General features: G+C 40.4%; 1 protein-coding gene and 1 pseudogene across 1 annotated transcript; one reads left to right on the top strand and one right to left on the bottom strand.

The window, feature by feature from the left end:
- Window positions 1–26425: 26425 nt before the first annotated feature.
- LOC101106310 (large ribosomal subunit protein uL30-like) lies at window positions 26426–27057 on the bottom strand (annotated as a pseudogene).
- Window positions 27058–28668: 1611 nt separating this feature from the next.
- On the top strand, window positions 28669–100060 carry MELK (maternal embryonic leucine zipper kinase). The gene is made up of 18 exons (XM_027964414.3): window positions 28669–28825; window positions 33509–33604; window positions 35166–35251; window positions 36954–37070; window positions 37950–38093; window positions 38998–39066; window positions 40780–40872; window positions 46197–46295; window positions 61332–61400; window positions 62932–63030; window positions 68565–68651; window positions 75615–75743; window positions 80061–80183; window positions 87704–87935; window positions 91135–91231; window positions 93357–93525; window positions 96708–96811; window positions 99545–100060. The coding sequence occupies exons 2-18, from the start codon at window positions 33547–33549 to the stop codon at window positions 99720–99722; spliced, it is 1953 nt and encodes a 650-aa protein (XP_027820215.2). The 5' UTR covers window positions 28669–28825; window positions 33509–33546; the 3' UTR covers window positions 99723–100060.
- The last annotated feature ends 44119 nt before the right edge of the window (window positions 100061–144179 follow it).

Raw genomic sequence — 144179 nt, 5'->3', positions numbered from 1 at the left:
GCTGACAGTCAGATTGAATCACTAGACATGAGTGAATGCGCCTTCAACTGATTCCAGCCTCTAGTCTTCAAGTCTTCTAGCTGCAACTCGAGACATCAAAGGGCAGAGACAAGCCACTCTGGTGGTGCCCTGTCTGATATCCTGACCCACAAAAAACATGAAAGATAATAAATGATGATCATAGTTTTAATGAAACTGAATTTGGGGTAATTTGTTCTACTGTGCGAGATAAACTATTACAGAGTCCTAATTAACAGGGTTAGCATTCTATAAGAGTGGTTTAAGAATAGTGGAAAGAGAAATAAGATTGCAGAGTGTGCGGAATGAATTGGAGATGAGGAAAATGGAGTTAGAGTATAAGCTTCTCGGGAAAATTTCCATGAAAGCATCTCCCTGGTACTAAGAAAGGATTAAACAAGTCTGGATCCAAAGTAAACAAAAGCCTTCATGCTTTTGCTCAACATCAGAAGACTAAAATTATGAGTTTGATAGAATCCAGGAGGAGGAACTTTAGCTAATAAGTTTCATGAATTCCTCTGAATTCAAAAAGGCATTAAGAAGAAATGAAAGGTGAATCAGTGAAACCTTCAAGAAGAAGGCACTTATTTGAGAAGCTGTCTGCTCAAAATCTCCAGCAGACTCCATCACCCATGGTTAAGATCAAGTTCTTCAGTCTGGCATTCAACGGCTATTTCTGTTTCCCAGCCTCTCCTTTGCACACCCCAACCTCCAGCAGAACTGCAGAATGGCACTACTTGATATTCTGATTGCCCCTTCACTATGCCACCTCTGGGCTCTTGCCCTTACGAGGAGGAAGACTTGGGACCCCAGCCTTGCCCAGAGTGTTGTTCGAAGCCTGTGCCCATCCTCACCTCAGCTGAGGTCTAGAAAGCCTCCTGAAGAGAGGAATCAATGATATGTGGTCTTAGGGACTCCAGCCTTCTTCTTACATGATGTTTCACTTGAGGTACAATGCATATACAATAAAATGCATGTATCTCAAGTGTACAGTTCTATGAGTTTTGGCAATTGTATTCACATGGTAACCACCAGTCCAATGAAGCTTTAGAATTTTTCTCTCTCTCCAAAAATTTCCCTCATTTTCCTGCTCCTTTCCAGTCAATCTTGTGCACCTCCCATCTCCCAGAAAACAACTGCTTTGGTTTCTATTACAATAGATTAGTTTTTCCTCTCTTTGAACCTCATACGAATAGAATCACACGGTACATATTCTGTGTCATGCTTCTTTCACCCAACATAATGTTTCTGAGTTTCACCTGTGTTTTTGCTTGCATTAATTTTTCATTCTTTCTTATTGCTGTGTAGTATTCCATTGTACAAATATAGCACAATTTGTTTATCCATTTCCCTGTTGGGGGATATCAGAGTTGCTTGCAGTTTTGGACTATCATGAATAAAATTACTATGAACATTCTTGAATATTTCTAGTGAATATTTGTTTTGATTTCTTAGGAGTGGAATTGCTGGGTTATGGGATAAGTGAGGGTTTAACTTTATAAGGAACTGCTAAGCAGTTTATCTAAGTAGTTGTACCATTTTATGCTCTCATCACCATTGTACGAGAGTTCCAGTTGCTCTATCCTTGCCAATAATTAGCAATACTAGTCTTTTGGTATTGTCAGTAGTTGTGAAAGTATATCTCATTTTGGCTTTAAAATGTATTTCCCTGATGACTAAACTAAAAATGTTGGGAAACTTCTTATGTACTTATTCATATACCCTCTTTTGTGAAGTGTCTGTTCAAGTCTTCTGCTATTTTTTAAATTGATTTGTACATGCAGAATTCTTTGTTGCCAAGGTTACACATAATCCAGAAGCCCGCCTGAAGTTCACCGGGAGCTGGCACACAGGTTCAAGGCCAGAAAGGTAAGTGTTTATAATCAAAGAATCTGAGTCTACTTAGGAGTTAGACTACACAGGATCATGTAAGCATTGCAAATTGTGTCTTTTGATATTTTCCATGACACAGTACACCTGGTAAAAGAGAAGAAATTCTCAATATTATGCTACAGTAATGGTTCCCAACATTGGATACAAATTCTCCAAAATTCTGATGAGTCTTCATCCCAAGATTCTGGTTCAATGATGGTGGTGTAGCCACGAAATTTGGAGCTGTAAACTTTTTCCAGGTGACTAAAATGCAGCCAAGGTTGAGAATCGCTTCTCTAAGAGGAATGACATTCATTCACTATGGGACATCTTATATGTCACTTTGCTAAACCATCAAGCTCATTTAAACAGTCTATTAGGTGTCTTTTTCACATAGGTAAGTTATTCAGAGAAGCTGGAGATGTCTATTCATTTATCAATGTCAAGTATTAAACTGCAGATCATGGTCAGTTACTTTTCTTTCCTCGCTTTGTAATTCTCTCAAAAATGTATCTCATCTATAATAATCATGCTTGGAATAAAGTGAGGATTTAGCCCTCAGTTCTAGATACATTCTCCACCCAACAGTTAAAGTGAAATGAAAGAGTCAGCTTTATTTCCTGTCCTAAGCTGGTGAACGAGGGGGAAGCCTGGCGTGCTGCAGTCTACGGGGTCGCAAACAGTTGGATACGACTGAGCAACTGGACGACAATAAAGCTCAAGTGGACGCATCCTGTTACTGAGTCCAAGCTCACTCTGCTCATCACACAACAGGCCAATGAATCCAAGAGATGAAGTGTTGAGGCAAGGAATGTGGCTTTATTCGGAAAACTGGCTGACCAAGAAGATAGCAGACTAATGTCTCAGAGGAACTTACCATCTTGTCAGGGTCTGGATGCCAGGTTCTTTTATACAGTCAGAGAGATAAAAGCAATGAAGAACTAAAGTCAAAAGGTAGAATAGAGAGGGAGGGGCAGTGGGGAAGTAAAGTGAAAGGGTCTTCAGTCTTCCAAAGTTTCTCTGGGAATGGCCAGGCTTTGGAAGGGGGGTGTTAATCTCTTCTTTCTGTTGTAGATGTTCACAGGTGAGCAGGGTCTGATTATCTCTCTATGAGCAGAACAAAGACACTTTACAGTCAGGCAGAGGGGCAGGGTCCTCTAAAGCAGGCTATTATATATGATTATAATAACAAAAACAATGAAAAGCAAGCCAAAGAAACAATTTTGGACGTGAAGTCAGAACTGGCTTCTTCTCTGCAACAATCCCATGTATTTGTAACTTACTATCAAGTTCAAGTTCCATCCCATTTCAAATTTGGGAAATGTTGTGCAGAAGTTACGATCCAAGGTTAGTGGTCAGCAAATTATGGCCAGTAGGCCAAGTTCTTCTCATGGCCTAAATCCAATCCAATGCCTGTTTTTGTAAAGTCTGTGAGCTAAGAATGATTTTTACAACTTTAAATTATAAAAAAAACTCAAAATGAGACTACTAAGGAGACATGACTTTGATTTCTGATCCAGGAAGATCCTACATGCTGCAGAGCAACTAAGCCCGGGCACCACAACTACTGAGCCTGTGCTCCAGACCCCAGGAGCTGCAACTACTGAGCCCACGTGGTGCAGCAACTACCGAAGCTCGCGTACCCTGGAGCCCGTGCTCCGCAACAAGAGAGGCCAGTGCAGTGAAAAACCTGGGTAGTAGAACTAGAGTGTAGCCCCTGGTCTCGCAACTAGAGAAAAGCCTGTGCAGCAACGAAGACCCAGCGCAGCCAAAAATAAATAAAATTATCTTTAAAAAGAATTAATCATGCTCCATAGAGTTTTTTGAAATGTAAAATCACAACTGTTCATCTATGTAGTCTTAATGGCTGCTTTTGCCCTCCAATAACAGAATTGAGTAATTACAACAGAAACTGTGTAGCCCACAGAGCCTAAATATTTATTATCTGGCCTTTTACAGAAGAAATCTACTGACTCTTGGTCTAGATAAAGATTCTCTGGATGAGAGAGGAGGACAGCTGGAGAAGTGAGAAAAGTATAGACTTTTTGGATCTTTCACAAAGAGTGACCTGAGTCTCCCTACCTCCCCGCTAGACCAAACCCAGGGAGGTAAGGACTAAAGAGTAGCAAATAACAGAACTTTCAGTTTGGGTAATCTGAATGCAGAGGGTTGACCCCATTACAGGTTAGAGCCCCAGAAAGGGGTAAAACTAGAGAATAAGTCACTGCATAGTAAGTCCAGGCCCCTGGTTCTCAAAGCCTTATCTTCATATGTATAGCATCAACATCCCCTGGAAGCTTGTTCGAACTGTAAATTCTTCAGCCTTACTCTAGACCCACTGACTCAGAAGCCCTATTGGTGGTGCTAAAGCACCAAAAACTTTGAGAAGCTAGGTAGGCAGGGCTTCAGCCAGCAGTTCAGTGTACCTGTGACTCTGCATGGCCTTGAGATGCTGACTGATCCCCATGGATCTGAGAGGGGCACAGAGGCAGCTGAAGGAGAGTTGAGTTCAAAGTCACATGATTGGGATCAAAGGAAGATGTGACAGCAAACATGGGACAAGGACTGAAGCTCAGCTGGGGAGAAACACATCTCAGTGATGGCAACATTTAGAAAAGAAAAGATGCAGGATTCCCAGGTGACAGAGTGGCTTTTGCCAAACAACAGAAAAAAACAGAACTTAGGTCCAGAAAAAATAAATTCCTTCTCTTCTCTAAGCCTAACTGAGGTATAACTGACAAATTAAAATTATATAAATTTAAGGTATATAATGTGATAATTTGATTTATGTATTCATTGTAAAACAATTACCACAATTAAGCTAATTAACCCATTCATCACCTCACATAGTTACCTTTTTTTGTTCTGGTAAGAACACTTAAGAGCTCCTCAACAAATTTCAAATATACAATATAGTAATATAGTGCGTGTGTGCGTGCTAAGTTGCTTCAGTGTTGTCCAACTTTTTGCAACCCTGTGAACTGTAGCCCAACAGGATTCTCCAGGCAAGAATAGTGGAGTTGGTTGCCAAGCCCTCCTCATAGCATTACAGTATTATTAGCTATAGTCACCATGCTGTAGAGTAGACTGCCATAACTTACTCATCTTACTCATCAGTTATGAAAGTTAGTACCCTTTGACCAATAACTCCCCATTTTCTCTACCCCTAACCCCTGACAGCAGCCATTCAACTCTCTGCTTCTCTGAGTTGAACTTTTTAGATTTCAGTAGAAATGAGGTCATACAGTACTTGTCTTTCTGTGTCTGGCTCTTTTCACTAGGCATATGTCTTCCCAGGTTCATCCATGTTGTCACAAATGGCAGGATTTCTTTCTTTTTATGGATGAATAATACTTCCTTTTATAGAGAGGACTTGAACCATGCATATGTTAAGGACACCAACCCTCTTGCTGTTGAGAACATGCATATAGCTTTACAGTCAGCCCTCCTTGTGAGTCCATTCGGATTCAAACCACCACATATCAGGTAGTACTGTGATTGCTGTTGCTTAGTCGCTCAGTTCTGTCCAACTCTTTAGCAACCCTTCTTTAGTGACCCCATTGACCAGAGCCCACCAGGCTCCTCTGTCCTTGGAATTTCCCAGGCAAGAATAATAGAGTGTGTTGCCACTTCCTTCCCAACCCAGGGATTGAACCCACCTCTCCTGCATTGGCAGATGGATTCTTTACCACTGAGCCACCAGGAAACTGTGGAACATATTTATTAAAAAAAATAATCTAAGTTTAAGGGTTAACTTATATGTATAACTAAACATATATGTATATATCTCACATTTTCTTTATTCATTTGTCTGTTGACCTGTTTCTTTTTAGAAATCACAAGAGAAAAAGAATAAGAAAAATCCTAAATATTAAAATTGGTCCCATATCTTGCGTATTGTGAATAATGCTACAATGAACATAGGACTGTAGATATCACTTTTAGATCCTGATTTCAATTTTTTGACTATATATCCAGAAGTGGGATTACTGGATCATATGGTAATTCTATTTTTAATTAATTATTTTTTTGGCCATCCTACACAGCTTGAAGGATCTTAGTTCCCCGTTATTGACTGAACCTGGGCCCCTGCAGTGAAAGTGCCGAGTCCCAACGACTGGACCCCCAGAGAACTCTCAATTTTTAATGCTTTAAAGAACTTCCTAATGACTGTGCTAATTTACATTCCCACTAACAGTATACAAGTTTTCTCTTTCCTCCACACCCTCACTTCACTTTCAGTTCAGTCACGCAGTCGTGTCTGACTCTTTGCGACCCCATGGACTGCAGCATGCCAGGCCTCCCTGTTGCCATCCTAACAGGTGTGAGGTGGTATCTCACTGAGGTTTTGACTTGCATTTCCCTGATGATTAGTGACGTTGAGTACCTTTTCATTGACCTTTTAGCCCTTTGTATGTCTTCTTTGGAATAAAGTTTCATTTCTTGAAATGTAAATTTGAGAACTGAGGTTTCTTCTTGCCGTCTCCTTAATAAATGTTGTTTGGTTGTTTAGGGGAAATGTGGGGATATGAGGACAACTCTGGGGGAAAGTTCAAGATCCTATGCAGTTGGCTGGTAGTGAACTGTTTTGGAACTTGGATCCCAGACTCTGAATTGAAAACCAAGACCTTGCTATTTGTAGCACCTACACTGCAAGAAGGGAGGGAAGAAGGGAATGCTTACCAGTGAGAGGTTAGGACTATGAAGTTTTAATTCCCTAACCCACCAAAATAGAGACTTCTCTTTTATCCAGCAGTAAAACCTCAGATTCTCCTCCAAAAAGCACCTTGTGATTGTAGTATCGAACTGCAGGAGGACCCTTGTGACATAAGCAGGGCAGATGAGGCATTACGACTCTCTGTGGTGGACATATAGCCAAAAGTCAGCCCATTTCAAAAATCGTCATAAGTTGGCCAATTTCAAAAAGACTATTTGATTACAAACACTATAGATAATTGGTCCTATTTCTAATAAAAAATCACAAGAGAAAAATATTAGGAAAGATCTATATATTAAAAGAGATTTAAGAAACTTGCCACCAATTACAAAGTATAGATCTTTATACTTTGAATCCTGATTTGAAAAAATTGGTAAAAATAAGACAATTGAGGGAATACTCTGAATATTTGATTATATTAAGTAAGTTTTATAAACTTTTTTACATGTGAGAATAGCATTATGGTTATGGTTCAAAAATAATTCTCATTTTTAGAGACATCTAAAATATTTATATGAAAAGATACAATATCCGGGCAAGGGTACTAGGCAGGTATACAAATGAAACCAGACTGACCACGAGCTGGTAAATGTTGTAGCTTGTTGATGAGTGTATGGGTTCATTATACTATTCTGGTCCATTGTTGCATATATTTCAAATTTTCCAATATAAATAGTCTAGCTTTGTTTTTTTAAAAGCATTTTTGAAAGAGTAGCAATAACATTAGCTTGAAAGAAGTCACAGTCATTTGCCCCCCAAAAAAAATTTAGAATTTCTATAAACGCATTACAGTATTTGTGCAGGTGAGTAAAACATTAGAGATATTTTTGACACTTGAGTTTTGCCAGCCTTTTATTTTCCAACGTTTCACTAGGGAAGGCTGCTTTCCCCATCATTTTCTCCCCTCTTGGGATAGATCAATCCACGAATTCATATCTGTGCATTCACTGGGCTGTGGGTGTGCCTTTCTAGGGATAACTGCTGTTCGCTATCACTGTATGATGGAGAAGGTGAGTGAGGGGGAAGGAAGACCTTCCACGTAGGCAGCAGCAAACTACCATCACAAGTAAGGTAAAGACTGCAAGGAATCCTATAGGCAGGATTCTCTCTGAGGTCTCTCAGTTCACACAGCTAGTCCTTGGGTTATTTATCTACATATCCTCCAAGAACACTTCACAGTGGCTATTTCTTAGTTAGTTATGGATGTCGCTTCTCTTTCCAGGTGAAAGATACCGCAGAGCAGAGAAAACTGAGGAATTCCCTTTCTGGTTATCATAGTCCTGGATGGTACAGTGATTTGGAGAGGACTCGGGAGTACTTAGTTTTCAGAGCTTTTTGATGTGGCTGTGGCTTCTCAGCTCTCAGTACTTTTGATGTGGCGGTGGCTTGTCTCCAGTCTCCAAGCAGGCTTGCAAAGAGATGCGCCTATCCACATGGGTGGTCTGGTACAAAGTACAGTCATGGGAGTGGCCAAAAGAATTTCATAAGGCGGAACAAATTGCCTTAGCAGGTTTTTTTCAAGAATTCCAGTTGTGTACCTGGTTTCCCACTCTGGAATGAATCTGTTGATACAGAGTCCAATCTTGACCTGGAAGCCTCCCAATATATTATATGCCTCCCAATAATATATATATATATATATTATATTATCACATATATATTGTATGTTGGAAAATTTTTACCCATACCTTTTTTATTAAAGTAATAGTACTTGCTTTTCAGCAGGGGAGGCCTCGAGCCATTGAGAATAGCTATTTCTTGATACCTACACTCCAAAACACAATGATTAAAACAATAATATATTATTCTGAGGTCTGAGATCACAGTCCACCAGAGGATTAGCAATGACACTCTCCTACTCCTTTCCTCACCTTTACGCTTTTAAATCTTCCCATCCCCATCTTGCTTTGTCCAGACTCTTTTCTATCCTCAGCTGCTTTGAGCAGGTGACTCTCAGAGACTCAGTTTTATTTATCTACAAAATGGACACATTAATCCCTACCCATTTCATAGTGACGGTCCATGAGGATGAGGACATGCTCTGAATATCGCCAAGGGCTGGGTGAGGTGGCGTCGAGGAAGTGGAAGACACTATAGGGACCTGCTTAAGGCCTCCTCGAGGTGGCAAGTGAACAGGTCTCCACCTCCCGTCCCTGGGTTCTGGCCAGGAACTGTGAGTGAGTCAGTATCAGTGCGTGAGGGGATGAGTGAGTGTGAGTGCCGACCTCCCTCCATGGGACTCTTGGAGGGGAAGAAAAACCCCCTCTGCTTCCAATTGTAAGACTTCCAGTTTATTACATTAAAAAGTGAAAAAAAAAATTATTCTCATGAGTCTATGGGTCGGGAATTAAGCCCAGGCTTGGCTGGGTGGTGCTTCTGTTCTGCATGACAACAGTTGGCAGTTGGGCAGCTGAAGCAGCTTCAGTGTTCCTCCACACAGTCTTTCTCCAGGTTTCCTTGGGTTTCCTGTGAGAAAAGGTTTCTTCGCAGGATGGTGGTCTCAGGTGAATCTCATTCTTACATGGTGGCTGGCTTATAAGAGGGCATCAAGCCAGTTCTATTAAAGTATTGGCCCAGTGATACACTTCTGCCATATTCTTTTGGCCAAAGCAAGTCTGAAGGCCAACCTAGATTCAAGGGATGAGGAAGCAGAATTTATTTCTTGATAGAGGAATGGCATGCATGGACAGGGAGGAAAGGAATGAATGAAAGCCATGTTCAGAGAGAATCTACCAGTCACTCCTCTGATCACAACAATTCATATCTCTCCCATACGTAAAACAGACTCACACCCTCCCCGCAGTCTCATTCCATGAAGGCCTCGGTTTGAAGTCTAGGAGCTTATCCTTTAAATCAGGTCTAGCTGTGAGATGTGAAACATGGAGTGGTGAGGTGGGGATAAGAGGGATAAGATAACCACATTAGACCCCATCCTTCATAGTGCCAGGGATCAGTACATAGCAGTTGCTGGTTCCCATCAATCCTGAAATCCAGCCAGGACACACATCTCCAGATCCCCCAGAACACACTCTCTCTCATTCTCTCTCTATATACATACAGATAGAGAGATACAGTGGAGAAGGCAATGGCACCCCACTCCAGTACTCTTGTCTGGAAAATCCCATGGACGGAGGAGCCTGGTAGGCTGAAGTCCATGGGGTCGCGATGAGGCGGACATGACTGAGCGACTTCACTTTCACTTTTCACTTCCATGCATTGGAGAAGGAAATGGCAACCCACTCCAGTGTTCTTGCCTGGAGAATCCCAGGGACAGGGGAGCCTGGTGGGCTTTCATCTATGGGGTCGCACAGAGTCGGACACGACTGAAGTGACTTATCTATCAGCAGAGAGATACAGAAAGAAAAAAAATATATATGTATGGAAAGAGAGTGATTTATTTTGAGGAATTGGCTCATGCAATTATGATGGCTGAGAAGGCACATAATCTGCAGTCTGCAAACTGGAGACCCAGGAAAGCCAGAGGTGTAATTCAGTCAGAGTCCCAAAGCCTGAGAAGTGGGCTGATGGTGTAAATCCTAGTCCAGGGGTAGAAGATGAGATGAGACATCTCAGCAGTTCAAGCAGTGAGGCTTGAAAAAAAGGGCAAATTTGTTTTCCCGCGGCCTTTGTTCTGTCTAGGCTTTCAGTGGATTGGATGATGCCCGCCCAAATCAGGGGAGTTTGAGGGGAGGTATAATCTGCTTTGAGTCCACCAATTCAAATGCTAACTCATCCAGACACATCCAGAAATAACATTTAATCTGGGCACCCTGTGGCTCATCAAGTTGACACATAAAATTAGCCATCCCACATGGTATGGATGTACCACAGTTTATTTAACCATTCATCTGTTGAAAGACACTTGGGTAGTTTCTAATTTAGGGCTATTGTGAATAAAGCTGCTATGAACATTTGAACATTCATGGACATGATTTTGTGTGAAAATAAATAATCGTTTCTCTGAGATAAATGCCTAAGAGTGAAATTGCTGGGTCACATGTTAAGTCTATTTTTTATTTTAAAAGACACTGTCCAACTATTTTTCAGAGCAGCTGCAACATTTTACATTCTCACCAGCAATGTATGAGTGAGTGATCCATTTTCTCTGTATCCTCACCATCACTTATTTTAAATTTTAGCCATTTTAATATTTTGGCAGTCAAAATTTCTCCACAAATTTCTGAGATGTTTCTTAGGTAGCACTGGTTCGAATGAGAATAGCTAGGTCACTGGTTCTCAAACTAGACTGCCCACTGGGATTGCCTGGGGAACTTATGCTTGAGTCCTTCCCTCAGAGACTAATTCCATTGGGAGTTTTTAAAGTTCCCCAAGGGATTTCAACACACAGAGAAATTCATGAAACATTGATGTTATTCTCATAACTTAGTCATTTTAATCCTAAAGTTTCAAGATCCTGTGAATGAGATAAATTTAAGGATTGAGGTAATTGTTTCTTGAATAAAGAAAGATTGAAAAGCCAGAGCTGCATTATATTCCCAGCAGAGTGTCAGTAGAAAGCAAAGGGGGGAGTAAAAATAACTGTGGCCCAACAAGCCCTATTATAAGAGAAAACTTCAAAAACAGACATATAAAAGACCAAAACCCAAATCAAATTATATAAAAACAAACTACAAAAGCCCCGGAAACATTTCAATTCCTAGAATTATGGTGTAGTGGTAGAAAGAGAAAGGGTTTTGGAGTTAGAAGTCCTGGTTTTTCCCACTTAGAACCTGTGAGATCTTGGATGAGTCACTTAATATCTCTAAATTTTATTTTACTCACAGCTGAAATCTGTAGCAAAAAGGTTACTTTAGAGGTTTTTTGCACAGGTTAAATATACTGATATGTGCTGTATTTTTAACCATAACACACTGAAATTGTGACATATTTATTTTTTATAAGAAAATTAGAAATATGAGCAGCATCTGGCTCACCCCAACCAATATTTAATGAGCATCTTTGATGTAATACTTGCTATACAGTATACATTTTCTTATCATTTCTTAGTTTTTACATTTTTACCTGGAAATCTCAAACATACACAAAGTAGAAAGAAGAATGTAACTTGATGCTTCTTAAGCATTAAGTGTCCCTATGATTCACCTGGGGAGCTTGTTAAACTGCAATTCTGACTCAGTGGTCTGGAGTGGGGCCTGAGACTCTGCATTTTACAAAGTTTCCCTGTAACTGACATGTTGCTGACTGCAACTACCGCATGTTTGCACTGCCCTAACAAAACACCATAGACTGGGTGGCGTAAACAACAGACATTTAGTTTTGGAGGCTAGTCTGTCAGATCAGGGCACCAGCATTGTCAGGCTATGGTGAAAGCCCTCTTCCTGGCTTGCAGACAGCTGTCTTCTTTGTGTACCCTCACTAGAGGGAGATCTGGTATTTCTTCCTGTTCTTGTAAGAGCACTAATACCATCATAGGAGCTCCATCCTCATGATGCCCTAATACTTCTTAATTATTATATCATAAAGCTTAGGGCTTCAACATAAGAATATTAGGGAGACACAGATATACAATCCATTACACAAGGATATAATGAACCCCCAGGTACACTGCTTAACTTCAACAGCAATTAACTCATGGCCAATTTTGTTTTCACCTTCTCATCCATCTCTTCTTCCCCTTGCCCTCTACAGATTATTCTGAAGTATATACAGACATTCTATCATTACACCTATATTTCATTATGTATCTCTAAAAAGAGAGAGAGATTAAAACACTCCCTTCAAAAAAAATATAACTACCAAATCAACACTCTCCCTCCCAAAAAAATTAACAGTGATTACTTAATATCACCCAAAATCCAGTCAGCATTCATATCTGCCTTAGTGCTTCTTTATTGTGACATGTTAAGTTTGTCTCTTCAGCCTATTTTAATTGGCAGATTCCTCTTCCAGTCTTGCTCTTTCCTCACTTTTTTTCCCTTTAAGGAAACCAGGGTGTTTGTCCCATAGAGATTTCCATACTCTGGTTTTGCTGCTCTGCATCCTCATGAGGTTGATTGACATGGCTCTTTCTTTCCTGTATTTTCTGTGAATTGGTAGTTGGATCTAGAGCCTGATTGGGACTCAGGTTTGCTTTTTTGGCAAGGCTGCTTCAGAGGTGGCGCTGTGCACTTCATCAGGAGATCCATAAAGTCTGGCTGTCCTGTTCCAAACCTTTTAAAAGGAGTCGGCTCTTCAAATAATGCAACCACGGTTGGGGCATGCTGCCACCAGGTGGTAGCAGCACACATAGCCACAGAACAAGAGACACCTTTAGGCAGCGATCCCTGAGGCAGGGCCCGACTTCCTCCTTTTGAACCTACATTAAATCACTGTGATTTTAAAACATGACACTAATGCTTTATCTTTGTAGGATGTTTATAGCATGTCACAATAGCTACACTTCATTGAACCCAAGAACCTTACATCTCCAATCTCATTTACTTTTCACAATGGCCAGGAAAGTCCATCACTGTGTCAGTAGCAAAACAGAGGTGAGGCTGGGATTTGATGTCTACACTGTTCTCTTTAACACTTCTGTGCTTTGCTACAGTCTCTTTTGGTTTGTGCTGGAGTCACCTGTACTTGCTGTCCTCTCCCCCAACTTACAGCTCTGCTAATTCTTTTCCAGCTCCCCTCCCACCCTCTCCTCCATTCTCTCTCTGCCCATCCCTGCCCCAGGAAGCTGGTTTCTGTGGATTTTGTCACCAGGCTGGCTTCCAATGGCTTCCAGTTGAATTCACCCCAACTTATTCTTCATGCTTCTCCCCCACCTCACGGTTTCCAAGGGCTGCTGCCCTCAGCTACAGCTTCTGCGCCAGGTGGCCCCTCTTCCACGGCTCTTCACCCACCTTCAGTTAATACAGTCTTCTTCTCCTGCTCCTTAGGCTTCCGCTTCTCACTATTCTATTTGCTGGGAGTCCCAGCCTCCCCTTTAATACGCTTACTCCACCTGCCTCAGTGAAGAGCATCTTCATTACAACCCCCCAGCTGGCGGGCCTGTGCTTCCTGCTGCGACTCTATCATGCTCATTGACACCCTCACCTTTCGTTTTCTTCTCAGTTCACTTCAGTGAGGCAAGCTCCCTAGCGCTTCTCTGAAAGGTTACCATCATTTCCACCTTCCCTAGTGAATGGTTAACTCTCCATTCCCATCTTATTTTTATCTCCTAGCAGCTTTTGATGCTTTCCTTGAAGTACTTCCTCCCCAGGCTTCCCAGTCACCATATGCTTGTCCTCGTACCTTCTCAGCCACTTCTTGTCTTTCTGACCACATCGTGGTGGCATGTCCTGGTGTGCAATCCACAAGCCTCTTCTCCATCCCCACAGTCTTCCTACTCATCTCATCTAGCCCTAGAGCTTAAATACCACCTCTGCACAATGACTCCAGCCTGTGTGTAGTCTCAACCTATCTTCCGAGCTCCAGAATCACGTATCTAGCTGCCTACTTGTCGTTCCAAAATTAACAAGCCTCAGATAGAATTCTTGATTCCAGACCTCCTCCCACCCCGCCCCTATATATAACCATCTCAGTTGATGGTATCACGATTCACCCAGTTGCTCAGCTCAAAAACCTTGGAGTTATCCTTGATTCTTCTTGTTTCCTCATTCTTCAAAAAGTTTCCTCTTTCAAAATATAGAAAGTGAAAGTGAAGTCACTCAGTCGTGTCCGACTCTTTGCAATCCCATGGACTATAGCCTACCAGGCTCCTCCGTCCATGGGATTTTCCAGGAATACTGGAGTGGGTTGCCGTTTCCTTCTCCAGGAGATCTTCCCGATTCAGGGAGACCCGAACCCGGGTCTCCCGCATTGTAGACAGATACTTTATTGTCTGAGCCACTAGGGAAGTCCTTCAAAATATAGCCAGCATCCCCAAATCAGAAGGCAGCTGTGCAGGTGATCAACTGGAAGGGGTAAGAGTTTAAGAGTAAGACCAAGCAAGAAAGACCACTACTGCTGTCCAAGTGGATGATAGTGGCTTGGATCTGAGCGACAGTAATGGATGGTGAAAAGCTTTTGGGATGCTGGATATATTAAAAATATATCCAGTTGATTGCCTGCACAGCTGCCTTCTGATTTTTAAAAAATGTAAATCAGGTCATATCACTCCCCAAGCATGACTTTACATCACACTTGCAGTGAAGTCTGAAGTACTTCACTGGGCTTCAGGGCCTTATGCAATCTGGTGGCCCCACCTCACCACCTAACTGCCAGCCTCTCTGCTCTTGTTGACTCCAGCCGCACGGGCCTTTGAACGTGCTGAGCCTGGTCCTGCTCGGAGCCTGTCTCTGTTGTTCCCTGTGTGGAATGTTCTTTCCCATCTTCACATGGCTCTCTCTATTTCTTCCCCTTCTCATCTCCACTCTCTTGTCATCTCCTCAGAGGGGACTTTCTGGATGGCCTTATCAAAAGCAGCAGCTCTCTGTTTCGCTAAACACATCTGTCTCTTTTATTTTTTAGATTCCACATGTGATACCACACAGTGTTTCTCTGACTTATTTAACTAAGGATAATATTTTCTAGGTCTATCCGCACTGCTGCAAATGGCAGCATTTCATTATTACTTTACAGCTAATATTCCATTGTATATGTATATAGCACATCTTATTTTTTCAGCCACATTGTGAGGCATGTAGGATCTTAGTTCCCTGACCAGGGATCACAGCTGCACCCCTAGTACTGGAAGCTTGGAATCTTAACCACTAGACCACCAGGTAAGTCCCCACCATATCTTCTTTATCCATTTGTCTGTTGATGGACGCTTGGGTGGCTTCCATTCCTTGGCTATAGCAAACAGTGCTGCAATATGCGGCAAAACAGAAACAGGTTCAAGATACAGAAAGTAAACCAGTGACTACCAGTGAAGAGCAGGAAGGAGGGAGGGGCAAGATAGGGATGTGAGATGAAGAGACACAAACTACCAGGTATAAAACAGATGAGCAACAAGGATATACTGTATAGCACAGGGAATTAGAGCCGCCATCTTACAGTGACTTTTAATGGAGTATAATCTGTGAAAATACTAAATCACTATGTTGAACACCTGAAACTAACATTGTAAATCAAGTGTATCTCAATAAAAATAAAAGAGCATCATCTCTCTTTGCATCACTTTCTATTCCCTCTCCATACTTAGTCTTCTTAGTCAGCGAATGTCACAGTCTGAAATGAAATCACTTATTTATGTGTTCTCTGCAGTATTTGCTGAGTGTGTTAATGAGTGAGCAGTTGCACTTTCACGTCTGTCTCTGTACACAGCAAGCACTCGGCACATGCCTGGCCCACTGCAGAGTCTTAGAGTCCAGGCCCTGATTTGGAAGGCTCCAGACCTGGTGCAGCCCCTTCTGGACTTGGGGGTTGATGGTGTGTGAGCTCACTAGGATCCCCTGAGGGCTCTGCATGGCCTTCTCAAAGGCAGGGTGAGTATCATGACTACGGGATTGGAGGTTTAAAAAGACTGTCAATGAGCCTTCTTGGTACAGCCATGGCAATTTCTTAGTCACAGCCCTTCCCTCTGTCCTTCGGTTCAGATCGACATACATCCCAGAGGAGGCAGAGTGAAGGAAGCTCTGCTGTGCTGAACTCATGACAAGGAGGGTCCACAATAACTGTGGCAGAGGACTGAGTGCACAATAGAGGCCAAGAAGACAGGCCAAAGGGCCTCAGCTGCAGCCCATCTGGTCCCAGTGTACTGGTCGGAATCTTTCTGCCCTCGGACCTGCTGCCTCGCCTGAACCTGGAAATATTCCTCAGAATGAACAGGTTGGGCTTTCCACACTATAGCCCAGTTTCAGGGATTCTGGGAATCTTGGCTGGCATGAATAGTTTCTGAATGGGGAGTTAAAGCTCTTTTGAGAAGGCTGCTCTGTGGGCTCTGGTTGCTGAAGATGACCCTCCAGGTGATCTGTTCTTCTGATGGCCACGATCGCAGGCACACACAGTACTGCAGCTGAACTAGAGTTGGGAGGCAATGCAAGATCACGCTTTCCTTGGTAGGTGTGGATGTTCACTCATTTACATGTCATTTAAAATGCATTGAGGTTTTTAAAAAAATTATTTAAAAAATTGAAGTACAGTTGTTTTACAATGTTGAGTTAATTTCTATTGTACAGCAAAGTGACTTCAGGTATACACACATATATATTCTTCTTATATTCGCTTCCATTATGATTTATGTATTGAATTGTTACGAGCTAACACTGCAGATGATGACTGCAGCCATGAAATTAAAAGATTCTTTCTCCTTTTAGGAGAAAAGCTATGGCCAACCTAGACAGCATATTAAAAAGCAGAGACATTACTTTACCAATAAAGGTCCATCTGGTCAAAGCTATGGTTTTTCCAGTAGTCGTGTGTGGATGTGAGAGTTGGATTAAAAAGAAAGCTGAGCGCTGAAGAATTGATGCTTTTGAACTGTGGTGTTGGAGAAGACTCTTGAGAGTTCCTTGGACAGCAAGGAGATCCAACCAGTCCATCCTAAAGGAAATCAGTCCTGAATATTCATTGGAAGGACTGATGCTGAAGCTGATACTCCAATTCTTTGGCTACTGGATGCGAAGAACCGACTCATTTGAAAAGACCCTGATGCTGGGAAAGATTGGAGGCGGGAGGAGAAGGGGGTGACAGAGGATGAGATGGTTGGATGGTATCACCGACATGATGGACATGAGTTTGAGTAAGCTCTGGGAGTTGGTGATAGACAAGGAAGCTTTGTGTGCTGCAGTCCATGGGGTCGCAAAGAGTCGGACATGACTGAGCAGCTGAACTGAACATTTTTGTGATGTTCAACAATATTCCTTTCTCCATGTGGTTTACTATTCTCCCCTTAACTCATCCCCCCAACACCCTCCTTCCCTCAGTGTGCTGCCCCTTTTTGTTGTTTATGTCCCTAGGGAAGGAATGTGATAGATATGAAAGAAAAATCAAAGGAGTCTCTTGCTTTTGTGTCCAAAAATGTGTGCCTTTCCATAAAGAAGACTTCAAGAATTGATTAAAACCTCTGCAGGAGACAGCAGGGCTTTGCAAACCCCTCCCTCAAACAGAGAAGAGGTTTCCCTAAGGCTGGAAGGAAGAAAAGACAAAGGGGAAGTCCTGATGACTCAGATCTTGGTGGCATTCCAAGAGACAAGACCTGCCTTCTGGACAGAGCCCCAAGAGGCAAAGCTGAAGTCTGGGAGGAGGGAGCAGCCTGATTCCCATACTGTTAGATGGCACAGAGGGGAAAAGAGCTTCTGGGGTGAAGGTCCTGGCTCTAAGGAAGGAGAGCAGTAGTGACAGTCACTGGCATGGGCTGTCACTATGATGACGAGGGCTGTCATGGTGACCAAAGGTCAGATGCTCACCTCCATCATCTTGATGGGATGGGGAGAAACTGAAGGGTGGATTCTAAAAGACTATGTTTCTGCTACTTTGGCAGAATGGAGATTTAAATTCAAAATTAAGCTAAGTTCTCTTTCACACACACATGCACTATTTAAAAAAGAAAGTTTACTAAGCTTCTACCGTGTATCAAGATGGATAAGCCACACAGACATGGATCCTGGTCTCTAGAGTTAGACAGTCTCTCTGGGGGAGCACCATTCAACTGGCTGACCTTGAGTGTTGCTGCTAAGTACACTACTGGAGATGTGTGCATAAGGCTGTACGATCACGGAGGCAGAGTGTGCATTCTCCTGGGAACTACAACTCTGGCTCCACAGACTCAGAAGACCCCAGTTTTGGGGTACTGAGCAGTCACCAAACTCCTAGAAGACTACTAGAGAAAGCCAGAGCTTGCAGATTCCTTCACAGGACAGTAGGTATGTGAGGACTGACCACTCTCAGCTGCCAGAAAACTGCTCAGAGAGTGCAGGTTTTGAGAGAAGCAAGGGGACAGGAGGCTGCTGTGGGGTGGTCCCTTCCGGCTCTGAAAGGGCTCAGAATTCTCCCTGCTGCCCTGCTCATTCTCTCCTCCGGTGACAAGTCTTCCAACCACAGGGACTGGATACACAGTCTTTATTTCTCAAAAGTTGGTCTTCTTTCCTTGATGCTACACTCAGGTCCCTTTCCTTCTCCACTTTTAAAAGAAAATTGATGTGTTATTTATAATATTATATAGTTTTAGGTATGCAGTGTAGTGATTCAAAATTTTTATAGATCCCACTCCATTTAAAGTTATTAGAAAATATTACCTATATTCCATGTTGCTACACAATATACCCTTGTAGCCTATTTTATAGATCAGTTTGTATCTCTTAATCCCCTACCCCTATCTTCCATCTCCTCACTGGTAACCACTAGTTTGCTCTTTTTATCTGAGTTTTATCTTTTTAATTGAGTTTGCTTCTTTTTTATTGTATTCACTGATTTTATTTCTTAGATTCCATATACAAGTGACATCATACAGTATTTGCCCTTCTCTGTCTGACATTTCACTGAGTATAATACTCTCTAGGTCCATTATGTTGTTACAAACGGCAACTTTTCATTCTTTTTTATGGCTCAGTAATATTCTACCATATATATACATATATATATATATATATATATATATCACATCTTTATCCATTCGTCTGTTGATAGACATCTAGGTTGCTTCCATATGCTGGCTATTGTAAATAATGCTGCTATGAACATTGGGGTTCATGTACCTTTTTGAAGTAATGTTTTAATTTTCTTTGGATATTTACCCAGGAGTGGAAATGCTAGATCATATGTAGTTTTACTACAGTTTTTTGAGGAGTCTCCAAACTGTTTTCCACAATGGCTGTACAAGTTACACTCCCACCGACAGTGTACAAGGGTTTCCTTTTTTCTGCATCCTCACCAATACTTGCTATTTGTGTGTGTGTGTGTGTGTGTGTGTGTGTGTGTGTGTTTTGATGATAGCCATTCTCACAGGTGTGAGGTGATATCTCATTGTGGTTTTGATTTTCATTTCTCTGATGATTACCAATGTTGAACATTTTTTCATGTGCTTATGGACCATCTGTATGTCTTCTTTGAAAAAACGTCTATTCAAGTGTTCTGCCTATGTTTTTAATCAGGTTGTTTTTTTTGATACTGAGTTGTATGAGTAATTTATATATTTTGGATCTTAACCCCTTATTGATCATATAATTTACAAATATTTTCCCCCATTCGATAAGCTGTTTTTTTGTTTTGTTGATAGATTCTTTTTTTTTTTTCTGTGCAAAGATTTTAATCTTAATTAGGTCTCATTCATTTATTTTTACTTTTGTTTCTCCTCTCCCACTGTTGTCACTGATAACTTATGTTTCCTGGATTAGAGTTTCTCTGATCATTGTGACCATCTTAGTTGGCTGGTTTCTGTTCTCCTGGTAAAGATTTGAGGAAACCATCTTTATTTTGTTGGCAACACACACAGTTTAACACCTTGAGTGGACAAGATTTCTAAATTTTGGTGATCTTCATAAATTCTATTAATTCCAATCAGAGCAATAGTTCCTGCCCAGGTTCCCAGGTTCTGGGAGTGCAGACCATTCAGAGAGGATAATCTAGCTCTGAAACCACTGTCCACATACAGGGATTTTTCTGTTATTTCATACAGAAGATTATTCATAAACATTAAAAATTATTTTTAAAAAATATGTACTAAGTTGCTTCAGTCACGACCCTATGGACTGTAGACCACCAGGCTCCTCTGTACATGGGATTCTCTGCTGGAGTGGGTCGCCATGCCCTCCTCTAAGGGATCTTCCTGACCTAGGGGCTGAGCCATGTCTCTTATGTCTCCTGCCTTGGCATGCAGGTTCTTTACCATTAGCACCGCCTGGGAAGCCCCTGTAATTTTTAAAAATAAAATTATTTTAAAAATAATTTTCTGTATTTTTGGCTGTGCTGGGTCTTTGCTGCTTCTCTGGCTTTTCTCTAGTTGAGGTCATTGGTGGGGGGGAGGGGTTACTCTCCAGCTGCAGGGCACAGACTTCCCATTGCAGTGGCTTCTCTTGTTGCAGAGCATGGGCTGTAGGTGCACAGGCTTCAATAGTTGTGGTGCACGGGCTTAGCTGTTCTGTGGCATGTGGGATCTTCCTGGACCAAGGATCAAACCTGTATCTCCTACACTGGTAGGCAGATTCTTTACCACTGAGCCACCAGGGAGCTAATAGCCCCAAACTGTGATCATCCCAGATGTCCTTCAACAGGTGAATGGTTAACTAGATTGTGGCACATCCAATCATGGAATGCTACCTGGAAGTAAAAAGGAATGTACCGTTGAAACATGTGACAGCTTGGATGAATTTGTTTTGCAAAATGTTACCACTGGGGCAATGTTTGCGACATAATAAGAAATACATATTTGGTGTCTGCCTTCCTCACTTCCTCTTTTCCTGGCACACAGCTCTTAAAAGCCTTGTAATCTCTGAAGTGGTAAGTGTATTTTTGTATGTTAATGAGATGACTTGTGGGTGGAGGCACCTAAAAAGCTCTTAAGGATAGGGGACTGGTTTCCACTTGGAAAATCAACCGCATGATTAGAGGGTTGGAAGTTTGAGACCCACTCTCCTAACACCCAGGGAGGGGACGAGAAGCTGGAGGTTGGGCTAATCATTAGTGGTCAATAATTTAATCAATCATGTCTACATAGAAAAGCCTCTATCAAAAGCCCTAGCTGAAGCATTCACAGAAGCTGCTGAACACATCAAGGTGCCAGGAGGCTGATGGTCCTAGAGGGGGCATGGAAGCTCCGTGCCTCTTCCCACACATCTTGCTCCATGTATGTCTTCTGTTCGGCTGTTCCTGAGTTGTATCCTTTAATAATAAGTCAGTAATGTAGTAGATAAACTATTTTTCTGAGTTCTGCTAGCTGCTTTATCAGATTATCTAACTCAAGAAAGGGGTCATGGGAACCCCTCCTTTACAACTGTTTGGTCAGAAATACAGGAGGCCTCAACTCTGGACTGGCATCTGAAGTGGGACCAGTTTTATGGGACTAAGCTCTTATGCTAATTCTAATTTCACGTAGAGAGTGTCAGAATGGAATTGAATTGTAGATACTCAATAGGTGTCAAAAGTGTTCAGAAGAAGTAGCAGTCTAAAAAAAAGAGGGATTTTTTTCCAATTTAGAGAGAAATGGAGCAAAGCATACAAGAAGAACTCTGCATTATTTCTTACTACTGCATATGAATCTACAATTATCTCAATAAAGATTTCAATTAAAATACATGCAATATAGTAAGCCTCAATATAGTAGTATGGAAAGAAAAACTAAGTTTGTTTTCTGGAGAGAACATTAACACTATAATGTATATCCTTCCAGACATTTTCCTATACTTACACATGTCTCTAAACACAAATGGCACTGTACAATTTGTTTAAGTAAGCAGCTTGTTTTGTTTACTTAAAAAACAGACATCATTTCTTGGCATTTAGGGTTGCCAGATAGAGCAAATAAAAATACAAAATGCTCAATTAAATTTGAATTCTGGATAAATAATGGATTTTTTAAAGTGTAAATATGTCTCCAGTATGTTGCGATTTTATCTAGTGACCCTAATGGCAACGCTTCTACTGCTGCTGCTAAGTTGCATCAGTCGTGTCAGACTCTGTGCGACCCCATGGATGGCAGCCCACCAGGCTCCCCTGGGATTCTCCAGGCAAGAAAACTGGAGTGGGCTGCAATATACCTACCTAATTCTTTTGAAAAACTGGTTATGTAGTATCCCATTAATACTTAGCCTTTGCCTATTGATGAAGGTGCTCTTTAGGTCAGAGAGTTCATTATCATTCTCAGTAATTCATAAAGTCTCCTGTATTTGTATGGTACCTGAAATTGTTCAAACTTCTCTCAAATTTCATTCAGCAAAAATTAACTGAGAATTATAGCCGAAAAATCCTGGGCTTTGGATTCCTGACTCATTCTTATCAGATATCTAAACTTCTTGAACCTTAGTGTCCTCATTTGTAAAATGGGAATAAGAATACCTAATTCTGCAGGATTGGAAATAATGTATATACAACCTATAGTACACTGTCTAGCAGAGAATGGAATTCAAGAGCTAAAAACATTGTAGGGAGTTCCTTGGTAGCCCAGTCCAGTGGTTAAGAATTCACCTGCTAATGCAGGGGACACAAGTTCGATCCCTGGTCCAGGAAGATCCCACATGCCGCAAAGCAACTAAGCCCATGCGCCATAGCTACTGAAGCCTGTGCCGTAGAGCTCGGGTTCTACAGGAGAAGCCACTCCGTTGAGAAGCTGGAGCACCACAAAGAAGAGTAACTCCCACTTGCCACAACTAGAGAAAGCCTGTGTGCAGCAATGGAGACCCAATGCAGCCAAATCAATCAATAAATATATACATTAAATCTTTTTTAATATTAAAAGAAAGTGATAAAACATTTTTAATTACAGTAATTTTAAGACCCTGTGGTAAGTGCTAAGGGATACACAGAATTAAGAAACATATTCCTGGGATTTTCCTGGTGGTCCAGTGGCTAAGACCCTGTGCTGCCAATGCAGAGGGGGCCCAGGTTTGATCCTTGGTCAGGAAACCAGATCCTATATGCTGCAACTAAGAGTTTGCATGCTGTGACTAAAGATCCTACATGGGAAAAAAAAAAGGGCCTGCATGCTGCCGATGAAGGTTGAAGATCTGGAGTGCTGCCACTAGGACCTGGTGCAGCCGAATAAATAAATATACAATAAGAAAAAAAAGAAACATTGTTGACATTTTGGGGTTACTTTTAATTTTGAAATAATGTCAAAGTTACTAGAGAGTTGCAAGAATAGAACAAAGCAAGGAATTCCCATACACCCTTTCCCCAGATTCACTAATTCTACCTTTTGTCCTATCACCACTATCATCTTCCCACCATGCTTTCCTATGAACAAAGACATTCTCATACACACCTACAATTTATCAAAATTAGGAAATTTAACAAACTCCCGAAGTAGTTTTCACATTCAAATTCCTGAATTTTTAATAGGTTTTTTGGAGCTACCTCCTCTTCCAGCAGAACAATGGCCCCAAACTGAATTTTGTGTGGTTTCCCATTTTCTCTTGGATTGGATATAAGAATCAAGGCATGATTTGTAGCCTGAGGTGTGCTAACCTCAACCGCTTCAGGAGAGAAACAGCACTGTAATGAATGGATCTTTGCTTCCCGTCCCCACTGATGACTCAGCCACAAATGGTGCTGACATTCAAGCATTCATTCCACCACCAGGGAAGCACAGCTCTTGCCGTGCCTTACAGATACTCTTATGTGGGCAGAGTGGTTGCCTGGGCTTTCTCTGAAATGCACAACTGCTCATCTCTCTTTCCTGGTTAGCACCCCTCCCTACTCAAGCATAGCACACAAGGCTGGCCCTTCACCAAGAGTTCCCTGATTACTGGCTCTTCCTCTCCTGCCACACCCATTTCCTGTACTCCATCCAACATAACTTTCTCCCAGGAGACTTCTGTTTTCTTGCCTCTGTGCTTCTGCACATAGAATTCCCCATCTGGGGAATGCTCTTCCCTCATCAAAATTGTCTATTTTTTTCCCCAAGGCCTAACTCCAGTACAAAATATTTCAGTCCCTTGGTTAGAAATAATTGCTCCCCATTTTGAGTTTGAACCAGCACGAATGAGTGCACTTGTATTAATAGTGTTTCTGTCTGGTCCTTTGTTAGAGTTGGTTGCTCTATGGATCTGGCGATTCTGCGTTTGAGCTTCCTTGTGCAGAAGCCATCTCTCTTTTCTTCTTTCCTCAGGCATTGCCCTGTACAGGGTGACGCATAGGGTAGACTCTGGTGACTGATTATAGAATGAACACCGTGAATTACCCTATGTGGGAGGGACAGACACTTGGTTATAGAGATGATGCATATAAATGCATATTAATCATTCAAAAAATTGTAGAGGGTTTTATTATTGCTGCTAATGGTGTTATTATTGGTAGAGATGTTATACTCCAAACAGCCTGACCCACCCATTTAGTGGCTCAAGAAACAGGGAGCAGAAAATCATATCCAATCTCCTTACTGTCCACTTGAGGAAACAGGTTGACAGAGGGGCAGGCACTTCTTTCAGGCCAGGTCCCACAGCTCAGGCCCTGCCTCCCTGCACTGAACCCTTTCCTCTTGCAGCATAATTACTCTCCTTAATTCAGCAACACTCAAATGCTTTTGAATATGCACACTCAACATGATTTTGAAAAACTTTTAAGTAGATATCTAATTTCTCACACCATACTTTTAATTATAACCTCCTTTACTTATATAGAATTTTAAGTTAAAAATGGTTATTTCCCTTAGTACTCGTAACCATGTGACGCAGGCTAGACTATATTAACCCCATTTTACAGGTAAGAATGGGAACATTCTCATATTTAGTATAAGATCCAGGATATAAACCCTGGACTTCCACACTCGCAACTGCTCTTTCCCTATGACTTTTTGATACATCATTTTTAAAGTAATCTGATTTCACAATGCTTCACAGTATAAGAGTAACATCTATAACATGTAATCCTGGCAGGTTAACTCTTGGGGCAACCAACATAATTACCTCATAATCGGACACATTTTAAAGCACTGTTATTACCTCCAACTCAATCTCACAGCGATGTGTGTAACAGGGAAGAACATTTTGTATTCTATTATAAGTTCGTCACTAAAGGGATGTTGCCTATAAACTTAAATTATACATAATGGCCCATGTCTGGGAATCTGCTCCCAGGTAATGAGCATTAAGCTAAGAAACCTTTGTTTGCTGACCAGGCCCACCTGTGAACAACTAACACAGCCCCTCTGGAGGCTGATGGGAACCCAAAAATACTTGACTTTACTCCCTTGCCTATCAGTATAAAAGAAACCTGAATTTTAACTCAGGCAAGACAGTTTTTTTTTTTTTTTTGGGTACAAGCTCACCATCTTCTTGGATTATTGGCTTGCTAAATAAAGTCCCCATTCCTTGTCCCAACGACTCATCTCTCTATTTATTGACCTGTCAGGTAGCTAGCAGTATGACTTATGACTAACACGTTTGAGCACTCCATGAACCCAAACTGCAGCAGAGCTAATCTTCAAGGACCAGGGGACACAGTAGTTAAGCATGTTTTTAGCTATTAAGCTTGGCCTGGCACAGCCTCGCCACCTACTCAGATGGCAAGTGGAAGCAACTGCGTGACAGGAGCAGAGGCAAGGCCCATTTAGGGATGGACACCAGTGACAAACACAAGCACCATCAGACCCTCTTTTTAGGTCTAACATCTCCACGAGTGTTGGTCTACCTGCAGGGTAGAGGGCAATACTTATGGATTCTAGAATATATAAGGAAAGGGTCCAATTGTGCTGCTTGACTGGGGCCTGAAAGACGAAATGGTGCTAATTTCATCCATGCCAAACCAAGAAAATGACTCACTCTTTCCTGACTTGGGTTTTAAGAAACCATCAGGAAAACCAGAAAATTCCATCTTGAAGCCCAGCAGAACTAAACGATGGGCATTTCCCTGAGTCATAGATGGCACAGGGACTCAGTAATCTACCATGGCATTCTTAATAGGTTCAAGTATGCCCCCTGGGGTTGGTCCACTGCTGTCTTGTATTCATGCTTGGGTATTCATTCATTAACCCCAGGATAGAAGATGCGACAAAGGATCCCTCCTCCATGGCATGAGTCTTTGGCTGGTCTCAGAGGTGGAAAGTGACCAACTCAGAAAACACACAGGAATTTTTCCTTGGAACTGGGGTGCCAATATCACCATCTTTTACCTGAACTTTCCCTCTCCAGTTTCTGAAGATAAGAGGAGAAAATAAACTCTGAAGATATTGGGTAACAATTTCAGAAAACAAAAACACATGCTTCCAAATGCACTGTGCTTTCAGATATTCTGGGTTTAGTTCAGCTGCTGGTTCAGCTGACTGATGCATTCACTTCCACAGATGAGTTTCCGAACAGACTTCAGATTTGGAAATCCCCAGGTTACATGGCAATGGCAACTCACTCCAGTACTCTTGCCTGGCAAATCCCATGGACAGAGGAGCCTGGTAGGCTGCAGTCCATGGGGTCGCTAGGAGTCGGACACTACTGAAGCGACTTAGCAGCAGCAGCAGGTCACATGAGGTTCCACAATAGGAAGAGTTTTTATGGTTTGAGGGGTTACTTTCACAAAGACATCACTGAAAATCTCATTCAGGCTGTCTTGCAATGGTCCACTCCACCAGTAAACTCACCCCATTAATCCTCTAGATGACTACAACAAAGGCCAAAGAATGTTTACGTGGCACTTTCAAGCCAAGAGGTTTCACTTTAAGGTGTCTGTGGTCGGTGCACCCTGTCACACAGCTTCGGCCAGGAATCATGGAGGAACCATTTCAGTCGCTAAAACTTGACCTCTTTCCCATTCCTCTGTTCCTTCTTTTGCAGAAGCTTTGCCTGGATAACTCTGAGGACCTGATAAAACTTCCACGTTTTCAGGAGGTTTTCTAGAACCAAAGGGATCTTCTCTCTTAGCTTCTCTTCTGCCATCTTTCCGAGTCTGCGACTACTGCTCATGCGCAGGTGGGGAAGCAAGGAACCGCTCTATGTTTGCTGCTGCTGCTAAGTCGCTTCAGTCGCGTCTGACTCTGTGCGACCCCATAGACAGCAGCCCACCAGGCTGCCCCGTCCCTGGGATTCTCCAGGCAAGAACACTGGAGTGGGTTGCCATTTCCTTCTCCAATGTATGAAAGTGAAAGTGAAGTCGCTCAGTCGTGTCCGACTCTTAGCGACCCCATGGACTGCAGCCTACCAGGCTCCTCCGTCCGTGGATTTTCCAGGCAGGAGTACTGGAGTGGGTTGCCATTGCTCTATGTTTATTGGACCATAGAAACGTCTGTTCTGGCTCTTGGCTGGATGACCAGGACCGTCTGTACCTTCTTAGCAGCGCTAAATCGCTGCGATCTTGCTAACCCTAACTCCTGGCGAAAGTTGCATAAAGCTACCTTTACAAGGCTTCCAAACTTTTTAGAGCTGTGTCATCTTTAAAACCTAGCCCTTTAGGTTTCAACTGTATTGTCATAATGCTGCAAACACCGAAAAGCTCATGCTCTCCTCATGATTTTGCATAGTCCACAAAAATTTTAATTTTTGGATTAATTGTATTTATGTATTTTAGAACAGCTGTTCACTGTAAACCTCAGAAAGTGAAGCAATAACTCCTTTGAAGATATCCAAGATTAGAAATACCAGATGATTTGATACCTACTATTAAAAAAAATAAAATATGTGATTTCTTTTTTAACTTGCTTATTTTCCCTTTTTTCCCTTTAACTCATATTTCAATTCCACACATGTTATCTTAGTGTATTTTTTTTTTTGCTTGAAAATCTTTTACTGTAATATGCTGTGCTGTTAGTTGCTCCGTGTCCGACTCTGTGACCCTGTGGACTGCAGCCCACCAGGCTCCTCTGTCCATGGGATTTGGCAAGCAAGAATACTGGAGTGGGTTGCCATACTCTCCTCCAGGGGATCTTTCCAACCCAGGGATCTCCCGCATTGCAGACGGATTCTTTACTGTCTGAGCCACCAGGGAAGGCCCTAAAAACACGTGTATAAATTTATACTTAATACTTTTTCTTTCCTCTTGCTATAATTTTTTTTTTTTTTACGTCAGGATCGAGTTATCATTACAATTGTAATTCATACATCGGGTGAAAGTCACATAAATAACGACCAAACGGTAAAACGTATTAGGACTTTACAGTGATGCTAGGTTGGTGTTTCTGGTACCTTGAGTTATCTAATGGCTCCTGGGGATTTCATTCCTCCGGACAACACAGTTTTAGATGTGGAGAGGGCAGAGGTATACTTGTTTTTTCCGCTGGATGACAGAAGGGCCATAAGGCAAGAGAAAATGAGAACCTTCACTACTAGTGACGTCTCAGCAGATTAATTTTAGGAAAGAGAACTTAAGAAGTATGTGGAAACTCTGTACGTCCACGCCACCAGGCAAATCTTTCCGTGCCCCGAGTCACACTCCAGGTTAACTACCGAGACTTGAAGTCCCCTCTCGGCCGGCGAGCGACCCCATCCCCTCCTCGCAGGGACCGCACCCTCCCCGATGAGCCCCGCCCCCGCCGCACCCCCGCCCCTTCCGGCGCGCGAGGTTTGATTCCCTTGGCGGGCGGAAGCGGCCAGAACCTGACCATCCCAAAGTTACTTAGGAACTTTCTGCACTCGTCGCTTTCTTCGGGATTGCAGTCCAGTGCGTCTGTCTTTCTGCCTGGTTCAGTCCCTCCCAGCCCTCCGCCCTCAGGTCAGTCTGTCCCGCGTGGGTGAGGGCCGAGGTGTCGGCCGTGCGCAGCGCGGGGGACAGCGGCTTGAGCCCAGTGTGCTGCTGGCTCACTGGCGTTTTGAGGAACTTCCTGGAGGCCCCGCCTTACGAGTTCGGTTCCCTGGATGAGATATTAGCCTTTCTGACCCCCGTTTTTCTCCGCTGTAAGTGGGGAGAGTGATCGTACCCGCCTCCGGGTTATCGATGAGGTGTGCAGTGGAAGCGCTTGCCCCCTAGGAGGCTGGGATAAATGTGAATTCCCGTTCCGCGTTTGCACGACCTTGACGGTCTCCGGGAAAGACATTCAAAGAAGGATTTCAAGTTGTTTCTGTTCGTACAACTCAATTTCTTGGGGCAGTTCAGTGAAAAAGGAAACGTGTTATGTCTTATCACTCCTCTTTCAGAGTCCAAAGGCTTCCTCTTCCTTCACTTTCCCCAAGTAGTGGCTTAAGAGACTTAAACTAAAAGGGGTGTACACACACCGAATGCTATAGCAGTAAAAGTAGTGGCCCTCACCGAAAGACCAGGAGGGAAAGGGAGACTTCCAACGGAGGGCGCCCCAGGGGAGTGATGGGGCCTCTCATTCCTAGGATGAGTCACTATTGAGCGTCACCACTGCTGCTTCTCTCTGGTAATGGAAAGGGAAAGGGGGAAGGCAGGGCAGCATCACAGGTGCTTGGAGTTTTGCGTAGAGAACTAGTCTCTAGTGAGGAACACTAGTTCCTCACTTTTTTGTTCATATCTTGGTTTCTATTTCTGTGCTCTGTGGGATAAATCAGAAACGCCCTCACTGCACCTTCATGGGCTTGTCTCACCAGTGGATCTATCCTTTCAGTATATCTACTGTGGATCAAGGAGATGATCAGATCAATCTCTTACTGCCTTTGGGAATGAATGTTTCTCTGTTGGTACTCCCAGAAGCCTCTACAAGGGAGCAGAACTGGATGTTAATTAAATGTATTAGAAGGTCACATTGTAAGACATTCTGTATTCTGCTTCTCATTTGAAATATCGTCAGCATCAGTGTCTTACCAAGGTCACTAGATAACGTAAATGTACTACACAGCAGGAAATAGCATAGCCCAAAGAAGACTATGTTGGTAAGAAAATGCCCCCAATTTGTTGCTATCCTATAAAATTTACTGATAAACTTCCTCCCACTATCTAAGAAATTCCTTGTTTCAGGACCACAATTTGATACAGCCCCAGTTCTATTTAGTCACATTCAGAAGGACTATCAGGTGTCTGATTGGGGTCTAGTTTCCTTCTTCTTTATCCACAGATGGGAGGTTCCCTTCCACATTTGACTAATCATATACCTCCTTTAGCAGCAGCTGAATAACTCCAGTCGCATGTCCTTATTCTATATTTCCAGACTCTAGAGGATAAACAGAGAGGAGACTTAACAATATTTAGAACCAATTGTACTTCCACAAGCCAAGTAAAATCTGCTATCATTATAGCAGTTTGCAGTATAAACACTAGTTTTCTTATACAGTAGCAAAAATAATGTTACCTGGATTAAATAGATATAATTTAGGCCCACATTAGTTTTACTTCTCTGAAGACGTGGTATGATCAGAGGTAAGGGAGTAGATAAGAAAACGGAAGGAAGAAAAAAAGGGGAGGTATGTGATTCAGTCTTCACTGATACAGGTTGATCTCTGCTAGTTGACTGGAGGTCATAGCCTGAAAGTTCAAAACTCATTTGGGAAAAATCCGTCAAGACAGTGATTAAGATGCTCTTATATCCCTTATCTGGGAAAATAAATTCCAACATCATACCAATTGCTTTATTTTTCTGAGTGTGGCAATTTAAAATAGCCCAGTCTTTGGTATGGAATTTAGGCATGTGCATGGTGGCAATTAGAGTCTTATATTTCCTAAGACCTGTTTCTTTTCCTTTGTCTATTTTCATCTCATGGTCTTTTATTAGTCTGTTTTTTGGCTGTGCCACGCGGCTTGCAGGATCTCAGTTGCCCATCAGAGATTGAACCTGGACCACAGCAGTGAAAGGCTGGAATCCTTACCACTAGGCCACTGGGGAACTTTTTTCCATTTCATGGTTTTTAAGCTTCATAATGTCTGTTTGTGTTTCCTCTTTAATCCCTGTGTTCTGAATACCCCAATATTGCATTAGTTGGGGCTCTGCTCTCTAAGGAATGTGTTAGCCTACTTTTATATCAGACAACTTTCTGAACAGATTTATAGCCTGATATCCCTCCATTTCCAATATCCTGCTCACTCTCTTCTCCCTCATTAGGATCCCAAAGATTTCTTAGCCTTGTATTGACCTCTATATTTTACTGCTGTTTTTACCTGTTTAAAAAATTCTTAGTCCTGTAATTCCTGTCTTTGGGAGTGTGGTTCCACTTTATTCCCAATTTGCTCCAGTGACAAATTCTGTTTAAAAGGTTTCTAAATTAGTACTGCTGTTAAGGATATTTCTCATCCTGTATCTCAGGTGCCCAGGAAGAATAAATATGTCTTCTGTACTGTCTCCTTGCCTAGAACAACTTTTACCACTCAAATGGAAGCAGAAATATTTCATTTTATGTCACCAGCTTTCTATTAGCGTCAGGACCTGACTTTCCTTCTTTTGTTTGCCTACGCTATTCGTGCAGATTCAGCTAGATTCAGCTGCTTATTAAGTTGGTCCTATGCCAGTTCTTCCTGCTGCTGCTGCTAAGTCACTTCAGTCATGTCTGACTCTGTGACCCCATAGACGGCAGCCCACCAGGCTCCCCATTTCCTTCTCCAATGCAAGAAAGTGAAAAGTGAAAGTGACATTGCTCAGTTGTGTCCGACTCTTAGTGACTCCATGGACTGCAGCCCACCAGGCTCCTCCGTCCCTGGGATTTTCCAGGCAAGAGTACTGGAGTGGGGTGCCATTGCTTTCTCCAGTTCTTTCTAGAAAATGACTAATATTGTTTATTGGATCTTGGTCTTTTTTCCATTATCTTTATCTTTCTTGCTATTTCAACTTTGACATTGCTACTAAAACCATTTTTTAAGCTGATTGTTTTCTTGAGTTTTGATATTTTTCCCTCGAAAACTTCTGCTCTAGGGTTCATTTCACTGACCAAATTTTTGAAGGCTTTTTACTTGCTAAATAACCTACCTTTTATCTCCAAGTAAAATGACTCATGGTACTTTTTCTACCCCCTTCTGATGTCTATGTCAGAAGCTTTCTCTATCTCCTTTATACTTTAATAAAATTTTATTACACAAAAGCTCTGAGTGATCAAGCCTCGTCTCTGGCCCCGGATTGAATTCTTCTCCTCCGGAGGCCAAGAATCCCGGCGTCTTTGCATGGTTCAGCAGCAACCTTTGATCTTGGGGGCTCGTCCGGGATTCTTCAGGACAAGATGGGAGCTAACAATTCCAGCCTCACCCCTTTGAACTGTACCCTGAAAAACTGGGATAGATTTGATCCCCAGGGCTTAAAGAAGACACACATGGTCTTCCTATGTGATACTGCATGGCCATGGTATCCATTGGAAGATGGCGAACGGTGGCTGGTTGGAGGGTTTCTTAAGTATAATACTGTTTTACAATTAGACCGGTTCTATAGAAAACAAGGGAAATGGATAGAAGTAGGCTTCCCTGGTGGCTCAGAGGTTGAAGTGTCTGCCTGCAATGCGGGAGACCTGGGTTTGATCCCTGGGTCGGGAAGATCCCCTGGAGAAGGAAATGGCAACCCACTCCAGTCCACAGGGTCGCAAAGAGTTGGGCATGACTGAGTGACTTAGCTAACTAACTTTATGAACCACAAACCATTAGGAACACATCTGTAATTTAAAAACATTAGGTGTCCTTAGCTTGCTGCAGCAAGAGTAACCCTGCTCCCTAGGATCTTGGGCATCTCAATAAGAGTGAATTGAAAGAGGCTTATATGGTTTGAGCTTGTGCTGGGGAAATGAGGACCACTTTTGGAATGGATTCTATCAAAGAGCAGGAGCATTTCAGCTTTTGTCTATCTGAGGAAGAAGTGGGAGCAATGAGGTAGCGCTAAGGGTGTCATTGGTGAGAAAACAGCAGTCTGTCAAATAAAAGAACATTATCATTTTAACTGCTTCAGGAACTTTGCTGGTGGTCCAGTGGTTAAGACTTTGCTACCAGTGCAGGGGACCTGGGTTTGATCCCTGGTCAGGAAACTAGATCCCACATGCTGCAACTGAGGATTGGCATGCTGCAACAACTTAAAATCCTGCAAGCAACTAAGACCCAGAGCAGCCAAATAAATAAATAAAAATTAATGTTAAAAGAAGATAATTTTAACTGCTTCACATAGAAACATTCCTTACATGGTTATGGACAGGCCCTGTGGGAAACGTTGTTCAAGTTTTGATGTGAACATCTCAGTCTGATTATTTTTATGATTAATGGTTTCTTTGTCTATTTAAAGGACCCTTTTCTATCCTGAAATAACAGTGTTCTATTAAAAGTTTTCAAAGATGTACCTTTCATATTTTCTTTATTTGATCTGGAATTGATTTTTATGTATGGAGTGAGAGGAATCTTGTTTTGTTTTTTCCTACGGCTAATCAGTTTCCTCAATATGATTTATATGCGTGAGACTTATTTATATTTGTAGTTAAAAGAGCGAAGGAGATAATCTCTTCGTAGTTTCCTTTTTGATTGTGTACTGTTTTTGTCTTACAGGTTCTTTTTATAGTTTTGAGTAAACTTCCAGGAGGACTATGAAAGATTATGATGAACTTCTCAAATACTATGAATTATATGAAACTATTGGGACAGGTAATTAATTTTTTCCTGAAGAGAATAGGTCATCCATTTGACAGTAGAGTGAAATGGGGGCAGCCATGAGCTATTTTTACTTTTTTTAGAATTTACTTATTTTTAAGGAATCTCCATACCATCTTCTATAGTGGCTGTATCAATTTACATTCCCACCAACAGTGCAGGAGTGTTTCTTTTTCTCCACACCCTCTCCAGCAAACAACAAAATTCTGTAAAACAATTATCCTTCAATAAAAAAAAAAAGAAGCAATATTATAAAAAAATCAGTGAAGACTCTAAAAATGAAAAAAAAAAATTTACTTAGTTTTAGTTGAAGGATAATTGCTTTACAATATTGGGTTGGTTTCTGCCAAACCATGAGGTTTTTAGCCTAACTTATATAGTTTAAAATTTTTTGAACTTATTTTAGTAAGAAAAAGTGGAGCAAGAGAGAGGTGAGTTGTAGGAAAGGTCGTATAGTTCATTTTATTAAGGATAAAAGTCACTTGAGAGTTTTGAGCCAAGGAGTGATCTGACCTTTTGCTTTTAAGGGTCACTCTGGCTACTTGATTGTGAAAACAATGGCTGGGAGAGGGCAAAGGCAGAAGCAGACAGATGTTAGGAAGTCACTGCAATACTTCATGTGAGTGGTACTGGAGATGATGGTGACATGGATGGTGATAGAACTGAAGGTAGTGGAATTCTGTGTATAGAAGGCGGTGGGCTTCTGTATACAGGCACACATATATGTATATATAAATATAGTTTATTGCGGCATAATACATAGTAAAATAAGCAAAGTGTAATACATTTGGTGGCGTTTTGGCTCACATATGCCCATATGTTCAGATCAGGACATAGAACGTTTCCATTCAGTGCCTGTCTCCTTTCCCCCAAGATAAACATTGATAAAATTTTTGAAGACAGAGCCAGTGGGCTATGTTGATGGGTTGGGTATGGGGTGTAAGACAAAAGGGAAGGGCTAGAGATGGCCTCCAGGCTTTTGACCTGACCTGGGAAGATGAGTTTGCCATTTACTGAGATGGGGAATACCATGGGAGGGACTTTTGGGAACTTCTTTTTAGAGGTACTAAGTTTGTTTCTTTCAGATACCTGAATGTAGATATTTACCCAGCTTTTGAGCCAATTTTGAAACATAATTGCTTATTTTTTCAGTTTTAAAATTGAATGGAAGTTTCGTATTATTTGTCTTTTGTGTCTGCAACTTTATGTTGTCTTTTGACAATGTCAATTAAAAGGTTTAATTGCAACATTAATTATAAAACAAATTTCTAAAGAATTATAAAATGAATTTCTACTTCCTAATTGCAAAATTAAAGATATCCTATAATGGCAAAAGGGAATCTTTAGCCAGTCATTGGATAAGGAGAGGTTAGGATCATGGCTAATGCTTTGGAAGCAATATGAAAAAAAGGATCACAAAGTTCAGGAAAATATAGCTCAAGAGAGCTTTATAAAGTACTTGGAAAGGTATTTGTGCTTGAGTTCTCAGTTTGCTCTGCTGATGATATTTAAGTTAGTGTGCTTATCTCTTCATAATACATTTTCCTATACTTAGGTGGCTTTGCAAAGGTCAAACTTGCGTGCCATATCCTCACTGGAGAAATGGTAGCTATAAAAATCATGGATAAAAATGCGCTAGGGGTAAGTTTAACATTATTTTAAAAATATTTATAGATCAGTTTTGTGAATTACAACCTGAATTTTCTCTAATGTTCTAGTTATTGCTCTTTTATTAAAATAACATTTCCACAGCCAGTTATGTATAAATCTGTGGTTTGAAAAGGGCTTCCCTGGTGGCTCCACTGAGAGAAAGAATATCTCAGATAACGAATATTGGCAGGCAGATTCTTTATCTGCAGAAGACCCAGGAGATGCAAGTTCAATCCCTGGGTTGGGAAGATCCCCTGGAGAAGGAAATGGCAACCCACTCCAGTACTCTTGCCTGAAAAATTCCATGGATAGAGGAGCCTGGCAGAGTTTAATATGACTTGTTGTTTTATTTTTAAGGATGTAAGTGCTGATTAATATATATAAATAAGTTGAAGAGAATGTTGTGTTACAGTAGTATCACTCAATTCTCTGAACTCCTTCTGAAATATATGCCAAAATCACGAAGTGATCTATATCAGAATTATTTTAAATAACCTGTCAACTGATAATTCAGCTCTCCTTCAGTATTTTTGTTTTCAGTGCTCAATATTATGTTTATTAAACTAATAAAAAGATATTAAGAATAATTTTTCCTGATCATTTAAACATTGGTTACAAAATGGATTAATTGAATTCCCTTAAGCAATTTAAACTTCTGTTATAACTTTAGTGTACTTTATTTACTTGACCCAGCAAATACCTTAATAGCAGATAAAATGTGAATTGTTATTATAAGATGTAACATACTAGTACTCAAAACTTATTCTAAAGCATCATTATGATGATATTAATTCATTAATTCTAAACTGGTTTTTGTATTTCCTATTGTTATTATGCTTATTTTAATTACTTCTTGGACTTTAAAAATATTTTGATTACTTATAGGGTTTTAGTCATCAGATTCCCACATCCCCCCAAAAAAGAAGAAAAAAAGATCATCATATCAGAATAGTTAAAGTTACAACTTCTGGGTTAAGATCTAATATCAGGTTGCATGGCCCTAAGTTAATTGGATCTTAAACCACTGATCATTAGACTGAGTCCCTTTTTATAATAAAATATTACTTGTTTACTACATGGATATCTGGATTTTTATCTTTACTATGAACTTAAAAATTTTTTCAACTTGGTTATCCTCCTCTCAGCCAACTTCTTATTTTGAAAAATTTCAAGCTCCTTGAAAAGTTGGAAGACTGAAATAGTGAATACCTTTTATCTACATTCACCAATTTTTAGCTCAGCAGGCTTCTTTTTTAAAAAATTTATTTTTGATTGAAGGATAATTGCTTTACAGTATTGCATTGGTTTCTATCAAACATTAACATGGATCAGCCATCGGTTTCATCATGCTTCTTAATGCAGAGACTGAAGTGGTAGCCTAGACATGCACGCTGGATAGTGTTCCTGTCATTTTCCTTGTTTGGAATGCTAACTTTCTAAAGGGAGTGAGATTATTTTATTTTTGGGGCATGTTGTACTCTTGCCTCAGATTGAACTTTTCTTTTGTAAAACCCTCAGGGCCTTTTGAAAATGTACGCAGAGAAAAGTTTTTTTCTCTATTTCTGTATTATTGAGCAAATTGTTTTGAGGCCATTGACTGCTTTTGCTACTTAGTATTAGAGTTGTTGATATTGGAGCTTGGAATATTTTCCAAATAAGTTTATTGCTCATTTAATAAAATGTTTTGTCACAGAGTGATTTGCCTCGGGTCAAAACAGAAATTGATGCCTTGAAGAACCTGAGACATCAGCATATATGTCAACTCTACCATGTGATAGAGACAGCCAACAAAATATTCATGGTTCTCGAGGTCAGTAGTACGTTGCAGAGACCTTAAGTTATTTGTCACTGTCTTAGTCTGTTTGGGCTGCTGTAATAAGTATCACAGACTAAGTAGCTTATGAACAACAGCAATTTATTTCTCACAGTTCTGGAGGCTGGGAATCCCAAGATCAAGGCACCAGCATGGTTGGGTGAGGGTCCTCTTTCTGGTTCATAGCTGGTACCTTATTGCTTTGTGCTTACATGATAGAAAAGGCTAGGGATCTCTCTGGAGCCTCTTTTATGAGAGCACTGATTTCATTCACGAGGACTCCGACCTCATGTCCTAATCACCTCTCAAAGGTTCCACCTTCTAAAATCACCATCTTCAGGGCTTAGAGTTTCCACATAGGAATTTTTTGGGGACACAAACGTTTATTCAGGCCATTCTCTTTCATTTTATGATAGTTATATGAGAGAGGTATTAAATTCATTTCACTTGCAAGATTAAATGCTAAGTGGCTTACCTGTTTAAGTTCTAACTGTAACAATTTAGACGAAGTAGACGTATAATAAATTGGAGACACATTGTAAATATATCCTTTGTAATACCCTCCTCATGTGATGGTGTGCTTTAGTGGACAGAATAGGTTAGGATTTGTTCCTGGAGAGAACTCACGTGAAGCAACAAAGACCCAGTGCAACTAAAAAATAATAAATAAATTAATTTAAAAAAATAGCTCAAGACCAAAAGTATTCCAAAAGCTAGAATACTGAGAGTGTATTTTTGAACATACCTAAATTAGTTCATTCCTTTGCTTAGAAATCGAATTAACAACATCTCTGAGTTAAGTATGATTTTTTATTTTAAATTCCTCTGATTTTTGCAAGTAATAATGCTATTTATGTGACTCTGCTGCTCTTGCAGTATTGCCCTGGAGGAGAGCTGTTTGACTATATAATTTCCCACGATCGCCTGTCAGAGGAGGAGACCCGCGTTGTCTTCCGTCAGATAGTGTCTGCAGTTGCTTATGTGCACAGCCAGGGCTATGCTCACAGGGACCTCAAACCAGTAAGTGACTGCATTACAGATGCTCACCTGAGAATTTGACATCTGACTGTCATCACTCAAATTCCAAATGTTCTTTCTGTTTAGAATTTATTTGGGCTTTTGATATTTTTTTGTTCCATTCCTAATGTATCTTTCTTTTTCCTTTTCGACTTTTGACTCCTGCTGGGCTCTTCTGGATGGACTTAATATTGGCATTCTATTTCTTTGTCAATTTTGTGTGACATTATAAATGTCTTTGTAATTAGCTGTAGAATATAAACCTCAGGTTTTATTCCTAGGAAAGAAGAGTTTTGAGTATTTTCTTTGAGAATATTGTCTTTGAGTATCTTCCTCTTGATACTCTTTTCCTGACATCATCTTCCTTTAATTTTAATTCCATTATGCTTCAGAAATGAATAGTTCAATAAAATGGGCAGACTCTGCTTTTCAAGGGCAGAATAAAACTTTGATACCCTTAAATGTGTAGGCTTTGACTAATATGCATGCTGGTGAACATGAATTTCAATGTAATTTGATACTAGGGTTTGAGATCTAGAATTGCCCTAACAAGATATGGCAGTTTCTGTCCTTTTCTCTTTGTTTTTATCCAACTCTTTGATTTGAGTTCACTCTTTCTGTTCAAACTTGCCTTTGGCATCTATCATGTTCGCTTGTAGTTGAACCTCAGAGTACCAAGGAGAAAGTGGTTTATGCTAATGTGCCTTGAGGGGAAGCAGAATAGTTATCAACATTCCTCTCCTCTTCTCTTTCCTTCTATTCTTGTCACTTCATTCTTTTTTTTTTTTAATTGATTTTTTTTACTCTGTACCCAACCTTAAAGTGCTTTTAGGAATAGCTAGAGGTGGGATGTAACATAAGGAAAACTATATAGTTACGAAAATGTCTTTATTATTTTTTTTTTCAGGAAAATTTGTTGTTTGACGAATATCATAAATTAAAGCTGATTGACTTTGGTCTGTGTGCAAAACCCAAGGTAAGTGCAGAGATAAAAATGAGTTTATTTCCTTTGCCAGTGTACCTCTTGCCTGTTATCTTACACTAACTTCCATTTAGTATTTAGTGAGCCTGGTTGCATCCATTGAGAAAAATGCTTAATTTCATGCTTTTTATAAGTTCTCTTGATGATTTTAACATGTAGCCAAGGTTGAAAACCACTGCTCTAGGTCCAGGGTTGGTCCTGCTGAAAACCCCATGGGTATGCTGTGAGGGAATTTGCAGGACTGAAGTGTCAGGAAGCCATCACAGTGTGAATGCTGAATTGACCATGTGTTTGCAGTTGGAGTATGTTCCTGTTAGATGATGCCTTTCTTTGTTTAGATATGCATTTCAGGAAATCTAGTGAAAATCTATTCTTTTATGGTTATATAACTGACAATTAGTTACATTTTGAGAGACAATCCCTTTTCCTTATAAAAGAAGAAGAAAAAAGTCCATATGTACTTTAAAACTTATACCATGAATTATTTCCTTAATTTGCACTCCATAGTTAATATCTTCTCTTTGAGGTGACTTTGAACTTTCTCCTGTGTGGCTGCTGTTGGAGGCTTCCTCTTGAGTCCTCTAATGATGGTACTTACAGTCTCTAAAATGAACTGTCTACCCTCATTAAGAATGTTGAAATTTCAGACTTGTCTCAGCCCCTTGGAGTCCCATGATTATTTCCTGCCCCAATCAGAACTACCTGGGTGCAAAGGGAGGCAGATTTTGCCCCTTTGGCTGAATGTCTGATTTTTTCTGATTTTCCTCTCCTTCCCTTGGCTCTTCAGAGATTGTCAGTCGAGTCTTGTGTCTGGGAACCAAATGCAAGAAGGCGTTTTTCTGATCGACAAGCAATAAAGATAAAGCTTACTTTGAGCCGTTAAGCTGGTTTAAGTCATGTTCATCACAGGAGGCAGTGGAGAATGTTTGTGACAGACTCTGGCAGCCTTTATTTATGGCTGCCACGGATTCAACCCACACAGACTCCATCTCACAAAGCAAGACTTGACTGGGAGAAGGTGGCCTCAGCTTTCTGCTGAGGAGCTAACTTCTGGGTGTGCTGTTGTAGTTGTAAATGAAATCTTATAATTTCATAAGTCATTTGCCATTTGGGGAACTCTGTAGAAGTGTTAGGCGGTGATATCATTTGCATTATGTCTCCATATTTCTGTGGGAGACCAGAGGATCCTTATTTGAACAGATCTGGAGGCTGAGGTCATGATCTGTGTTATAACCAAGTCTAGGAAACAGACTCCCAAGGGTTTGTTTTGTGTAGTGTTTGCTCTCTTCCCTCTTGGGGAGGAGACACTTGTATATTGGTAAAGATTTGCTATTGGAGATAGGGTCCTTCAGAGAAATAATCCTTTTTTCTTGAGTACTTGGGAGTGGGAGGACTTGGGTGCTTGGATGTATGCTAAACTGATTATTCTGCAAATGGATGCCTAGGGAAGTACGAGTTTGACTGAGCTAAGGGGAGAAGGATTTTTTTCATGCCAGGTCTTGGTGGTGTTGGAAATCCAGAGAAGAGGAAGCCGCACGTGCATGCACGCACATGGGCCAAGTATTGAGTTGGCGGCAGAATGTCTCTTATCATTTTCGGTAACTCTGATCTAGCATCTCTTTGCTTATATTGGAAGAATGTGTATCAGGGTTTTAATTCTCTTAAGGGCTGTAGTTAATAAGTGTTTCATTTTTATCTTACTGGCAGGGTAACAAGGATTATCACCTGCAGACCTGCTGTGGGAGTCTTGCTTATGCAGCACCTGAATTAATACAAGGCAAATCATATCTGGGATCAGAGGTAATTGTTCAGTGATTAATTCAATATATGATCCATATATGTTTACTGGTGATCTGCAGTGAGTCAGGCACTGTGTGTTGAGGATGTAATGAGGTAAGAAATAAACTTGTTAATCAAAGAGTTGTCAGAGAGTGAGATATGTACAGTAATAAGGGAAATGAACAGCTTGCAATAAATATAATAATGCATAATATTGTTGTGAAACAAAGATATATTTCTGGTGTTTTGTGTTTAACGGTGCCATAATTTAGACTGATTAGTCCAGCCAGGTAGAGTATGAGGTCAGGATTATAGGCTTAGTTTGCAGAGATGGTGTTTAGCACAGAGAAGACCTCGGATAGCTGGCTGTACTTTATCCACAGCCAGCTATCCGAGGCCTGCAGTCCTGTGTAAGAGGCCTAGGCTCAGAAAGCCCTGGGCATTGCCGCTTAACTATTGGCTACCGCATGCTAGTTAGCCCCTTTGGAGTACCGATTTTGCTGATATTGTTGTAAAATGGAAAAGGTTTAGTTGTCAAAAGCTCTGGAAATACTGGGTTGAACAGTTTCCATTAGTTCAGGATGTTTCTGAATCTTAATATGTTCTGTACAATGTCCTCTGGGAGGAGACCATCACAGAGAGCAGCTGGTCTCAGTTTCATGCGCCTACAGAATCCACTTTTTATGTGGAGCATCTTTTGGAACTGGTGTTATGTGGGAGAAACTTTGAGATATGCCAGTTTACTTAATTTGTAACATGAGAAGATGAGGACTAACTTGTTTTTGGTGACCTTTTATTTGGATATATTCTCAGACTTACAGAATAGGTACAAATATGGAATGAGAAACTTCTATATATATTTTGCCAAGTTTACAACTGTTTACATTTTTCCCTATTTGTTTTAGTATTCTCTATGTTTATATACATGTGAATTATGTTTTGAACCAATTGAGAGTAAGTTGGAGACATCATACCCCTTTATCATTAAATGCTATGTATATATTTCCTAAAAGAAGGGCTCTCTTATTTATTATTTTTTTTGGGGGGGCCATGCTGTGTGGCTTGTGGGATGATCTTAGTTCACTCACCAGGGATTGATTGAACTTGGGCCGCAGTGGTGAAAGTGCTGAATCCTAACCACTGGACTGCTGGGAAATTCCCAAGATGTCTCTTTTAGTTATCAAAATAAATTCACTTTAGTTATCAAAATCAGAGAGTTTAACATTGGTACAGTTTATTTAACCCACAGTTCATATTCAGATGGTGTTGATTGTACCAATCATGTCTTTTGCAGCTATATTTTCCCTCCAGTCCAGGATTCCATTCAGGATCATGCATTGCACTGTTGCATTTCTTTGTTCTTTAATCTGAAAGACTTCCGTAGGCTTTCTTCATCTTCATGACCTTGAAATTTTGGGGGAAGCCAGTTATTTTATAAAATGGCCATCAAGTTGAATTTGTTTGATTAGTTTTGGGTTATGCACTTTTGGCAGAAATACCACAGAGGTGATATTGTGGCCTTCTCGGGGCATCATAAGAAATGGCCAAACTTTTACTGAATATTTATCATAGTCCTGGAATCATGGTAGATCTTTTTTTTTTTTTTTCTTTCAATTGTGGTAAAATACATATGACATAATATTTGCCATCTTACCATTTATAAGGATACAGTTCCTATTTGAACTGCGTTTAAATGTACAATTCAGTAGTGTTAGGTACATTCATATTATTGTGCAGTCAATCTCCAGAGCTCTTTTAATCTTGCAAAACTGAGACTATATCTATTAAATAATAACTCCATTAGCCACTCCCTGCTCCCCTGGCAGCTATCCTTTTACTTTCTATCTGGGTCAGTTTGACTAGGCTAGGTACCTTGTATTATGGACTCATACAGTATTTGTTTTTTTGTGTGACTGCTTTTATTAGTGTAATATTTTCAAGGTTCATCCATATTGTGGAGCATGTATCAGAATTTCCCTCCTTTTTAAGTCTGAGTAATATACCATTACATGTATACACCATATTTTATTTATGCATTTATCCATGGACATTTAGGGTTACTTTTATCTTTTGGTTATTGTGAATAATGCTGGTAGACACAAATATCTCTTTGAGACCTTGCTTTCAGTTCTTTTGGATATATACCCGAATGTGGAATTGCTAGATCATATGGTAGTTCTATTTTTAATTTTTTGAGGAACTGCCATACTGTTTTCTGTAGTGGCAGCAGCATTTTACATTCCTGTAATGATGCACAAGGATTCCACATGGTAGATCCTTTTTATAATTTTCATTTAATCTGCACAAAAATCTGCACAAGGATTCCACATGGTAGATCCTTTTTATAATTTTCATTTAATCTGCACAAAAATCCCTTGGAGTGAGTACTGTTACTCTGTTTCATAAGATAAAGATGATGAAGATACTGGGGCTCAGAAATTAAGTGCCTTTGCAGATCACAACTAGCAACTGTGGGTCAAGATTTGAACTGAGTGAGGCTCTACCTCACACCTGTACTCTTTCTAGTCTCCTAGAAGGAGTGGTAATCACATGCCTGATGCTCGCAAGATTCCTAGATGTCTGGTGATGAGGCTCTGCTGGTTTGAATGCATCAAGGTTTTCCTACAGGATCTTGCTTTCTTACCCATTTTAGTTCAGTTTTCCATCCTTCTAGGATAATTTCTTAAGGACAGTGTACCAAGGTATTGTCTAGGGGCACTTATTAAAATATGCAGAACTCAGGGCAGTATATTTAGAGATTTTAGTTTTGTTTTCTAAGGTGGGGCTCTAGGAATCTTCTTTCTTAAATAAGTAATTTAGATTATTCTGTTGCTCATGGTTCAGATCATGCTTTATGGATTGTTCCATGGTAAACATCTCTAATTCCTTTTGTAATTTCTCAGAGGAAGTCTCTCTGTTAACCTCTTCTTATGGCATTTGATGAGGCCATACTAGCCCACTCTTTCCTGTGTAGCCACTTTGTGTTTAGTCTTTGTTAGATTAGTATGTGTCTTGGTGTGTTTCTCCTTGGGTTTATCCTGCATGAGACTCTTTACACCTCTTGGACTTGATCGACTATTTCCTTTTCCATGCTGGGGAAAATTTCAACTATAATCAATTCAAAAAATTTCCTCATACCCTTTGTTTTTCTCTTCTTCTGGGACCCCTATAATTCAAATGTTGGTGCATTTGATATTGTCACAGAGGTCTCTGAGACTATCCTCAGTTCTTTTCATTCTTTTTACTTTATTCTGCTCTTCAGAAGTTATTTCCACCATTTTGTCTTCCAGTTTACTGATTCATTCTTATGCTTCAGATATTCTGCTGTTGATTCCTTCTAGAGTATTTTTCTGGTGGGCTGCAGTCCATGGGGTCGCTAAGAGTCGGACACAACTGAGTGACTTCACTTTCACTTTTGACTTTCATGCATTGGAGAAGGAAATGGCAATCCACTCCAGTGTTCTTGCCTAGAGAATCCCAGGGACAGGGGAGCCTGGTGGGCTGCCGTCTCTGGGGTCGCACAGAGTCGGACATGACTGAAGCGACTTAGCAGCAGCAGCAGAGTATTTTTAATTACAGTAATTGTCTTGTTTGTCTCTGTATGTTTATTCTTTAATTCTTCTAGGTCTTGGTTAATTGAGTCTTGCATTTTCTCCATTTTGTTTTCAAGGGTTTTGATCATCTTTACTGTCATTCTGAATTCTGTTTCAGGGAATTTGCCTAGTTCCTCTTCATTTATTTGGACTTAGATGTTTCTGGTTTGTTCCTTCATTTTTATAGTATTTCTCTGCCTTTTCATTATTTATTTAAACTTACTGTGTTTGAGGTCTCTTCTTCCCAGGCTGCAAGGTTGAATTCTTTCTTCCTTTTGGTTTCTGCCCTCCTAAGGCTGGTCCACTGGTTTGTGTAAGCTTCGTATAGGGTGAGGTTTGTGCTGAGGTTTTTTGTTTTTTTCTCTGATGGGCAAGGCTGGGTGAGGTGGTAGTCCTGTCTGCTGATGACTGGGTTTGTATTTTTGTTTTGTTTCTTGTTTAGATGTTCTACCGGTGGTTGGGTGATGCTGGGTCTTGTATTCTTAAATTCAAGTGGTTTCCTTTGTGTGCACATTCTCACTATTCGATACTCCCTAGGGTTAGTTCTCTGTTAGTCTAGGGTCTTGGGGTCAGTGCTCCCACTCCAAAGCCTCAGGGCTTGATCTCTTCCTTTCCTCCTTCTTCCTTCCTGGTCACTCTGCTCCAGCCCCACTGGCCTCTGCTGTTCCACCTCTATCCCTGTTGCTCCCTCTGCCACGAATCTTCCTTCCTGTCCTCTTAGCCTGCTTGATTTTTCTCCTTAGCACTGTTACCACCTGGCAGAACAGCTTTCTGTCTCCCCGTCCCCCACCTAGTAGAGCTTTAGCACTTTCTCCACTTCCGCTCATAGTGCGGTACCCAATACAGTTTTCCCACCTGTGCTTCTCCTGTGTAGCCTCTCTGCCTTAACTTTAACACCCCAGGCAGGAGTGCCATGCCACCAAGACTCAATGTATAGATGAAGCATTTGACATCTTTCAGGCATAAATGGTTAATTTCTGACCTCCTGCAACTTGAAAGAAGAATCAGTTGTTCACTTGAAAGTACACTGTTCACCCAGGGTTTCCTTGTTGAGTCCTAATAATATGATGTGATTTGGTAGGCAGGATTCAGTGTGAGATTGGTGTTATTTAGCATAAAAACTAAAGTTTTTTCCAAGGCTCAAATGAGGGTGGGAACTGTGACTTCTCAGCCAGTGGTCAAATGGCTATCTTACGTAAAGGTTAACTCATTTCTGGGATTTTGAGATTTGTAGGGCTGTTTGTACTGGCAGGCTAATTTCTAGCCTTGACCCTTGAAAAGTCATTTGTTGAACGTTATTAAGGTTTCTCTACATAGAGAGGACTTTACAGTGCAGCTTAGTCACATTTGCCGATTATCAGTAGTAAATTTTAAAACTTGTTTTGATTTTCTCATGCATGTTTACATAATCCTCATATGTAATAAACCCTCAGTAGCACTATATTTTCTCTTTCAGAATCAGAGACTTAGCCTCATCTTCTTCCTTATCATGCCCAATCCAGCCAACTGGAAAAGATTTTCTATTAAGCATTGGCAGGGAGTGCACTGAACTGGAAGTCGAGAGACCTGCCTGGGTGGCCTGCCGTTGGCTGGGTGACTTTGGATGAGCCTTCCCTTTTTGGGCTTCACATTGTAGAATGAGCTGGTTGAACTGGATGATCTCTGAGTTCTTTTCCAGCTCTGTAAAGATTCTGTGTACTGCTATTTTGAAATGTGTTCTGATTTTTTGTCTTTTGATTTTTTTCTCCTCAGGCAGATGTTTGGAGCATGGGCATACTCTTATATGTACTTATGTGTGGCTTTCTACCATTTGATGACGATAATGTCATGGCTTTGTACAAAAAGATTATGGTGAGTATTACAAGGCATAGAATTTCATTGTGAGAGTTTATTATACTGCAAATTATATGCTTCTATTTATAAAAATACAGAAACAGGCAGAAGTAATCTATGCTGTTAGAAGTAAGGATAGTGGTCACTCTTTGGAGGTGGGTAGTGACTAAGAGACATGTTTGGTTTTTGATCTGAATGCTAATTATACTTATGTATTCAGTTTTTGAAAACTTATCAAGATATACCCTATGATAGATGTCCTTTTCTATATGTATATTATACTTCTTCAATAAGAAGCTTAACAAAACAAAAACAAATGGGAAAGTAAGCATTAAGCTGATTTTCCTGGTAAGAATTTTTATTTTGTATCCTGAAATGATGCCTTAGCAAGTTGCTGTGTTAAATCACATTTTTCTTATGAGTTATGTTGAAACGAGAGAAGCTTTTTTTTTTGAAGGTAAAATTAGCTTTAAGGTATAATACAACCACAATGAAGAGCGTTGTTAAGTTTTGTTAAAATCATATATATTAGAGATAGTAGATCCGAGATTATGGGGCAGTGGTGGGTGACTACTTAAGGGTAAAGGGTTTCTTTTTGGGTTGAGGAAAACATTATAGAATTAGACAGTGGTGATGATTATACAACTTGGTGAATATATTAAGAACCACTAAAGTGTATACTTTAAAAGTGAATTTTATGTTATATGAACTATATTCAATTAAAAAAATAAGAAATCACATGGGAAGGAAAGTAGGAGAATTCTTTTTAATGAGTTATATTCAAAGCACGCTAACAATAGATGACATGTAAAGAGCAAGAGCACCACATTGTGTCCATAGCAAACCAAGGTCAGACCAGCAGAGCAGCTTCTCAATGCAGCTGGACTTCCATTCTGTGTAACAAATATTTCCTGACGGTCTTCTTTGAGATACTGAAAAGCATGAACAAAGATCTATGAAACTTGGTCATTTTCCCCTAGGGCCAGATTTCTTGCTGGAGACAGATATATGGCTATCTAAAAAGGGGAAAGGGCTTCCCTGGTAGTTCAGCATACATTTACATGTATTCCATTTTCCCTTCAAACCCCTTCCATCCAGGCTGCCACATAACATTGAGCAGAATTCCCTGTGCTGTCCCTTGTTGGTTATCCATTTTAAATATAGCAGGGTGTACATACATGACCATCCCAAACTCCTTAACATGTGTATATGTGGCTGAGTCCCTTCACTGTTCACCTGAAACTGTCAAAACATTGTTAATTGGCTATACCCCAATGCAAAATAAAAAATTCAAAAAAATGAAAATAAAAAGGGGAAAGGGTGAGGGATGCCATTTTATAACAGGTATAAGTGAAGTTAATGCAGGAGTGGATGTGGGATTTGGGAGAACATCTTACAGGAAGTGAGGTTTGAGCTGGGCTTTGAAAGGTAAGAAGCACTTGAGAAAGCCATGTGGGAGAGGGTGTGTCTGGTGGACGGTATCAGCAAAGGCATAATGGGAGCAGCACGGGGAGAAATGATCAGAAGTTTTCTGTGTCTGGACCATTAGGTCTCTAACTCCCTTTTGTAGGGAGGCCGCCTACATCAGCTCCTATTTCTGGGAAATAGCACAGGGTTGAAAGTGGCAGAGGCAGTTGGCTTATTGCCTGCTCTATAGAACAACCAAGGCTAAGGGGACAGAGTTCAATCTGCAGTTATTTATTTGACTTAATAGTTTTTCCTGTATCCTACCCTGGAGAATGCTTTAAAAATCAGTGCCCAAACTACAAGAGTAGTTTTGGGAAGTGATGGAGTTGTAGTAGTTCCGGTTTCTTGAAGGCTAAGGAGCTCTGATTCTGCAGGATCAAAGAGAAGGGGTGTTAGCAGTAGCTGCTGCTCCTGTTTTGGGGAACTGTGAGCATGTGTGCTTCTCCCTGGAGAGGGGGATGAATGGGGCAGTGGGCTGGAGCCGGCCAGGGTAGCCAGGACAGCACGTGTTTCTCCCCATTCCATCTCACAAAGCCTCCGCTAAACTACGGGGTTGCAGAGTCGGACACGACTGAGCGACTTTAGCTCACCTCACCTCACCTCAAACTTTATGGGGTAGCAGTTACTGCCTTGGCTCTACTAGCAATGCTGCCTGGGACAGCAGTTCCTGGCCTCACAGAGCCACAGCCCCCTGGTTAGCAGCAGGATACAAGGAGAACAGTGCTAAGATCCCTTTGTAGCTTCAGCTTTAGTGAACATATGTGGAGTGGGAAGGAGGCTTGGTCTTTGGGCAGCTCAGGGACAATGTTCCAGTTATACTTTTGAAAAATATATGGTTGACCTCTTGAGTTGTTCCCTTTTTTTGCTACTCTTTCTGTAAAGTAGCACTCTGTTTTTTGTTCTGAAAATAACTTTAGTATTATAAGCTGCTAGTATGTTTTACCATACTCTTTTTGGGGGTTGGGGGTACTCCATGCTAAAGAAATAAACTGACAGACAAATTTCTCCAAAGATGAAGAAAAATGGATCTGTTAGGTGTTAATAGCCTGAAATCTTAAACCTTCTAGAAGTTTAGAAAGACAGTGTGGGGACACATGGTCCTAGAGTTCTCCTCTCTGCTTCTTGTTTTCATATTTAAATTTTCACTAAAACATCTCTCGCCCTGGCTGTGTCCATGGAATCTCTCTCGGGGTGGGGGAAGCCTTAGCTATGGACTTAGTGCACTGGTTTACAACCCTGGCAGCATAACAGCATCACTTGGGGTGCTTTAAAAACCATCAGGTCCAGCCCCCAGAGAAGTTAAATCAGAATCTCATTGATATTTTAAAACTCTAGGATCTCTACTTTATGCCTATGGACTTCAGCGAATTACTTAGCCTCTCTGTATGTCAGCTTCTTCATCTGTAAAATAGGTAATAGTATTCACAACACATGGTTGTCAGGATTAAATGAGTTAGTTCATTTAGTGTAATGTTCAGTAAATGTTAGCTATTATGACTGACATGCATTTCTAAATTTGGTTTGCCAATATTTTGTCCAGGACTTAAAATTTGTTCAGAGATGAATATGTAGTTTTCCTTTCTAGAATTCTTTTGGTTTTTTTTTTTTTGGCTTCAAGATTTTACTAGCCGCATAAGGTTAATTGGGGACTATTCTTCCTTTTACTGTTTATTTTGTGTATGTGTGTGTGAGTGTGGAGAGGTGGTTTAAGCTTGAAATTTTTGGGTGTTATGGAATATGCTTGAAAATCCATCTCCAACAGTGACTTCTTTATGGGAAGATTTTAAAATAGTAAGATCTCAGTACTTTACTGAAAGCTCTCCAGGGGCTTCTTTCCTACTTTACTCAAGCCGGAGTGTAAGCTGTAGGCATCATCCTAGGTAAACTGGCTTTCCATTATCTCAGCGTCCTCACTGCTTACTCATCTTAGGATGTAATTCTTAAATCTTAAACAGTTTCTATACACCTATCTGTGCCAGGCAGTTTTCTAGATGCTTGGGATATGTCACTATCTGTGAGTAAAACAGAGGAAAGTCCCTGCCCCCATGGAGTTTATATTACAGTGGCAGGGAAAAAAATACTGATAGTGGTAGAAAGAGGTAATAGGTATAATGAATAAACTGTATTAAAAGATGATCGACTTCCCTGGTGGCTTGGACAGTAAAAGCGTCTGCCTATAATGCGGGAGACCCAGGTTCAATCCCTGGGTCGAGAAGATCCCCTGGAGAAGGAAATAGCAACCCACTCCAGTACTCTTGCCTGGAAAATCCCATGGACGGAGAAGCCTGGTAGGCTACAGTCCATGGGTTTGCAAAGAGTCAGACACGACTGAGCCATTTCACTTTCACTTTCACGTGCTTTAGAAAAAAGAAAAAATTGAGCAGGGTAAAGAGGAATCAGGAGAATAGATGGAGAAGTGTGAAGGGAAAAAGAAGGGCTGGTTGCATTCAGTTCAGTTCAGTCTCTCAGTCGGATCCGACTCTTTGCGACCCCATGAACTACAGCACGCCAGGCCTCCCTGTCCATCACCAACTGCCGGAGTCTACCCAAACCCATATCCATTGAGTCGGTGATGCCATCCAACCATCTCATCCTCTGTTGTCCCCTTCTTCTCCTGCCCTCAATCTTTCCCAGCATCAGGGTCTTTTCGAATGAGTCAGCTCTTCGCATCAGGTGGCCAAAGTATTGGAGTTTCAGCTTCAACATCAGTCCTTCCAGTGAACATCCAGGACTGATCTCCTTTAGGATGGATTGGTTGGATCTCCTTGCAGTCCAAGGGACTCTCAAGAGTCTTCTCCAACACCACAGTTCAAAAGCATCAATTCTTCAATGCTCAGCTTTCTTTATAGTCCAACTCTCACATCCATCCATGACTACTGGAAAAACCATAGCCTTGACTAGACGGACCTTTGTTGGCAAAGTAATGTCTCTGCTTTTTAATATGCTATCTAGGTTGGTCAGAACTTTCCTTCCAAGGAGTAAGCGTCTTTTCATGGCTGCAGTCACCATCTGCAGTGATTTTGGAACCCAAACAAATAGAGTCAGCCACTATTTCCACTGTTTCCCCATCTATTTGCCATGAAGTGATGGGATCAGATGCCATGATCCTGGTTGAATTATTAAATATTAAATAAGGTAGTCAGAGGTGAGATTTAAGCAAGATTTGGTGAGAAGGAGGTGAGAATGTTAGTCAAGTGGTCATCGAGGCAGAGAATATTTCAGGCAGGAGAGCAGAGCAAAGGCTGGTAGGTAGAAGCGTGCCTGGTGTAATCCAGGGAGAGCAGAGGGGCCATGCCACTGGAGTGGGGTTGAGTAGGAGAGCTGCAGAAATGAAGTCTCAGAGGCTCGGAGCTCCAGCTGCCCTGGGCTCGGTAGCTTTCAAAGATTCTGGCTTTTTCTCTAAGTGAAATAGGGAACCACCAGAGGGTTCTGAGCAGAAAACAGACATGGTCTTGTTCAGATTTTATCAAGACCACAGTGGCTACTGTGTGGAGATAGGCTATAAAGAGCAAAGAGGAGAACCAGGGAGATGGGTGAGGGGAATGTGGCAGTAATTTTCAGACGAGACGGTAGCCATCGAGGTAGTGAGAAGTGGTTGGATTCTAGGTGTCTTTTTTTTTTTTCATTATTTTAAAATGAACACAGAGTAAAATAAAAATTTTGTGTGTAACAGTTTACAGATTTTAACACAGATTCATGTAGCCACCTCCATAGTCAGGATATATGTTTAGACTAATCTGTTGTCTTTTGAAGGTATTGCTAAGTGTAATTTGCTGATGGATGGGAGGAGGGGAGTAACCTGAGCAACCAGAAAGTTGGAATTGCCATCAACTGAGATGGAGAAGATTCCTGGTAGAGCACCGACGACAAGGAGTTCAGTTTTGAGCATAACGAATGTGTCTGTTTTGTCTAAATTTTTTAGTTTATTGGCATAATGTTGTTTATTTAACCTCTTACAAAGTGTATATCAGATGTTTATGTATTTTTTGCAGATTAATCTATATAAGGAATCTTTTATTTTATCTCTTTATGCTACCCCTTTCCCAGTTTTGTCATACAGATGGTAGCATACCACAAACACTGTTCTGTATCTTGTCTTCTAACGGTATGTGTTGGAAATCATACCATTTCATACCCAGCTCAGAACTTTTCATAGAATTTTTTTTTCTTAAAAAAAAAATTTTAATTAGAGGCTAATTACTTTACAATATTGTGGTGGTTTTTGCCATATATTCATATGAATCAACCATGGGTGTACTCCCTCCCACCTCCCTCCCCATCCCGTCCCTCAGGGTCATCCTGGTGCACCAGCCCTGAGCACCCTGTCTCATGCATTGAACCTGGGCTGGCGATCTATTTCACATATGATAATATACATGTTCCAATGCTATTCTCTCAAATCATCCCACCCTCGCCTTCTCCCACAGAGTCCAAAAGTCTGTTCTTTATATCTGTGTCTCTTTTGCTGTCTTGCATATAGGGTCATCGTTACCATATTTCTAAATTCCATATATTCATAGAATTGCAGTATATTGCACTTTAATTTATCTAAACCAGCCTTAATTTATGTACCTTAATTTAAATTGTGTACTTTATCTGAAATATAAATTAAAAAAATTTTTATAGATAAATTATATACCTTAATTTATCTAAACAATCCTAGGTTAATGGGTATTTAAGTAGTTTCTAAGTAGTCATTTTGTACCTTGTGCATATAAGAAAATTCCTTAAAGGGTTATGGGTCAGTTGCTCAGTCGTGTAGTCGTGTCTCACTCTGCGACCACATAGACTACAGCATGCCAGGCTTCTCTGTCCTTTACCAACTCCCAGAGTTTGCTCAAACTCGTGTCCATTGAAGTCGGTGATGTCATCCAACCATCTCATCCTCTGTCGTCCCCTTCTCCTCCTGCCCTCAATCTTTCCCAGCATCAGGGTCTTTTCCAGTGAGTCAGCTCTTCGCGTCAGGTGGCCAGATTATTGCAGTTTCAGCTTCAACATCAGTCCTTCCAATGAATATTCAGGGTTGATTTCCTTTAGGGTTGACTGGTTTAATCTCCTTGCAGTCCAAGGGACTGTCAAGAGTCTTCTCCAGCACCACAGTTCGAAGGTATCAGTTCTTTGGTGCTAAGCCTTTTTATTGTCCAGCTCTCACATCCGTACATGACTACTGGAAAAACCATAGCTTTGACTATACAGACCTTTGTTGGCAAAGTAATGTCTCTGTTTTTAATACTCTGTCTAGGTTTGTCATTGCTTTTCTTCCAAGGAGCAGGCATATTTTAATTTCATAGCTGCAGTCACCATCCACAGTGATTATGGAGCCCGAGAAAATAAAAGTACATCACTGTTTCCATTGTTTCCCCATCTATTTGCCGTGAAGTTATGGGACCAGATGCCATGATCTTAGTTTTTTGAAGGTTGAGTTTTATTTTAAACCAGTGTTTTTGCTCTCCTCTTTCACCTTCATCAAGAGGCTCTTAGTTCCTCTTTGCTTTCTGCCATAAGTGTGGCGTCATCATCTGCATATCTGAGGTTATTGAAATTTCTCCCTACAATCTTGATTCCAGCTTGTGCTTCATCCAGCCTGGCGTTTCACATGATGTACTCTGTATGTAAGTTAAATAAGTAAGGTGACAATATACAGCCTTTACGTACTCCTTTCCCAATTTGAAACCAGTCTGTTGTTCCATGTCCAGTTCTAACTGTTGCATCTTGACCTGCATATAGGTTTTACAGGAGGCAGGTCAGGTGGTCTGATATTCCCATCTCTTTAAGAATTTTCCATAGTTTTTGTGATCCACACAGTCAAAACTTGGATCTAACACCTACAAATTTAGTACTAACATACAAATTTCAGTGTTCTCTACTTTTATTTATTTATTGAAAGCACTAGTGGATTCTGGGTGAATCCTTTGAGGGAGAGAACTTACCTTAAGATAAAATAAAAGTGTTATATCCTAATAGTATCTGTTAGATCCAAGTTTTGATATTTAGGGTAAATCAAATATTTCTGCCATGCAATGAGTAGAAAATGTCTAATTCTTGTTCAATAGAGATTTAGCCTTCCTAATTAATATTATTTACTAATATTAAATTAATACTTAAATTAATACTAATATTTAAATTAATATTATTTACTAATACTGTATATTCTTTGTTTCTCTTACTATGAATTTCAGTTTTTTAGTTTTTCATATATTTGCAAGTTGAAAATTGATTCAAATTAGGACTTTTATGCATTATTGTGGAATTTAATTTCACACATTATAGATTTTGAAATTTATTGTAATCTTGGCTCAAAACTATTGTTCCGAGTCACGGTGTAATACAGTCTGCTGCTTGAATCTAATTAAGGTGTCGTATCACTTGCATGCAGTATGTATCTTTGACTAGAATGTTCTAAAATTCCTCAGTTGGGAATAGCACTCCCTCAGTTCTTGGTTTGATTGAAAAACCCAGCAGTATTTGACACGCTGTATGTAACTCTTGTTTAAAAGGCAGACTTTGTTTAGCTTTTGTGTTTTTTGACTGTTTTAACCAAAATGCTAAACTGCAGTTTCCAGCATGGTTACTAATAGACTGAGTATTAATGTTATTAATGTCACCTCTGTTCATTCAATATCACTTCATTCAAAGACAAGCGTGACTGTACTCCAGTTCTGGGTACACAAACATTAAGGAAATATAACTAATTTAGTAAATGAAAGTTGAGTAGCTTGAAAGTAAAATTGCTTTCTAACAAGTATGGATTATAATTTTAAGGGAAATGAGCAAGTTATCTCTTTATGAGATAATACTTTACAATTATAGAGCTGACTCCAGTACTGTTATGTGTTGGGGAGATCACCTGCTTTTCTTAGTACTGTATGGAAACTGAACAATTCCAAGCTCACCAGTATTCCCAGGATTATCTTGCTTATTAGCACACAGATCTTTTTTCCTTCCTCCCAACTGGTTTCACCCTCTATTACCTGTTTCTTGCTCTCATTTGCAAGGTAATCAGCTCTTAAATAAATAAGAATTCTCCAAAGACTGGATATAAACCAGGGTTAAGGGGCACAGGCTTGGTTGACACAGGGCCTTTTGTGGAGGTGCTCTTCCCCGGCGAAATTGTTTCTTTAAGGCCTTTTCTGTTTGACCATTTATAGATACATACTTTCAATATTTAAAGATGGAACCTTTCTCTCTACTTCTAGGTATCCTTAGACTTTCGAGCACAGTACCATACAATAGTATTATATCTTTCTTTACTATCTCTGCCCCTTTATTGCTCTGTAACAGTGTTTCTCAACTCTGGCACCAATGACATTTTGAACTGTATAATTCTTTGTAGTGGGGGACGTCCTGTGCATTGTGGGGTGTTTAGCAGTATCCCTGGCCTTCACCCACTAGATGCCAGTAGCGGCCTCCAAATCACGACAATCAAAAATGTCTCCTGACACTGCCAGATGTTCCCCGGGGGACAACATCACTCTCAGTCGAGAACCAGGGCCTTATAACATTGAATAGGTATTTGATTTCCCTGGCTGAGACATAGTTTCCTCACCTGTGTGATATGGTTAGTAATCCCTGCCCACCGCACAGGGTAGAATATATATACAAATGCTTTGTGTGTTTTTGAGTACTGTGCACAAATAAGTAGTTGGGGTAAGCCTGGCAGCAGAACTCAGCTCTGGACTCACAGGCTTCATGCTTCCTATGTTGATGGTGCTCTACAGAGCTGTTCTGTCCAAGTAGGGAAAGTGGGTGGGTGATAGGAGCAGGACTTGACTAGTTGATTTGTGCTTACCAAGTAGTCCTGAGATCCTGAGGCAGCTGTGATGGGGCAAAGCACTACTGAGGGGGCAGGTGCATCCTCAGAATGACTCGAGCCGTTTTTATTGTACTGAATATTTAGCACCCTGCCATGTATGGTTTTGGCTGCCGTGCCATCTTTGGTCTGCCCTATCTCTCTGCCCTTTGTAGCCCTATCTCCCACTTCTTTTTATTTCAGATTGGACGAACATTTATTGCCTCTTGTGCCAGCCACTTTGCCAAGTGTTTTCCCATACATTCTCTTTTATTCCTTTTAGTGGAATAATCCCGCATACAGTAATGCCCTGTAAGTAGCATCACTGAACTTGCTTCACAGACAGTAACAGTAGTAATGGTAATAGTAGTGAAGGCAGCCATAATAGTACAAACTAGCAGATACTGAGTTCTTAATTCTGTGCCTAACCCTGTGCTAAGTGCTTTTTATGTATTAAATCATTGAATGCTAGCAGCAGTTTACAGAGTTGATACTGTTATTGTATTTCTTTTCCAGATGAGGAAACTGAGGCACAGTGAGGTTACATAGCCCATCCACACAGCTAGTAAGTGGTAGGTCCTACATTTGGATATGACAGTTTGTCTCCAGAGCTTACTGCTTAGGAAACAGGGTCAGAAAAATGTCATAACTTGTACAGGTTCAAAGAGCAGATAAGAGGCAGACTGGGATTCAAATACAGAGTATGATTCCAGGCTTTGCCTGTTTCCAGTGCACCAAGCACCGTACATGTCATTCACTTGTCCTCCTTGCCTACCTGTGGGTAGTATTGCTTCTGTAAGTACTAGCTTATAGCACAGTACAGGGGATCTATTAAAAGAGACTTCATGAATTCAAGTTAGGATGATCAAAGGGGTGAGAAATAAGAGGCAAAGGGAAACTTGGAATCAGCCTGATGGCTCTTGTTATTCAGTTCTTTGGTCTGAAAATTCATCTTTATATCTGATTTCTGTAGAATTCTGCTATTTTTAGTTAAGAGTACTTGTGTTTTGGATGGTAGTTTTGGGATTTAATGGCATAACATTTATTATCATAGTTCTGGTTAGGAACTGTTATTTGTGTGTTGGAACAGACCAGAAAGGGCTGGAATCTGGAACCAGAATTCTCCTTGGGTAGGTAGGTGATGATAGGAGAGAGGTAATGCAAGTGAGTTAAACCCTTAGAGATGGTCTGTTAGTTTTCTACGGTTGTTGGCACAAAGTACTACAAGGTGGTGGCTTAAAATGGCAGATATTTATTCTTCCCGTTCTGGAGACTAGAAGTCTAAAACCAAGGTGTCAGCAGGCCATGGTCTCTGAAGGATCTGGAGAAACTCCTCTTTTGCCTCTCGCTGGCTTCTTGTGTTTGCCTGCAATCCTTAGCAGTCCTTGGTTTATAGGTGTGTCACTCCAGTCTCTGCCTCTGTTTTCGTGTGGCCTTCTCTCCTGTGTGTTTGTGTCTCTGCGTCTAAGTGCCCCCCTTCTTATAAGAATACCCCTCAGTTATTTTGGATTTAGGGCCCAGCCTAACCCAGTACATCTTAACTTGATTACTTCTGCAAAAGCCCTATTTTCAAATAAGGGTGCATTCACAGGTTCAGGTGGACTTAAGTTTTAGGGGGACAGTATTCAACCCTTTGCAGGCTGGTATCCAGAGAGTAAGCAGTAGATGGGTCTGCATCCAGTCAGCATGAGCAGAGACCCTCTGGAGTACATGGAGGTTCTGACCGTGAGCAAGACAAAGGACACTTGAGGCTGTGCAGGTTGTGACTGGAGACTCAGATCATGACTCTCCGATCAGTGTAAGTAGATAGTAGAGTCCTAACCCCAGGCTGTCTCTGTTTTCTACAGGACTCTGGTAAGAGCAAGCTATGGTATTTGAGGTACTAGACACACGATCAATTTGCCAAGAAAGAGAACATGTCAGGTACCCAGGGTTTGAATCATGAGAAACATCTAGATATGGAAATAAGGAAAAGCTGAGATAAGAGAGTGGGGCCAATCAAGTCACTGCCTGTCCTGCATGTGACTTGGTGCTGAGTCCCAGCAAGGTGGCTGAAGCATCTAAAAATCCCCCCTTCCCAGGGATAAGCCTGAGCCTAGGCAGCACTGAGCCTTCAGTGCTTGGTGGATAAAGGGTAGTAAGGAAAAGTGAATTAGAGGCTTCTCATTACAATTCAGAAACAAACTGTCAGCACCTGACATTGGCATGTGTTTAGGTGCCCTGGCAAGGCATAAATAGGCATGGGATCTCTGGGTGTAGTGAGTGCTTTAGATAAAGGAGAATGAAAACTTTAATAACATTAAATGTCATTTGTAAAATGAAAGCTCTTGCCCTTCCTAGGAAACACTTTGTAGGTCAACCTGTCTGCTCTCATCAGAGAGGCTAAGTAAGAGGTTGAGTTGCTTTAACATTAGCACCTTTTCTTTTTAAATAAATTGCTTGATAACATTTCTTTGGAACTTTGACTGTTTCTTAAACATAATCAAAGTCCAGCCTGTCGTGTAGGTCTCAGATTCTGAGTGATCTGTACTGTCCGTTTCTCCCCTCACCTTGAAGCTGGACAGGTTCCTGTGAGAACTGTGTCCTAGACAGTTCATGAGGACAGAGAATGCAGTGCTGCTGCTAGTTGCTGGCTTCCCCACCTGCCTGCCTCTACCGTTCAGCCTAGTTCAGTTACTGCTGGGTGTGTGTGTCCGCGCATGTGCGTGCTTGCCCTTGTTGGGGCAGTTTGTAATTTCCTTGGTTCTGTCTCACTGCAGCAAAAATTTGAAGCAACGGAGGGACCAGTGTCACAGCTCAGTTTTATTTGGCAAGCAAATACATCCTTGAGGCATGAGGGCTTGCCGACCCGAAAGATGCAAGAAGAGAGGCCAGAGGCTCAGTTTTGGCTCCTCTTTTTCTGTTTTTTCTCCTCCCCCTGAGCCTGCCCTGTGTAAAGTGGGCTAGCCAGGAGGGCTGTTTGTTTTTGACCTGTTTGTTTCTCTGGTCCTTGAACCTTCCTTTGTTCTATTTTCCCGGGCTTTTCCCTTCTTTGTCCTTTAGCCACCGCCATTCTGGACTACTTTTTCCTATTCTACCTACCTAACACCCTCGTCTCCCTGGACCTGTAATAGATTTCTAACTCAGGATCCTTATTCAGGTAATTTTGTCTTTGATTAGTTTTGGGGACCCTCTGGATTCTCTCAGACCATGTTCCTTAGTCCCCATAGTTATCACAAACAATTGTGTGATAAATATTACTATTCATAACAATAATAACTTTTTTATGCCAGATTATTTGCTTAGGATAAATTGCTAGAAGTGTAATTGCTGGATGAAGGATTTTTATACATATTTCCACAGTACTCTTCAGAAACGTTTATACTCTCGTATATGTAAGTGCTCTTGCCCCTGAACTCTAACACTGGATAATTTTTTTAAAAGTTTATCAATTTAGATCATATTTTTGTTTAAATTAATTACTTTTTTATTACTAGTTTAGTTGAACATGTTATCATGTTTATTGACCATTTAAAAGCTCTTGTTTTGGGAATTATGAATACTCTGTCCATTTTCTTTTGGAGTATATGCTTTTATCCTATTTCTTCATTTATTCAACAAATATTAATTGAGCACCTTTTATGTTAGGGCCAGATGATGTTCTAGGTGAACAGTATAGACAGAATCCCTGTGATTTTTTTAAAGTTAATATTCTAATGTAAATAGAATACATTAGAATATTTTCTAATGTATAAACAAATGTGTAGTATGACATTTATAAACAAATATGTGTTTATAAACAAACATGTAGTATGACATATTTAAACAATATGCTGGGTGTGTGTCTGTGCACAAAATAAATATATAGTATGACATATAAACAAATAAATAGAAAATAAATAAATATGTAGAAAACAAACGTGTAGTATGACAAGTGGAGATAAGGACTCTACAGAAGGTGCCTTGAAAGGGTGGTAGAGATGATGGTGCATAAGGATGCTATTTATAATGGTGGTTCGGGGAGACCTCATTGATACCACTGGTATTTAAGGGGAGACCTGAAGAAGATAAAGGTACAAGCTCTGCTGATATTGAGGAAAGCATGATAGTGGCGGGAACAAAGTGTGCAAAGGACCTAAGGCAGGCCTGTGTTTGACTTGTGGCGTGATCATAGTTTGGTGAGTGAGGGAGAGAGTGAGGAGGTGAGTTTGAGAGGTAGCAAGGGGTTGGGCCTGGAGCCAGAGTAAGGAATTTGGATTTCATTCTGAGTGAGATAGGGAGCCTTTAAAGAGTTTTGGATAGTGAAGTGACATGACCTGACCAAATGTTTTGAAAGAACATTGGTGCTGATGAGTAGAGACTAGACTGTGGGGAGCAGTGAAGGGCTCTGGAATACTAGCTGGGAGCCTCTTGCAGTATATCAGATGAAAGAGCCTGGAGGTGTGGGGCAGATAGTGACAGGGGTTTCTGGATATATAACACAGAACCGGTCGATTTGCTGATGGTTTGGATGTGAAGTGTGAAGGAAGGAGGAGCTAAAGATGGTCCAAGGTTGTTTCTTCTTGTTTTTGTGAAATATTTGTTTAGTTATTCGGCTGTGCTGGGTCTTAGCTGCCACCCTCAGGATCTTTGATCTTCACTGTGGCATTGAAGTTCTTTAGTTGCAGCCAGCAGGATCTTTAGTAGTGGCATGCAAACTCTTAATTGCAGCATGCGGGATCTAGTTCCCTGATGGGGATTGAACCCAGGCCTCTTGCACTGGGAGTGTGAAGTCTTAGCCACTGGACCTCCAAGGAAGCCCATGACCCAAGGTTTCTGAGCTGAGGAGTTGGCAAGGCAGTTGCCATTTGCTGTGAAGGGGAAATGTTGGAAGAAGAGGATTGGTGGTGATCTGTGAGAGCTCTTTACTTGATAAAGCAGGTTACTTTTTTGTCATTTAGGTGGAAAGGCTCTTCCCCTACTCAGTTTGTTGTTAATTAACTTTGTTAGTTGTGTTTTGCCACACAGAAATGTCAGCTTCTAATTGTGTCCTCTGCTAATCTTTATGGTTTTTGGTATTGCTGTCATGTCTAGACGGGTTCTAAAAGCTAATCACCATGCTTTCAGTATTCTCATGGTTTTGTATTTGCATTTAACTCTTTAATCTGGGTAGAATTAATTTTGATGTAGATTGTGAATTACAGTTCAATCTTAATTTTCTCATACAATTAACCTGTTATCCTAGCATCATTAAACAATTTGTTCTCTGCTAAGAGAAATGATTCTGTCATTTCCTTTGAATTGGGAAAGAGGGGTGTGTGACAGGTTGTGTGAAGAGGTACTATTCCATCATGTGTTAGTGTTTAGCGAGCCCCTAGTCTTGTTTTGGTTGATGGCTTAGTGACTGTAATGTCGAACAGGTTGTGAACATTTGTCTCCTGAGTCTCTTCCATTCCCTAAAGGGGTGGCTTTATTCAGTGGCAGTTTTTCGGTGATAGTGAGTTCTGCCTCGTAGATGATATGTGACCTGTTTGTAACCACGGCCTGTGTCCAATTACCAAATATGCTTTTCTGTGACCTAATTTTGTCAACTGACAGTTCTTCTGGGATTATAAACTAAAATTTGCTTTAGCAATATGAACATTGATTACACTGTATACTTCTGTCCACTAATAATACTGTAGATTCCAAAGGCCTGTAAGATATATGTTTGCCATGTCTTAAAGTTGGGTGACGTCTTCAAGCTTGGAAGTAAATCTCTAGCATGTTGTTAACTGTAGAAATTTTTGTTAAGGCTGATTGAACCTAAATCTCTTTAATGCTTTTCTTGTTTTTTGTAGAGAGGGAAATATGATGTTCCAAAGTGGCTGTCTCCTAGTAGCGTTCTACTTCTTCAGCAAATGCTACAGGTAATCTTTGTTATTTATTTTTAAATAATAGAAATCTATTGCAGTTATTTGATTTTAAGATGTCTGTGGTGTTACTACATTTATACATCACCTTTAAAAAATTCTATTCATTATATCTGTTCTGCACATACTCTCTACTGGTGCTTTCTTTGCAAATGCAATTTTTTTTTTTTTGGCCATACCACATGGCATGTGAGATCTTCCCTGATCAGGGATCGAACCCCCATCCCCTGTAGTAGAAGTGTGGAGTTTTAACCACTGGACCTCCAGGGAAGACCTGCATTTTTTTTTTTTAAGACAGCTAATGTATGTCTTTGGTGATTTGGTTTTTCTTCCCTTTTCTTGAGAATTGTCAGTTTAATTGGCTCTTGTTCCACTGTTTTCTGTGTTCTTGCTCCCACTCTTTGTATGCTAGGTATATAGTGGATATGGAATAAATGCTTGAATGAGCTGATGTACAACTGAGTGGTCCCTTGATCTAGTGCTGTGGTTCTCAAACTTTAGCATGTACCAGAATTGCCAGATGGGCTTATTAAAACCCAGATTGCTGAGCTTCAGATGGAGAGTGTCTGATTCTATAGATCTGGAGCAGCACTAAGAGTTTGCATTTCTAACAAGCTCCCAGATGACACTGATGCTGCTGGTCTTGGGGGGCCACATTTAAGAATCACTGATTTGATGTAATGACCTCTCAAGGTGAAAGATAGGAGTGCTGAAGGCTAGTTATCCTCCCTACCGATCAATAGGCATGCTACCTAACCTGGTTCTGACCTGAAAATGGGGATTCTGAGCTTGGCCTCACTGCTTCATAGAGTTATGTGGATAAAATGAGATTAATAGGAAACACTTTGAAAATACGAGTACCTTATTAGTGCGGTATGTTTTTCATGATTATGTATTTCAGTTTTCCATCTATTAAGCCATCTCTACTTTTTATTCAAAATTTACTTCAAGCTCACCCACCTTGATTAAGTAGGCCAGACCACCAAGTCTCCATAATGAGAGTGAAAACACCTCATCCTTTCTTCTAAACTCCCCAAAACTTAATCTGTGTTGATTAATTTTCCTTTCCTCACATTTGAAAATTACAAATGGAAAAGAAAGGTATGCTTTTCAACTTGTTCTATGTGATTGTAAACTCACCGGAGGTAGAGACTGCATATTCAGTGTGAATGCCCTGCATTGTGGCTGCTTGAATATTAAATTGGTGGATATTTCCTGTGAATAGGTTTTCCAGCAAAAGACTATTACATCATACAATAGATTGACTGAACTTCATGAATAATGTCCATACCAATGAAGTTCATGTTTGTTAAACATTTATCTTCTAAGCCGTGTAGGTTGCTACAGTTCTCTTGCTTCTATTCCCTTTTTAAAAGAATTTATTCCAAGGCCATTTTAAGGTCTTTGACAGTATTTTTGTGATGATAAAAGTTTACATCTGTTCTGATGAATTTTGAGTGCTCAGGAGAAAAATGTGTTCTATGTTATTTGAAATGTTAATCTCCAGCTACCTCTCAATGGCCACTAGGTGGACCCAAAGAAACGGATTTCTATGAAAAATCTCTTGAACCACCCCTGGATCATGCACGATTACAACTGTCCTGTTGAGTGGCAAAGCAAGGCTCCTGTGAGTAGAATTACAAAACAAACCAAAAACTTTGTGTGGATTCAGGATGTACAGTGATGTGTTCTAAGTATAAAAGAAAATATATTTTGTAGACTTATTCGTCAGATTGCTGTTTGGGAGACTGTAACTGAATTATACATTCACCTGTCAATCTCTCGGACAGTGATGCCTAACCAGGCCGGCACATGAGAATCACAAGGACCTTAAAAAGTGCCTGTGCCTCCTCCCGCAACAATTAATGGATATTTTAAAAAGCTCCCAGGCGTCTCTCGCATAGTCAGGATTGTGAACAGTGCTCTGAGAATCTTGGGCAGGTTACTTAACTTTTCCAAGCCTATATGTTCGTCTGTAAAAAGTAGGTTAAAGCTGTTCTTTGTCTACTTCCCAGAGTAGTTATGAGGTTGTGGTGGTTCTCATACTTTTAAGTCTGAGGCCCCCTTTATGCTCTTAATATTAATGTATTAAAATATTTATTAACTGATTCACTTAAAAGTAACAGTACTATACCTGTTACAGTTTATCACAAATAAATACTTTTATGGAAAATGGCTATTTAAAAAATAAATGTGGTGGGAAGAATAGCATTGTTGTACATCTTTGCAAGTTTCTTTAAAGTTTAGCTTAAAGGGAGGCACTTGGATCTCACTTGCTTCTGCATTCTCTGTTTTGTTATGTTGCTTTGATTGGAGATCTTCCGGGGTCTGCAGACCACACCACTCCCCGAGAACTGCTTTAATATATATATATGAAAGAACTTTAACACAGAGTGCTATGCAAGTTTAAGCAATTAGAGTAACAAATATTCCTACATTACTGTTATAAAAATATGTTTTAACAAATGAAGTTTGAACTTGATAAAAATGTGTTACTAAAGAATATGTGTAATTTAAAAAATTATAGTTAATTTAAAATATTGTGTTAGTTTTAGATGTACAGCAAAGTGATTCAGTTATGAATATATATATATTTCAAATTATTTTCCATTATAGGTTATTATAAGATATTGACTACTAGTTCCCTGTGTTACACAGTAAATCTTTACAGTTTGTTTTATGTAAGGGGTAGCCACATTTTGTATATTAATGAACTATTGCTACATTAAACAAAAACAAATTTAGTGATTTAAAACAATAAGAGTTTACAGTTTCTGTGGATCGGTAATTTGAGGCTCAGCTGGGCTGTTCTTGTGTGGGTCTTACCTGAGGTCACTCGTGTGGCTGCAGTCAACTGGTGACTCTAACGGCTGGATTGTAAGATTCACTCAAAAGACCAGCTGTTGGGACTCTCCTGGTGCTTCAGTGGTTAAGACTCCATGCTTCTATTGCAGGAAGCATGGTTTTGATCCCTGGTCAAGGAACTAAGATCCCGCATGTGACATAGCATGGCCAAAAAACCCCCCAGCTGTTTATGCTGGTTATTTGTTGGGTCACACTGTGTCCAGCAGGCTACTCTGGGCTTCTTGATATGGTGGCTGGATTCCAAAAGAAGCAAGAAAGTGGGCAAGCCCTAACACTCAAGCATTTCTCAAGCCTCTGCTTTCATTGTACTTACTAATGTCTGGCCAAAGCAAGCCACAAGGCAAAACCCAGAGCCAGTATGGCAGGCGTAGGCGTCAGAGTTGGTACAGTTCTTATCCCCTTTTCATAGACAAGGAAATCAATAAGTTAAACATAACTATTTAAGAAATAAATACAGTGAGAAGAGTGGCACTGCTCTATGTCTTTGAAAATTTCTTTAAAGTCTAGCTTAATAGAAGACACTTGGGTATTCATCTGCTTCTACACTCTGTTTTAATACATTGTTTTGGTTAAAGCATCTGAAGAAAATGTAGCCTCACACAGGTGTGTAGTTAGAAAAACATTTTAATGCTTTAAAGGAGAAGTGTTTTAATAGCTTTATCAGATAATTGGGGATATTTTTTGATAATCTAAAATGTCTACAGTGAAGTGGAGTTTGTGCATGGGTCAACAGAATAGTTTGGAGACATGCCACATTGTAGACCTGATACAGCTGTAGGGTATTTGCTTTCTGGAAGAATCACACCAATAAATATAAATACTTGGAAAAATAGGCTGTTTGTTTTTAACCCCTTCTCACTAGTCTGTCCCCTATTAGGACCACACAGCCTGATCTGAAATCCCTCCTGATTCGCCTGTGATTGTCAGTCTCTGAAATTTCTTTTCTCCCTTTTTCCTTTCACCCTTTAAGACATCTTCAGTATCTACTGAGCAAACACAATTAGAGCAGCAGCTTAATGCTAATAAGTGAGAGCCTACAGACAGCAGAACGTGTGCTCTCCTAGCAGTGTGGCAGCAGGGCCAGGGAGCTATGCTGTGCCCCTTGTGGGATGGTGACCATGTGTGGTGCCAATGCCTGTGTTCAGCCATTGGGGGTCATCATTTCTCCATGTGTGGGAGGGCTCTGCATGTCTTCTCGGCCGTGATCCTTAACAGGGGAGGATGTGCTACTGTTTGCAATAGAATAGATGCCAAAATGAAGAAAATCTCTGATTTCAACAGCACGAAGATTATTTTAAATTGGGGCATTGTATAAAGTAGGATACATAATTTTGAGGTTTTCAGTGTTCTGAAAATGTATATGATTTCCCTTACATATTAGTATAATAATTGCTCATATATATTGAATGTTTACTATAATAGAAAAGTGTGCTGTTATAGTACTATAGTATAATAATAGAGCCCTTAGGATACTACCCTTAAGGGCTTTATGTTTTTAACTCTTTTAATTCATTTAACCCTCATACAAACCCTCTGAAGTGGATACTGTTATTGTCCCCATTTGCAGATGAAGCAGTTGAACACAGAATCATAAGATAACTTGCCCAAGGTCAAATAACTAGTAAGTGTAGAACCAGAATCTTAACCCAAACAGAAGGGCTCCAGAACATAATGGATCTGACAGGTCAACAGCTGAAACTCAGGTCCTGTATTCTGTGTAGCAGTAGCCTTTGTGAGGAGCGTTACTTGTCTGGTCTCTGTTGGAATAGCTATTGGAACAGAGTCTCAGAGAGGTGGCATTGTGGTGTGGTAGGAAGAACCCTAGGCTAGGGTGAAAAATGCCCATCTTGGGCAAATGGCATAAATTTTTCTGAGTCTTCATTTTCCCACCTCTAATGTGGGTATTCTAACGTCAGTCTCTTCTGTATGTTTGGATTATGTTTTGTCATTTATAGAGTGCTTTGAATGTAATGTCATTCATCTGTTTTGTCTGCCTTACTGAGCTATTGCAGGGATCAAATGAGTTATATATAGAAGAGCTATAAGGGATTATTGCTTTTTGAAGTATTCACTTGTCTGCCTCAATATTGTCTTTCATCAAGGGTGAACTATAAAAAATAATTCAGATTTACTTGGATATTTAAGGTAGAGATGTTGTTCTGTAACTGTATGCATGTTTTATCATTTTCACACGTAGCTGTAGTACTCAAGTATTATATCAAATAGAAGTTATATTCAGTTCCATTTTCTGCCCTACTGAACAGGAAATGTAGTAGGCACGGATAATCCAAAATAATTGGCTAGCTTTTGGTACACATTTTTGTACTTAATTTGACTGGAGCGTGTGTGGCTGAGAATTCAGAGTACTTAAAGTATTGAACCTTTTTGAAAAACCCAACTTGAGAAACCGTATTTTTCAGACTTTGGTGTCTTGGCCCACTCTTTTCATTCTTTCTAATTCAAGAGCCCAGCAAAGAAGATCGCATCTCCTTCCTACTCTTCCTTCCTTTCCTCCACGTACCCTGTGGTAAAAGTACAGAGCAAGAGGTTGTGGGGGAGAGGTTTTTGTTTTTATGAGAGTAACTTAAGATCATGGTGGGAACCCTAGAAATCCTGTCTTTCATGCTTGAGCAGTGATATCAACAAGAAGATACCCAACTGAGTTGTAAAGTGTCTGGGCTTCTGAGTTCTTCCTAAGTGGGAATCTACAGTTAGGGGAACTGCTAAAGTCAAACCATTACAAGGAAAACTTACTTGTGGCATTGTTGACTTTCCTAGAACCATCAGTATAAACCTTTGTGGTTGACTTTCCTAGAACCATCAGTATTCCATAGCCCGTGAGGTACCAGCCAGTCATACAGGTCATTGTTTGTACCATCCCTGTAGTTTCATGGTGGCAGCATGATTTTCCCTTGAGTCTATTGTGACAACTATGGTATCACAGAACAAGGGAAGGTCATGATAGTGCTCTGCCTTCTGCCAGGCAAACCTCTCTTGGATCTTGAGCATGAGTGACAGCCTGAACTATGTGACCGAAAGAAAGGACCAGAATGGGTGGGAGGAGTTAATCATTGAAACAGTTGTTAAAGGGACTGGAAAAGAGAATGGTTGGAGAAGAAAGGTTGTTGATAATAGGAATATTCAAATTTATGAAAGGCTCTTATACCAAAGAGGAAATAGAATTAAGACTGTTAGTAAAAATAGTTAACCATTTTTTGAGGGCCTCTCTGTTTAGGTATTCCACATAGCTTGCATATGTTACATGGCAGGTGCCATCTCATCATCATTTTACAGATGATGAAACTGAGACTAAGGGTGGTGTAATAACATGCTCAAGATCACACAGTTCTTTTGTGATATAATGGTTAAAACCAAGGTCATCTACTTCTAAAGTCTGTCAGCTGTTGGATTGTAGCTATTCACAGTGGATAGGAATCAGGAGACAAATCTTAGGAGGAAGAAGCTAACCATCCCAGCTGTTCTGGAGATGAAGACTAAGTAGAAAGTGAAACCTCACTTACTGGGGCTATTGTGAAGTGAATTCTTACATTGGAAATATGACTTCATAATTACATTCCTTATAATTCTCTTCCTATGTGATTTTCTGAACTCCTGTTGGAGGGACAGGCCAGACTCTACCTGCCTTTTCATTCTCAGTGATCCTTGTTTGGTTCTGAGAACCTATTTTTGGTCCCATCTCTGGTGAGGTCTCATCCTGCAGGGGTCAGACTACTTGGATCACTTCTGTCCTTAATCAAAATAATGTTTGTGTGGAGGCAGTATCACTTCTTCCTTCTAACAATTGTGCTTGGCCAGTGCCTTGTGCAGCATCTGTGGCACCATCAGAAGGGCTCCTTGGATTGTGCTAAACCCAAACATAACCTGGGAGACTGTATGCTACAAGTCTGACTCACTCTTTACCCAGTCTCTTGTGCAGCTCCTAGTTTTCGATGCCTAGATGACTGCTCTTTGATGCAAATATCGGTCCCTGTCTTGCAGTAGGGGAGGAGCATAGAGTCCCTGAGCTGCCCAGCAGAATTGTAGCAGTCGATCAGATGATGATGGGGACATGAAAAGCTAGGAAAGAGAGCTCATCACCTTCTTGAACTGCTTATTGTTATCTGCTTATATCTCTAAAAATTGTGGAGGATGTTTATTCTTACCTAAGAGTTTGACAAACTCATGTTGTTTTTACATGTTGGTGTTTGATTTTAGAAGGTAATTATGATAATTGAAAGGTTTTAAAACCATAAATATTTTATTAATGTTAATAAAATTGTTAAAAATTTTTTCTAGCTTATTCACCTTGATGAAGATTGCGTAACAGAACTTTCTGTACATCACAGAAACAACAGGCAAACTATGGAGGATTTAATTTCACTGGTAAGAAATATAGCATGAATTTGAAAGTATTATCTTTTGTTTCATCTTTTTTTTTGTTTCATCAGTACATTAAAAATAGTATAGCATTTTTCAGGCCTAAGATTTTATCCTGGGTGAAAACACTGTATTGCACTTAGTCTATGTTTGTGTATATTTTCAACTCTTTTCTGATGTCTGCTAGATATCCTCTTTAGAAATGAGGTTGAACAAAGAGAATTACAGAGGAAAAAATATTAAGAAACAGATCAAATGAATCCAGAGAATTTTCAGAGTTCCAATTCTGACAACTTTAAATTCTTTAACACAGAAGTGTGATTCTGCTGTAGCAATGAGGTAAACACAAAGCAGTTTTCATTTTACCTGAAAGCATCCCACTAGCATCACATCACCCCCAACCTTATGAACCAGATACATGTGATTTCTGGTGTTGGATCATTTTTAGCTGTTTCAGATGCTTAATCACTAGATCCTATATGTAGTTTCTCCTGGAAACAGAGGCTGTCTCTGAGTACAGTCTGACATGACAGGCAGGGATCGCACCCAGCTTACCTCCTGGTTCAGTACCATGTCTTTCATCACCTATGAATTGTGTTTGCTTTTTCCTCTTTTCTAACTTGAAAGGTAAAGGCCTTAAGCAGATTTTTTTTTTTTAAGAACTAACCAAAACTTTGCTAAGCCACAAATTTTTTCAGTGAGGAGATACGAAAGAATTCTTTTGAATGACACAGTAAGTCTTTTGAAAGACAATTTCAGACAAATGGAACATATCTGGAAAACAGTGATACTTTACTTTTTCAATGGAATGAAAGGAAATGGCAAGAATTGGGAACTGCTGCTAGATATGTCAGGTCCTTCTTTTTTATTTTTTAAGTATTTATTTATTTGGCTACACCAGGTCTTAGTTGCAGCATGCGAACTCTTAGTTGTGGCATGTGGGATCCAGTTCCCTGACCAGGGATTGAACCCCAGCCCCCTGTATTAGGAGCAGGAGCCCTAGCCGCTGGACCACCAGGGAAGTCCCAGGTCCTTCGTCTGTTAGAGTGAAAATTTGAAGTTTTCACATAGACGAGTTTCATATAAACATGGCTTTTTCTTTGGGATGATCTTGAAAGCTTTATTTTGGATTCAAGAAATTGCTTTTTCAGTTGTTATTATAGAAATTTTCAAATATCTGTAGAGGGACTAGTATAATAACAATGATTTCCCATGCACTCATCTTCTAGCTTCAATTAACAGGTATTAACATTTTGCCAGTTTTATCTATATCCCAGCACTGTCCTCTGTCTGCCCTTTTTAGCTAAGACATTTCAAAGCAAATCCCATGTATCATGTTGTTTTATGCAGAAAAACTTTGGCAGGAGATTTACAAACTTTAAAACCTGAATCTGAAAAGTAACATACTCAAAACTTCAAGAATCTTTGGGTGAAAAGTCTTTAAAATAGTGTCCTTTATGTGGTCTCTACATATAGTTTTCAAACTTGAAGCTGAAATGGAAATAGGAATTATAAAACAATATAACGAAGCATGATAGAGATGGTTTTCTGGTATTACATCTCTCTAAATACCTCAGTTGTCTTGAAAGCTGGGTATGACAAACGTCAAGAATGTGTGAGGAGAGTAATAGTTTTCTTCTTGTGTACTTTCCCTTCATTCTTAAATGCCTGTTTGTACTTATTTTCCAGTCCTAGGGATGAGTAGGCAACCTCTTCAAAACCTTGGCTGAACATTGGAATCACCTAGGAACTTTAATCTTGATGCCTAAATCCCAACCCCAGAGATAATTATTTCATTGATCTGGGGTGTGGCCTAAGCATCAGAATTTTTAAAAGCTTCCCAGATGATTGCAGTAGGTGGACGGGGGTTGGGAGGTACTACTCTAGATTCTTGCTTTTCAAAGTGTGATCTATGACCAGCAGCATCAGCATCACTTTGTGCACCTCAGACCTGCTGAATCAGAATCTGCATCTTAGTAGAACCCATGTGATTCATCGTGAAGCACTGGTCTGAGTCAGTGGTTCTCAACTGGGAGTGATTTTTCCCCTCCAGGGACATTTTTGGTTGTCACACCTAGGGTATGTGTATATGCCAATATCACCTGGTGGGTAGAGGCCAGGGATGCTGCGATATATCCTATAGTACACAAAGTAAGCCCTGGCCACAAATTACCCAGGTCAATTATCAATAGTGTTGAAGTTGAGAAATCCTGGTCTGGGAAGTCTCATAGAATTCACATTGGTTCTAGGTACTTTCCAGTTTAAAGAGCCTTGGGAAAACCAGGTTTGAGATCAGCCATGGTTTGTTAATTTCTTTTTTTTTTTTTTTTTTCTGGTGTCTTGGGCACTCTGCTGTTATTTTTCAGGCTGGCTAGACAGGACAGAGATCAGTTTAATGTGATCCATGCTGGGTATGGGGCTACTGATCTTTGTGTAAAGAGAGAGAAACAATATTATTCACAAACATTCAACTTTTGGAACTACCACTTATCTACCTGAGCATTCTTAAACTGTTTTTTGTATTGGAAGTGAGAATCTCTCATGTGTCATGATTTTGAGCCATCTTGTTTTAACCCTCTTGAGATTTCCTCCAGTGGTGCTAGAGCTTCCACTTCATTGCTTTCCTCACTTTCCCCCTCGTCTTCCAGCTGTGAGTGGCTCTGGATTGTGGAGCAGCCAGTTATCTGGTTGGGGAACTTCACTGAAGGTCCCATGTGCACACAAGGACCTCCAGACTAAGACAGATCCTTTCCCCTCACCCCTGTGGTGTAAAGCCTCATGTATTCTGGTGACGGAGATTTCAAGATTGAGGGCCCTACTGTAGGAATATAAATGTCATTCCTTTCTCAAGACCCTGTTTTCTGGACACTGTTCTGTCTTACCCTTTCCTTACATGCTCTTTCTCATGCCCTTAAGACAGATGTCCTGGCTGACACGTCAGCCTCAGCAGGTGGTGTTCTGCACGTAGAACAAACTTCCTTATCTTCAAAGCCTTACAACATGACTTCCTCGTCCAAGAAGGAGACTCAATAAATATGCACTCAGGATTTTCTCGGGCAGTTGCTCTTTCGTGAGCTCTCCCTGCACTGTCTCTCATAATCCTGTGTGGTTGTGAGAATTAATTCAGGACGACACCGCTATACCCCAGGAGCAAGGTCAGGGAAAGGAGACTGGGCTGCTCCTCAGTTTATCAAACCCTCTGATCCAGTAGCTGCCTGTCTTCAGCCCAGGCAGTCCTTTAACATTTGGTTTGCTTGAACAATAACTGGGGATTTTAAAATGTTTTTCATTTCCTGGAAGTAGAACCTTCTTTATAACAAGTAAACCTTTTGCTTTACTCTCAGACATTTGACTTTCTAAAGAGGGAGCTGCTTAAAAGATAAGAGAGACATTGGTTGTGTTAGACTTGAGGATTGACATCACCTGGAAAGCGTAACTAATGCATTGATTTATCTGTTATTAAACACAGAACTCCCCTGTGCATATTATCATAATAAATGGTATGCAATAGCTGTGGCAAAAAAGTTATTAAAAGGATGCTTTTTTTGCCTAGGGAAATAGTTTCCAGGATGATTATTAAGCTCTGAGGTATGTTTAGAAAACTCCACCTAAAACTCATCATTTTCCCATTGTTGTTTACAATGCCTGGGTTATGCCATCATTGACAAGCAAGTGGCAACTTATTTCTGAAACATTGTTTCTAATCAGTTTATGGCATTGTTTCTAATCAGTTTATGGCATCAGTTTCAAAAAGGCATTTATCACACATGAGACCATAGATGTGGAAGGTGCAAAAAAAACCTTTAACATGGGAATTATCTGGCGATCCAGTGATTATGACTTGGTGCTTCATTGCTGGGGTGTAGAATTCAGTACCTGGTCAGGGAACTAAGATCCTACAAGCTATGCCGCATGACCAAATAAATAAATGAATAAACAGTTAAATAAATAAAACCTTTAACATAACCTTTGGAGAGGAGAGAGTTAGTTTTCACCCAGTTTCCAAGTACCTTCTCCATGAAACCTTTCCCATCCTTCTTCTCCCCAGCCTATCTGAATGAAAGGCATCGTTCCATGATAATTTATCACAGTGTTACACTTCTTCCACTAGATTGATACGTCCATTATGTGAATTTCAGAGTGTATACTACAGTTGTGGCTATCTGAAATGTTAGCAGATAAAACTTATTAATAAAATCAGAGGTGATAGTAGACCTCTTTGGGTCATGTGAGAGATGACATATGAGACATGACCCCTTTTTGAGAGATACATAGCATAAAATATTATTTAGTTTTAAATTTTAACACTTTCACAGGGCAGAGAGTCTCATAGTCTTGAGTACATTATTTAGAAACTTTGAGTTTTTCATGAGGATTGAACAGACATGTTTATATTCAACACCTCCTAAAACCTCACTAAAATAGTAATAAAGGAATAAAAAGGCAAACATTTCACAATGAAAGAGGAGATAAAAGAAATGTCGATAAAATTTTAGAAGTTATAAAATAGCTAAGTGGCAGCTGACCTAGCATTTTGGAGAAAACTGAAAGCAAAGTGCATGGAGTGGGAAAAGGCAGTAAGCAAATTGTTAGGGCCCTGGATCTCCAGAAAGGCTCAGGAACCAGAGGTCCTAGGAACCTCTGGAGTCAGGGAAGTGAGCAGGTTGGCAACCAGGAAGATTGGTTGGAAGTCCCTATTAGGAGCAATTAGACTCTAGGTCCCTTTCTTTACCTTGTGCTGCGTGATAACGTTTCCCCCACTCCAGCAGAAGACTGGAGAGACACTGAACAAGATGTGCTCTTGTACCAGATGCAGCTCAGGTGGGGGTGATGAGCCATTCTGAAATGGACGCATTGACACACACAGTCCCCTTACTGAACAGTGAACCACCATCTCTAACTCCCTTCCCTAGTCAACTCTGAGAATGCTGGGGTCAGGATTTTATCCTAACTGCAGTGGCGTTGGGGAAAATACTGGGAGACTCATCTCTAGGCAAAAGCTAAGAGAAAAGACCTATTATACCAATGGTTGGGAGTTCAACTTCCTGCCTGTTAACCTTAAAACAGGGCTTCCCAACCCCTGGGCCACAGACTGGTATGGTCCATAGCCTGTTAGCAACCAGCCCACACAGCAGGAGGTGAGCAGCAGGCTGGAGCTTCATCTGTATTTACAGCTGCTCCCCATCGCTTGCATTACTGCCCGAGCTCCTCCTGTCAGATCAGCAGCAGCATTAGATTCTCATGGGAGTGTGAACTCTACTGTGAACTGCATATGTGAGGAATGTAGGTTGCATACCTATTAGAATCTAATACCTGATAATCTGATTCTGCATTATGGTGAGTTGTATAATTATTTCATTATGTATCACAATGTAATAATAATAGAAATAAAGTGCACAATAAATGTAATGTGCTTGAATCATCCAGAAACCATCCTCCCCTCACCCCCATCTGGGGAAAAATTGCCTTCCACAAAACCAGTCCCTGGTGTGAAAAAGGCTGGGGAGAAAGAGAGAAACCCCCAAGGTAATGAACTGCCCCAAAGTACACATACTCTTTTAGCTGTGTAGTATGCTCTTTGCTTCTAAATAGAGACCATCAGCCAGAGACCACCAGACCTTTGAGGACAGCCCCTAACATGAAAGTCAAAGATCAAAACAACGGGGTCAGGGAGAGAGTGAAGAAAAGTATAGATACTCAGAAAAAATCAGATAATGCAGGGAGTGGGAGAAAATGGCTAAGAAACAATAATTACTATTCTTTGAGATAAGAGAAGCTATTTCTTTTTCGAAATAGGAATAAGATGACTTAACAAGAACATTTTAAGAGATAGCTCTTGAAGATTTAAAATATGACCAGAGAAATGAAAAGCTCAGTAGACATATTTCAAAATGAAGTTAATGTGAAATCTTTCAAAGGTAGACCCTAAAGACAAATATACGCACAAAGAGAAGAGAAGGTAAGAAAGGTCCAACATACACATAATAGAAGCTGCAGGAAAATGAAGAAACAGAGGAGGGGACGGAACCATCAAAGAAACAGTATGAGAAAAAATATTCCAGAAGTGAAAGTATAAGTAACTAGGGCTTGGCAAAATGGATGAAAATAAATCTGCACAAAAGCCTATTTTAGTAAACTTCCAGAAAACTAGGGGTGAAAAAGGAGATCCAGATTTTCTAGAGGCAGCAAGCAAAAAGTCATACACAAAGGTTTGGGAATCAGAAAGACTTGATTTTTTGATAACTGTACTAAAAGTGAGAAGACCATAGGACAGTGCCTTCGAAGCTGTGAAAATTATCGTCAACCTAGAATTCCATACTCAGCCAAACCAGAATCAAGTGTGTGAACAGCATACAGTCATTTACCAGACATGTAAAATCTCAAAAAATTTACCTCCCATTCATCCAATAATTAAAAAGTTTAATAATTGGCATGGCAGGGGTTCCCCAGGACTCTACTCACCTTTTGGCCTCTGTTCTGATTGATGTCAGGGAACCAATTAAATATTTTGGACATTACCTTTACTTAGTTGTAAGGACTATTTACAAGATCATAATAACATAAATGTGATTTAACTAAAAACTGTGATAAAATTATAGTAGGATACAGGAAGGAGATGTGTTGGGGGAAAAGGAAGGAATTGAAATAGAGCTAATTTCTTTTTTCCATAGTAAGAAAGCTAGAGACACTATCTGACATGAAACCAAAATTGAAAGCTGTATAAAAGCAGTTGATTTAGAAATACTTAGAAAATAACTGAAAGTTAAAAAGTGGTACCTTTTAGGGAGTGGAAATTGTGTATGGGGTATGGTGTAGGGGATTGCTGTTTTTCATTATATGCTTTGTAAAGCTTAAAAAAATATTCTAAACTCTGAATGTCATGACATTGGGGAAAAATATTAATTTAAAATAAAGATGATGTCAAAAGCAAGTTTAGTCTTCTAAACAACTCGATTTTCTTTTCTCCAGTGGCAGTATGATCACCTCACAGCTACTTACCTTCTGCTCCTAGCCAAGAAGGCTCGGGGGAGACCGGTTCGTTTAAGGCTTCTTTCTTCCTATGGACAGGCCAACTCAACGCCAGTCACAAACATAAAGGTGAATGTTAGAACCTTTTGTGTGAGTGCCATCCGCTCTTGCCATGTGCTTCCTCTGTTCATGAGTGAATACACACCAGGAAGGTTAACTTTGCTGATGTCGAGGCCCCGGAGACAAGGCATTTTATGATTTAAATATTTTTGTTAAGGGAAATGAGAAATTCTGAGCCTGAATGCTAAAATTTTGAATGTCTGCCTGGCATTAAAAGAAAAATTTCTCCCTTCCTCCTTTTTTCTCATGAAAGTAACTCCTGATTGTTGTAGAATAATTTTAAGCCACAGATAAACTAAAGGAGAATGTAATTTATCTATAAAGCTACTACCATCTATAGATAAAATAGTTTTTATTTTATTTAGTATGCTTGTTTATATCTTATGTTAGGACAAATTATAGGACAAATTATATATGTTTTATGTAAATGAAGTGTTTCCGTGAATATTTTGATACTCATTTATGTTAGGGGTTTAGGATGTTTTGAATACTAGATACAGCTCATGCAACTCAAATTTCTTGTATGACTTGTAACTATTCTTTTCTATTTTGTAGTCTTTGTCTCATTTTCCTTCGTCATGAATGTGTAGAATGGTGGAGAAGCCTTACCTATTTGGAAGCACTGTGTCATTCCTAAGTGCTCACATCAGTCTGTTTTCTATGTGATTCTCTGTATTTCCCATGGCTTAAAATTCTGCCTTCCAAATACTTTGCTGAATGCATGTGGAGCTTTGTAATATAATCTTCCTTCCATTAGTTCAGGTTGCAGTTTAAATGATTTTAGCACTAGAAAGCTGTACTTCTTTTATTCTCAGAGAGAGGTAGTGTGCCCTCTTTGTGGAATCCAGTATGTTTGCTCAGCCTCTCAGTTGCGTTTGACTCTTTGTGACCCTGTAGACTGTAGCCTGCCAGGCTCCTCTGTCCATGGGATTTCCTGGACGAGAATACTGGAGTGGGTTGCTGTTTCCTCTTCCAGGGGATCTTCTTCTCTTTGGGATTGAACCTGCATCTCTCGTATCTCCTGCATTGGCAGGCAAATTCTTTACCACTGTGCCACCTGGGAAGCCTGGAATCTAGTATAGCCCAAATGATTATGTGAGTGCAGTGATTTTTTTTTTAATTGGAGGATAATTGCCTTACAATGTTGTATTGGTTTCTGCCATACAACAATGTTAATGAGCCATAAGTGTACATATGTCCCCTCCCTCTTGAGTCTCCCTCCTGCGTCCCAGATATTTTTTTCTTTAGGTATCAAAGCTGTGTTTTAAAAATCTTCAGATGCTACCCCTTTCCTAATCTTTTGTTGAATCCACCCATATCCCCAGCCCTGGCAATTCCTTTAACAACTCATGTAGATCTCTCTTTTGGTGCTTGTCAATCATGTACCGCACGTATAGTGGTTCTTTTGTCCCTGAGAGACCTAACTTGTCTCCCTTCTCTCCCTAGTTGGTCTTTTGACCAAATTAAAAACTGAAAAGTGTTAGTATAAGGGGCTGTTGTGTGAAGAAATCTCTGAAGTGAGATAATCTTACTGCTGGGCTGTTTTTCTTTTTAAAAACATTTTAGTTTTGTATTGGAATATAGCCTATTTACAATGTTGTGATAGTTTCAGGTGGACAGCAAAGGGTGAGCTGTTTTTCTAGTCTTTTCTCAGAGAGTTATACTGGGTTGGTGAATATCCCATGCCCAGGTAGATCTTTAACCTGCTGACTCCATGAACCGTCCCATCCCTCATCCTGCTCACAGAGCAAACTCTCTAAAGTCTGATACTCAAGTTGGTACCTTTGGGTTCAGGAGGACACAAAAACATAAACTTTGATTCTGATCAAGGTAATTGCAGAGAGATGTTAGATACCTCCATACTTCGAATAAACCTCAGCTTAATTTCATTTATTTTTTATTTTTTGGCTCTACTGTGTGGCATGCAGGATCCTAGCTCCCTGACCAGGGATTGAACCCAGGCCCTCAGCAGTGAAAGTGCAGAATCCTAACCACACTGGACTGCCAGGGAACTCCCTAGGTTTTTGAGTTTATGACACCCTAGTTAAAAGGTCTTAGACATTTTCCTGAGCCGTTAGATTTTCTTATATCTGGATTGGCCTAGTCTCAATTGATGTGCTTATATGAGTCATAGAGTATCCAAGGAAAAATGATCTGGGAAGGTATTTAATCTTCCATCTAATGAGCATTTACCCAATAATTTAATTATTTGGGCATTTATATTATTGAGTCAATTTTTATAGCCAATAAAGAGAGTTTTTAATGACAAGAAATGAAGTAGAAACCAAATTTTGTTTTTTTTTTTTTTCTCCCTGATCTTTATGCAACTCACTAAGGCTTGAAGCAAGCTATATAGTCTTTCTGCTATTCTCCTCCTTGATAGAATCACTCTTTTTCCTCTAGAGTGTTCTTTATAAAAAAAGTAATTCTGCACTATTAATCAATGGATGACACTTTGAGTGAAATGATAATACAATCTGATCTGAGAACCACAAAAAGGCCACATATTTTCAACATCATTAGCATTTTCAGGCCCTGTGCTAGCTCTTAGGAAACAGTCTGTATGAAGGAGAATGCTTGCTGTCTAACAGATAAGATGAGGCAAGACACGTATAAATAACACAACATCATAGCAGATGGTGGGTGCCATGTAGGCACTAGAGATGTGTGATAAGGGCTTTATGGAGCATGGGAGTGATCACTATGGGTGATTCAAACTGGATCCATTGTTAAGTTTAGGAAAGTGAAAAGAAGGAACACAGAATTTAGGGCAAAATAAATGGAATTAGTAAAAACTCAGTCTCCTAAATGTGCTTGATGTATTCTTTTGACAATGATTAGATTTGTTTGGTTAAAATAGAGTTCAAGGGCGAAAAGTAAGAGAGGGAGAGAGAATGGGTGATCTGGAAGGGTAGCTGAAAGCTAGATTGTAGAGAACCTTGAAAGGCCAGATCAGAGGGTTAGACTTTATGCTCTAGGTAATGGGAAACTGGATTTTTGAGCAAGCTATGACAACGACAAATCACCAACTTGACTGATGTTCAGAATTCATCCATTTGTATATAGGATTATTCAGTCAGGGATGTGTATGTGCTTTTACTCCCTACTGTAGCCCTCATTCATACAATACTGTGCTTCTCCCCACTGAGCCTAGACTTAGTGTTTTTCTCAGCCTAGCACTCCATGTAACTAGTTCTGCTGCTACTGCTGCTAAGTCGCTTCAGTTGTGTCCGACTCTGTGCGACCCCATAGACAGCAACCTACCAGGCTCCCCGTTCCTAAGATTCTCCAGGCAAGAATACTGGAGTGGGTTGCCATTTCCTTCTCCAATCCATGAAAGTGAAAAGTGAAAGTGAAATCACTCAGTCTAGTTGATGGTAATTGACAACCCTGGAGAGCTCTGTCATCCCTGGTTAAGAGGGTGGAAGGACTAGTGGTGGGGATTGTATTGTCTGCCTGAATAGTTTAGATATGAGAAAATTTGTCCTTGAATTAGAAAAGAAGGGATTTTTGGGGTGTAAGAAATTCAAGTACAGTTGCCTGGCCAGGCTAAATAGATGTTGAAGGAAAGAAAAATAAAAAACCCAGCTATACTGCATAGTCTTAGAATTTAGGGTATATCTAGTATATTCCTAGTTTATTTAGCTTCCCAAGTGGCTCAGTCAGTGGTAAAGAAGCCGCCTACCGCTGCAGGAGATGCAGGTTTGATCCCCACTTTACTATTCTTGCCTGGGGAATGCCATGGACAGAGGAACCGGGCAGGCTGCAGTCCATGGGGTTGCAAAGAGTCAGACATGCCTGAGCAACTGAGCACAGACAGTTTATTGAGGAGGAAGAATGAAAGAAAATAAGTGACTCTGGTGGTATTACTAGCATAGGATCCCAAATATCTTATCTCCAGGAGATGTTTCATAAGGCTAATTTATTCCTAGTGGAAATTGCTAACTACTCAGTATGTTCTTTCAACCAAGAAACCTCTATTTCAGAGTCCCTTCCATTTTCTACTTTGTCAGAGAGCTTCTTATTTGTGGATTTGCAAAGGAGTCATTTGTCTGGTGTTGTAGTGATTTTCTGATAATGATAAGCTACTTAGCCATATAACATAAGAACATTCCAAGGCATCTTGTTTGAGAGTCAGAGATTCTCCTATCTAATAATTGGAATTAAAGACTTTTGACTTCTTGTTTTCAGTTTTGGATGTGAGCTCCTTCTATATACTGTCTCTCATTTGTTTCTGCTTCCAGGGCCTTGCCCTGTGCCTGTAATAGACCCTTAAAAACTGAATCATGGTGGCATTGTTTTCTGAGTTCTTCTGTTTTTGAATAGTTGAAGAATCTGAGTCTAGAAGATATGATCACCAGTGATGAAAATTATGTGGCTGGATTAATAAACTATGACTGGTGTGAAGACATTTCATCAAGAGGTGCGGCTACTCCACAAACACCACAGGTTGGTTATTTTTATTATTTAAAGTAAAATATGTTATCTCAATTATAAAAAATATCTAAGCTATATAACATGAGATCTAATTTGTGCTTGCAAATTTCATGAATTCCTAAACCATTGAAAATATTAACAGGAGATTGTTGGGGTATAAATCAAAGGAAGCCAGTTATTTCCAAGTTGAATTCTTTTCATTTTGGAGTACTTTACTTCTCTTTTTTTTCCTTTCTTCCTCTCCCCTCCTGTTTACAGAATGAGGGAAAATTTTTTTATTTTTTCTGGTAGAAGACATTTTTATTATCTTACTGGTTTTCTTTCATTTTATTGTTTGTATTTTATTTATGTATTTATTTATTTATATTTATTTTAATTGGAGGTTCATTACTTTACAATATTGTATTGGTTTTGCCATAAGGACATGGAAGCAACCTAAATGTCCATCAGCAGATGAATGAATGGGTAAGAAAGCTGTGGTATATACACACAATGGAGTATTACTCAGCCATTAAAAAGAATACATTTGAGTCAGTTCTAATGAGGTGAATGAAACTGGAACCTATTATACAGAGTGAAGTAATCCAGAAAGAAAAACACCAATACAGTATACTAACACATATATATGGAATTTAGAAAGATGGTAACTATAACCCTGTATGCGAGACAGCAAAAGAGACACAGATGTATAGAACAGTCTTTTGGACTCTGTGGGAGAGGAAGAGGGTGGGATGATTTGGGAGAATGGCATTGAAACATGTATAATATCATATATGAAACGAGTCGCCAGCCCAGGTTCAATGCATGATACAGAATGAGGTATAATTTAAATGTCCCTGTTCCACAAACTTATCAATACTTGATATTTTTTGTATTTAATATTTTCTAATCTGATGAATGTGAAGTGATACCTCAGTGTGGTTTTTTTTTTTCCTTGACACAGTTTATTTTAATAAAAAATACAGCTGAACATTTATCACAGATTACATGAAACTATACACAATGACATTCTCTCTGCATAGTAACCAACACTGATGTGTATAACTTGATTTTTTTAGATGGATTACTTACAGTCTTTTAAAGTGCAATTTATTTAAGAGTTTAAGCAAATCATAGGATAAAGGATCTTTCTAATAAATGAGTAATGTTAAAAAGATTATATATTTGGATAAATCTTTCAAAAATCAGACTCAGTGTGGTTTTAATTTGTACTTTTTTGATTACGTTTATATCTTTTCATATGTTGATCAGCCAATCTTTTTTTCCTGTTTTATGAAATGATTTTTTTGTGTCTTTTGCCTGTTTTTCTTTCGGATTGTTTCTTTTCTCTTGTGGTATGGAGGCAATTCTAAGTTTAATTCTGACCCTTTGGTGGTTGTGTATTGCAGGTGTACAGGTATCTTATCTGAGTTTGTCACTTGCCTTTTTACTTTGATGGCAGGAGTCATTAATTTTAATGAGCTGTCAGTATTTTTCTTTATGGCTTGTAACTTTTGTATCTTTTAAAAGAAATCATTCTCCAAAAGTTATAAATGCATTCACACATATTGCTTCTCAAGTTTTAAAGCTTTTCCTTTCACATTTAAATCTTTAATCTATGGAGAATTAATTCTCTTACATGGTGTGAGGTCGGGAATCAATTCTTCCTCTTATAACCAGTTGTGCCAGCACCATTATAAAGTGCAGTCTTTCTGCACTGATTCACAGTGGCACTTTTGTCAGATGTCAAGTTGTTATATGTATGTCTGCTTCTGAGAAATATTTTGTTTCATTGGTTTATTTGCACCAATACCATCTGTCTTACCTCTTCAGTTTTATAATATTTCTTTTATCTGGATGGCCCGTTTCCTCCCATCTTAGGCTTCTATAGGGATATCTTGGCTATTTCTTGTTCCTTTGCGTTTCTATGTACATATTAGAGTCATTTTGATAAATTTATAACTTTACATACACTTAAAAATTGAAATTACATTGGTTCTAAGATTCAATTTGGGAAAAAATTGAGGTCTGTACTCTGAAACCCCTCATCTGTAGACATAGTATACCTTGCTTTTTATTAGATTTTAGTGAAGTGCTTTCGATAAAATTTTATAAATTTCTCCCAAAAGATCTTACATATCTTTTACTAGATTTATTCCTGAGTACTTTTATTTTTTATTGCTATTGGGAATGTTAGGCTTTTTAAAGTCACATTTTCTGTCTAATACTGGTGTATAGATAAGAAATTGATTTTTGTGTATTGATCTTAAATTCAACAGCTTTCATAAACTCTTAAATTCTTATACTTTATATATTCTCTCACATATTATGAAAAATCAGCTGTGAATGATAGTTTTGTCACTTTATTTCCAATTCTCATGCCTTTCAGTTCAGTTCAGTCACTCAGTCGTGTCCGACTCTTTGCGACCCCATGAGTCGCAGCACGCCAGGCCTCCCTGTCCATCACTAACTCCCGGAGTTCACTCAGACTCATGTCCATCGAGTCAGTGATGCCATTTAGCCATCTCATCCTCTGTTGTCCCCTTCTCCACCTGCCCCCAATCCCTCCCAGCATCAGAGTCTTTTCTAGTGAGTCAACTCTTCGCATGAGGTGGCCAAAGTACTGGAGTTTCAGCTTCAGCATCATTCCTTGCAGAGAACACCCAGGGCTGATCTCCTTCAGAATGGACTGGTTGGATCTCCTTGCACTCCAAGGGACTCTCATGCCTTTAGTGTCATTTTATTACTGTACTTAGTAGTCCTAACAATATAGCAGACATTCTGTGTTCTTCCCAACTGTAGAATGATGCTTCTAATATTTTACCATTAAATATGGTGCTTGTTTTTTCTTTTTCATTCCCCTTCACCCTCCCTTTCTCTGTTCTTCTTTCCCTTTTCCTGTTATCCCCCTTTTCCTTCTCATCCCCCTTTTCCCTCTCTCTTCTCTGTGCCTCCCACCCCATATTTTTCAGACTAAGAAAATTTTCTCATCTATCCTGGTTTGCTTAAAAATTAAGAATGTCAGTTGCAGAAAAAAGGCTTAGACAGAATTCATCTGTTGAGATAATCATCTGGCTTTGTTCTTTCCGTTTGTTAATGTAGCATGTTATATTAATAGATTTTATTTTAGAACAGTTTTGCATCCTTTGGATAAGCCCAGTTTGTCATGATGTATTTCTATCTTTTTTATATGTTGCTGGGCTTAGTTTACTAATAATTTTCATTTAGAATTTTTGCTTCTATGTTCTTAAGTGAGATTGGCCAATTCTTTCTTAAATGACTTTTTTTTTCTTTTGAAAATTTTAGTTTTGTTATGTATAAGTAATACATGGGTATATTCATCTTGTAAAAAAATTCAAACATTATGGAACTATTTTGAATAAAGAGTGAAAGTCTTTCTTCCCCTGTTCTTACATCCCATCCCATCTTATATTAATTGTATCTGATTGATATTAAGATTATAGTTTGTCTTTTAAAATGATTTGGAACATAGTCTTTTTTTTTCCCTGAAATGGTATTTAAGAGCTATTAATTATATTTTCCTTGAGTGTGTGATGGAGCTTATGTAACTGTCTGGGCCGGGAATTTTTCTGTGAGAAGCTAGTCAACTACCGATTCAGTTTTCTTTTGTGTTTATAGGACTACACAGTATTTCAATTTCTTCCTGTCAGTTTGGTGAATTTTGTTTTTCTAGAAGTGTCCATTTCATTTAAGTTTTAAAATGTTTTGGCATAAAATCACTGGATACTATGGTCCCATGGACCTTTCACTCATTTTCCTCCAGTAGTTAATTTTGCATAACTGTGGTACAATTTTTTTTGGTTCTATACATTTTCAACTTCATAAATTACATTTTTAGAATGTAATGCTATTGATGTTTGTTTTGATTGACTCACATTTCCCTTCATTTACTTACCCTTCTTATCTCTCAAATCCTTCATTCTAAAATTATTTTTTTTCTTCCTGAAGTGTATGCTTTAAAATTTCCTTTAGTGGAAGTCACAATTGATGGCAAACGCTCTTTCTAAATCAGCTAAAATTGTCTTTTTTCACTTTCATTTTTGGAATGTAGTTTCTCTGTATATTGATTTCTAGTTTATCAGTTATTTTATATTCTTCATTTTGAACATATTATTCCACTCTCCCCCCCCCCCCAACCCCATTCTCCTAGAGACAGTTTTTTTTTTAATTAATACAGAATTGTTTAGTTGCTAAGTCATGTCCAACCCCGTGAACTGTCTCCCACCAGGCTCCTCTGTCCATGGGATTTCCCATGCAGGAATATTGGAGTGGGTTGCTATTTCCTTCTCCTCCACTGTCTTCTTGCTTCTGTGGTTACCATTGAGTAATCAGTGTCAGCAATTTGCCAGCGAATTTGGAAAACTCAGCAGTAGCCACAGAACTGGAAAAGGTCAGTTTCATTCCAATCCCAAAGAAGAGCAATGACAAAGAATACTCAAACTACTGCACAATTGCACTCATCTCACATGCTAGCAAAGTAATGCTCAAAATTCTCCAAGCCAGGCTTGGAGAACCATGAACTTCCAGATGTTCAAGCTGGATTTAGAAAAGGCAGAGGAACCAGAGATCAAATTGCTAACATCCGCTGGATCATAGAAAAAGCAAGAGAGTTCCAGAAAAACTTCTGCTTTATTGACTATGCCAAAGCTTTTGACTATGTGGATCACAACAAACTGGAAAATTCTTCAAGAGATGGGAATACCAGACCATCTGACCTGCCTCTGAGAAATCTGTATGCAGGTCAAGAAGCAACAGTTAGAACTGGACATGGAACAACAGACTGGTTCAAATAGGGAAAGGAGTATGTCAAGGCTGTATATTGTCACCCTGCTTATTTAACTTACATGCAGAGTACATAATGAGAAATGCTGGACTGGAAGAAGCACAAGCTGGAATCAAGATTGCCAGGAGAAATATCAGTAACCTCAGATAGGCAGACGATACCACCCTTATGGCAGAAAGTGAAGAACTAAAGAGCCTCTTGATGAAAGTGAAAGAGGAGAGTGAAAAAGTTGGCTTATAACTCCTCATTACAACATTCAGAAAACTGAGATCATGACATCTGGTCCCATCACTTCATGGCAGATAGATGGGGAAACAATGGAAACAGTGACAGACTATTTTGGGGGGCTCCAAAATCACTGCAGATGGTGACTGCAGCCATGAAATTAAAAGATGCTTGCTCCTTGCAAGAAAAGCTATGACCAACCTAGATAGCGTATTAAAAAGCAGAGACATTACTTTGCCAACAAAGGTCTGTCTAGTCAAAGCTATGATTTTCCAGTAGTCATGTCTGGATGTGAGAATTGGACTATAAAGAAAGCTGAGTGCTGAAGACTTGATGCTTTTAAACTGTGGTGTTGGAGAAGACTCTTGAGAGTCCCTTGGACTGCAAGGAGATCCAACCAGTCCATCGTAAAGGAAATCAGTCCTGAATATTCATTGGAAGGACTGATGCTGAAACTGAAACTCCAATACTTTGGTCACCTGATGTGAACTGACTCATTGGAAAAGACCCTGAATGCTGGGAAAGATTGAAAGTGGGAGGAGAAGGGGAATACAGAGGATGAGGTGGTTGGATGGCATCACCGACTGGCATGCCATCACATGGCATCACATGAGTTTGAGTAAACTCTGGGAGTTGGTGAGGGACAGGGAGGCCTGGCATACTGCAGTCCATGGGGTTACAAAGAGTTGGACACGACTGAGCGACTGTACTGAATCAGTGTCAGTCAGGTTGCTTTCTAGTTAGTCTTTTTTCCCTGGCTCTTTTTAGGATTTTCTCTTTGCTTTTGGTGTTCTGCAGTCTCACTGTTAGGTGTACTGTCTGGGTGAGTAGTGTCTTCTAGAGTTGTACAACTTGGCAAATATAGATATGGATTTCTTTTTGTTTGCGATTCATTATGTGTCCTGTATTTGAGGATTTGTACCTTTAATTAATTTTAGAAAATATCTTGAGTACTGCTTTTTCATTGCCTCTATTATCTATTTCTGGAACATATAATAGATATATGTTAGACCATAGAAGGAAATGGCAACCCACTCCAGTATTCTTGCCTGGAGAATCCCGGGGACGGAGGAGCCTGGTGGGCTGCCGTCTAAGGAGTCGCACAGAGTCGGACACAACTGAAGTGACTTAGCAGCAGCAGACCATAGAGCTTCGTCTTCCATTTATTTTAAACTCTCTTTCATATATCCCATATCTTTCTCTCTAAGCTGTATTCTAGATCGTTTCAGATTTATTTCACATTCATGTTCTTTTTTCATTTCTATCTATCTCCTGTTTGACATGTCCATTGAATTTTTCATTTTTATCATTGCATTATTTCTAGGGATTTTTATTCTTTTTCAAAATTGCTTTAACATTTTTCTTTTCATGTTTTAAATTTTTTGTTATTTCGAACATATGAACATATTTATGTTCTGTACTTGATAATTTTAATATCTTACATCTTTTTGGGTCTGTTTCTTTTGTTTATTTTTTCTCCTGACTTTTGCTCATGGTGTTTGTATCATTTGTGATTTTTTTTTAATAGGCTCATTTTTCTTGGAACTCTTTGGGAATGCTTTGAGGATTGGATTAAGAGTTGAGGTCTTGGGTTGTGCTGGATTGAAGCTTTTCTTTCAGATAGGAATTGTGTTTCCTTTTGTCATGTTCCTGGAATACAACCATTTAGGACTAGAACTATTTTAAATCAAATTCTAAGGCTGAAATTTCTGGGATATGAATTTGAGCTCCAAACCTGTCTGAAGACTGTCCTGTGGTTACTTAGCAATTGTTAAAGGAACATAACCAGAGCCATAACCAGGACAGACAGGTGTTTTTGCCGACTCCTTTACAGGGCAGGTTTAAATTTATTCACCCTTTCATTTTTGTTTTGGCCCCTCCTGGCTTTACCTGGAAGCTTTGGCTCTAACTTAGCACCTTGCATAGGTCTCATCTCCTGCAGTAGATTATGCGAGAGAGTGGGTAGATGCCCTTAGGGCAGCAGACAGTTTCAGACTTGATCACATTTCTACATTCATGCTCCTGTTTTTTATTTGACCTCTGAGGATTTTCCTATCTTTTCTGCAAGCTCAACCATAAATTTAAAAGGATTAAGACATATTTTCTATGCAACATTTCTGTTAGAACATTTGAACAGTTTTTCTATGCTGGTCATTGACTAAACTTTTATTTCTTGGTACATATTAGAAGCAAACTGGCAGTTTAGATATGGGAGGCAATTCTTAGGGATTTATTTGTGGCCGTCCTCAATTGCCTAGAATCTGGGTGTGTTTGATTAAATACAGCTTGAAACATGTTGAAAATTACCTGTCAATAGAACAGCCTAAAGTGATCTACATGTACTAACTAAAGAGAACTGAATATACATTTTCAAATTTCCTGGTATCACCAATAATATCCTCTTGATAGTGTTTCATTTTAATAAAAATGGTGCAAGGTAATTTGCAAATGATTAAGGCATGTTGTAAAGAAATTGACTTTTCTTCTTCAGTGTGCTTTATCCAGTAACTTTTTTTTTTTCCAGTTTGCCAAGCATTGGACAGAATCAAATGGCCTGGAATCTACATCATTAACTCCAGTATTATGCAGGGCATCTGCCAATAAATTAAAGAACAAAGAAAATGTATATACTCCTAAGTCTGCTGTAAAGAATGAAGAGTGCTTTGTATTTCCTGAGCCAAAGACTCCAGTTAATAAGAACCAGTATAAAAGAGAAATACTCACTACACCAAATCATTACAGTACACCCTCAAAAGGTATTTGCTGTTTAGATTAAACAGAAGCAAAATATCTCGAAATTCCTTCTTCTTACTATGCTAAATAAACATATAGCAGATCAGAAATGGCTAGCATTGCCCTCAGGAATTATAGGAGAAGCCAGGCTGTTTTTTAAGCATATGTTATTTGCATTAGCTGGAATGAAAGCATATTAATCAACTTCAGGTTTTTCTCAAATGTTATTAAGTTTTTCTCTTTCCCACATTTATAGAGTTGAATCATAGCATCATAGAATATCAAAGGTGAAAGGCAAGTTATAGCTGATTTAATCCCCCTACCCTTTTCACACGGAGAAGGCAAGGGCAACCCACTCCAGCACTCTTGCCTGGAAAATCCCATAGATGGAGGAGCCTGGTGGGCTGCAGTCCATGGGGTCGCTGAGAGTTGGACACTACTGAGCATCTTCACTTTCACTTTTCCCTTTCATGCATTGGAGAAGGAAGTGGCAACCCACTCCAGTGTTCTTGCCTGGAGAATCCCAGGGATGGGGGAGCCTGGTAGGCTGCTGTCTGTGGGGTCGCACAGAGTCAGACATGACTGAAACAATTTAGTACCCTTTTTACAACGGAGGAAGCTGAGACTCAGATGAGTGAAGGGATCTGCCCAAGGTTGTACATGTCGGCTGAGACCTTGCTTGCCCCTCTGCCCCCGCATGGAATGACTCCATTCAAGTCTTTGCTGAGCCCTTCTTGCTCGTCCGGAGCTCCAGTTCTGGTGTCTGATCCTGTTCTGCCTGTTCTACTACTGATGCCCTTCTGGATACCTAGAGCTGTGTCCATATTACAGCTGTCTCGTTTACCTTGATTTCCTCTTCATTTTAATCATCACCAATTATTCAAGCTGTTTCCTTGGTGACATCTCAGTGTTTTCATAGCTGATCTTATCTGGGCACATTCTACTTTGTCACTCCGTTTAAAACATAGTGCCTAGAACTGAATCCAGTTTTCTAGTACGAGGTCTCACCAGGGTGAGACAGTGTCATGAGAGTAGCCTCTGTCTTGCTTTACTGTGACATGGCATAGTACCTAGCTGGAGCCATACTTGGTATCTTGTACCTACTAGGTGCCTGCATGCATGCCAAGTTGCTTCAGTCTGCCTGACTCTTTGCGACCCCCTGGTCTGTAGCCCTCCAGGCTCCTCTGTCTGTGGAATTCTCCAGGCAAGAATACTGGAGTGGGTTGCCATGCCCTCCTCCAGGGGATCTTCCTGACCCAGGGATCAAACCTGTGTCTTTCATGTCTCTGCATTGGCACGTAGGTTCTTTACCCCTAGTGCCACCTGGGGAAAACCTAGTGCCTGGTATATAATGGGGGCCATTTCTGTTGAATGAAGAAATGAATAAATTAGAGACAGCCTGAAGGGATTTTATTTACTGTGATCTAGTCTTTGTCACTTTAAAGAAATGACACCTAAACTTTATTAGTTTTCTTTCCAGCAATTGTGATCTACTTGTGTGTTATGTTAAAATCTTAAGGAACCTACACTGGGAAACATTGTCTTGTGAATGGCTGCCCACATCCTGCCATTGTGTTTCCAGTTTGCTAACTGACTAACTGATAGCCAGTTCTAGAGTCTACTTCTTGTACATAAAGATATTATGAAACACTTGGTGAGAATATTTGCTGGAAGTTCTGTTGATAGCATTATCCAGTTGAATCAACACTTTCCCTAAAATCATGAGGCTGGTTTGGTGTGATGTGTGAAAGCCTGTGGTTATTTATGAGTGTTAATGAGATAATATTTGCACATAGTAATTGCTGCTGTTGCATTGTATCTCTTTCTCTTCTCTTATTTCTCGTAATATACCTACAAGGGCCTTTGTGAGTTGTGAGGTTGGGTAGGGAACTAGAATGGACCTTTAACTCATCGTAACCCATTCAGGGCTTTTAAAAAAAAAATTATTAAAAAAAAATAGTCCCTTCTATTATTGACTTTCAATAAAAAATTTATGTAATTCTGAAAGTTTTGAAAATATAGGTAGTTTAGAATTTATAATCTTAAAGTATCATTAATTTACCTATCTTGTCTCTGTGAGAGATTACATTGGTTAGAAGCTATTTTTGGCCATTTTTCTTTAAACGTAAGGGCTGCCAAGAGAAGCAGTGGCCAAAGCCCCAACGGATAACCTCCATCAGCACTTTGCATTTTACTTTTGCTCTGAGTCATTTTTTAAATATTTATTTTTGATTACTATTTTGCTGCTCTGGGTCCTCATTGCAGCATGTGGGATCTAATTCCCTGACCAGGGATCAAACCTGAGCCACCTGCATTGGAAGCATGGAGTCTTAGCAACTGGATCAAAAGGGCAGTCCCTCTGAGTCATTTTTTGACCTAAGTATTAGTTTTATTTTTCTGAATCCTGTCTAATCCATTTAATGAGAGTTTGTTGAAGGGTAACTGTGTATGGTAGTAGAAACCCTCAGTACTCAAAGATGAATACTGTTTTCATAGGTATTGTTGATTAATCTTATTTTCTTGTTCTTGGGGAACCAGTGAGAGTAATGCTATATAGTCATAAATAAAACAAAACCCCTGATCTCTTACAACCTTGTATCTTATATTTCTAAGCAGTATACAACTTTTATGAACAAAAAGTTAGCTAATTAACAGTAACCAGATTGCTAATGCAGATTTGTCGCAAACTATTTCAGTTACAAATACACTGCTAGAATAAAACCCCAAATTCTGGAATATGGAGTATAAAAATAACTAAAGCTCGCAACCTCTTTAATAACTTGTCAGCTTTCACAGGGGACTGTTCTCTTTACCTGACAGGAGTTGAAAGGGCTATGAATTAACACCTCTCAGTAATATATCAATTAAAGGTATAAATACAGATTGACTTTTATTTATAGAAAGGAGAATCAGTAATCATGAAGTATTATTTATATATTCTATTTAGATTTTTCATGTGATATTTATAACAAAATCATAAGCATGGCTTCAGTTTTATAGTGAAGAAAAAGCAGAGTCACACTTGTGAAGCAAAATGATTTTTTTTTTATTATAAATCACATGGAAACATTTCTTTAAAGAATTAGCGTATTGACATCACTGGGCAAGTGATTACAATATTTTCTGAGCCAATGAATGAGGTGATACATGCATTATTGATAAAAATTTTGAAACCATAGCATGTAAACTACATATGGTTTGTATTTGTTGTTTTTCTAATAGCTGGAAACCAGCTCCTGAAAGAAACCCCAATTAAAACGCCAGTAAATTCAACAGGAACAGAGAAGTTAATAACAGGAGTCATTAGCCCTGAGAGGCGGTAAGTGTTCAGTTTTTAAGACTCGTTTGCTCTTCAGTATAAGTAATCAGATTTCCTTTTTTCATATATGATAAACCCAATTAAGGTAAACCAGCATGTGAATTCTGTCAGGGACTGTAGGAATGTCTGTATAAACATAGTCTGTGGTCATTACTGAGGATGTTGACACTGCCTTCCTCAGGGGGCAGTTGTGAGACTCATCAGCAGTAGGATTGACACCTTAACTTAAAATACAGCAGGCGCTTCTTTGGTGACTCAGTGGTAAAGCATCCCCTTGCCAGTGCAGGGAACATGGATTTGATCCCTGATCTGGGGTGATCCCACATGTTGCAAAGCAGCTAAGCCTGTGAACCACAACTGTTGAGCTTGTGCTCTAAATCCTGGGAACTGGACCTACTGAAGCCTGTGTGCCCTGGAGCCTGTGCTCCCCAACAAGAGAAGCCACCTCAATGAGAAGATCGTACACTGCAGCTGGAGAGTAGCCCCTGCTCGCCACAACCAGAGAAAAGCCCGTGTCACAGTGCAGACCCAGCACAGCCAAAAATAAATAAATAAAGTAAAAAAAATACAGCCGGCTGGGAGGCTGGGGCTGGGGTTCCTGTGCTGAGGCCCATCTTTCCCTACACTTCTGCCAGTGGAGTATAGATGTCTACTAACGGAAGCAAAGAGTCAGACACGATTGAGCGTGCACGCATGGCATTATTACTCACTTTCTTGATATAATGAAATTGTGGTTATGTAGGAAATATTGACACATTGATGTGTACTGAAGTGTTTTAGAATAAAGGGTTGTGATATCTTCAGATGGGTTACTTTGATGACTTATTTTTAATATATTTATTGTACATACATAAAGACTGGTTCCAAATAGGAAAAGGAGTACATCAAGGCTGTATATTGTCACCCTGCTTATTTAACTTATATGCAGAGTACATCATGAGAAACGTTGGGCTGGAGGAAGCACAAGCTGGAATCAAGATTTCCGGGAGGAATATCAATAACCTCAGATATGTAGATGACACCACCCTTATGGCAGAAAGTGAAGAGGAACTAAAAAGCCTCTTGATGAAAGTGAAAGAGGAGAGTGAAAAAGTTGGCTTAAAGCTCAACATTCAGAAAACGAAGATCATGGCATCCGGTCCCATCACTTCATGGCAAATAGATGGGGAAACAGTGAAAACAGTGTCAGACTTTATCTTTTTGGGCTCCAAAATCACTGCAGATGGTGACTGCAGCCATGAAATTAAAAGATGCTTACTCCTTGGAAGAGAAGTTATGACCAACCTAGATAGCATATTCAAAAGCAGAGACATTGCTTTGCCAACTAAGGTCCGTCTAGTCAAGGCTATGGTTTTTCCAGTGGTCATGTATGGATGTGAGAGTTGGACTGTGAAGAAAGCTGAGCGCCGAAGAACTGATGCTTTTGAACTGTGGTGTTGGAGAAGACTCTTGAGAGTCCCTTGGACTGCAAGGAGATCCAACCAGTCCATTCTAAAGGAGATCAGCCCTGGGTGTTCTTTTGGAAGGAATGATGCTAAAGCTGAAACTCCAGTACTTTGGCCACCTCCTGCAAAGAGTTGACTCATTGGAAAAGACTCTGATGCTGGGAGGGATTGGGGGCAGGAGGAGAAGGGGACGACAGAGGATGAGATGGCTGGATGGGATCACTGACTCGATGGACGTGAGTCTGAGTGAACTCCGAGAGATGGTGATGGACAGGGAGGCCTGGTGTGCTGCGATTCATGGGGTCGCAAAGAGTTGGACACGACTGAGCAGCTGAACTGAACTGAACTGATACATAAAGAAAGCAAATGTGACAAAATATTAATATAATATTAATCTAGAAGGATATGTGGGTGGTTGTTATGTATTTTGCTCAACTCTTCTACAGATTTGACATTAAAAAAAAAAGGTAGAGGGAAAAATAATTTTGGCATTTGGCTCGGGGAACAGGTGATGGCTGCATTTGGGTGGGAGATGGCTTTCGTGCTCCCTGAAGAAGAATAAGATGGCCTGGCCTGGGCATACCTGGCACCTATCAGGCATGACAAAAGCACCTCTGTGAGGGGCCAACAGGTGGAAGTGCAGCTCCTACTCATGAGGTTTTTGGTTTTTTTCCCCGTAGGTGTCGCTCAGTAGAACTCAATCTCAACCAAGTACATGTAGAGGAAACTCCAAAAAGAAAAGGAACCAAAGTGTTTGGGAGCCTCGAGAAGGGGTTGGATAAGGTTATCACAGTGCTTACCAGGAGCAAAAGGAAAGGCTCTGTCAAAGATGGGCCAAGAAGACTAAAGGTAGGTGGACTGGAATTCTTTAATATGGATTTTAGAAGCTGACTGCTAATTGTACTATTTTTTTTTCCAAAGTACTGAATGCGTGAATTGATTAGTATTTTTAATTTACTTATTCATCTGTTTAGCTAATATGTACCTATTTTTCGAGCACCTAAAGTATATATGTTACTATGCAGTGGGCTTAATGCAGAGGTAGATTACATACAGTTGGTCTTTGGGGTGGACAAATAACTAAAATTTAAATATTCAAGTCCAGGTAGGGGGATTAATCTCAGAGGCAACATGGAGACAAGGAAGCATGGGGCGTGTATGAGGAACTGTCTTAAGGGTGGGAACTTGTGCTCAGCTGTCCTATTTCTGGTACACAGAAGAGTCCCTGACACATGGGTGCATTTGTAGGCCCTCACAAAATATTTGAATGCAGGGGAAGTTAATTTGAACTTTGAGTGTGGTGTGTGTGAGAAGAATAGCAACAGGCCCAGAGAGGAGGCTGGGCGCTTCAGGGGAGAATGTTGAGATCTCATTTATGTTCTGCCTTAAAGTGAGAGAAGATAGGACTTCTCCATTAGTATCTGTTACCTGGTAGAACTTACGTAATTCCCTGGAGTTTTATGTTTCATATGACTGTTTATTAGGCATATTTTATCCTTTTATTCTGAGATTTCTCTAGTTGGAGACAGTTGTGAGGTATTTCAAACCCTGACACTGGGATTATGAAAATCACATGTCATTTCTATGAGAACAGTAAATAAAGAAGATTAAGGAAACTTGTCCAATTATATACATTATTGAGATGCTAAGCAGTTATCAAATACTAATGGATAACATCCTTGAAATGTTCACCTATGTAAATTGTTTGGAACTTGAATGCATTTTTCGGTAGGAGCTGCTGTGATATTGGCTTTCTAGGTATTTCCCAGTGCTTCTAGAATGTAGGAGAAAAATGACAAGATGGGAATGAGAAACCTGGGTTATAGCCTCAGCTTCATACAGTGTAGCTTGGCTAAGTCATTTTATCTCTGACTTTCTCAATGTCTTTATTTGTAAAAACTGGAGAGAATGTCTCTGGCAGCTTCACAGAGTTGGGATATGTAAATAAGACTGTATGAAATGCTGCATTGCATATGAAATGCTTTATTGATATAAGGTGTTCCAGTGTCAAGTATCATTATTTTTGTCAATGTTGAGCATTTTAACCCCAGTGTAGCAGAACCACAGTTCTAATTAGCACATCTGAACATCTGAAACTTTATCTAACTTTGGATCTTTAACCCTTTCTAATGTTTAAAGTTTTTCAGAACTGAAGGACTTGCTTTCGGAGATTAGCCTTATTTTTCCACCTGGTTGTTAAAAATTATAAACTTATAGAAAATTAAAAGGATGGTACAAAGGGATTTTCCTGGTGGTCCAGTGGTGCCGCTGCAGGGAACATAGGTTTGATCCCTTGGGGAACTAAGATCCCACAAGCTGTGAGATGGGGCAAAAAAAAGATAAAAGATGGTACGAAGAACACCTTAGTTTTTTGAGATAACAAACCGTATGTAGTTAAGCCCTCTTTTAGGAAGGAGTCTTTATTTTTTATTTATTTATTTTTTTTTTAGGAAGGAGTCTTTAAAAATCTGAATTTTAAATAGATAAAATAAGATCACTTCTTTATTTTACAAAAGGAATAACTTGAATTGTGATTTGAAAGTGTGCAGTTTGTTATTATCTTGAAAAGACCAAGTTGATTTGGTGAAAAAGTCCTGAGTTGGAAGCCAAGAGACAGAGGAGCTTGTCATAGCTGTGCCTCTTGTTCCTCTTATAACCTGAAACTGAGGTTCCTGAACTCCAGTCATTTGACAGTCACCTTTATATCGGCATATCAGTGTATAATCTACACTGTTATTTTTCTGATACTTTCTTTATATGATGCATTTTAGTATATGTGCTGCCAAAGTGAGCATTATGTGATGCAGAATTAAAGTAGATTTAGAGGTATAATTGACATGCAATAATCTGCATATATTAAAAATGTACAATTCATATACTTTGGCATGCAGAATGCACTTGCAAAACCACCACAATCAAGATGACTTTTTAAGAGCTTGTATTTATTTAAAAGGAAATCATATATATTATTAGTTTTTGCTAATAATATTTTTCTAAATCAGATTGGAAGAAATACATAAAAATGTTTATCTGGGGACTTCCCTGGTGGTCTAGTGGTTCAGACTCCGTACTTCTGCTGCACGGGGTACAGTCTTGAACTCTTGTCAGGGAACTAAGATCTCGAATGCTATGCAGTGTGACCCAAAAAAAGTATACGTGTGCCACTTAGAGTTATAAGTCCAGTTATAATTTTTTTTAATCACATTTTGGGAAACCCCATCTTAAGAAACTTATATTTCTTCTTTGGGTCATAGGTTCTTCATTTGAAAAGTAAGGTAGTGGGGTCTTTTCCAACCTCAGCATTTTGTTATTTATAAAAAGTACTGAAATCTTAAAGACATAGAAGGTATAATTTTGTTTGACAATAAAGGTAGTACTAGGAAGGCAGAGATTCTTGTCTGTCTCTGGGACCTATTAAAACAGTACTTGGCACCTAGTAAGCCTTCAATAAATAGTTGCTGGATGCATGGATAGACAGTTACTAATTAGGAATGAAATTATTTCTGAGAAATATGCTGTGAGTGCATGAGAAAAACCTGTTATATTCATTCCTTCATAGAATTGTCATAGAGTCAGGTCCTGAGATTCTATAAAATTCCTTAAGTAATCAAGAAAGAATTAAGGAAACACATCCAACTATATACAAATGAAATTCCCTAGGGCATTTGTTTTCTTACAGTTTACACTGCAGGAATCTTTATCACAGTGTAGGAAGGGGGAAATAGGTAGAGCTCAGAGAAATAGATATTATTCAATATTTATTTACTTATTTAAAAACCTGGTAGGAGAGGAAGATGCAAGTATAAAAATTGATGTTATGGAGGTTATTACTAATAAACATGATTTCTCTAGGCTCTCCCAGTACCATCTCAGTCCAGCTTGCTAAGAGTTGATTGTAAATTCTGTTTGTCTTGAAATATTTCCACTTGAAATGGTACTATATTGAGGAGTTGGGGATCTCTAAATCAGATAGGATGGTCTTTGTGTTGATGTAAGGATTTACTTCTCACCCCTCCTTTTTCTTTTTTAAGCCTCACTATAATGTGACTACAACCAGATTAGTGAATCCAGATCAACTCTTGAATGAAATAATGTCTGTTCTTCCAAAGAAGCACGTTGACTTTGTACAGAAGGGGTAAGAAGCATATTTGTATCTATTACTTGATGTCTTTTGAACTTTGAGAAAATATAGGTTGAGTCCCCTCTCCCCTTATTAAAAATATGTATTTCTTCCATCTCATTTTTCCAAAAAAGCTTTTATGATAATGTCTGTGTTTATAATTTATTCTCTCTTGTTTTGTATGGGCTTTAGAAGTTTTTTAAGTGACCATATTGTCACTGCTTTCAAAGTTAGACTTTTCAAAATAGAAAAATCTGAATTTCTTCCAGTTTTCTTTTGCTGCTTCTATTTTTCTTTAATGTTCTGCTTAACAATAATATTTCTAAATTGTAATCTAAATTTATGAGATACCTCCAACAAATCAAGGATATATATATATACACTCCTCTTTATGATGTCTATGTGATAGGATTGGTTTTCAGTACTTTAGAAAGTATGTCACTTTTTCTCTTTCCCACTGTTGAGTGAACTGCCATCAAAACCTCCTGGGTCATGATCTCATGGTTTGGACAGCCAGAACTCTTCTGGTTACTTAACATGTTCATATTTCTAAGCATTTCCACTTAGTTATGTCTCTCTAAAATTTCATTATTAAAGCACTAACAGAAGAATGAAAGCACTAAACTAGAAGAATGAAAAAACTGACTTAAAACTCAGCATTCAAAGTACTAAAATCATGGCATCCAGTCCCCATCACTTCATGGCAAATAGAAGGGGAAAAAAAAATGGAAACAGTGACAGGTTTTATTTTCTTGAGCTCAGAATCACTGCGGACATGACAGCAGCCATGAAATTAAAAGACTCTTGCTCCTTGGAAGGAAAGCTATGATAAACCTAGACAGTGTATTAAAAAGCAGAGATATCAGTTTGCCAACAGAGCTATGGTTTTTCCAGTAGTCATGTACAGATGTGAGTTGGACCATAAAGAAGGCTGAGTGCCAGAGAATTGATGCGTTCAAATTGTGGTGCTAGAGAAGACTCTTGAGAGTCCCTTGGACTGCAAGGAGATCAAACCAGTCAATCCTAAAGAAAATCAACCTTGAATATTCATCGGAAGAACTGGTGCTGAAGCTCCAATACTTCGGCTACCTGATGCAAAGAGCTGACCTATTGGAAAAGGCTCCAATGCTGGGAAAGATTGAAGGCAAAAGGAGAAGGGGGCAACAGATGATGAGATGGTTGGATAGCATCACTGACTCAATGGCCATGAATTTTAGCAAACTCTGGGAGATAGTGATGGACAGGGAAGCCTGGTGTGCTGTAGTCCATGAGGTCACAAAGAGTTAGACATGACTTAGTGACTGAACAATGACAAAGAAGAGCCACTAATAAATTAACAAAAATATTTAAATGGAACAGTCAATAGAGAGAAGATTTTAAGAAAGAATCTTTTGCAATGGTAATTTTACTTTTCACTATCTCTAAGTGTTGGCAAGCACTCCTTATGTGAATCCTGGCTTTCTTCTTCAGATGTCATTAGAACACATCTAACCCTGACTTGCTCTTCATGCTTGGGGTTTATTCACAGTTGCAGAACCTCTCATGAATGAATCTATATGAGAAAGCTTTCAGTTATTTTTCCTTTAGCATATAATCTGTCAGATCACTAACTGGCTATTAACCAATAATCTGTTCCTTGAACTTCCTGATCCACCCAAAGGTCTGCCTTGATCCCTTATTTTTCTTTTTATCTTACCTGTTTTTACTTTCTTTGTGACAAAGCAGAATAACGAAATTTTCAGTGGTGTGGTGTCACTAATCTCTGTTTTATTCCATTACTATCTTTTTCCAATGAAGAAGAATCACATTTTATCTTTCATGTGACTACATTGCTCTGTGGTTCATCTTCCCATCAGGAACCTTAACTACAGGGTATACCTTATGGCATTTCTGGTATCGACTGTTTATTTTTAATAGATCAAGCCCCAAAGGACACAAGTGAGAAAAAGAGCAATATATTTTATAACTCTGCCCTAAAGTGTTATAATGATCATAACCTCTTATTACTGTTAGAAAATAGGCTTCCCTTATGGCTCAGCTGATAAAAAACCTGCCTGCAAAGTGGGAGACCTGGGTTCTATCCCTGGGTTGAGAAGGTCCACCCACTGGAGAAGGGAAGGGCTACCCACCCACTGGAGAAGGGAAGGGCTACCCACTCCTGGAGAATTCCACAGACTATATAGTCCATGGGGTTGCAAAGAGTTGGACACAACTGAACAACTTTCACATTCACTATTAGAAAAACCTCAAAAACGTGTTTCTTACTAACAGGTTGGTGGCTTCAGCTTAATTTATATGAAAGACAGAAGTTCTGATGAACTGCACAAAATAAAATATTCTTCATCTTCCTTCTGCTTTCTTTTGTTGTGAACATTGTGGAAATGGCCTGATATTCACAGGTTACACCATTGAAAGAGCCGCATAAAGGATGCCAAAAGATTTCTTAAGCATGAATGGCTTGTATAGCTATGAATAAAGCACTTTTCTTTAGAGCAAGGGAGAATTCTGATAAAGCCTTTTCAGTTTTTTTTTTTTAAGATTCTGTTTCAGCTTTTGGGAAAACACTAGTCATACTCCATCACTAATGCATAGCTAGGTCATCTGGAAACTGTAAACAGTACTACCTTGCTTAATATGAAATCATGGTTCATTTTCCCCACTGGCCTCCTAGAGGCTTAGAAATCTCTTGTATTATACAGAATATTCATGATTCTCCTACTAACTGGCTTCTTATCTTGTTTTTCACAGCTATACACTGAAGTGTCAAACACAGTCAGATTTTGGCAAAGTGACAATGCAGTTTGAACTAGAAGTGTGCCAGCTTCAAAAACCCGATGTGGTGGGTATCAGGAGGCAGCGGCTTAAGGGTGATGCCTGGGTTTACAAGAGATTAGTGGAAGACATCCTATCTAGCTGCAAGGTTTAATTGATGGACGTTTTCCATCCTACTTGATAATACAGCCTATGTGGAGCCTGGTGTGATTGGTTTGATTTTTTCAAGTCCACTGGAAGTACAAACTCATGTCTAAAGAGCTGTCTCAAAGACCAATATCTTTGTTTTTAGACAAAAGACACTATTTTGTGGGTGAACCTAAGGCAAGCCCATCTGTTATTATCTATTACTATCTTTTTAAATCATGTGCTTTATATATTTAATAACTGTTTACTTTCTTAGAGTCACTTCCATACATGAATGTAAGCTCTTAACTATATCTTCTTTTTAATGTGTAATTTCTTTCTGAAATAAAATCATTTGTGAACATAGCAGGCTTCTCCTCTTCTTTGTATTTGATTTTGATCCAAATAAAACCTCAAATGGCTTCTTGACTATTAAGTAGAGACTATTTGGAGTATGTTTTATCTGTTATCAAATATGCCTTGGGCAGAAAAACAGATAAGAATTCATTTGCATAATTTTTTCCTGTCTCTGATTTAAGTAGGATTTATTGAGATCGTTAACTAAGTCACAGCTGTGGTTACCAGAGTTAAACAACACATTTAATATGTTGAATAAAAGAGTGTTGACTTCAGTAAGTGTGTTCAGTCAACAATGATAAGTATCTGAACTATGAACCCCCATGAAATGTTACTTTATAGTAATTTTCCATAAGTCTCAAGGTTGGCCTCGAATTTGTCTTTTTATTCCATTTTACTGGTCTCTAAAGGTCAACACTAAAGTTATATTTGTATGGATTTACAAGTTAAACTAGTTGGAGAAAAAAATAGCAGTGTTTCTAGTCAATAGTGAGGAAATGTTTTATCATTCATTTGTTCAGTAAACATTTGCTAAGTGCTTTAAGCATTGGGTTCTAGGACTGAATATCAAACTGTCTAATAAACTCAAGTTCAGTCTATTAGCAGGTTGTGTATGTGTAAGTCACTTCAGTCATCTCCATCTCTTTGTGACCCTATGGGCTATAACTCTGCAGGTTTCTCTGTCCGTGGAATTCTCTAGCCAAGAATACTAGAGTGGGTTGCCCTTCCCTGCTCCAGGGGATCTTTCTGACCCAGGGATTGAACCCCCATCTCTTAAAGTGGGTTCTTTACCACTAGGGCCACCTGGGAAGCCCATTAAAAGGGCTGCTGCTGCTAAGTCGTTTCAGTTGTGTCCGACTCTGTGCGACCCCATAGATGACAGCCCACCAGGCTCCCCATTCCCTGGGATTCTCCAGTCAAGAACATTGGATTGGGTTGCCATTTCCTTCTCCAATGCATGAAAGTGAAAACTGAAAGTGAAGTCGCTCAGTCATGTCTGACTCTTCGCGACCCCATGGAGTGCAGCCTACCAGGCTCCCCCGTCCATGGGATTTTCCAGGCAAGAGTACTGGAGTGGGGTGCCATGGCCTTCTCCAATTAAAAGGGCAGATGCACGTAAATCAACCAGTACTTAAATCTACCAGTACTTATAGTATAGAGGGCATGATCAACTTTGTCTGGAGGAATAAGGGTTGACTTCTTGAAGGAAACTGTATTTGGTCTTGAAACGTACATGAGTTCAATAGAAAGAGAAAACAGTATGACATTCTTGGCAGCATGAATAGTATGTATAAAGGCATGGAATGATAAAATGGCTTGTGTGTTCAAGGTACAGGTGGAAGGTGCTATAGGGAGGATAGCAGGAGATGAGCATTCAAAAGTTCAGCTGGAAATAAGTGATAAAAACTTGAAGGAACTTGAAGCCTCCGCTAAACTGTTTTGATAAAGGAGTGCTGTCAAGGAGTTTAAAATTTTTTTATAGGAGCTTTACTGAAATACAATTCACATCCTATAAAATTACTCCTTTAAAATGTACAGTTCAGAGAGATGACCCAGAGAGATGTTATGGGGAGGGAGGTGGGAGGGGGTTCATGTTTGGGAACGCATGTAAGAATTAAAGATTTTAAAATTTAAAAAATAAAAAACTAAAAAAAAAATAAAAATAAATAAAATGTACAGTTCAGTGGTTCTTAGCATATTCCTGTTTGTGCAACCATCACCATAATCTAATTTTAGAACGTTTTCACCACCTGAAAGAGAACCCTTGTAACCATTAGTGGTAACTCCCAATTCCTGAACCCCTCCCCCAACCCCCACAGCCGCTGGCAACCACTAATCCACTTTCTGCCTCTATGGACTTGACTACTATGGATATTTGATATAAATGAAATCTTATATGTGGGCTTTGGGGTCTAGCTTCCTTCAGCTTAGCATAGTATTTTTAAGATTCATGTTGTAGCATATTTTAGGACTTCTTTCTGTTTTACTGCTGAAAAATATTCCATTGTATGGATATATCACATTATATTTACCCCTTTATCAGTTGATGGATATTTTGGTTGTTTCTGCTTCATAACTATTATAAATAATGCTGCTCTGGATATTTGTGTACAAGTTTTTGTGTGGACATAGGTGTTCAGTTCTTTTGTGTGTATACCTAGGATTGGAATTGCTGAGTCATCTAGCGTTTTGTGAAACTGACAAATTGCTAATCATTTTATGATCCCACCAGCAATGTATGAGGGCTCTAATTTTTTTCACATTTATATTCTAGCCTTTCTTATTGTCTTTTTTATTTTAGCCTGCAAAGTAATATGAAGTGGTATCTCACTGTGGTTTTCGTTTGCTTTTCCCTAATGACTAGTGATATTGAGCATTTTTTTCATGTGCCTGTTGGCCAGTTATACATCTTTTTTTTTGAGAAATATCTATTTAGATCCTTTGCCCATTTTTAATTGGGCTGTTTTTACTGTTGTCAGAATTCTGTAGTTCTAGATAGAAGTCCCTTTTCAAATACATGATTTGTAATTTTTTAATTTTTGTATAGGTTGTCTTTGTGCTTCTTGATGGTGTCTTTTGAAGAACAGAAGTTTTAATTTTCTAAAGCCCAATTTATATATTTTTATAAGACATAAGAGAAGGATTACTCTTCTGTTTCTATAGCAGATGGCATGGTCTAGAACAGTGATTCTCAAAAACTTCTGACCATGAACCATAGTAAGAAGCACATTTTGCTTTAGGATCCATCACATAAACACATTTTAAAAACACTGCTTAACCTTAATATAAGAAATAATATTTTATATTTTATTTTCTTTTTTTAAACATCTGGTCTAACAATTACAATCCTTAAATTGGAATTTTTAGTATGTTTACCTTTGAAATTTTTTAAAAATTTAAAATCTTTTTTGGGGGATCAATTCAGTCTAGAAATGCTGTTATTAGTTCTGCTACCCGTCAGACTAGATCAAGTTAAAATAGGTTCCCTGTTTGCTATTTAGGCTAAAATCTTCCTTTTCTTTAAGAAAAAATGTTAATAGTTGCCATATCATCTAAAAATCTGTCACTTAGCTCTAATTCTGTAGAGCCATTTGGAGAATTAAAGGGATATAGGTATAGTTAAGTAAATAAGGCTGGGTTAGTTCTCAAGAGGCAAATATGGTTTAGATTGTTGACACGAAACTAAATCTATGTAGTTGTAAGTTGGCTTTATTCTCCATCGTCCAGCCATAGCTGGGCTTCTTTGTAGGGCCTGTGTGATTTTATGTCCAGAGGAAGGCAGTGTAAAGGAGAATGAGGGAATTTGTAAAGGATTGTTGAAGGAATTGGGAGTTTGAAAACTGGAGGACTCACAAGGGGAGAGAATATGTGTCTTGTTTTAGTGAGAATAACAGGCAAAGAAAGTCCAGTGAAGAGTTGGAGGTAGAGGTTATATCTTATTCATCTTTGTGTCTCCAGCATGTGGTAGTCTCTGGAATATAGTAGGGACTCAATATATGCTTATCAAGTTTAACGGTATTGAACTCCTTTTTTTGGCCACACTGCATGGCATGTGGGATCTTAGTTCCTGGACCAAAGATTGAACCCATTCTCTGTGCAGTGGAAGTGTAGAGTCTTCACTGCTGGACCACCAGGGAAGTCCCTGAACCATATTGAACTTAAACTCACAGTAAAGAGCTTTCAGAAAAACTCCAAGCTACCAGACAAGAGAAAAACACTTAGACTATTGCCCTTTCATTGGAAGTATTCAGACATGTTGGACAGCTATTTGTGAGATGGGTCATAGAAGGGATTTAAGTATGAGCTGAACCAATAGTCTTGAAGTTCCTGTCTACCTTAGCATCTGTGGTCCAGTAACATCATGGAAGAAAATCAGTCAGTTGTTTGGATGTTGGTAGCAGAGAGAGACCCCCAGAAGCTTTTGCAGCATCATTATAGGTAGCTTTGAATATTTTGGAAGTTAGGAAGTTAGAATGGTGACTGAATCTCAAGAGCAATAAAAGATTGTTGACTGATAGGGAGAAACAAAGTGAAGATGATAGAGCTGTCAGGTATTGAGTGCCCACTGTGTGCCAGATGCTATGCTGGATGATTTGTACCAGGGGTCAGCAAACAGGCTGTGGGCTACCCTGCAGTCTTTTTTGGCAAAGTTTTATGGGAGCATGGCCAATATAAAATAGCTCATATTGTCTATTTTTGTTTCTCAGTGGCAGGTTGATTGGTTTTTATGATGTATGGCCAAGAAAACAGAAAGTATTTACTATCATAAAGTATTTACAGAAAAAGTTTGCTGACCCCTGATTTAGATCAGTGTTTTCAAATCATTGTAACATGTATTACACACATTAACTCGTTTAGCTTTACACTCACTCTGCAAGGGAGGTGGTATCCCTTTTCACAGAGGGGAACACTGAGGCTTAGAAAGGCAAATTAGTAACTCTTTTCAGGTTGTATAAAGCTTAAAAGTGCGTTGGATTTGAACCAGGCATGATAGGCTCCAAAGTATAGAGGTAATACCTCTCTCCTGAAATTGTACCATGTAGGAAAGCATGATTATATTATAAATATATATATAACATATATATAATAAAAGCATATATTATATAGGCTATGTATTAAAATATTGCTTTCTTATAGCAGCAGTTTTACACAAAATGGTTAAGACATAGGAAAACACTATTTCAGACTTCATTACAGTGTAGTAAGTGTATTACAGTTGAGCGTGTTACGTGATTCTCTTTAGTAAAAGTAACGAGTGCAAAGTCTTCCCGAGTAAGGAGAATGCAGTCTACTAAGGGAATAAGAATTGAATGACTTTCAGCTTCTGGATTCCACAGTGATTTCATGTATTTTTAAAGAGTTTATTTTTATAATTATGACTATTGTGTAATACAGGCTTGTAGAATTGTATATTTAAAAGCCTTTCTTAAAAGTAGAATCCACTTCCTTTCCTTTTCCAGTTTCTAGCGGCTGCTTGCAATTCTCAGTTCATGGCCATCATCCTCCGTCTTCAAACAAAGATGATTACATTGGGCCTACCCAGACAATGCAGGATTATTTTCCTATTATAGGGCCAGCTGTTTGGCAACTTTATCTGAAAGCTTTATTCTCCTTTGACATGTAATATATCATCTTCATATATTCTAGAAATTAGATTGCAGTGTCTTTGACTGGAGGGCATTCTTCTGCCTATCACAATGGTCAACTGATTTTTGACGAAGTCAAGACAATTTGATGAGGAAAGGACAGCATTTTTGACAAACAGTGCTCAGATAACTTGATACTCGCATGTAAAGATGAAGTTGGATCCTACCTCACACCATATAAGAAATAAAGTGTATCAGTGACTTAAATGTGAAAGCTAAAATGATAAAAATGCTTTAAAAATACAGGATTAAATATGACCTTGGATTTGTTTTGTTGTTGTTCAGTTCTGTCGTGTCCGTCTCTCTGCGACCCCATGGACTATAGTGTGCCAGGCTCCTCTGTCCTCCACCGTCTCCCGGAGTTTGTTCCAGTTCATGTCCATTGAGCCGGGGATGCTATTAATATCTAACTATCTCACTTCATGGGAAATAGATGGGGAAACAGTGGAAACACTGTCAGACTTTATTTTGGGGGGCTCCAAAATCACCGCAGATAGTGACTGCAGCCATGAAGTTAAAAGACGCTTACTCCTTGGAAGAAAAGTTATGACCAACCTAGATAGCATATTCAAAAGCAGGGACATTACTTTGCCGACTAAGGTCCGTCTAGTCAAGGCTATGGTTTTTCCAGTAGTCATGTATGGATGTGAGAGAGGGACTGTGAAGAAGGCTGAGCGCCGAAGAATTGATGCTTTTGAACTGTGGTGTTGGAGAAGACTCTTGAGAGTCCCTTGGATTGCAAGGAGATCAACCCTGGGATTTCTTTGGAGGGAATGATGCTGAAGCTGAAAAAATAAAAGAATAAAAATAAAAGAATTCTTATAAGTCAACCGTAAGAAAATAACACAATTTAAAAAATGAATGAAATATCTGAATAGATGCTTCATCAAAGATAAATGGCAAATACATGATAAGGTGCTTAACATCATTTATCGCTGGAGAATTTCTAATTAAAGTGAGATACTATTGGCATGGCTGAAATCCAGAAACTGATAATATCAAATATTGACAAAGATGTGGAGCAGCAGTAACTCTTATTCATTGCTGGTAAAAATGCAAAATGGTACATCCACTCAGGAAGATGTTTTGATAGTTTCTTACAAAGCTAAACAATCTCATTATATAACCCAGTAATTGTGCTCTTAAGTCTTTACCCAATTGACTTGAAAACTTAGGTTCTCAAAAAGATTTGCATGTGAATGTTTATAATAGCTTTATTCATAATTTCCCCAAATTGGAAACCACAAAAATATCCTTCAATATTTGACTGGATAAACAAACTGTGGTACACCCATACAGTGGAAAATTATTCAGCAATAAAAAGAAATGACTATCAAGTCATGAAAAGACATGGAAGAACATTAAACATAGATTGCTATGTGAAAGAAATCAATATGAAGAGACTACGTGTGGTTGCAGTTGTTCTGGAAAAGGCTAAACTGGAGACATTAAAAAGATCAATGTGATGGGAAGGAGTGTTAAATAGGCGAAGCACAGGGAGTTTTTAGGGTGGTAAAGCTACTGGTGGGTACATAATATGCATTTGTCAAAATCTATCGAACTTTCAGCGCAGTGAGTAAATATTTGTTGTAATCTATTCAGGCTGCTGTAGCCATGAACCATAGACTGGCTGGCTTAAACATTTATTTTTCACAGTTCTGGATTAAGGTGCTGGTGGATGCTTGCTTCCTGGTTCAGAGACGAATGTCTTCCCATTGTGACCTCACATGAAGGAAGGAGAGAGTGAATTCTCTGGGGTCTTTTGTAAAGGCACTAACTCCATTCACAAGGGCCCCATCCTCATGACATAATCAGCGTCTAAATGTCCCACCCCCACATAGCATCGCATTGGGGATTAGGTTTCAACATATGAATTGGGGAGTAAGGGACAGACACAAGCCTTCATTCTATAGCATGACTGTAATATGAATTTTTAAAAAATCGTTTAGAAGCTGGGATAACCCAGGAAGAAATGTACACTGTGACAAGAGGGTCTAACTGTATTACAGATGTATGAAACAACCTCTTTAAAGGGAGTGGAGGAAAAGGTGCTGACCTAAGTAACTTTGGAAATGAGGGAAGTGTGTAAGATTCAGTGCAAAAGGAACCAAACATAGGCATTCTACTCTCAATGGTAAAGTTGTTTCTCATGGGAACAGGTTAACACTTTTTATCCTTCTGATATTCTGATACTTCTGATATTGGAACTGAAGTAAATGGATTTTGGGTGGTGGAAGCCAGATTTCTCACCACTGGAGTAAGAATTTACAGATAAACAAGGGAAGGAAACTAGAATGATCTATGCAGTGTTTACCTTAATATAGATACAGATGGTTACATATAGAAATATATAAACCTATATATAAACACACAAGTTCATATTTGTTTGTGTATTTCTTCTGTCAGCTGAGAAAGTTTCAAAGACACCTGGTAGCAGCAAGCAGACTTAAGGCTCAGATCTTAGCTCCTAATATTATTCTCCAATAAAAAGAACCAGGGCTCCTTGGAGGACTGGCAGATTCTAGGACTGGGGCTGGAAATATGGAAGATGAGTCTGGATCATCTCTTACTGCCAGAAAGCGGGAAGGTGCTAACGCCAACAGTAACACCCACACTGATAAGGGTGTGTCATTAAGTGGAAGCATTGGAGTTGTTGGCAATGTTAAAATATTTAAGATGTTTAAAATGGCCATTATAAAAGCTATGTTTATGGCCTAGCTGGGAGACTGAGCGACTGCTTGGCCTCTGAGAGATTCTGGTACTCAATTGTAAAACGGAAGAAACAATGCCCTCCATGAAGAGGGATTGCAATATGTGTACAACTCAGCACAGGGTCCCCCGAAAAGGTCCACAGACACGCTTCACGATGTCCTCCTCACTGGAATCTGTGGAGTGGCCTTGCCAAAACAGATCTGATACACACACCGAGCCTTAGTCCTTCCTCTACCAAATTTAACACCCCCAAATGATTAGCCAGTTAACCTCATGCCATTTGTTGAATATTCGTTTTTGACTAAGAAATTTTTCATCAGCCCTGGGTGTTCATTGGAAGGACTGATGTTGAAGCTGAAACCCCAATACTTTGGCCACCTGGTGCAAAGAGCTGACTCATTCGAAAAGACCCTGATGCTGGGAAAGATTGAGGGCAGGAGGAGTAGGGGATGACAGAGAATGAGATGGTTGGATGGCATCACCAACTCAATGGACATGAGTTTGGGTAAACTCCAGGAGCTGGTGATGGACAGGGAGGCCTGGCGTGCTGTGGTCCATTGGGTCACAAAGAGTCAGACACGACTGAGCAACAGAACTGAACTGAACTGAATTAACTTGGAGGATAATTGCTTTATAATATTGTGATGGTTTTTGTCATACATCAGCATGAATCTGCCATAGGTATACGTGGGTCCCCCTATATTGACTCACTTTTAACTTCATTTGGTTCAGCTACTCAGTCAACATTTATTGAATTTGAACTTGGTACTAGGTGGGATGTGGGAAAGAATACATGTATTATCCTGCCATCAAGGTGCTAAGGGTCTCAGTGAAAAATACACTGGGCAGCACCCAGATGCATAGAAGTTCACAACGGCTTTTTGGTATCTCCTTCCTGCCCAGTCCTCATCTAAGTCAGCGTTACAGGAGGCACCTGTTTCTCTTGGCGTGTTAGAAGGGCCTGGCTATGACCAAGTATTTGAAATCTGAGGCATTGTGAAGACTTCTCTGAGCCCAGCTGTGGCGTTTGTACCACTGTCTATGAGACTGTGCGCTTTAGCAGGAGGAGCGCTGGATGCTAGGACTCAGGCCCTGGGAGAACTCAGCAGACCTGACACAGTGGTGTCACCTTGGATAAGTCACTGTCTGTCTCCAGGTTTGATTCTATAAACATGACATGTACCTGGAAACACAGACTCCAAAGATGTACAGACTTCTTTCAGGGTCCCTCTTAGCTGACACCAAGGTTTGATGTGTAATTTGGAATGATGGATTAAAATTTAGCCAGGAAAAGTAGCTCTGACAGAGTGGCTACAAACACCTCAACATGTGATGTAAACATAAGGATACTCCGACCCAGACAACATGTTGACTCTGTATTTAGATGTCCATTCTGCTGATCTGCTTATTTTTCTGAATTCCCATTCTGGCTTATACACTCTAAAAAGCCTCAGGCATTTGCTTGATGGAGAGAAATATCTTCCACAGAAAGTATTTTGAATTACTAAACATAGAGTTATAGAACAGAAAGGAGACTGAGAAAAGTTTGGTGGTTAATGGGAAATTTCCTTTTTTTTTTTTTTGGCTGTGTCACACAGCATTTGGGATCTTAGTTCCCTGACCAGGGAACCCCCTGCAGTGGAAGCCTGGAGTCTTAACCGCTGGACCACCAGGGAAGTCCAGTGGGAAATTTCTGATGTTTCCTAAGAAATGTAAACCATACAGAGAGTGGAATACTCAGAGATGAGAGTGGAATACTTTGAGTCAAGGGTGCAAAAAAAAAAAGGCAAGGGAGTATCCCTCAGGATTTAATCTTTTCATTTTATTTTTATATTTTACTGTATTTTAAATGTTAAATTTGATTCTGTTTTGGGCTAGACATTAGAATTAGGAAACACTGATTTGTAGAATTTCAGGGATCCTTGAGATAAGTCTACTGCCTTCTCCCCACCCTTGCCCTGTCCCTGCCATGCCCTTAGCTGAGAGAAGGCTCTTTTTAGAGAGAGAGAGATGGAAAGAAATCATAGGGGACAAGTCCAGGGTGACAAGATCCACCATCCATCATGACTCCTGACCACGAACAGTTGGAGCCTTTCTCTTTACTCTGTGGGTTTTTTTTTTAATTAACCTTTTTTCATTTTTCCTACTTTAGAATTTCACATTACAGTCCTTTGTTCATTCTCCTCTTTTCTCTCGATAATGAAAATGGATATAATATGAACTTAAACTCACTTGCCCTGGGTCATTGCCAGTGCTTAATAAAAGTGTATTAGTATTTGTAGTAATGGTAATAACCCACAGATAATGATGTCGCTAAAGACCAAAGGGTCCCCTTGCGTGAGAAGCCCCCCCCTCCAGTCGTCTAGCTTTGCAGAATTTAATGGAGACCTTGACTGCTTCAGATAGTCATTGTCCCTTTTAAATTATCAAGGTTTCATGGAGACAAGCGTTCTTCACTTAAGGGTTTTCCAGACTGTCTGATGTGCTGGGCTCTGGGTAACCTTGTTCCTATGTCATCATATGTCATGCTGCCTCTCGGAAATTGTTCCCTGATGTTTGCAAAAATGAACTACTTAAAGGAAAACTAAAAAAAATTCCTTTTATTCACTCACACACACACACACACACACACACACACACACTTTACTATTGGAAATGGTTACTTTCAGATAAGTGGGTCAGGGTCATGAGGGGAATTGAAGCTATGTGATGTGAGGAACAGGGGAAGGAATGGCCAGGCTTCATGGAGACAAGAATGAGATGTAACAGGCATCTTCAGAAATCTGAAGATTTATGGGAGAGAGATTTGAACTTTTATGGATGGACCCATTGGGTATAAAGAAGAATACTACCAAATGCACAGGTTTAATAAGAAGCTGGTCTTGAGTTGCTATGTGCTGTGCTTAGTTGCTCAGGCATATCCAACTCTTTGCAACTCCATGGACTGTAGACCACCAGGCTTCTCCATCCATGAGACTTCCCAGGCAAGAATACTAGAGTGGGCTGCCATTTCCTTCTCCAGGGGTATCTTCCTGATCCAGGAATCAAACCTGGGTCTTCTGCATTGCAGGCAGATTCCTTACCAACTGAACTACAGGGGAATCCTTGTAGGTTTACTATGAGGGAGGCCTTTCTCCTTAGCTATTTGGGAAGGAAAGATGCTTGCCTAGAAATGGCCAGTTCCCTATCCCTGGAGTGCTCCAGTAGAAACAAGACAGTCCCTCAGCTGGAACTATGTGCTGTGTTCAATTGCTTCAGTTGTGTCTGACTCTTTGCAGACAAGAATACCGGAGTGGGTTGTGCCCTCCTCCAGAGGATCTTCCCAACCCAGGAATCAAACCCATATCTCTCCAGCATCTCCTGCATTGCAGGCAAGTTCTTTATCCACTGAGCCCTCAGCTAGGACTATGGAGGAAGGATTATAAACATTTGGTGACTTTTGAACTAAATCATTTGAGAATCCCTTGTAACCCTGAGAAGCAGTAATTCTATGTGGTTCTTGACTGGAGAATCTAGGATCTGATATTTATGCTGCAGAATGGGAGCCCCAGGGCTTTCTTGGTAGAGAGTTCAAGTCTGGGATCTGGCTTTAGAAAGGAAGAAATGGCCCTTTCAATGGCCCAGCATATCCCCAGACCTCAGGGGGATATTGTTTCACCCCAGGCAAACTGCAGCTGGATCTAGCTGCTGTCAACTACTTCTCTGAAAAACAGGTAATGGAATTGAAAAGAGATGGGAGAAGAAACAATAAGCCATTCAAGTCAAGAGAGAAGACCTTTGAAAGAGGGATAAACAGTGGTGCTTGATGATACAGAGAAGACAAGGACGCTAAGGAATGAGAAGAACAGTGGTGCTTGATGCTACAGAGAGGACAAGGACGCTAAGGAATGAGAAGAGGGCGTTAGATTTGTCAAGGAGGAACCAGGGTAGCTTCAAGAGTTTGGTGGAGCAGAGGCTTGACCTCAGGGCCACAGGAACACTGATGAGAAATAGAGGCAAGAAATTCAGACTATGTGCTCATGGATTTGATGGCGAGAACAACTGGGTGGAGCCTAGACAGGTAAGACCTATGAAGATGAAGATTGAAGGCACAAGGGAAGGGGAATGAAGATGAGGACACGTAATGAATCTTGGAGGCAGAAAGGATGTTGAGTAGGAGAAAAAGAGAATTTCAGTATGATATTTCTGGTTTGCAAAGTGCCTTACAAATAGCAATTCTTGATGCAATTCGATCTTTTAAGTAATAGTATTCTACAGTCTTTGGATATCGTCTCCATTTTTTCATACCCACAAATAGACTCCAAGCAGATGGGATGAGGTTTAAAGAGAAATCCTATAGTCAGAAGGGGCTATTAGAGTGTGGCTATGGAGGAAACTGCCCAGAGGTAGAGTCCCCAAGGACACCACCCCTGAACACTACTGCTGAATTCAATGACTACCTTATTCCCACTTCCTCCATCTGGAACCCCCTTCTGCTTTTGATTATATTCTCTTCTGGTTTTCCTACCACTTCTCAATCTTCTTTCCAGCCTCTTCCTCTGTCTGTCCCTTAGATGTTAATCCTAGGCTTCTGGCTTGGCCATTTCTCTTTCTGCTTTTCACACTTTTCTAGATGTTCTCATCTGTCCTGTGGCTCATGATGCTTCCCACATCTAAATCTCTGGCCCAGTCCTCTTTCCTCAGCCCTCAGCCCTCAGCCCATGCCCAGCTTTCCATTGTTCTCCATTTGGATGTCCCATAGGCACTTAAAAGGAAACATTTCTGGACCTAAACTTATTATCTCCACAAACTGTATTTTCTCCTATAATCCCCATCTTCAGAGTGACCATACATCCCAGGTTGCCTGGGACAGTCTCAGTTTAAATCTGTTGTCCCAGCATATTAATAATAGTTAATAATATTAATTATTAGATAGTAATAATTTCCACATTATTTATTGTTCATCTCACTCCAGTAGACTGAGACTCTGGAGAACAGAGATGGTGTCTTTTTCACTTTGATATTCCCAGTGTCAAACAAGAGTCTAGCCTATAGAACACACTCAATAAATGTCAAGTAAAGACCATGAGGGCTTCCCAGCTGGTGCTGCTACTGGTAAAGAATCTGCCTGCCAATGCAGGAGGTGCAGGAGACTTGGGTTTGACCCCTGGGTTGGGAAGATCCCCTGGAGTAGGTAGGAAATGGCAACCTTCTCCAGTATTCTTGCCTGGAAAATTCCGGGGGCATAGGAGCCTGACAGGTTACATACAGTCCACGGAGTCACAGAGAGTTAGACACGACTGAGTGACTAAACACAGATGGAACCGTAGAATATTAGACCTGAACGGATAGGCCTTTAGACTTGTCTTCTCATTTTATATAAGTAAACTGAGGCCCAGTGTGGTCAATGAACTTGACCAAAGTCACATGGCCAATTAGTAACAGGGTCAGTGTTAGATTCCATATCTGTCAGAATTTATCTAAGGCTCTTGTCTAGGTGGTTTAATTTTTCTTCATTAAATAAAGGGACAACTTAGCAATCAACCTTCATTAGGTCCTCTGTGTATGTCCTAGGGATTTGGGGTGTGGCATGGAGGGGCAAGGGCTTTTCTGGTGGCTCAGTGGCAAAAAATCTGCCTGCAGTGTAGGAGATGCAGGAGGCATGGGCTTGATTCCTGAGTGGGGAAGATGCCCTGGAGGAGGGCATGGTAACCCACTCTAGTATTCTGGGGAATCCTGTGGACAGAGGAGCCTGGCGGGCAACATACAGCCCACGGGGTTGCAAAGAGTCGGACACGACTGAAACGACTAAGCACGCATGCACACATGGAGGGACAAGTGTAGATGTTCTAACTTCCAATAAGGAGCAGACCTGTCAAGGCTGATTTGAGAGGCATTACACCAGTTTTCTATTGGAGACATTTTTACCTTCTTAACATTGCCAGACCAAGTGAAAATAAAATCTGATCTGACAGGAGCACAGGTGGTGTCTTTTGTTCGTGTTTTTAAACTGAGAATCAGATGCTGTGAAATATCCTCAGCACAGCAAGTGGGAGGCTGTGATATCCTTTATTGCTCTGACTCTTGTGTTGGTAGATGTGGGGATTCTAGAAAAGAGGTTATCTGACTGCCTTTAGTAGAATTCTTACCCCCTTTTTTAGTTCACTTGTGATTCTTCTCTTACCCTGGTCTTGCTAAGACATCATTTGATTTCGAAAAAAGAATCATTTCCTTTTCTACAACTTTGTGTTCCTCTTTTGTAAAATGGGTAGGTTAGGCTATATACTCTCATAGCTGCTTCTAGTCCTGAATTCCATCAGAGAAGGCTCCTCTGTTCAATCCTTGGAGCAGACTTGGACATTCATATCATATATATGAGATGCATATATATATATATGCATATATATATATATCCTTCCCTAGTGGCTCAGATGGTAAAGAATCTGCCTGCAATGCAGGAGACCCAGGTTCAATCCCTGGGTCGAGAGGATCCTCTAGAGAAGGGAATGGCAACCCACTCCAGTATTCTTGCCTGGAGAATCACATGGACAGAGGAGCCGGGCAGGCTATAGTCCATTGGGTTGCAAGAGTCATATATATATATATATATATATATATATATATATATATATATGATGTATATATATTTGTCACAGAAGGCAATGGCACCCCACTCCAGTACTCTTGCCTGGAAAATCCCATGGATGGAGGAGCCTGATGGGCTGCAGTCCATGGGGTCACTGAGTCGGACATGACTGAAGCGACTTAGCAGCAGCAGCATATATATTTGTATGATGTATATATGTATACATACACCCCCCAAAAAAACCAAATCTATGTCTCTGCTTTGTTCTTGGCCAGACTGAATTTCTCTCCTATTCTTATACTTTATACTTAAATTCATCATTCCTTAAATGTCCAATCCTCTCTCTTTTCTAAACACTCTAATAAGCTTATTATTTCAACCATTTATATTTAACATTAAAGTTTAATCGTGAAGTTGTTAACCATAGAAAATTATTAAATAAGTGAGTTTGGAATGAGCATGAAACAGCTGAAAAAAAAAATGAGTGAGTATTTCAAAATGAACACTTTGGAAAAGAAATTTATGCATAGAAAACAATGGAGAATTACAATTAAGAGCTCTGGGGATCTCAAACTGATTTGTCCAGCTATTACATAGTCATTTCAATTTAAATTAAAATTGTAACTATTTTCTAGTCTACTAAAAATTGAGGTGTCACATTAAGAGTTTTAATGGTGCATTCTCTGGGGAATGCAAAAATGCGAGATTGTAGCACATAAATAACTATATAGTGAAGAGTGAATAAATTCTCTGCCAAAAAAATGAATATGATAAAAACAGAAATGACAGTGGATTATTTTATTCCCTCTAGTGAAGCGCAGCTCACACATTAGAGCAAAGAAACAGTTCACAGGGTGTCTAATTCCATATCATTTTGTCAGAGCTGATGAAAAGAACAACACAAAAAATTTTAACTGGTTGATGAACTCAGGCATAAATGAGGCCATATATTTTGTTCCCAAAGTAAAATATTTTTTAAGCCACAGAAAGTAGGTTGATATTAATATTTGATAACCCTGATTCATAGAAAATTGGATTAGTCAAGGTTTTAACCACTGTAGAACATGTTTAAGGCAATCTAACTTCAAGAGAGGGAAAAAAGATTAAGTCAAAAGCAAGAGGTGTGGCTTCCTGGAGTAGGCTAAGCCCTGCTCTGTGTGTGTGTGTTCATGTGTGGTCATATGCTAGAATGATTGGTTACAGTGGGTGGATTCTGATGATAGAGCACAGAAGATTTTGGATTTTATTGTAATACAAGTGACTTAAAAGAATCAGCCTCTGAACATCTGGAGGAAGGAGATAATTAACTGAAGTAATAACCAGGGACAAGAGAGTTACTATAATTGCTTGAGCTTCCTGGTAGCCAGGATAAAAAGGACCCTAGTAGGTTTTATAAGTCTTGTTATATCAGTGTTTTCCTATTCCTAAGTTCTTGGAAGAATTTGTTATTTAGAGCAGTGGTTCTCAAACTGAGTATACTTAATAATGATCTGGGATGTTAAAAAAAAATAGTGATGCATGAACCCTGCCTCTAAAGATTCTGTTTAATCTAACTGGGGTGGGACATGTGCACCTATATTTTTTAGAAGATCCCCAGGTGCATCTAAGGCACAGCTAGGCTGGAGCTCTGTGGTGCAGAAACTTAAGGAGAACAAATGAGTAATCACTGTTCGACAGAAGATGCAGAAACACTTAATATAACCAATTATCATATTGATTTTTAATACAAGAGGGGTATTGATTTGTAATTCAGTGAAAGCATTTATAAAGCAATTCAAATTCAGTTTTCTTACCACATCTGTGCTTTCAGGAATTCATTCCTGAAAATCAGACATTTTACACACAAACACCAACTGGGATTTAATTTTCCATCATTTTAAATGGGAAAAAAATTCAATGTGCCATATGCAACCCAAACCTCTCAACTACATTTTACTAAAACATAAGTAAAACACAGTCAACTGCCTGTTTAAATTTAAGTTACAAATGATTGTATTAGGATGTAAAAATGCTTACAACATTATATGATAAATCAGGTTGTTAATAGTTGTGCAGAATGACAAGGCTTCTATTAGGGCCACTCCATCTGAGACACACCTCCTTTTTGTTGTCTACTGGTCTGCTTTTTAAAATTTTGTATGGGATTCTGATGATCTACCAATTATATTTAAAAAAACAACAACTGGAGATTTCTCATTTATCCTTTTGTTAATAATGTCATGATGAATTTTTGTGATTAATTTTTAATTAAATTTTTTCCTTTTTGAATGCCGACTGAAAGATATTGAAAGATATGAATGTTTTATGAAATTTGGGTATTTTTATTCTAAGAGGCATTCTACCAGAATAATGTTAGACAATGAGACATTATATATTTTAAAAGTCCAAGTTGGATGAGCAGGGATGAGAATTGAATTGATAAGAATTTTTTTTTGGCAGCAAGTAACATAACATTCTCCCTCATTAAAGTAGGTATTCATGGCAAGAAGTGGAGTGGTTGATGGTCATAGCAACTCATTGTGGTCAAAGGCTATGGCTATTCCCACCTGCTTTATGCTTTTCTACGCTCATGGTATTGGTGATAGCTCCCCTCAACGTCACAAGATGGCTGCAGCAGCCCAGAGCACCATGTCTTCTATCAACAGAATACAAAATTAGGAAGGGAAGCCAGTGACAGGACTCATCCTATTAAGTTTCTCTTACATCAGGAGCAAAATCTTTCTCACAAGACTTCAAGCAGAATTCTTCTATCATCTTATTAGCAGAAATGGGTTATGTGGCCATCCACAGCTGAAAAGAAGGCTGAGGAAGTGGTTATCTTGCGTTTGCAGCCTCTATCATGCAGGGGAGAAGAAGGCCCAGTGGGAAGGTCAGTAGAATCCACATTCTATCATTAATGAGCTGTGTGTCCTTGGGCAGGTCTCTTACCCTCCATAAATTGGCAGTTTTCTGACAGAGCACTTTTGCTTGAATTTGAAGATGTTACTTATAAAGGTTTGTCTTAATTGGAAAAGAGCATCTCTTTGGAGACTCTCAGGGTACCTTGGCATATAAAAATCTCTAACAAGTTCTGCACTAAAGACAACAGTTTAACTGTCCAACCCAGCAGTTCCAAAATATGTTTGACTATAGCACCTTTTCTTATAAATCAGATAGTTGTTAATATGCAGCCAGTATTCTGTGGGGCTCTTCAGGAAACATTGCCCTGCTAGACTGAAGTTTCTTGAAGATAGGATCTTCATCTTTAAATTTCCCAGAGTATTTAGTAGACTGTCCAGACAACTGACATTCATTCTTCATAGCTTCAGTCTCACTTCCTCAGGGAAGATGTCTCATCCATCAAACTAGGTTGGAAGATATATGTATATAAATATACAGATATAATATAATGGGGAAGGCAATGGCACCCCACTCCAGTACTCTTGCCTGGAAAATCCCATGGATGGAGGAGCCTGGTAGGCTGCAGTCCATGGGGTCACTGAGGGTCGGACAGGACTGAGCAACTTCACTTTGACTTTTTACTTTCATGCATTGGAGAAGGAAATGGCAACCCACTCCAGTGTTCTTGCCTGGAGAATCCCAGGGACGGGGGAGCCTGGTAGGCTGCCGTCTATGGGGTCGCACAGAGTCAGACACAACTAAAGTGACTTAGCAGTATACAGATATAAAATTTTATCCATCTATATTTCCTAATCTATTTTGGTATATGTCCTGTATGAATATATCCTGTCCTCCTCCTTTATACCCCGTGAAAGTGAAAGTGAAAATGAAGTCGCTCAGTCCTGTCCAACTCTTTGCAACCCCGCGGACTGTAGCCCCCTAGGCTCCTCCGTCCATGGGATTCTCCAGGCAACAATACTGGAGTGAGTTGCCATTTCCTTCTCCAGGGGATCTTCCAGACCCAGGGATCGAACCCAGGTCTCCCGCATTGCAGGCAGACGCTTTAACCTCTGAGCCACCAGGGAAGCCCCTAGTTGCAATAAATTACCAGGTATGATTATGTATGATCAACCCCTGAGAACAGGGGTAGTTTCTTTTTCAGCGCTCTGTCTCCAGTGCCTACCACAGTGGCTAGCACATAGCAGACACTTGGTACTTACTTTTGGATGAACGAATTCTTCCCACATGGTGGACCATAGAAATCTTTGGTAATGGAAACCTTGTGTTTTGTTTCCTAGCACTAATCCCCCAACCTTTTCTTCTAGGATTGCTCCCTGCCCCTATTCTATTCATACAGTGGTTCCTGCTGACAGTTGGTCCAGGAGTGGGTGCCTAAGCCAGTAAGCCTCCTCCTGGGGCTTTTACACTTTGAGATGGAAGAAAGGCCAGATTTTTTCCTTCTAGTAATTAAACACAGAAGAGGTGAAGGTCAGGAAGTGTTGGCAACCATATTTCCTTCTCTTTGAACCTGAGAATTCTAGAAAACTGATATGGAAATTGAGAGAGAGAGAGAGAGAAAATCATAGATAACCAACCAGAGAAGGGAGATGAGAAGTGTGATGACCAAGAATGAGCTTCTGGGTTTTTTTCCTGGGTCCTAGGCACATTCCTGTTCCTAGGCTTCATGAGAATCTCTTTAATCCTCACACTAACTTCCTCTTCCTTGTTTAAGTTCGTTTGAGTTGATTTTCTGCTTCTTGTGAATCTTAAATATTAATAGTATAATTTGCTAAATGAATTATTAATAATTATTGAACATGGATCAGATGTAAAAAGAAAGGGGATATAGGGCTTCTGAGTTCATGAGTGTATATAAAACAGTGAGCAGAGAGACTGAGTTGAATTCAGACTTGGTGAACTAGGACACAAGCAGAGCATGCTCAGTTTCAGGAGAAAGAAATATTCAGTCTATTTATGCACACAGTGGTTTCAAGGATGAAATGAGTTAAAAGGTGTAAAGGTGCTTTAAAAGTGACATAGAAGGAACCTTTTCAGTAAAACCAAAATATGCATTCTGGTGGTAGAGGGTGACAAAAAGACAATGGAAACCCCAAACCACAAGCGTCTCCATGATACCTGATGGCCACCGTTCTGCAGCCGTCACCATCCCCTCTAATGCCCAGACCTCTCCTGCTTCCCTGCAAAGAGCACTCAGCCCCACGCTGCCACAGCACCTGGCTCGTCTGCTCTCTGCAGGTGTGTTCAAAGTCATTCTGCTTTTTGTTACTTGTCTGCCCTGCCTGGAGACACTCTCAGGCTTTGTGAAGGACACCATCAGGGCCACTGTAGGGTGACGCTGGTGACTGAATAATGCATGAAACCAGCAGTGGGCAAGGGGGAGCCTCCCCAAGTGGATGGTGGGTTGAAGACAGGGTTTGGTCTCTATCTGTGGGGATCTGACTTTCTCATCCATGGGATTTTTCAGACTGATGGGTCAGTCCTTGTGGATGAAGTACCCTTAGTAGGTTTCCTGAAGTGTTTCTTAGCTCTACTGGTGACAAATTAGACAACAGCACTCAACAGTTTACAAAGAATGCTCATGTCTCATTTATCTCATTTGGATGTCACAATAGCTCTGGGAAGTAGAGGTGTCAAGGGTTGTTATCTATTATCTATTGACAAGGAAACTAAGACCCACAGCCAAGAAAACACGATTTGCTAGGAGAAGACCAATCTTTTAGGGTGACTTTAAAAGATACTCCTAGGTTAATTGAATTCACATGATTTTTCTGTTCTTAAAGCAAATTAGAATGTTTCTCCTGCTCTGCCTTTCCTATTTGAAATTAGAAAAAATTGTGGTAAAATATATATAACATAAAATTTATTATTTTAACCATTTTGGCATACAATTCATGATATTAAGTACATTCAATGTTGTAGTAATACAATGATCACCTCTATCTAGTTCAGAAGCTTTTTGGTCATTGCTCACTGAAACTCTGTACCTCAATCAACAACGCCCCATTCCCTGCTCTCTCTGGCCCCTGGCGACCACCAGTTTGCCTTCTGCCTCTGTGAATTTGCTTGTTCTAGGTACTTGATATAAAAGAAATCATACAATATTTGCCCTTTCATGTCTGGGTTTCTTCATTTATTATGTCTTCAAGGTTTATCCAAGTTGGAGCAGGTGTTAGGATTTCCATTCTTTTGAAGGCTGAATAATATTCCATTGTATGTATACACTACATTTTATTTATCCATCCATCCGTCGTTGGACCCTTGGTTGCTTTCACCTTTTGGCTATTGTAAATATGGTGCTGTGGGCATTGGTGTGCAAGCGTACGGTAGAGTCCCTGCTTTCACTTCTTTGGGGTATAAACCTAGGAGTGGAATTGCTGGGTCATGTGGTAATTCTATGTTTACGTTTCTGAGGAACCGCCATCCTGTTTTCAGCGATGGCTGCGCCACTTTCCAGTCCCACCATTCTTTCTGTTTTTCAGCCAAAATTCATCCTCTGCCACAGCTCTCCAGCATCTTCCATTCATCTCCACTCCCCAAACATCCACCCTGTATACAAAGTGGTTGTGCCTGTCCCACTTATTAGAGAAAAAAAAAAAGTAGCATTAATAGTTAAAAGTGTGGTATTACAGCAGGGTCTGGCAGTAGGTGATTGATGGCCTCCATTACACCCCATTAGATATTTTATTCTTGTTAAATGAAGAGCAGCCAACTTTGTCAAGTATTTTTAGTTCCCTCTGGTCTTATTGGTCCGATCTATTCTTCAGGACGGCCTGTAAATGGCCACATATGGCTGAGTGTCTGCAGGACGGATGGCCGTGCAGCTGGCGTTCACTGGCCACCAATTTACCCCGGCCCCCTTCATTGTGAGTCTGACAGCACCGGGGAGCCTTGTAGATCTAACCAAATATATCTATTTTCTAATTGTCTATTTATCACCTTCTGGGGATTTGTGGGCCTCCTATCTGAAGGGAAAGGGGGGATGGCCTTGAACAATGATCCTTGTCAAGGCTCTCGCTCGCTCTAAATTAGGGCCTAGTTGCTAAATAACTAATTTAGTCCTGCTATCAAGCTGAAAAAGTGGGTATTCAGCGCAAAGTGCCAGCTGGGGAATTGATTATGTCTTCTCTCAGCGAGTGTGATAAACCTGCCGCCGAGCCACTGTGGAAGGCTGGAGACGGCTCCCGGGGGGCGGCGGCATTTCATCACCGAGAGTCGGCAGAGGGAGCAGGTCCAGGCCCGGCATGGCAGCTGAAGTCTGGGGCGCCAGGTCTGTCCCGCCATGGCGCCCACGGGGAGTCTGGCTCTCTCCTCGTCCTCCTGGTCTGTGGCTTCTGCTTGGAGCCATAGGGACCTTTGCATCTGTGAGCAAGGTGGGAACTGGGGAGGGGAGAGGAAGGGCATCCTGACAGCCCCAATTTCCAATTAGAGTGAGATTATTGAAGGTAGTGCAGGCCTGCGGTGGGGGAGGTGGGAGGGAATGAATAGGAAGAGGAGGTTCTTAGGAAAATATATTAATAACAACTACCGGATTTGGAACAGAGAGGGATGCCAGGTAGCTGAGAATAAAGAATTACGGTTTACTGTTTGGGAAATCTAACAACAAAAACAACACCAGTAATCAATTACTCAGTCCTCCCCTCTGCCAGGAGGCTGCAAATCCATGATCTCTTTGAATCTTCTCAACATCCAGGCAGATTAGGGCTCCTACCCTGATTGATTCTTGGAGAAAAAGAATTTCAGAAATGTTACCAAATCAACTTGTCACAGGCTGACCTGTGCCCATAAATATCTTCCCCACCCCAAATTTTTATAATGCCTGGAATGTTTCCATTGTTCATTCAGCTGGTCTTTATTGACTACACTTCTCTTCTGAATGCCGGGAATCAGTGTGGCTATTCAGTCAGACCAGGTCCTGCCTTCATGCAGCTGATTTTCTAGTGGGGGAGACAGACCACACCAGTGGTTCTCAACACAATCAGACCTAAAGACTTCTTTGGAACTCAAATCTCTTGAAGGACTCCTTTATCATCCTGAAATTAAATTCACAGATAACACATTCTACTTATTCACATAATTTAAAAAATCAATATAGCACTTCACTGTAATGTAATAGAAAAATAAAAGGGAAGGAATTTTAATCAAACTAACGTGAAAGTGTTAGTCGCTCAGTCATGTCCGACTCTTTGTGACCCCATGGACTGTAGCCCGCCAGGCTCCTCTGTCCATGGGATTCTCTAGGCAAGAATACTGGAATGGATTGCCATTTCCTTCTCCGGGGATCTTCTTGATCCAGGGATCAAAACCAGGTCTCCCGAAGTGCAGGCAGATTCTTTACCATCTGAGCCACTAGGGAAGCAAACTAACATGTATTTCAATATTTAAATGTTTGATCATAAGGATATACCAGAAAGCACCATGAAGCTCACTTACTTATAATGAATGTTTGAATTTAAGAATAAAAAAAAGGGATTATGTCTAACTGAGTGTTGACATTTTCTTTTTGACAATTTGAAACAAGGACTAAAAAAAGATACTGGTAAATATACTTAGAATTGCTTTGAATGTGACAGCTACAAACGCAAACTGATACATGTATAGTAACAGTGACTCAAATACCATGAATGCCGCTGATGACACGATTTTCTGAACTGAGGAAAGTCCAAGTTGAAGAAAGTCGGGTAATCTCTTGCTTTCCATGGGGAAAGTCAGTATCAGTTAAACCAAGCAAAGGAGCCTTTGTGTGTAAGAGGGAGCCTGAGTCTAGATTTATATAATTCTGAGTGATTTTTGACTCACACGGATGTCTGGTTAAAGTTCAGACGCTATCACGGTGTGAGACAACCCATGTCTTGTTTCGCACACACTGAGGGTTAGCTCTGCTCTGGTGAAAATCGCTGAACTCTATAAAAGGCAAGTAAATAAACAAGAAAATAATGAGTAGTGATAAATACAACGATCAAAATAAAACTGGGTAAAGCACTTCCCTGGTGGTCCAGCGCCTAAGACTCCACGCTCCCAGTGCAGGGAACCTGGCTTTGGTTTGTCGTCAGGGAAGTAGAGCCACATGCTGCAACAAGGCTCAGGACAGACAAATGAATAAATATTAAAAAAAAAAAAAAAAAAGCTGGGTGAGAGGCTGGAGAGTATTTTGAGGAGCTCCTTTGGATTAAGGGGTCAAGGTTTCTGGTCTGGGTGAAGTGGTGCCTTTAAACCCACTGCTCCTGGAGAGGAGGAGGCTGAAGATGCATAGCATCTTTTGGAGGATTCATTACTCTGCACAGGGAGGCGAGGCAAGGAAGGAGGGTCAGGAGGTTGGCCAGGCTGGAGATCCAGAAGAACCAGGCTGACCGCTGCTTTACCAGTTATTGAGTGACCTTGAGCAAGCCATTTTTTTTTTTTCTTTGTGAGCTTCAGTTTTCTCACCTGTCAAGTGGAGAGAATTATGATCACATTGTTTTCTTTTCGAGTTATTGAGAAGATTTAAAGTGATGGGAGTAAGTGCTTTATGCACTGTAAAATTCTAAGAGGACTTCTTGGTGATGGGAAAAATTACAAACAACTCAAAAGCCTCCAAAAAATTTTTGTTCTTTTTTAAAGCATGTCAGTTAGTAGGTTGCTGCTGCTGCTGCTAAGTCGCTTCAGTTGTGTCCGACGCTGTGCGACCCCATAGACGGCAGCCCACCAGGCTCCACCGTCCCTGGGATTCTCCAGGCAAGAACACTGGAGTGGGTTGCCATTTCTAACATTAAAATGATGTGCATGCCTGTTAAGTCGCATCCGACTCTGTGTGACCCTATGGACGGTAGTCCACCAGGCTCTTCTGTCCATGGGATTCTCCAGAGAAGGATCTGAAGTGGGATATCATGCCCTCCTTCAGGGAATCTTCCCAAACCAGAGATCCAACTTGTGTCTCTAGTGTCCCCTGCATTGGCAGGCAAGCTCTTTACCACTAGCGCCACCTATAGGAAGCTGTTCACAGGGTGTTGAGTGAGAAAAGTAAGTCACAAAATAATATGGAGGGTAGGATGCACTGTTTGCAATTAAGAGAGGAAAAGCAAGCAAGCAAACAAAAAACCACCAACAAACAAGAAAGAATTGTAAGGATACCAAAATAATACCTAATGTTATCTCTGGGAATTAGAGGTGATTGTAATTTTCTTTTTGTTCCTCTGTATAATTGTATAATGAACTGTATCATTTTTGTCATAAGAAAATCAAGTGGCAAACATGATTTTTAACATAGTTGTCACACACCAAGTCCCCTGCTAGAATCACTGTGTGTCTGGGTGGGTGGCCAGTTTGCTATCTTCTTTTTTGCATTTCATACATGCAAAGGTAAGCAGTGTGGCCACTTGTTGCCCAGGGAAAACTTCTGTTGTCCCAAGGAGCATCTGGTTCTATTTATATTATGTTCTCTGCCCTAAGAACTTGAGTCTTGAAGCTTGAGGTTCTTACAGATGTACAAGGTTCTGGACTAGGTACCATTATTTTAATCCTCATGACAGTCCTTTGAGGCAGACATTATTATCCCCATTTTATAGGTAAGAAAAGCAAAGCCTTGAAGGATTAAATGTTTTATTACTGGTCATATGTCTCTTCAGTGGAAGAACAGGATTTAAATCTGGGATGTCTAACTCTGAGCCACTGGGCTAAGTTTGTAACCACTTGGGAGATTAATTATTGGCCAAGTTTTCATGTGTCTATACATGTAATTTAAAAAGGCTAGAGCTTCAGTGTCCTCATGGCTAAACAGCCACCTCTCACCCTGGCTGGGAGACTTAACAGGGTAGCAGAGAAGAAGGCTCCAAGCCGCGGTTGATGCCAAGGAATCATGTGATAAACATAGCTTCCTTTCTTGGGCTTGGGTCTGGATTAAAATGAGGCTGTTGTCAGCTTCTCTGCCTAAACTGGAACCATTGTACTGGTGGGTCAGTCTTGGGCAAGATTCCAATTAAGGACTCTAGGGACTCTAGGGACCTTGGGCCCCTGTGAAGCCCAAACCTGGGAGAGAGGGTACTGAACTTAGCCAAAGACTCCAACACCCAGTTATTCACCCACCACTCAGTCACTCACCTATTACCTCTCAGAAAAGAGAGATTTACCTTCTATTCAAGTCCTTAGTAAGTCTCTTTTGTTACAGGGCTCACTCTCAAACACTTAATTTTAACCCACAAAGCACTATTTGGGGATGACATATTAGCTTCTGATAACTTCAACCAATGCTGTGCTTCCAGTGACCTTAGGAAGGTCACTTGTGCAGAAATGGAGAGAAAAACACTAACTGTAGATTTAGTCATTTTTCCTTATAATTGCAAGTGTTGAATGTTGTAAACAAGCCTTTTAAAGATTGCTTTAAAAGACAATAGACTCTAAGTGGTTACTTTGCAGAGCTCATGAATAGAGAATGGGTACTTGGGGTTAGGAGTATAATTTCCAGTGACAGCATCATCCTAAGATGCAAACTGGCCTGTATCCTAAATGACTTGAATGGAAGTGAAGATGATGTTCTCTGGAAAGCTGTGTCAGATGACTTGGGAAGTAGTTCTAGTGGTGACCAAGATACCAATGTCAAAGATGTATGTGAAGAGAATGAATATAATTGTTTCATGAATTAAATGTAAACATGGAAAAACAATATTTCTAAATATATTTGTAACTTGTAAGACTTTATATTAATGTGCTAATTTTCAATTAACATATTAATTTATAATTAATACATTGGTATAGTAATATGTCTTGTGTAAGTTACTTCACATGTTTGTGAAATTAAATTTTAAAATTTACTAAAGAAGTAGCACTCTAGCTCATCTATATTCCTAAAAGTTTATACATACAAATAGGTCAAAAGCTTTGTTTTGGCAGAAAGAGACTCACAGACTTACAGACTTAGAGAATGAACTTATGGTTGTGGTGGGGGTGTTGGTGTGGGTTGGGGTAAGGGGATGGATGCAGGGAAGGGATAGTAAGGGAGTTTGGGATGGACATGTACACACTGTTATATTTAAAATGGATAAGCGCAAGGACCTACTGTATAGCACATAGAACTCTGCTCAATGCTATGCGGCAGCCTTGAATGGGAGGGGAGTTTAGGGGTGAGTGGATTCATATATATGTATAAATATGGCTGAAGTCCCTCTGCTGTTCACCTGAAACTATCACAGTATTGTTAATTGGCTACACCCCAATACTTTTTTTTTTAAGTTTTTAATAAAAGCTTTGTTTTGGAACTTTCTACTGGGAAAAGGCAGATCTCTCCATATTTGAGGCTGTCACAGGAGTAGACATATTAACTGTAAGCCTACAATGTACCAGGTATGGTATCAGGCACTCAGTGAGGGAGTGTTAGTGGAAGAGAACCCAGAGTCCCAAACCAAATGAGTCTTGAGAGTCTGATCGACCCCTTCCTGTCAACCAGATTGCTGGAACCCAAAGGAAGGTGAACACTTGCCCGGAATCACAGAAGAAAACCCAAGTTCTGTGGTGAGGAAAGAAATGATAGCAGACATCCAGGCAAACTTGGTCTGGTAGCCAAAGACCATCCTTTTCACATAGTAGTGTCCCAGCCCCTGAACCAGAGCTTGGCCTGAAGAAAAGCAAAGAGCTAGTGCTTCCAAAGTGGGATACCTGTTCTGCTGTGCGGAGGAGGCACCCACTTGCTGGGACAGGCCAGTGTCTAAAATAGGGTTAACATCAATGGAATTAGCCATTTTTTCCTCAATACTCCCTAAAATAATTTAAAAAATCTATATCCCTTCTTGAACATTTAAAAGTTGACATCTAGAATATCTGAAGCAATTTTAAATACTTTAAAATAAACTATTAAAAATAATTACAAAGGATATAATGTGTGGTATACTTTAAATATAGACATTGTAAGATAAAACTCTCACATTGCAATTTTGAATGTATCCAATAAAACACAAATATCATAGCAATTTGAGACCCACAACCATCCTTTTAAAAAATACACGAATGAGCTCTTATTTAACAGTAGGAAATTATATTTCCAATCCACTTCCTCCACAGAATTTTATTCTAATGTAATGTATTTTTATGCTTGAAAGTCTTTTATTGATTTTCCTATCATACTTCTCTGCAACAAAAAGATGTATATAAATTGAATTCTTTTATTTTTTGTGACCATAAGCTTCTAAGAATTAAAAATTCTTCTGAACTATCACTTCAAGTATTAGTAACACAAATGATAAAAATAATGTGAATATACTGCAAATTTTGATAATTATTAAACAGGTAAATTTTACTGGAAATGTTTCTCTTAATGAGGGGAAGACCACCTCATACAGCCACTCAATCTGTGTCTCCAGGGAGAGCCATTTACATAGACTATGCTGTAGATGGCAACCCCAGAAATTATGCAGTGGACAACCTGCACAACTCTATATGGCGGCCCCGGTGAGGGATATTTGTAGAGCCTTGATTAAAGGTGACATTGAGAACACCATTTGTTGGCTTATCCCTTTATTTGATGTCCTAGAAGCTGGGACTCAGTGGACAGTGCATCATAACAAGATTCAGGGTGAAAAGATGCATGAGTCTATACAGTAGAAGGGGTTTTACGGAAAAGGGAAGATGGAAAACGAAAACTGGCATGATGCTTCCACCACAGGCAGACCAGTTTTAGGAAATGTTTCCTGTGGAAGCTGAGGACAAGGAAATAGATTCCCTTAAAGTTATCCCCTGGAAAGACATACCGTCAGGAACTGTGAACCTCTGGGGCACCGCCACTGTCCAGCCTGCAGTGCCTGGAGCTGTCCGTGGTCCTGACCAGATTGGCGGCTTTCTGCCATTCACTAGATCCTTCGCCTTTCCGGAGGCCCTCTCAGCCAGGACCACCAAATCCACAGAGCCCACCACAAAGTCCAGCTCCGACTGTGGGCCTGATAAATGCCTTGAACCAGCCTAAGAACATAATAGCACCCACTTGTTTAGGACTGAATAAGTTCCAGGCACTAGTCTCAGCATTTAAGTAATCTCATTTAACCTACCCTCAAACCCGTAAAATACATACTGTGTTTCTCATATGAGAAAACAGAGGCTTGCATAAGGTAAATAACTTGCTCAAAGTCACACAAGTACATGTGGGGAAGGGAAGTTTCAAACCTAATCCAGGGCAGTGAAGCTCTGAGACTGCACCCTTTTCTATCCCACCATGTCTCTTTAAAACATGAACAGAGAAGGGGACTATGGTGCTTATGGCCTCCTGTGAGCTAAGTGCTTTGCACATTATCACATTTAAGTCTCACTACATCCTACAAGGCAAACACTGTTATCTGTTAGTTACAGATGAGGAAAATGAAGCCCAAGCTAGTAAGCAGTAGAGTCAGAATTTGACCCTGGGTCTATCCATCACCAAAGAACAGTCTTATATGCCCTCCCTTAGGCAGCTCACTGAGCTAGGATGTCAACTCTCCAGCCATAACTGAATGCAGAGTCCATTACCTTTTACTATAAGTCCCTTGGTATAAAGTACCCTGAATTTCCCTACCAAGAATAAGGGAAATAAAAACAATAAAGTCACCGTTGGAAAAGTTGGCTTCTGAGTCCTTTTGGCCCAGCCTTACATCTTCCACAATTATTTAATTTAATTTAATTCTTAGAATGCTTCTTTAGGCCTGACCATGTGCCAGGTACCCACCTAGATGCTGCTAAAGGCATTGGGGATGAAGGAAAAGATGGTCCTGATCTCAGTTGCTGTCATTTGACATGTCTTCTTAAGTTCCAGAAAGACAGTGGTCAAAACAGAGCCCCAGGATCTAGAGGAAGAAGCTGATTCTGATGGAGGATCTGGGACGCTTTATGAATATGGCGGAATTTGAACTGGATGTCATTGCTGTTGAGTTAATTCAGTCACAACAGGCAACTTACTCTGAAGGATCTAGAGAACTATGGGCATATGGTCTTAGCTTGGAGTGCCTCAGTCTGTCTGTCCTGCAGATTGCAAGTTCTTAGTTCACATCTGTACAGAGCTAAAGCATGATAGTTTACTGGGCAATACGCTGTTAAACTCATTATAGCAGCATTTTGTGAAAATAATTCTAGCTAAATACACCTTGGTTTCTCATGGGAATAGATCAGGAGTTAGTTCTTAGCCAGGCACACATTTCCCTTGCAAATAAGGCTGCTGAGTGGAGTCCCATATAGGCTCTGCAGACCTCAGGAGCTCTGTGGGTATTTTTCAAAGTTGACCTCTGCGAAATCCTGTGCCCTAACCAGATAGCCCCTTCCTGACTGCTCCTGAGACAGCTCTGGGAGGATAGTGACTCCCTGGTGTTCTCCTGTGATAGTAAGTGGAGTCTCTTCATCAGGGCCAATCTTGGCCTTTTTCCCTGAGCCACACCCAGTGATGGGGGTAGAGGGCCTGACAAATGACCCTACTTTCCTGCAGAGTGGGCACCACTAGTTATAGGGGCACTGTTCTGCAGAGGGACCCTCAGGGTGTGAGCTGGGATAGGGCAGTCCAAATCCTCAAGAGTATCTCAAGAACCAAACTATAAAGAGATGCTAGCATTTCCCCAAGTGGCGCACACTGACTGAGTGTATTTTTTCTGCAATCCTGAGCCCTTTGGTTTCCCTGAGGAAAGTTAGCAAGCTTTTGAGACACACTCCATTTCTCATTTTTTGGGGAAGGGGGCAGAATCAGACAATCTGTCATGATGCTTTACTTTCCTTCTATTGCCATTAAAAGGTACCCCCCATACACACACTTTTTGGTGAACTTTTGAATCTTAAGACAATGGATTCTGGTCATGTCTATAACATCAGCACTGTTTCTTGAGTTCCTACCAAGTACTAGGTGCTTTTCCTGGGATGTTTCATTTCATTCTGCAAAGTAAGCAGTGTTGGCCCCATTTTACTGATGAGAAGAATGAGGTTCGGAAAGGTAGAGTGACTTGCAAGGTCATAATTGTTGGGTGGTAAAGTCAGGATTTGAACCCAGGTTTCTCTGACTCCAGAGAGCGTGTTCTCTGCATGGAGACTCTTGAGCTGGCTCATCTAGGCCTGTCTCATGCCTGTCAGCACCGCCTGAAGTGTAGTTTCAGTTGCTAAATTGCAGTTTAGAGTAAGTAGAAGCATGACTGCTTGATCCATGTAGCGTCAGTGTAGCATAAAGGACTGGAGCCCTCATTGCTGTGTGGCTCTGGACAAGTCATTCACCTCTCTGGACCTGAGGTCCTCATGTAAAGAAAAAGCATGGAATGGATGATTTTCTCTGGGACTTTGAACTTCCAAAGTCCTGTGCTTCAAATGCCACAGTAAATTTGAGGGTTTTGTGGAACTGCAGCCCATCCGATATTCTCCCCAACTTGACCTTTTCTTAAATTCATTTCATTAATTCTCTTATTCATAAGAACGCATTTTCATTTCATGGTTCCTATGCTTAGTGCCTTCTCCTGATGATGCTTCTCTTCCCCGGTATAATTTTTTGTTCCATTAATTTCCAAGGACCATTTTGCCAGATCAGAGTGTTAAGAATCATTCACACCTCTTCCATTTGTCTAACCAACCGCTCATCCATTTCTCTCCAGAAATAATTGTATATGGTTCAATAAGTTTATTGTTCAAATCTGTTTACACTTCAGGATGCATCTCATCAGGATTCGTTTTAAAGGATGGAAGCCAGTTTCCAATTATCATTATTATATCTGTTTCTCTAAGTTTTCCAAACACTCTTTTTCTTCATCTTCAGGAGCTGTTTTTTTAAAATTTATTTTTTCTTTCATATTGAGGACAGACTTTAAAACAAAAAAGCACTAGTTCTTTTCAATATTTACTTACCTCTGTTTCTCCAACTCACTGTGGCTAGTGAATCACCTGAGCCTGATGATGGGCTTTCTCAGTATTCAGCATGACTCTGACTTCATTTTGAGAAGTTCCCATTAAGAGGGACTTCCCCGGTGGTCCAGTGGCTCAGACTTTGCGCTCCCAATGCAGGGGGCCTGGGTTCAATCCCTGGTCAGGGGTCCCATGTGCCACAACTAAAAAAGATCCCAAATGTCACAGCTAAGACCCAATGTAGCCAAAGAAATAAAGAAATATGAAAAAAAAAAAAAAAAAAGAGAAGGCCCTCATTAAGAGATCACTGAGTCTGTGATTCTACGAGGCTGTGGACACCGTGGGCAGGTGAGGTCTGAGAAGGGAGAGAGGGGAGAAAGAGAAGCAGGAACTGAAATCTAGGAGAAAGAAGGGGGGAGATTTTTAAATGACATTGCCAGGTTTCAGGACAGACAGCAAACCCGTTGCCAGACTAGCCCAGGTCTGTCTCCTCCTGAACAGTCTCAGAAGTGGAGGTAGAACTTGGGGATCTGAGACCCAAATAATGGGTTTCAGCTCTGTCCTGCCAGATAGTCATTGGGCAGTATCATTTACTTCTGCCTCAGTTCCTTAGTTGTGAAAGTGGGGATAAAAATAGTTCTTGCTTCATAGGGCCATGTGGGGGTTTATTCATAGTCCATTTATCCAGTTATTTACTGGTTCCTACAACATGCCAGGCTGAGCCAAGGGCAAAGCCCAGACCCAGTAGCCCCATGGATGGAACTGTGGTCAGGGTGGGATGACCTAGATTGATATATTCATTTCTCATGTAAAATCCGCCAGTACCACAACAGAGTCCCCGAAGTGCACTGGGGAGCCCTGGGAGTCAGCAGGTTAGGAGAGGGGAGAAAGTGGTGAGCAGAAGCAGGGGTGGCTGGGGCAGAGAGGAGGGGGAGCCCGGTTCCCTGTGAAGCTGGTTGGGAGAAGGCACCGTAGATGCCAAAGAAGCACTCGGCTCTGCGCAGCAGTGCCCATGAGTACTTGATCTGTGACTGCAGTCTTCCCAGGTCCTGCAGCCATCACCCCCTGAGGGGGAACAGAGCTGTTTAATACCTCCCGTCCAGCTGTGGGGATAGCAGTGACAGACCCAGAAGGTAGGATCTAGGGTCAAGGGTTGGGTCAAGGGTCCCCATGGTTGGGGCACCAGTGTCTGGACCCACCTGAATGGGGGCCCAACTGCATGAGAATCTGAGTAAGGTGACACGAGGCCACAAGATTTTCCAAGACTGTCTTCTAGTGTGGTTCATAAACTTTGGCATACATCAGAACCACCGAGGGGGTGGGGGGTTATTTCAGATGTGGATATCTGGCCTCCATCCCTGGAGGCTGATTGATCAAGTCTGGGCCAAGGTCTGGAGTCTGCATTTTATTGGGTTGGCCCAAAAGTTCATTTTGGTTTTTCTGTAGGAGTGTATGGAAAACCCCGAACAAACTCTTTGGCCAATTCAATAATAAGCGCCTCAGATTGGGGTCCCCCCCCACCAATGAGAAGTTCTGCCCATGGTCAACTTGACCTTCTAAACAAACTTGGGCCTTACATGGATTCCAGAAACCTTGATCAGCAAGGCTAGGAGGCTTTTCAAAGGAATGGACTGTTTTTCTTGGGTCTGAATGTGCTAATATTATTACCTTCTCAGAACCTGAAAACATTGAGCTTCTTGTCAAAATTCATATAACAACATGAAGTGGGAATTAAGGAGACATAGCCTGGTACTGATTTCAGTGAAGCTTCAAGAACCCAGTCAGATGTGCCGTCATCAGCTGTGGGAACAGCCCAGCCAGTCCAGTGAACATCTGGATCTTCTGCCTGTTGACAGCAGACACTAAGGGAAGGGGGGACATAGGTGGCTTCCCTAGTACCAAAGAGTGGAGGGGCCACTCATTCAGAGGGGACTCAGCTGTGGGAATCCTGCTGGCTCTAGGGACCTATTTAGGGTCAGGCCCTGGAGGAGATGGAGGCAGAGGGGTGGAGGACTCTTGGACTTGGTGGCAAGATGATCAAGCATCCTGGTTTGTCAAAGACTTTGCTAGTTTTAGCTCTGAAATTCTCATGTTCCAGGCAAACCCTCAGACCAGGGCCAACCCAGCTGCTTACCCTACTTGTTGACAAGGGAACAGCATTCTTCTGGGGTGACTGCAGGTCCACCATTACTGTGTGATCTGAACTGCGATCTTAACACTGCAAGTGTCTTAACTGCGCTAGGTTTTAGTTTTCTGACCTGTCAACTGAGAATAATATTGCTTCCTTCATAGGAGGAGTTTTGAGGAGAAGTAAATGAAATATGTGTAGACCCTTAGCATAGCGCTTGGTACATTTATACATTTGACAAATATGTTTTGGCCATGATTGTCGTATTTACCATATTTCTTTGAATCTAAGATGCATCAGTTGTCTGGTGAACAATGATGAATCTATGAAGGAAAAAAAAAGTGCTGCCAATTAAACTTTTGACCTGTGGTTGGTTGATTGCAATTGTAACCCTCTTTCAGAGATGTGAAAATATGAGAAAAGGTCCATCTAGATTCAGCGAACCGGGTAGCACGCTGGAAACCCCTGAGGCTACTGTGGTGAATTAGGCACTGTGGTCTCTGCCTTTGCTCAATTTGTAGCTCAGGGCAAGCATCCCGAGATAATTTTCCAAAAAACCCTGAAGTGTAAACACATCTTGAAGAATGTGGCGGGTATTCTATTTATTTATTTATTTACTTGGCCATGCTGTGTGGCATGCGAGGTCTTAATTCCCCAATCAGGGATTGAACTCATGTCCTCTGCATTGGAGCACAGAGTCTTAAACCACTGGGTAGCCAGGGAAGTCCCCAGGGTTCAAACATCACAATGTGAAGGGAAGTTTTAGGCCATCCAGTGTGCCAGAAGAGAAAATTCGTGGGTTCCCCCTGGGACATGATTGCTTTGTGACCTAGGGCCAGTGTTTGGTGGAAATCTGAGCCTCATGTATGCAAAGAGGGGTTGATTCAGCTCTGAGGTCCTCCCAGCTTTGCCCTTTGGGGACCCTGAAGGTGTAAACACTTCCTCTCCCAATTCTGGGAAGCATTTCCTCTAAGTTAGATGGCCTGACAAGGGAACATAGCCTCACTTAAGTTCACTGGGAGTGGGGGTGGGGTGCGGTGGGGTGGTGGTGAAGGTGCCTGGGAGTGGGCAAGGGAAATTGCAGGTGCCAGAGACTGGGACTGGATGGGAACCAGGGAGAACATCCCACTGTTGTTTTCTCTGAAGAAACATGTTTCCCCCGTTATTGTTAATTCCCTATATGGGGAAATTCCATCTGTTGGGGAATTGAGAATAGAACCATCATAGCATCTCCCCTCGCCCCCAGTATGCTTGATCATTTGATCATCTTCCAGAGGAGAATCCTGTAAGGTCAGAGGAGAATTCTGTAAGGTCAGGTGTGAGGGTTTTAGCCCTGTTGTGGGGGAGGTGTGGTCACTGCAAACTCTGGGGAGGGTGCTGGTTTCTACTTAGGGCCCAGAAGTAGCACTGAGTTAACTGCTCTGGAGAAACCTTGGGCTGAGAATGCTGTGCCAGGAGTGTGGTCCATGGGGTGTTCAGGAGCTCCTCTATGTATTTCATTACCTGACTCTGGTGTTGGCTGAGGGGGAAAACGCTGAGTGGTCTGAGGTAGAGCTACCCTGGGGTCCCTCCTGCTGGAAGTCTGGGGTGGTCGTGGGAGTAGAGGGTTACAATTAGAAACCTTTCTCAGGATCCTGGTTGAGGGTAGAAATTCCACGTTGAGGTGGGGTTGGAGAGCTGGTCTGGTAAATACGCATCACTTGAAAATATACTGCGTTTTTCCCGACTTTGTTGTTTAGTTGCTAAGTCATGTTCAACACTTTTGTGACTCCCATGAACTGTAGCATGCCAAGCTCCTCTGTCTGGGGATTTCACAGGCAAGAATACTGGAATAGGCCGCCATTTTGTTTTCCAGGGGATCTTCCCAACCCAGGGATCGAACCCACATCTCGTGCACTGTCAGGTGGCTGGTGAGCCACCAGGGAAGCCCCTTTTCCGACTTGACAAGTAATATTTTTTTCATTGTGGAAAATTTGGGAAAATACAAATAAAAGACAAAAGAATAAAATAAAAATCATGGCAGTCTTGCAATCTATATTCAACCTCCTTTAAAATTCTGAAATATTTTTTTCTCAGGATCTTTTTCTAAACACAGGCATAATCTGTACACTTGAGGGACAAGGGCAAGCATACTATTGGAGTCCCATATACCACATGTTTAAATCATTTTCCTAAAGAAGTTGTTTTTCTTCTAAAATATTCAAAATTATTAAGATGAGGTGAACTTCAAATTATAATTAGTAAATATTGAAAATTTAGATAAAATTATTCCAATAAAGCTGAAAACTTTCATTAATTTTCAGATGTTTGAGTAAATTAAACTAAATATTCAAAATAGTAAAACTTGATGCTATTTTTAATGGCCAAGGTCCATCTAGTTGTCAATATAAAGAATTGGCATCATGCTTCAGGCATATTATATCTAGACTTACATGCATACAAATTTAAGAGTAAAATGAATTATTTGCTATTGTAGAACATTCCTCAGCTGTTATGTGCAGCTGTTGCAAATGTGTTAATTAGTGAGTACTCCTGGAACCACGAATTACAAGAAGAAGAGCAAGGAAATGGACACTTGGCACTACTGGGAGATGATACTTTGTTATGCAAGAAAAGATTGCATCTCATGCTATCTGAGAGGAAGTATTTGACAGATTAATTTGTCTCTTCTTTAAGCACATCCACTGCTCAAATCTTGCCTCTACTCTGAGGCAGTGTCCATCTCTGATGCCAGGAGCAACTCACCCCACACAGTATTGTGGCACTGGGATTTAGTCCGTTTTTGTTTTAAAAATGGAGGGCAGGAGATGGAGATGTAGTTCTTAGGGCATAAATGATGTTAATTGCAAGTTGGTGTTTAAGATTATGCTTTGTAGCACCAAGCACCAGATTCCAGGCAACAGAAATGCCTGTGTTTTCTGGAATAACTATTCATGTGTGAGTGTGTCTATGAAATGTAGGGTGTAGAATGCCCTAAATTGTGACCCCAAACAGGGACCATCTTTGCTTAGGTATGAGGATAATTTTGGGATATTAGGAACAAACTCGGAGAGGGCAATGGCACCCCACTCCAGTACTCTTGCCTGGAAAATCCCAGGGATGGAGGAGCCTGGTGGGCTGCAGTCCATGGGGTCACTAAGAGTCGGACACAACTGAACGACTTCACTTTCACTTTTCACTTTCACGCATTGGAGAAGGAAATGGCAACCCACTCCAGTGTTCTTGCCTGGAGAATCCCAGGGACAGGGGAGCCTGGTGCGCTGCCGTCTATGGGGTTGCACAGAGTCAGACACAACTGAAGCGACTTAGCAGCAGCAGCAGCAGGAACAAACTATAGGTATTATTTCCCCAGTTTTATATATCATAAACATTTTCTTTGTGTCTTCTTAAAATTTATTTTTAATGATTGCAGAATATTCCAAAACCAAATATGCCATCAGTGATTAAACTGAGTGTGCTTAGTCACTCAGTCGTGTCTGACTCTTTGCAACTCTTTGGACTGTAGCCCACCAGGCTCCTCTGAGACCTATACTGTTGAAATGTATGTTGTTTCCAATTTTCCCCTCTTATAAACAACACCACAGTGAACATCCTTATACATATCTGAGGTCCATTTCTGGAAGAGCTATCATTAGGTCAAAGAGGATATACATTGTTTACATCAAATTCAATGAAGGAGGGATCCCTTTAAAAGTTTGTTGTTGACTTAACTTGTTAAGGGTTGATTCCAGGCAGACCAATAAGGCAGGCAGCACTAGACTGACCCAAGGAGTGGAGTCTGGAGACCTGGATCCCAACTGTGTGTGAGCTTGGGCAAGGCCCTTCCTATCTGGGTGCTAGTTTCTCCATCTACACAAAGAAGAGTTGGACTAGATATTTCCTCAGCTCTTGCAATCAGAACGGTTCTGATTCTGGGAGACTGCTGGATGAGGGGAGCCAAACTCAATCCTCAGAGGCTGCAGCCATAAGACCACTCTGACCCCTGCTGGCTTGTTGCCAGATGCCAGTCTTGTTCCTGCCTCCTTCAGGCAGAACCCCTGAATCTTGGGGACTCTCAGCAACTCAGCTGCCTGCTGTGACACCAGCAAGCTAGGAGATGTGGCTGCTGCTCCATCTCCAGGAATGGCATTCTTCAGGCTGTGTCCTCGATTTCTTATTCATTTGCACAACAAATGTTCCCAGCTTCCTCCTTTGTGCCAGGGCTATGTGAGGGGACTGGGAACTTGTTTTTCACCCTTGAATGCACAATCTAGAAAGAGTAGAATGGGCCTCCTTTTACTACCATACAGAGCAGAAAGAGAGGTACAGAGAAAATCCTTCAGATGTTTAAGAATTTGGCTAAGGCTAGGCTGTCAAGCCTCTGCTATTCATTTGTTTGGATAAAGAGCCCAAATGGCTGTGCTGGGTTGAGTAGTGTCTCTCTAAGATTCATGTCTGCCTAGACCTGTCATGTGATACAGGGCCCTTGGGGATGGCAAGGTCAAAATGGCATCACACTGGTGGACCCTAATCCAATGACTGATGTCCTCACAAGAAAAGAAAACAGACACAGAGATGTAGAGGGGAGAGGGCCCTGTGATGACAAAAGGCAGAGATGGGGAGATGCAGCCACAAGCCGAGGAGTGCCAGGGATCGTCAGAAGAAGCTGGAAGCCTAGAGCCTTCAGAGAGAGCGTGACCCTGCCGGCACCTTGGTTCTGGGCTTTGGGCCTCCGGAACCACGAGAGAATGCATTCTGTTGTTTTAGGCCTCCCAGTTTGTGGTGATGTGTTATAGCAACCCCAGGAAACTAGCACAATGGTGACTTCCTGAGGACGAAAGTTGGCACGCCGTGGAGTGCTAGGAATCTAGTAGTGTGTGAGTGTTACGAGTGTGTGTAAGTGTGGGAAGCCGGAAGGGCTGAGCTGTCCCCCTCGTCCAGCTGCTGACTGTGTGGAGGCACAGACTAAACAATGTAATTCTAGAAATGAAACAACAGCCACTTCTCCACCTTTCCTAGCTTGCTGGCATGACCCTGGGTGAGACCCTGTCTCCTCTCTGGGCATTGGGTTTCTTGGTCTGTATAGGAAGGATTGGACTAGACTGGTGGTTTTAATAATTCATTCTTCTGCTGTTTCACTTCCTAAAACTACATTCTTAGAGACTATGCCAAGATTTTTTTCTTTTATTTTTTTCTTTCTTTGAGAAACAGAACTCTTTCTCGCAAACAAAAGTAACCATAATGCCCTTTACATAGAAGAGTACACAGTTTATAACTGGGCCGGTTGCAGGATCTTGGGGCTGAGTGGAGCACTTCTGAGAACTCCTGACCCACTCTAGAGTGTCAGGTTGTGCTCAATCCTGCACTGGCCTCTGGCATTGAAAAGGGTGACATTTGACATCAGATGATTGCAGACCACACCCAGAAGTGAGTCACTTTCTTCATTATTTAACTGAAAGCTTTGTTTGACCTGACCTAAGAAGAGAAGTGAAAAGCAAAGGAGAAAAGGAAAGATACAAGCATCTGAATGCAGAGTTCCAAAGAACAGCAAGAGGAGATAAGAAAGCCTTCCTCAGTGATCAATGCAAAGAAATAGAGGAAAACAACAGAATGGGAAAGACTAGAGATCTCTTCAAGAAAATTAGAGATACCAAGGGAACATGGGCTCGATAAAGGACAGAAATGGTATGGACCTAACAGAAGCAGAAGATATTAAGAAGAGGTGGCAAGAATACACGGAAGAACTGTACAAAAAAGATCTTCACGACCCAGATAATCACGATGGTGTGGTCACTCACCTAGAGCCAGACATCCTGGAATGTGAAGTCAAGTGGGCCTTAGGAAGCATCACTACGAACAAAGCTAGTGGAGTGATGGAATTTCAGCTGAGCTATTTCAAATCCTGAAAGATGATGCTCTAAAAGTGCTGCACTCAATATGCCAGCAAATTTGGAAAACTCAGCAGTGGCCACAGGACTGGAAAAGGTCAGTTTTCACTCCAATCCCAAAGAAAGGCAATGCCAAAGAATGCTCAAACTACCACACAATTGCACTCATCTCACATGCTAGTAGAGTAATGCTCAAAATTCTCCAAGCCAGGCTTCAGCAATACGTGAACCATGAACTTCCTGATGTTCAAGCTGGTTTTAGAGAAAGCAGAGGAACCAGAGATCCAATTGCCAACATCCGCTGGATCATGGAAAAAGCAAGAGAGTTCCAGAAAAACATCTATTTTTGCTTTATTGACTATGCCAAAGCCTTTGACTGTGTGGATCACAATAAACTGTGGAAAATTCTGAAAGAGATGAGAATACAGACCACCTGACCTGCCTCTTGAGAAACCTATATGCAGGTCAGGAAGCAACAGGTAGAACTGGACATGGAACAACAGACTGGTTCCAAATAGGAAAAGGAGTACGTCAAGGCTGTATATTGTCACCCTGCTTATTTAACTTCTATGCAGAGTACATCATGAGAAACGCTGGGCTGGAAGAAGCACAAGCTGGAATCAAGATTGCTGGGAGAAATATCAATAACCTCGGATATGCAGATGACACCACCCTTATGGCAGAAAGTGAAGAGGAACTAAAAGCCTCTTGATGAAAGTGAAAGAGGAGAGTGAAAAAGTTGGCTTAAAGCTCAACATTCAGAAAACAAAGATCACGGCATCTGGTCCCATCACTTCACGGCAAATATATAGGGAAACAGTGGAAACAGTGTCAGACTTTATTTTGGGGGGCTCCAAAATCACTGCAGATGGTGAGTGCAACCATGAAATTAAAAGGCGCTTACTCCTTGGAAGGAAAGTTATGACCACCTATAGAGCATATTCGAAAGCAGAGACATTACTTTGCCAACAAAGGTCGGTCTAGTCAAGGCTATGGTTTTTCCAGTAGTCATGTATGAATGTGAGAGTTGGACTGTGAAGAAGGCCGAGCGCCGAAGAATTGATGCTTTTGAACTGTGGTGTTGGAGAAGACTCTTGAGAGTCCCTTGGACTGCAAGGAGATCCAACCAATCCATTCTGAAGGAGATCAGCCCTGGGATTTCTTTGGAGGGAATGATGCTGAAGCTGAAACTCCAGTACTTTGGCCACCTCATGAGAAGAGTTGACTCATTGGAAAAGACTCTGATGCTGGGAGGGATTGGGGGCAGGAGGAGAAGGGGACGACAGTGGATGAGATGGCTGGATGGCATCACTGAATTGATGGACGCGAGTCTGAGTGAACTCCGGGAGCTGGTGATAGACAGGGAGGCCTGGCGTCCTGCGATTCATGGGGTCGAAAAGAGTTGGACATGACTGAGCGACTGAACTGAACTGAACTGAATAAACCCTGAGAGTTTATTTATACAAGCATGTCATCACAGAACTTTTCCATGAGCTCAGAGAGGGTAAGTACATTTGTTTTTTCATGTTAATTTGTTGTAACAAATTAACCACAAACTTGATGGCCTCAAACAAAAATATATTCTCTCACAGTTCTTGAGACTAGAAGTCCAAAATCAGTTTCATGGGGCCAAAATCAAGGCGGCCACAAGGCCACACTTCCTACTCTAAAGGGAGAATCCATCGTTTGCCTCTTTCAGCTCCTGGTGGCTGCTAGCACTCCTCGGCTCGTGGCCGCATGATTCCAATCTCTGCCTCCGTGTTCACATTACCTTATCATCTGTGTCAAGTTTCCTCTGCCTCCCTCATAAAAGGATCTTTGTGACTGCATTTAGGACCCACACAGATTATTGAGGGTAATCTCTCCATCTCAAGGTCTGTAATTTAATCATGTCTACAAAGTCTCCTTTGCCATGTAAGGTAAGATTTACACCTGGCATTAGGATCTGATATTTTCGGAGGGATATGACTCATTCCACTCCAGAAGTGATGTGTTCATGGTGAGTCAGTGGCAGAAATGTATTCTTTCAGTCTCCCACTCTCTTTTTCTTATTATTGCCACCCCTACCTCTGCCCAGTAAGGAAGATGTAGAAGGAATGTGGAGCCCTGTTTTGGGTGAGAGGTAGAGGAGGAGACATTGCCATCAGTCTCCTGGGTAGTGCCTCCTGATCTCAGGGCGCATGAAGAACAAAGTCATTCCCATGGAGAAGCACAAAAGAAAGCCCACCTCGGCAGCCATATCTGAAGGCAGCCCTCTGTCAAAGGCTCACCTGACCAGGGAGGCAACTTGTATACACTGAGCTAGATCCTGTGGGAGGAGCTTCCCTCTCTGATGTAAACTCCTCAATAACCCTCTGAGACAGAAATTATTAGCACCACTTTACAAATGAGAAAAAAGCCCCTGAGAGGGAAAGGGCCTTGCCTAAAGCTACATAGATAGTGAAGGGTAGGGTTGGATCTGAATCTGTTACTATGTGAAGACTTTAGAGTACCCATTTGGGTCTGGGTTTTTGTTACCCTGAGCACAGGGCTGCAGCACTGAATTCAAGTCTGGAAGCATAGGCTCCTCTTCTAAACAGTTCTATGAGCAACTCATTCTAATTCTCACAGCCTGTGCTTCTTTATCTGTAAAATGGGATTGAGAGCCCTTGATCTCCCTCCTGAGTTGTTATGAGGTCCCAAGGAAATCGTGTCTGGGATGGCCTGGTACCCCTGCTGCCCACAGAGGAGGTGCTATGGGTAAGGTTTCACTGGATCAGCAAGCTGTGAACAGTCTTCCAGGAAGAAGATTGGTGAGATAGAAGGTGCTGCATATGGGCTTTGCTGAGGCTGGCACAGACAAGGGCAATTGAAACCCTCTGGAAGGCAGCAAGCAGGATGTGCATCCAAGGTGACCTAGCTCTAGCTGATGGCCATTTTATTTAACTCAACAGACATTCACTGGATAGTAATTCTAGGACAAGCCCTGACCAGGTGACAAACTCAAAACACGGTGGCTTCTGCACCAGTGACCTCTCAGGTCACAAGGAGAAATGGGTGTGTACATAGTCTAAGAGAAGACAGCATGTGGTCAGTACCAAGAGAAGAACACAAATAAGTGAATAGAGGCCTGAGAAAGGCATGACAACTCTGACCCAGTGCAAGGGTTTCATGAAGAGCAGAGGAATCATGATCCTCTATGTGGTCCTAGTTCCTTAGTATAGCCAGCTTGATCCTCATTCCATCCCTTGGGAGACAGAGTAAGGATAGTTACTAAATAACTTCTATTGCTATAAAATTAAGAGTGTAAAGGCCACTGTAGAACATGTAGGCAATGCAAATTAACAAAGAGAAGAAAATAAAAATCGCAGAAGCCCATTGCCAGTGACTTGCCATTGCCCATATTTTGGTGTATTTTCTTCTAGTATTTTTTACCTCCATAGATTTCACTCTAGATTCTGTCTTATAACCTGCTTAAAAAAAAAAAAACAACAACACCTTAACAAGGAATAATTTTGTGTCACTGATTGTTTTGACAGCTAAATTGGATACATAATGTTCCATCAGATGGTTGGAACATCCTTTACCCAAATCCCTGCTGCTGCTGCTGCTAAGTCGCTTCAGTCGTGTCCGACTCTGTGAGACCCCATAGATGGCAGCCCACCAGGCTCCTCCGTCCATGGGATTCTCCAGGCAAGAACACTGGAGTGGGGTGCCATTGCCTTCTCCAACCCAATCCTTAAAGATCAGATATTTAGATAATTTGTCCCCTAACTCCCACTATTATAAGCAGATTTCTATAACTGGGATAAAATTATGGGTATAAAATTCCTAAAGTGCCGGGGTCCAGCCCCGGTGGATCCAGGGTGATTCGAAGGTGGGGGGACTGCGTCGGTGTCTTTGGAAAAATACATATTTAATTACAGATATAGAGAGAGATTAGAAACGGATAGTGTAGTAGGAGATAGTGTAGAAAAAAGAGGCTGAATAACTTGGATTATGTGGAATAGCATCCATGCTCCAGATGGGAATTCAGCCAGAAAAACGAGGAGCAAGAAAGAAACGACATGGGGGAATCAGTCTTTCCGGAAACTAATCCGATTTCTTTATTTTTGGGTTTGCTTATATACCTTTTGTTACATATAGGGATGAATACAGAGTCACGTGGGGGTCAGTAGTCCTGACCTTTATCAAAATCAGGTGCTTTACATAAAAAAGGTCTTAGGGATTTTATGATCCTTTCTTTCTGATAACCAAAAAACTTATTTCTTCCAAAGGTGTTTTTTCTTAAACCAGGCACCACCCTCCAAATAAAGTTACATTCCTATAGGGTGAGGGTGTAGTGAGTTACAATCAAGAAAGGAATTTATTTAACCCAAGGTTAACATGATTACTCTTAAAGGTTAATGCTTATTTCTCCTATATGCTTAAAGGTTAATACTTATTTCTCCTATATGTTAGTTATATTCATTATAAGGGTAGGGAACATGGAGATTTAGCAGCAAACATCAGCCCAACAAACGAAAATCCTTTCACCAATGCTCCCCTTAAGATCTATTTAGTCTTAAGATAGTGATAAAGTTACATTTTTACATAGCAAGGACACAGTGATTTATAACAAAGTACAGTGATCTATTACAAAAGAGAAAATCCATTAACTCAAAAAGTCTAGTATTGCTAACCTTAAAACTACTATATTTCCTTTTCTATAGTCCAAATACATTGATTAATATATTCCCAGGTGCCTAAGGATATGGAGGCCTGGCGGCAATGATTGACTCAACAAGAAGAAAAAGCCCTATGCTAATTAAGACTCTCAAAATACTCTAAAACTCTGTGCTGTTTATGGTTGAGAGGTAGTAAACAATTATGTGCGTAGTGGCAGGAGTATGGATAATCCTGTCACACAAGCTAGTCTGTCAGCAGAGAGGTTTGACCTGAGACATCCTTGTCCCACCCAGAGCAGGGAATTAGCAGCAATTATTGACACAACAAATGAAAAACCCTTCACCAATATAATTCCTAACCAACCCAC

Source organism: Ovis aries, chromosome 2 (genome assembly GCF_016772045.2).
Source record: "Ovis aries strain OAR_USU_Benz2616 breed Rambouillet chromosome 2, ARS-UI_Ramb_v3.0, whole genome shotgun sequence".
In the NCBI taxonomy this organism is placed as follows: domain Eukaryota; kingdom Metazoa; phylum Chordata; class Mammalia; order Artiodactyla; family Bovidae; genus Ovis; species Ovis aries.
This window is presented reverse-complemented; position numbering and strand designations above follow the sequence as displayed.

Excerpts from the sequence above, each read along its gene's own strand:
- MELK (XM_027964414.3), top strand. The coding sequence starts at position 33,547 with ATGAAAGATTATGATGAACTTCTCAAATACTATGAATTATATGAAACT. Across the intron at positions 46,296-61,331 it reads CTTTGTACAAAAAGATTATG|AGAGGGAAATATGATGTTCC; the intron begins GTGAGTATTACA and ends TGTTTTTTGTAG. Across the intron at positions 61,401-62,931 it reads TTCTTCAGCAAATGCTACAG|GTGGACCCAAAGAAACGGAT; the intron begins GTAATCTTTGTT and ends AATGGCCACTAG.